This window comes from Strigops habroptila, chromosome 1, assembly GCF_004027225.2.
Source record: "Strigops habroptila isolate Jane chromosome 1, bStrHab1.2.pri, whole genome shotgun sequence".
NCBI classification, from domain to species: Eukaryota; Metazoa; Chordata; class Aves; order Psittaciformes; family Psittacidae; genus Strigops; species Strigops habroptila.
In genome coordinates, this window is record NC_044277.2 from 3,598,884 (window position 1) to 3,743,062 (window position 144,179).

Below are 144,179 nucleotides of genomic sequence, written 5' to 3' on the forward strand. Positions count from 1 at the left end.
CCATAGAATTAGCACCAAAACAGCATGTACAGTGGAACTGAGCATCCTGCACTTACGCCATAGTCCTACAAATTTGATGGACAGATTCTTACTGATTTCAGTGTTTAGTGAATTAGGGACATAATCACCAAATCAAAGTAAAGCTTTTGCAAGGCATAGGTGTGTTGAAGCAACCAGCAGATCTAGAAAGGATCTGAACCTTCAGCATGAAGTCAGAGAAGGTATTCAACACAGTGCTGGGTTTGGAGTAGAAATTTCAGGAGGATCAGCTCTAAACTTTCTACTGCTTTTTGTATTATGAATGAGCATCGCAATTCTTACACAAGTCACATTTCAAATACTGTTTCATGAAACTACTTTGAAGACATACTGAACTGCTATCTTTCTTCTTCCATGAGCATGAAAATTGCATAATATTATTTCATTCATCTGGCTGGTTTTGCAACGGTCACACAAAAGGTCGCGAAAGTACAGCCAGGCTTTTCAGACTTTTAAACATGCAAATGTAAACTGCTCTTAAGAGTGCATCACATATCCTCGCTTAGTGCCTAGCTCATAAAACGTAATAGCTCTACAGTATTTGCAGCATTGAAAGTAAAGTTTTTTCCTTAGCCCTAAAGGGAAGGGGAAATTTATGTCACCTAATCTCAACCATCTAAAAATTAGACATCTAATCTAAGACAGTCATCTATGTCTTCGCTGATGCAAGGAATGAAACACCTTCAGAGCACAATTCATGCAATTGTGAACCAGGATGAGAATCAGCTCCAGGGGCAGATGCCTAAATGGAGATGTCTGTATATGTATTGGGATACAAAACTCTGTATTTCACTCTAGTGAGATCTGTGGCACATTTAGTTCCCCAACCAGGGGAACTTACTGGTGTTCTAGGCATTATAAGGCATCCTACACAGTCTTCAGAAGCATGTAGATCTCCTCTGATTGTGTCATATTTGCCAGCTCACATGTGTCCCTAGGGCACCTGAATGGTAGTAGAGGTCTGCATGTAGGGAACTAAGCAATACTGTTTCCTGGTCAGTCAAATAGCTCTTTCTGTTTCATTAACTGCATTAACATGATACCCATTGTTTATAATGAGAATTTAAACACTTAGTCCATTTGTCATCATCTACATGTGGAAACCTAAGCTGCAGTTATTTCATCTGTAGAATAAATCCTTCCTGATTGTGCCTAATGCATGTGAGATGAGTCAGTCTGTGTACGTGAATATCTCTTTTTACTGAGCATAATGAGATCCCAGACAGAACTTAGACAAAGCTCCTAATATCTGAAGGGCTAAACGACAGCAGATATGAATTCCAGTATGGATGTTCATGGTTTTGGTGTTTAAGTTTAAGCTTCTCAAGCCTTCTTCAAATAGCAGAATAAAATACTAATGAGGAAAGTGATCTAATGAATGATTCTGCATTTCCAAAAGCAATGTTTTCTTTCCTATAGCTGTTTAGCTCTTCATCAACAACTTCCATCTGGTAATCTCACGGTGTTTTATTCTTGGACTTTGACGAAAATCTCCTAAAATCTTTTCACACGCGTACAAAAACAAGGCAGAAACTTCACCATGAGCAGACTCTACCACAGGACAGATGATCAAGAATGTAGCATTTACATCTTCAGATGCCAACATTGTAAATTGCAGAAGCAACATTAAGAATGGAATTGGATATGCAACTGAGTGTAACACTATGGTACCAGTATAAATCAGAGCATAAACATTATGAAACAAAATATCGCTGCTTTGTTGCTTGAAAAAAGTTGTGTTTTTAACTCAGCTTATTCTTTAAACAGTAAATGCAGCAGAAATGACAAGTATAGAACAGAATTAAAAGGTGAATTTAAGCTCTAACTTCTTTCCATTATTGTTTTTATTTCCTGAATATAATTTTCCCAGGACATAACCTTCCTGTAAAGAAACTGGACCACCTGACTGCAGAATGAATTACATCTAGTTCAAGTAATGGATATGCAGGAAAAATACGCTTGTCTTGGAGCTAATGTTGGGTTAACCAATAGAAATGTCTGATTTTAAGGTCGACACAATCTTTGCACTAGTGGACAGAGTAATGCACTACTGAATTTCAATTGTCACACACTGAACTTACTCTTTTGATTTAGCTCTTGCTAACCAAGAGAAATATAATATTTGGACACCGATTTCTCATGTATCTTTACCAGCAATTCATTCATTACAATCTCTGCTGACCATTTCAAATCTACACCCACAATTGGAGTGTGTTTTTTCAATTTCAGGCTGCTGTTTAACATGGTAGTTTGCAGCCACAGTGAATAATAAATATTATCAGCTTTGCCAAATAAAATATTCTTTTGCATTCTCTACAATAAGATGCAGCTTAGAAACAACCAGCTACCTTGCGTTCCTAACAATTATGTTACCTTTGAGGTCCTGGGGGATAATCTTCCTGTATTAGGAACTATGGTTTTTATCTGTGCTGCACAGAATTGTTCAGTTTGGACATATCCTGAGACATAAAATCCAGTTTCTCCTTCAGGATGCTATTTGGAAAGGATATAAGCTCCTGAAGGTTTATGTTTTTAGGTAGTCTTCCAGCCTGTTCTATTCTAGTTCTTATATCACACCCATTATCATATCTTAGGTTATTGCCTGCATCACTGTAATATGTCTATATTTCATAGAACACAAACTTTGATTTCTGGGAGTGATGGATACCACTGTTTATTGTTCATTCATGAGATGACTCTTCTCCTTGAGTTTTAGTACCGTAATCAGAATGAAGGAATGCTTCTGGTCGAAAACATTAGCTGTCAATAAACGTAGTTTTAGGATGGCCAAAAAAGAATCATAAATTCATCTGAAAAGTTTAGCAATAGGGTTATTTACAGAAGCAGTAATAAATGGAAAATGACAGAAAATAAAACATTTCAATTTTTGTCTGGAAACACAGTTTATTCAACTTTCCCAGGACTTGAGACAACATTAAGTAGGGAAAGAACAAAAAAAGCCCAATAGACCTAGATGTTCCAGTTAACATAGAGGTTTTTAATCATTCTCATTAACAAAAAGAAGAAATAATTGTTCAGACAATTGTTACCTGCTCTGCCCTTCATGCTGTTACAGTGACCACAGATAAGAAATCTCAGGACTTCTCTCAGGACACACTACTGATATGCCTGGATGGACTTTTTGGCATCTCTTTTTGGCATCAATTGCATTTTTCTAGAGTATTTTTATATTCTGTAGAATATATACTATATTTTTAGATACTCCAGATCTTTCATCAAAAAGGAACTCTTTCATTCACTTGTGTGGCTTGACTGAACACCAGGTTTGTCAGGCAGAGGTTCCTTTCAAGGCAGTTTGATAGATAAGAACAGCACCACTGTGCAGAGGTGCCCAAATACAGCGATTCGAAATCCAAATGTTGGACAGCTTAAATCTGTGAAAAATCAATCCTTTGGACATCACTTGTTCTTCCTTTGGTTTTTGTCTTACATATGTCTCTATTAAGTACTTCTTAACTAATTAATTATCTCATCAATATGTTCGGCTCTAGTCACTAGTAACGTATGTGGTCAGTTCATGGGACAGATCTTTAAATAGCATAGTTGGACATTTCCTAGTCTTTAAATCCCTTCAAATATAGATGTCATCAGTGTTTCAAAAGACTGAGAGCATCTAGCTCACTAGTCTAGTAATTAGTATCTTAAAAGTGACATTCTGCAGTTCCCCATTATTCTAGAAGTATAGAGTTTGTATTTCCCAGGCATTTATAGCAGTTCTTTGACCTATGTCAAATACAGTGAGTGCAACTGGATATTACTGAGCACACACAATTTCACTGCATGCTCTTTTATCATAAACGAAAAGAATTTTGTGTGCGGATCAAATCATCTTAATTTGCTCCCCAACAGTACTGTGAAGCTGGGCTGATCAAAACATGCAGCACAACAGGAACTGCTCCTCAACAGGTAGAAAACATTCATCTTTGAAGAAATCAACAGTTATGCATTGTACATATTTCCATGAAATGGCAAATCCAACACTTAGGCAAGTAACATTGTATCAGAGCCAAGAACAAATTCTGTGGAAGGGAAGGAGATACCCAACTTCAGGTGTCTAATTGAAGGTACCTTACATGGTTGTGATTCAGTTGCCTAAATGCAGAAATCTAGTGTCATTGAGATGTAATAAAGTAGTCAAAACATCTGTATCATGCTGGCAGACATCTCACAGGACACATAAGCGATACAAGCCCTCCTGGAGCACTCAGAGGCTAAAAAAGAGACAGTAATGGCACTAGATGCCCACGAGTAACTGGGTCCTACGCTTGCCATCCTAACTCTCTTTGTAGTCAGTGGACATGTGAAGCTGACCCAGTTGCCCATGTACAAGGGCCATGACATCCATTCTGGGCTGGCAGTTAAAACACTGGACAATAGGAAAATCATACTTTTCTGGAGAATGCCTTGCAATAGCCAAACAGCACTAAGCACTTATGTTTAAGCAATTTAATCCTGCTCCTGACTTTGATTTTTCATTGCACAAGAGGTATAAACAGTTTTGCAGTTCCTCGAAGTAAATCACTGCTAGAAACACATTACAAATTTGTTAACCAAATGCTGGAAAGCACCAGGCTCAGAAGTTAGCAGTGGATCCAGACAAAGAACACATACGAAACATGGCTGAAAAAAGAGCATTTGCCAAACTAGTATTTGTAGACACAACCAAAAACCACTTTGATCCATTCCCACGTCAGCTACACCAAGACAGTGGCTGTGACCTCAAAGAACCTGCTAAACACCTGAGGCAGAAATCTCTGCTTCCAAAGCATTTTGTAATGAGGTTTTTAGAGAGAGACTATTTTAGATGCTCAAGCTTAAAGCAGCATAGGCATGTCCCAAAAAAAAAAAAAAAAAGCCACTGGGCTGGACCACTGCCAAGAGCTGCTCTAAAACTGATTATAACTGTTCCATTTACTCTCATGATGAATAGGATGGTTTAATGGAAACACTGTACACAAAACTGTACTGCTCAGGTAATTACCTTGATTGAGACAAGTGTTTTACACTGAAAGCAAAATTCCCCTGGAGTTAAAGGAAGCCACAACAAGAATGAGACCTCTGCGGAGACACAGGCACATAAACAAATATGTGTGCTAATTATTTTCCAGTGGTTCTCTTAATGAGTCACTTGCTAGAGTCCACTGCTCACAAAGATGATTACTTTAATGATGATTCATAGAAATGGTGTGTGCATTGCAAATACCGAGTGTTGCACCATTTGCTATGGCAGGGAAATGTGTGTGGTTTGTTCCATAAATAGCAGAGTAAATAATTGCATGACAGCTTGCTCTTCTTTTAGAAGGTCTCCCAGTGTTGGAAATGGTCTGCAGGGAGCTCGCAATGTTCAACATTTTCCCACATACACGCTTTTTTTCTGAGCTTGTGGATTAGACCCTTATTTTCATCCGCAAAACAAATTTTTTAGCTTGTTTTTTTGGGTTTGGGTTTTTTTTCGCTGCACTGGACACTTGGAGCTTGATTCCGGTCTCTGTCATCCTGGTGCAAAACAGCAAATCTGGAGTAAATCTATTTATTTCAGAATAACAATATTACTATAATATCCAACTACAATAAACAGCAGTCAGAAGAGCAAACACTTCTCTCTCCACACAGGGCAGTGAGAAACAAGTTGACATTTATGACAGGTAAAAAATGCTCACTTATAGCATCATACAGGGCTGCAGTCTGGTTAACAATAAATTAATATTTTTTACTGAAATGCCTTCTTCCTCTTATCATCAGCACTCTCTATTCCATCCTAGGACTTTCTCAAAGAAATGAGTTTGGCTGGGTTTAGTCTTGCCCCTCTTGAAAAGGTCCCTGATAGTCCCTGAGCACCTTGAGACCAGCTGTGAGCAAGGAAATAAGAAAGTCCCATATAGAACTAAAAAGCTATTTTCAAGGGGAGGATGCAAACACAGAGAGAAAAAGCAACTCTGAGGTGTGGTGGAGGTGGGCTTTCCCTCCAACAGAGATTTGTAAGCCTGCCAGGGAAGGTAGCTCTGCTTACAGTTCATTTCACTGAGGCTTTTAAGCATCTGCTTTCGCTGAAGGGTCTTTATTCTAAATAAATGATACTTCTCCATACAGCAGTTATTTGGTCACAATGTTCATCACCCCTCGAAAAAGCAGAACAGCAAGGCAGAAAGCTAAATCAGATTTGTTGCAGATCATATGGATATTAGAGAACTGCAGAGAGGAAGACTTTCCCAGAGGGCAAGATACAGCTGATGCCACCCTCCACTATGTGATGGTTTGGAGCCCAGAACCAGAAATAAAGGACCACGGAATAGGACGAGGAAGAATGAAAACCCCTCCACAGGAAAGCAACTTAGACCCCAGAGGTGGTGCCCTGAGCTATACAACCTTCAACAGGTTGTTAAATCTATCAACTGTGTTCACAGGCCATTAATCATCATACAGTAAGTAGAGTGCAGCTGAGATTGCCTCATGTCTGCCCAATGCTTAACTCCTCAGGAAGGACAGCCCTACTGTGAGAAGTTCACAGCCTGAACAGGCAGGGCAGAAAGCAAACACAGATAGGAAAAAATATGCATTGGTATCCATGTATTATGGGATGATGATGAAAAAAAGAAAATACAATAGAATTTTGCATTGGTTTCCCAAACAGTGATGATTAAAATGTAGGGCCTCAAATGTTTTGGGGTTATTACTGGAGCATACATGAAAATTCAGAAGTCCTCTACCAGCGTTTGCACTGAGCTTGGCAGTGAGCTCTGCACTTTTGCATGAGTAGGACATAAGCAGTTTTCAGGCCTGCCACTGGTTTTGCATCCTAACAAATGTTGAGGACAAGATGAGAGAAATTGGCTATTGCAGAGTTTGGGAAAGGGACCACGCTGCAACAATGATGACTGAAGCAGAGAACCATCTGCTGCTATGGCTTGAGTTGCAAAAATGTTTTCACAGCTCTAAAGGGGTGGAGGTGGAGGCAGAGCCCTGAAATGAACCAAAAACGCCACCCTGAGAAGGTAAGGTGGGGAGAGAGGCAGAAAAGGCTGAAGATGTGGCAATGCTTCATTTGGCATCACCTGAGGCATCACTATGAGAAATCTAAAACTGTTTGAATCTGATGCCTGCAATCCCAGAAAGGAAAGAACAGCAGCTTCTCAGCCTGATCCAACATGTGAGCTCCCCACCAGCTAAGTCAGCAAGAGCCAATACAGAGATAAACACCATTCAGATGATGGTTGTTCTTTCATGGCATATAGTTGAGATCCACAGTCTCCCATTGGGCAGAAGGAGCCAAAGTGAAGCTCCAGCTGGTAATTGAAATAGACAGGGAGGCTCAAAACCCTGCTCTCTGCAGCTTGCCTCTGAGCTCTCAAGCAGACTGTCAGAGCCCAACAGACTCAAGGAAAAGCAAAGAGCAGCAGCCACAAGAAGGTGAAGACAACAACCACAAAACAGATGTCAAGTTCAGCATATCCACAGGTTTTCAGACAGCAGTATCTGCTCATAAATGTGAAAGATGGTTCTTTTTCAACACCAGGCCGCAGGAGACATTCCCTGATAAAGAAGAGTGAAGAAGAGGTACTTGGCCAGGAAAGAAGTTTGTTTTGTAGCAAACATACAGTGTCCTGGATTTGGTAGGGATAGAGCTAATTTTCTTCCTAAACCATGACAGGTAGCTATGTAAAGTTTGTGTTTTTCTCAGTCTGCTGCTGATCAGAGAAGTACACGGTGTGCAGTCTCTGTAAATAATAACAGGACAATAATACATCCCCACTAGTCAGAGCATTATCAGTTCATCCATGTATGTGAAGTTCTCACCTCAAGGATTTTGAATACTGAGAGGAGGCAAATCCAGTATTGCAATGTTTTACCTTTTCAGGGCCCTTTCAGCTTCAGGTCAGAAGACCTCCTCCACAGTACTCAGGATGAGTTACGTAGCTCAGCATAGCCTCAGACACAAAGCATTACAGCAAAGACGACATTTCACTCTTCTCAAACAGGTTTCAGAGTTTGCGCTCATCTGCCTGCTGATGTAAGGTTGTTTATGCCACGCCAGCCCTTTTGCACCTCAAATATAGTAGTATGAAAACACCACTGAGGCACTTGCAAATGCTTTGTCTCACTTAGGAAGTGCTGACCTGTCATGGAAGGTAGGAAGCATGGTGTTAAAGACAGTAAAAAAGGGACTGAACATGTTTCCAACATCACATGCAAATACTGCCACCATTGCCCTAAGTTAGAAAAGAATTTTTAAATCTATGTGGTCATTGAGACTTACTTAGGTATGTTCTGAAATGAATGACCACATGCAGGATAGCTGGAAGAATTCATAGTTTAATATAGCTGGAAGAATTCAGTTTCTTAATCCTAATGAACTTGATTAAATGAGCAGCAGAAGTTGTCCATGACCCCACTGGCAGAAATGAAACAGATGAGACACACTATTGGCTTGATAATTTAAAGTACCCAAAGTTAAGCAGAAATTCTGTAGGGTTTTCAGGACCTAATACTGTGAGTTGGGTGTGAAGAGTAGATTAAATTAGTTATCTTCTTGAGGTGTCTTTATTTCCACCAAATCTATAGGGACACTAGACAGCTGACTTAGAAAAGGCTCTTAGCTTTTAGGCAGCTAAAATTAGACGGTATAATCCCCTAACATACTCCCCAGCCATTTTGTATATCTAGTCCTACTGACAGCTGCTTCTCTTCTAAAGCACCACATGAAAATGATACTACAGATCCTTGAAGAAAATAATGTCCCAGATGATAGTGATGGAAAGGAACGCCATCTGTAACTCTGAATCTCAATTTTGTTCTCATTAGATCTTCATTATATCAGCCATCATTGTTGTGCAGAGACCTGAATCTATCCCCTCCATATTCACCTGCAAGCTATTTCCTTTAATTGCTGTGCACACAGAAAATCAAATGTATTCTAAGAAGTGATTCATTGGCTCAGCTGTTAAATGCAATTTTTGCATCTCTTATACAGTTTATTTATGTATTTCCCATTCCTGTACCATCTGAATGTTTCCCAATCTTTATTGAAGTTACTCTCACAAACATTTCCCTAGCTCCACAGGGCAGATGTGGAAGAACAGCCAAAACCTAATCCCTGTAGATTTCTCTCCAAATGCTTTACTTACACTGAAAATACAACTTTACAGACCAAAATTTTAGGGATATAAGAGCCAGCAGGGACTAGCATCCGTCATACCAAGAGATGAACTCCTGGCATGGAAATGTCTCATGGGGGAGCTCTGAATTCAAGTAAACGAACTAGGATGTTAGTCTGAATTGGACTTTACCTAACTTAGCTGCTTACGTGACTACCTGTTTCTAACAAGATCAAACTGTTTGGTTGCTTCATGAGAGGAGCAAAGAGAATGTAATGAATCTCTAATTGTGCTTCTAAGGAAGAAAAAAGTATATAAAAAATCCAAATCAAACATTGTGCTATCTGTCACTGCTGAATATATGTTGGTTTCCTGGCATGTAGGAGAGCCTTTTGCGAGGACCAGGCAGTGGATTAAGTGAACTGGATATACTTGAATCAAAAGCGATGTGTTCATTACTCCCATTCACCCCAACTGGACTGAGGGTGTTGGTGGGGAAGCCATGATAATTACCATTCAGACATACACACATATATATTTACACACATCCCGGCTTGCTCTCATCACTAATTAAAATTTTTTCTCCTGCGCTTTTCCCTGATCAGTGGGTTGTGTTCATCCTCCCTTCTTCCTAAGAGGCCCCTCAGGGGAAAGCATCCTGTACCTGTACTCCCTGTCTAATTTCATGGTGTGGTTACTACAACTGCTGGTGTGTGGTAGGAAACAGCCATATTTGCCGTTCCACCATCAAAAGAAAGACAAGACAGCAAACTGTGCACATACGGCAACTGTTTTGCAATATGGCAATTGTATCTTATCTGCATGTAGGACTGTTTGTCAGCTGAATTTGAATATCCCCTGGGTAGCTCTGGGAGTATTAAATTATTGATGTCTCCCTCCAGAGTTCAGGTGACGCAACCTTAAATGGGAGACAGCTTCTATGTTTGTCATAGAAGTGTTCTTCTCAATAGATCCTAGTTTTAGGTTGTCTTAGCCATCAACTTCAGTAATGCAGCATTGCATTTCCATGTTAAATTAGAGAGATTCAGCGTCACAGACTCCCAGAATTCAACACCCAGTCATCAGTTTTTCCCCTTCTACCTATAAAACCACAAGCTTGGCTAAATATCATGAGACAAAATGAACGGTAAACGTATTGGGTTCAGGGGTTGGTTGTTCTTGTTGCCGTCTCATGTCTGAACTATTTATATGTTTAAGATTTGAGTGGCTTGAAAGCAATACTCTAAATGAGAAGCTTCAGGGTTTATTGTGCAAGCAGAGGAACCAGCAAACCATCATAAACACAGGTCCCATTATGTGCTACAAGGGCTGGGCTTCCCTTACACATTAGGAGGACAGTCATCGAATCTCTCTTTTCACTCTAACAGCTGAATAACATCTCTACCCTTCCACTTTAGAAAAACTTACAGGAGATTAATACCTTTGAGACCTCTGTCATTCTGTCAACTGTGGTGAACCTATCGTAACAGACACAGAAGTTACCTGCGTGAACGGACAGCTACACAGATACACAGAGGAAACAGGATGATAAAACCTTTTATTTCTGGGCTTTGACATCTAAAACAAATCTTTGACATGATGATTCTCAGAGTTCTGGATCAAATGACATCAAGTTTTGTTGCTAGTTTTGATTCCACAGTCTTCATGCACCTCTGGGGTTAAAGTATGGAAATGCATCTCAGAAGTAGATGTAAATGTACAACTATATAATTTTTAAAAGCTATATCCCGTATGAGTTGAAGATCTACTAATAGTTCAAAACAGCACAGCTCTTTACTTTGATGTGCAGAGCATTCAGCCTGACAAGGAGAGGTACCTGTAAATATATTAACACATGGCTTAAAAGTAGCTTATTCAAAGCAAGAAAGGTGCAGTGCAGAACAAGTTTCCCAAAGTTCCTCCCATCATGCCAGCAAATGCATGATATAAATACACCAGATGGTGGAGGAACTGTAGAAAACAAAGCGTACACACCAGCTGCAGGGAACCAAACATGATTATCAGAAAGCAGGACTAAAGAAGCAGAAGATGAAGTTTTGCTTGGAAGAGTGATCAGCTCTGGCTGTAGAAGGTGCTGAGTTGTCTATTCCTCCACATTCTAGCACAGAAATATTCCAAGTCAAAACTAACTGGCTTTTGCTAACAGTGGGTTATGTAAGTGACAGGGAGTTCTTCTCCTTTACTTCTCTTCTTCACTGTTGCTCATAATAAAATTAAGAAAGTAAAAGGAAATCTGGTATAAGCAAAGGGAAAATAAAAAAAAGTAATGGGAAATAAAAGCTCTCTCAGACAATTAAACATTTGCCACAGTGGAACAGACTGTCACAAGGCACCACTAAAGTAGGAGCTAGCCAGATGCAACCCCCAGTGAAATTATTCTTTTATGGATAAGGAAAATAGCTGAAGTTTTGAGATGAAAAGCTAAAAGCTAAAGAAGAACTTTAGTCTGAGTAAAAGCCTTCAGGCTTCAAGTCCTAAACTACCCTTTAACAATGCAGAAAAAACCCTGTGCCTGGCCACAGAAATCTTATAGCAACCTCCCAGCACAGCTTTATACACATCCTTTGCAGTAAGAGTGATTTAAACCTGCCGGAGACAAAACAGTGATTTAGCTAGATCCTGAGGCTGATCCAGACTGACAGCTACTAAATCATCCTCATCATCAGGGAAATCTATTATCTGCTAACTCACTCAAAATCCAAATCAGAGGAGGAGTGTGAAACAAAGGCATATACCATCCTATGTCCCACATATTGATTTTTCATCTAGAGTCTCACACATTTTTTTCTCTGAAATATCTGGAGAAGTTTTTTAAAGTTAATTAAAGCCTTTTTTCCTTTTTTTTTTCTGCTGCAAAGCTTAATCATTTCCTAATAATTTGCCTTGCTACAATGCTGTCAGCTAAAAGCAAGAAGAAAAGGATTTCCTTATAGGAAATGTCATCAGTATTTCTATATCACTCAGATGAAAAGAAAAGTCTTGACAAAGGTGAGGGGACAGCCACCTCTGCTGTCCGCGAAGTCCATGCAACCTGCAGGTGCCAGTCTCTCTTATCTCTGTTGGTGACAGATGAAGTCAAACACACTCAAAAGGCTCTTCAATGATGCGCACAGTCGTATGGGATGAATCCTACCATGAACAGTTCAGTTACTTTGGCTGGTAAACTGTCCTTTTCCATATAGCAAAAAGAAAGTGGAACACCATAGAAAGAAATGAGCTGCATTCCAGCCTGCAAAACTCTCTAAAAAATTATCTCCTTATTAAATCATGTTCCTCTAAACACTATAAGCCATTTATCGGACTTTTTACAGTCTCTGCCTACAATGCAAATACCTGCAGATAACATCATTTTCATGTCTCCTCAGACAGAAGTGTTCATTCTTGAGTTTTCACTTATAAATTCAAATTAAAAACTCCCTTCCTTATACCACTTGTTAAACAATGACACCCTATCGCCAGTATCTCATTCCCATTTAACTTGATTTGTGGGTAAATAAGCACGTAATGAAATAAAGCCTTTTTTTAACACTTTCACCACTGCTTTGCATCTTTCATTTGTGACTAGGTTTTCTCAACAGGAGCTCTCACTGGGTTTGTCATGCTATTTGTGCCTTCAGATTTGGTCTCAGCAGTTTCTAGAATTAACTATTTATTGCCAATCCGCTTTCCCTGCTTAGGGAGCAAAGCAGTGCTCTCACCTTCCTCACTCTTTACCTTTGTAGATTGTATTCAAGGTATTTTTTTCAGTGAAGGTCCTGCCTCCCAGCTCTTTACTGGCAACAACAGCAGCTTTGCTTCTGCTGGCTGTTCACACTGCTAACATTGCCCCTATGGAAGCACCAAATACTGTCCGTAGGCAGGCTGCTATCTTAAGCAGATACTAGATATTTAAATCTGAAAATACTTTTGCCTCTGAACAGTGGCTGAACCTAAAGTTTCATTCAACATGAAATCAACAAATAGCATACCTGGTTGTGGGGAAACAGAACATCATTAGGCGGGATTCATTCCAGTTAAGCCCCTGCTGTTGTTTCTCGGTGTAATAGGCAGGGTGGCAGCAGAGGTAGTGGTCTGGAAGAGGAAGCTCAGGGACCACCATGGGCTGATTCCTGACAGTTCTGCAAGGGCCACACTCACTGAGCATGGCAGGCAGACTGCTGGACTCCAAGTACCAGCAGAACATCCTTGTTCCAACAAAGATAAAGAAAAAAATCAGCATTAGGTACCTAGTGAATACATAAGGATCAAGCAAATATGACACAAAGACTGCAGAAGACTACAATCACAGAGTGGCTTGGGTTGGAAGGGACCTTAAGGATCATCCAGTTCCAACCCACTGCCACAGGCAGGGACACCTTCCACTAGAGCAGGTTGCTCCAAGCCCCTGTGTCCAACCTGGCCTTGAACACTGCCAGGGATGGGGCAGCCACAGCTTCTCTGGGCACCCTGTGCCAGTGTCTCAGCACCCTCACAGGGAAGAACTTCTGCCTTATATCTCATCTCAATCTCCTGTCTGTCCGGGTAAAGCCATTCCCCCTTGTCCTGTCCCTACAGGCCCTTGTCCAAAGCCCCTCTCCAAGTTTCTTGTAGCCTCTTTAGGCACTGGAAGGTGCTCTAAAGTCTCTCTGGAGCTTTCTCTTCTCCAGCCTGAGCAACCCCAACTCTCAGTCTGCCTTCATAGGAGAGTGCTCCAGCCCTCTGATCATCATCTTGATGGATTGATTAGTTGATAGAGGCCTGCTGAGTTACTACACAGCATCTCCAAGGTCAATAGCATCTGTATTTAGCCAACAGAATTATACCCCAAAAGCCAAGTACAAGAAATCATGCAATTATCACATGCAAATAAATCCACTTGCTGTGGCTAATTATCTAATCAGAACACAACTAGACATGGCTGCAACACAATATGTTTAGGCAGTGGGAAGAACACAGCTTCCTGTGGTCCTGCAGCCTTTTAATGTCACCACTGCTACCCCATCATTTTCTGGGACACAGTCCTGGCATTAGCTGCTGAGCACCGAGGCAGAACTGAAAGAAACCCCTGCCCTGTAAAGGCTTAAATTCTCACCAGATGCATGACGTTTTTACAAGAAAGCCACTCATTATGCCAAATCATGAGTTGGCTCTATGTTTATCAGCTTCCATTCCCTCTTTCATTTAACAGCTTCAGGCTGATTTATCAGCACCTCTGTCAGCCTTTCGTTCTGAATTGCCCTTTCCTCCTCTGCTGGCCATAGAGGAAAACACACCTCCTAGAGCTAAAGCTAACCTTTGCCAATTAAAACTGGTTATAAAGCAAGAAAGTCACTAGACAGATAAGCTAATATATTTTTAATCCATCTCTGGCTGCTTCAATTAATTACTCTATGAATAGCACAGCACTGCCTATATGCATATGGAGTTGCATCACTGGCAGCATTCTTGTCACTGTGTAGAGATAACAGATACTGGTTATTACATGATTCCTTACATTGTTCTTTCTGATTAACTTCAATATAACAAATTTAGAAACACTGAAAGCAAGTAACTGCATCCGCAAAGGTCTTGGGATCAAAGTGTCTTTAGGCTCATTAGATATTCATGAGAGTGGTGCCAGACTGGTTTTATACTCCTCCAAATCTTTTGAACTCAATTTACAGAGTGTGGATGTGTGAGAAAGAAAGATTAGACCAATCTTACACCACTTAGTAGCAGGAAAGATCTGAGAGAGCAGAGTGTTGGCAGATAATTTGTCTTAGTTTTGAAATACCCATGTGTAAGTTCTCCTCCAAGGAGGTGCCAGGAGATGAGCAAAAGGGAAGAGAGGAACACAGAAGAAATTAGAGGTGAATGGGGAATGCCCCTTGCAGGAGGCAGTAATCCTTCTGCAGTGATACAGAATATGCACCCTATGGAGATGTGTTTAATAAAAACTGCTTGCTTTTGACCTCTGATGCAAAGGGGAAATTTAAATAGAAACCACCAATTCTTCACAGGTCTTAAACTTGTAGCCAGAAGCATTGAAATGCAAAGGAAGTTTAGGGGACTTTGCCTTGGCACAGGAATTTAGTTTTCAACCTTTCATGATCTCAGAATATGTATCAGCCAGTATCAAATACCTCTCCTAGTAGTGATTAACAGTGTGATTCCCACACTATATATACGTGAGATAAAAATGTATAAGATCAGTTTTCTTGTATTACAACAGTTAAATGGCTTAAGAATAAATACCCAGGATTGGAAAGAAACTTTCCTCCTAGGAATGACATGGAAAACGTTCAGTAAGATAACCAGATACCATCACAAATACGACAGCAGTCAGGATGGATCATTGATTTGATGGACTATGACAATCATACTCAGAACTATGCAAAAACCAGCTTGGATGCACATTTTTCTGCAGTAATTCCTAACCTGGCAACATCCTACCCTTGATTTATATGAAATGCACTGCTTTTCAAACCCTTCTTCTTCAAGAGCTATTTATAGTATGCAATTTAAGGAGACATAGCGGGAAAGAGAGCAAAGGAAAGAGTGAAGGGAGAGGAGAAAGGTAGAAAAGCCATTTGCAAATGAGTCATTCCCAGGGAATGCTTTGACAGGCTGTCAGCAGAGGTCTGATAAAGACATCCAGTTAAAATACTCCACTAAGGTTCCAGGTGAAGGAAGATTGATGTTCAGATGGTGTGCACACTGAAAACTCCACACAAAAGATGTTTAAACTCTGCGGGAAGCTTTCAGATAGCCCAAATGATTTGAAAGTCATTCTGCCTCTTAGAAAATAATGAACATACAAAAGAAGTATGTAAAAAAAGAAGAAAGAAAAACCTACTTGGAAGAATAATCTCCCTCACTAGCATGTTGTGCATGATTAATAATGAAGCGTTCCAATATTCTTCTTTGGTTTGCATTCGTAGGCTGCATCCCCTCTTCCTCCACTCCAGAGCTGGAGCTGCTCACTGCCCATTGCTGCTGCCAGGATGTCTCTTACCCCAGTAGCAGTAGAAGGATGTCAGGCCTGGGCATATGTCTCCTAATACCTTTCCTCTGGGCGGTTTCTATCATCTGAAGTAGCAGGTTGATCCCAGGCTGCTGAAGCTACCTGTAGGAAGCTGAGTGGTCTGTGGGTGTGCATGGATTAAAGCAAGCACTAGCAGCTTCTGAAAGTCCACTTTAAATGCTAAAATCCATAGAGACTTCATGCTTCTGGGGCTAGTAGCAGTTGTCTGCTTTTGGCAATCACTTGAGTATAACCAGTCACACCTCCAGCCTTCAAAGAGTGGAGGTGTACAGATCTACCACTCTTGTATTAAACTACAGTACCTTCTTCATCAACCAAGTGATGAGAAAAGAAATACAGTGACAAAATAACCATCCTAAACCCAAAGTTTCCTGTATATAAGGAATAGCTTTAGGGAAGGGATAAAGATTTTTAAGCAGTCATTATACCTGTCCATCTTACCTAAACATTAACCAGCCCTAGGTAAACACTGAAGCAAATTAAGCCAGATAATCTTATTAGCTCCCTTGAGCCATGTATATCTATAAGTCAGTCTCCCAATGTCCAAAGCTCTTTTCCAGGCTATAATCTGTCGTTAAATCTTCCCATTAGAAGGAGTCCAGCACTTTCCATGAAAACCTCCTCATACAGAGCCTACATTGTCCTGTGTTTTACTCCTAATTGCTTATTCATGATGGTCCCTTGACTTGTTTCTTCCCTGCCTTAACTCTTCATGCTTTACAGATACTTGCACAGTATTATTGCGTTATTCCTTAGCTGGCATTTAAACTGCATACCAATGCAGGCAACCAAATCAACATTTCTATCCTTGTCTCCTTGTACTAACCAGTAGCAAAAGGCCCTAACAACAATCATCTGTCTAGCACTGTTGATTTTGTGCCTCGGTTTCCCTAACCTTCAGCAATATGTTGAAAGCAGAGCTATTACAGACCAAACTGGATCTCTGTACACCTGTAAAGTCAGCAGGAACAGGGTAGAGCACTATCTTATGATTGTCCAGCCTGTTTCATAGTAGTCCTGGCTACAGCTGTAGCTTTGCCCTGTAAAGCGCTTGCCCTCCGGATTCGCAAATGTGTCCTGGCAAGTTTTGGTTACTGGTTCTTGTCCCATTCTGGTGCCCTTTGTGGCTAAAAGAACCAACTTTATCATATCTATTCAGGGACACGACTACATGTTATTCCAGGTGTGTTTTGACCTCTGGTTCACCTACTAAGTCCTCTGAGAAGCAACTGAAGCACTGAAGCACAACTTTTGGCCAAGCTCAGAGCAGCCCATTTTCTTCCTAAAACTCTTCTTGTTCTAACCAAGCATATGGAGAACAGATTCAACTAGGTCTCTTTCATTTTCCGTTCATTTTTTTTTTTTCAGTGAAAACATACTAAAAATGACAAGGACAAGCTTTCTGAATGTTAAACTTAGGGGCTGGAGGTTTCTGTGAAAAATTACTTTGTATAACGCCATTAGGAAGAGAAAAGGAGTGTACCTTTCTACCAGAACTGCAGAACTTGAATTCAGAACACACTTGTACAAAGCCTGCACTCCTCAGCATCTCTGTATAGGTTATCTGAAGCTTTTCTATTCCAATTTCTTGTGCTTTAAACTGTTTTAAGGAAACAGCAGACTGCCAGGGATGATAAAGATCTATCACAATATGAAAGAACCTCCAGTTGCCACACCAGTGGCATTGATCTATTACAAGCTAAAGGCACATCCAACCAGCACATGTGACTGTCTCAGATAATCTACAGCATCTCAAGCTGTCCTGGACACCTATGTTCACATACTACAATTGCTGGAGCTGAAGTTTATTGTCAGCATCACAAATATATGGCCAGGATTTGTCTTACCTCAAGGATACTCGATTATGCACAACAGCATTTAAGCAACTCACAGGAGGTGCAGAGATTTTCCCTATAAAGAGAGGCACAATGATTGATCATACCACAACTGCAACAAACTTCAGACTATCATTCACACTGTTAACGACTGTATAATACACGCTTATGCAGGATGTGTAAAAGGAATTCATCAGGTCTTCCTTGACTCTACTGAATGGTTCAGCAACCTTGGGTTGAATTTACAATCTGTCATTGCCTTTCGACGTGCCATACACAAGAGGAGGACAGAGCCTGAGGAATTGAAGTGCCTAGATAGGAGGAAAGCAAACAAACAAGCAAACCAGCGAAAGTTGATCACATTTCAGCCTTTGTTTTCATTAAATAACTAATTTTACTTCTCCACGCTTGACTTGTCCTAACTGAAGTGGAAATTGTCATCGTGTGGAATGACTCTCCAGCTACTTGAAATGGCTCAATGGATACAGAAATGCCAAGTGAAAAAGTACACATGCTTTAGTCTGCTTTCCTTGATGGGCCCAACAAAATGAATTAGAAGTAGTGCCAGACTGCAGCTGCATGTAACAGCACATAGCTTAGGATAAAATTATATCTGGATGTATTAACCTCCTTACAAACTTCCTATATCATTCTTTGCTATTGGCCTCATTCCTGTATTTTCTTCTCATAGTAAAAAAACACTTTCACACAGAAATAAGAAAGATGCTAACTCCGGTACACAATTTAGAGCTCATGCCCAATGTTTCCTGAGCTCTATTGAAGTTGTATTTAGAAAGAGGTGTTCATAAAGTCTTCTAGGTATTGGGCAGTGGATATTAGGAAAGGCAGGACCCTTATGAACTAAAATTGAGCCACAAGGATTTGTGGGACCTACTATGGGGCCAGATGATAGGTCCCTCTCACTTCCTGGAGAAGATTCTGGAAATTTGTGTGATGTTTATGTGATATTGACTAAAAATCCCCAAGCATGACTGGACACAGGGACTCTTCGGGGTTTGTAGGAGCTCATAGTGTTCTGTGTCCCCATTCACATACACAAACTCGCTTACATCTACAGGAAATCAGTGTACATCGGCCAAATTATGCTCTGGCCCAATCTGGCCCTCAGTCTGCACCTGTATCCCATAGGCACTCAATGGTGTTCATCCATTGCTTCCTCTAGGAGTATTTTCCTTTCACAATAACAAAAAACTGCTTATATTTGTAGCAGTAAAAGATACCAGCGAGACCAATTCTGCAGATCTAATTTGGAAATGAGGTGCCTGTTCAATAAGTTAATGTCGTTACACTCTTATATGCAATTTACAGATGTCCTTGACTGTGCTGTCCATCATGGGCACCTGCAACTGGTTGTTGCACAGTTCTGTATAAATTCATGTAAGCCCTAAACTGCCTCTACCTGTCAAGGCTGCACTTTTTTAGTGCCCTTTAATTGAACTTTTGTGATTTGCATTCACACATTTGAGGCCTCTGTCATCATCCTGTGCTTCATTTTCAAGTCCTATAGTCACAGAAGTCCTTTCTATATTCCCTCATTTTCTTCAATATCAGTTGTATAAGGACAGCTTTCATTCATGACAAGGATCCTGTGTGCTCTACGAGCACCCCTGGTTGGCTGCCCATTTTCTTTGGACCAGGGAGTGTTCATATATAAAAATACATACATTTTTATAGAAATACAGCTTTCTATTTCTATAAATAAATATCTACAGAGAGTACAAATGTGCATGAATATTTATGCATACATTTTACATGCATATATTTATATATAACGTGTAAATATAAGTGTATGAGTATATATAAATTGAGTATATATCCATATAAATGTAAGTATGTAATGACTAAAGAAATGAAAAATTGAACATTAAATAGGAATGGAAAGTAACAACAGTAAAAGGCAAGCTTGGAGTCCCTGACTTCACAAGGCTGTTGGATAGCCCCAATGTGTTTGGGATGGGGAAAGTTCATTAGGTCATTCAGACACAAAAATAGGGGGGCCTAGTGTTTCCCCCATCATCTGTGAAAGGAGAGGCCAACCACAAGAGCCTCACCAAGAAACTCCGCATTCAAGCCAACCCAGTGAGATGACCATGCAGACTTTGTGCTCTGCACAGAGCTGAAAGGTGCCAAACTGCAGGAAAATGGAAAACCAGAACAAAATGTTAACTTCAGAGAAACATGTGCATGGGAATAATAAGGATAAGACCCTAAGAAATTCTCCAAAATACCACAGGAACCAGCTGACAGGCTTGTGAATCAAAAACTCTACTTTGCGCTAGGTTTCTTCTAATTAATATGAGCTTATTAAAAATGTCACTGCAGTCTTGCATCACTCACTTTTCCTTGTGAACACTGTGGCTTTCTCCTGACTGGGATTTGTGGAACTGAACTTCATGTTAACTACTTGTCACTGATCTCTATGGTATTAATCTTGGGATATGGTCAGTTGCCACTCACAACTATGAAAGCTGCACAGTCAATTTGGATCAAGACATCAATCTGATGTCAGCTGAAATCTTTAATAAAATCTTTAATCTTTAATCAAATACAGTTCTGATTAGCTTAGGAGGTAGCCCTTGATAATTCTGCACCCACAAAATCATAGATTTGTAGAATAGTTAGGGTTGGAAAGGAACTTAAGATCATCTAGTTCCAACCCCACTGCCACAGGAAGGGACGCCTTACACTAGATGCACTAGACCATGCTGCCCAAGGCTCTGTTCAGCCTGGCCTTGAACACTGCCAGGGATGGAGCACTGAAAGACTCTTTACAACAACTTGCAGAAAGAGTATCTAGAATAGTATTTAAAAGTGAACACAATACTTTCTTTCCATTACTCAAAAGATTTCTTTTTTTCTGCCCTACCAACAGCAAGAGTCTCTTCCCATTCCCCTCTTTTTATGTTTTTTGTTTATTTGTCTTGGATAAACAGAGATAATAGAAAGTGAATAAAGGAGGATGAAAAAGGAGCAAGGCACATCATAAAGCTCACCAGAATCCAATAAAATAGAAAGAATATGAAGATTGGATCAGATTAGAATTTATAGACAAAATCATTGTGTAGAAGAAAGTAAACTGTAATATTCCTTTGTAATCCTGGGCCAGGAAGGAGGAAAATTTACTGTAATATATTGCTGAAATATTAGGGGTAATACCAGGAGCTTGGGAGGTTTGTGAGATGAAGAACTATGAATCATAAGAGGTAGCTATCATTTTTTTGCCAACACATACCAATGTGCCTACAATATATTAGAAAACAGAAGCCCAGGAATCTCCTAGAGCTGTGATAAATTGTAGAAAAAAGTTTATACTGATATGAATGTAGGCTGAATGTGAATGCACAGGTACAAAATACCAGGAGAAGGGCTGCAAAATGGCATATGGTGACACCTACAATAGCAGGTCATTGGGATCTTAGCACACAACTTCCTGCATTCTCTAGTGACAGCCAGCTCTGAAACAGAGGCACTGATGAAATCCTGATGACTCACAGAGGTGGGACAGGATAAAGAGATTAATCACTGTTAGCTCCTGGGTAGTATGAGACACATCCAAAACCACCAGCACCCACCTAGGAAGAAGCCAGGAAGTGTGGGAAATGTCTTTCAAAACCTGATTTCCTTGTCTGCCATGTCATTGTACACAATCCTGGGCAGACTCCTTCCAAACCATTCTATGACTTCCTGGATACAGTTGCCTGATTACATAATGTCTTTTGGCAGTTGACTGCTTTGTTCCTATTCATGACCAAAAGTTACTTATAAATACTGGAAGTACAGACTAGGTAATATGATATTTTTTTCTCTTTTGGATAATTTCCCATTCCATAGGTGTTTCAGTGAAAATAATAATGGAATCATAGAATGGTTTGGGTTAGAAGGGACCTTAAGGATCACCCAGTTCCAACCCACTGCCATGGACAGGGACACCTTTCACCAGACCAGTTTGCTCCAACCCCCATCCAACCTGGCCTTGAACACTGCCAGGGATGGGGCAGCCACAGCTTCTCTGGGCACCCTGTGCCAGCGCCTCAGCACCCTCACAGGGAACAACTTCTGCCTAAGAGCTCATCTCATTCTCCCCTCTGGCAGGTTAAAATCATTACCCCTTTTCCTATCACTACATGCCCTTGTGAAAAGCCCTTTCAGGTACTGGAAGTTTGCTCTAAGGTCTCCCTGGAGCCTTATCTTCTCTTCCTTTCTCCAGGCTGGACAACCCCAATTCTCTCAGCCTGTCTTCATAGAAGAGGTGCTCCAGCCCTCTGAGCTTGAGCTCTTCATTGCGCTAATGAAGGGCACAGGGAGAAGAGCTGTGTACAGATACACTTGCCACAAGCTTTTGCTCAAGGATTCAAACCCAGATTTCCCACCAGTCAGGAGAATTATATGACCACTAGGTAACTGTATTAAGGCTCCTCTATCCACTGTTTCTGTAATGCTCTGTCTAGAAAACTATGCAAATGTGATTTGGGTTGAGGGAGAACAATACTGGACTTTGCCTCCTGGTAATAAGTTCTCTTTCTGAGGAGAGCCAGAGACACTAGTCTTGCTTTCCTATATCTTTGTCTCTCTTTCATACCACTCAATGCTCATCTCTTCACCCACAACAGTATGTTGAGAAACAAACCTCAAAAGCAGAAAAGATAAAAGCTGTTCTGCTCCAATCTGATCATAAATACAGCCACAGACAGGAGGTCATCCTCTCTGGATGAAGCTGCCAAATTTGTCCATGAAGCTCCCTCTTTCTTTCAGTTTCCTTTCTTCTGGTTTCCTTTCCACATATCAAAAACCAAGGCGGTAGCTGGCAGAGAAGATGCTAGCTGGCAGAAGCACAACAAAGCAATTTAAAACTTTCACCTAGCTTTTGCTGTTTGTGCACCTAATAATCACTTTCTCCAGTTCAGAGGAGTTAGTAAATAGAACACCCACAAGTTTTTGCATCTTTCCAGTAAAAAACAGAATTAAACAAAAAATAATGAAAATTCAGAAAACATTAAGATTTTTCAACAAAAGTTTGCCTTTGCAGTCTTTTTCTATCTTATTTTTGGCTTCTAAGGAAACAGCAGGATCAGGTAACTGATGGATAGGATTTGACCAAAGCAGCTTTACATATTTCTATGTGTAGGTGATGGCAGTGAACCACTCACTGGAACAGTCCCAAAAGAGAAATGTCACACGTCTTGTACTAATTTAAAATTACAAATTACTTGTAGCTGGTAACTTACCTAATTTAATCACAAGAGGCTGAAACTGAGCACAATTTGCTGGAGATATCCATAGCTCTACTCAGGATCATCAGTCAAAAATGCATTTCACAGATGCCTGTTTTTTGCTTAACTTAATCTCTCACTCACCGCCTTGCATTGCCACTGTGTGTTTTCTTTTGATTTACACAGCATAAGTACTTTGGAATTGTATGTACACACATACACACATTCCCCAAAAAAACCTCGGCACATCTATATTCTTTTGTTTGAGGTAGGATTAAATAAATGATGAACATTAATTAATTGTTCCATATATGCATTACAAATCCATTTCCTATTTCTCTTCTATGGGTAATTACACTTCTGGTCTTAATGTCTGTTAAATCCAAGGAATCTAGTCTGAAACCAAGATCTTGTTAGAAGAGTCTCCTTGTAAGACACATGTTGATCTGCTCCTCTACAGAGGAGCTGATGTATGTAAACTACCTTTCTGAATCTGTTTTTCTTGACTTAAGAGTAAGGTCATTGTGGGAATTACGAAACCCAATGTCCTTTAGTAGCTCGGCATTGTCATTTCCTCTGATGCGTGTCCTGGTTTCTTGAGCTGTACTATAGGAGTAAGAATAATCACCTGCTTCACAATGGCATTACTCCATATACACTTCTTAGTGTAATACTAAGTATACACTATCAAGTGTATGTCCTTGGTCAGGTCTACAGATCCTAGACAAAAGCATCTGCACGAACATGGCAAAATAAGATTTGCATGAGGCATTCAGTATTGCAGAGCCCAATAATCTGGGCAAGACTATCCCTATGCACTATAGACACATAAACTGGACACAGGCTACACTGAAAGATCCCAACACCAACAACAAGCTTTGTACAGTTCTCAACCAGACCTGCTTTCATACCTAAATCAGTGGTCATGTAATAAACACCAAAACTTGTCATTGTTGCTATTCTTTATAGACAATACCAAGCTTGGAGGATTATTAAAAGACAGAAGCAGGGTTAATGGAGAGGCTGGAAGCGACTGTATTTCTTCCATGACCTATTAACTAATGCTGATGTAGAGCAATTTCCTGAATACAGCTGAGAAGTAGCCACATCACTGTTTTCCTTTTGTTATTTATATGATAAATGTATTTAGCTCTGGACTCAGAGCAATTAGGATCACGGGCTAAGACACAGCTGTGCAAGCAACAGATCTTCTAATACAGCCAAACACAGCTATATGCCCAGAAATTACGGAGTTGATGTCTAGTGAATGATACCCATGGTATCAGCAGATTTGCATAGGCTTTCAGGAGGATAATACTCTACGATCCATACATAGATATTGGAAAGTGATTTCATTTCCACATCTGGCTAGATGCGTAATTTAACACTCTGTATAGAGAAAGAACCAGGTCTGAGGGATGGCAAAAATACCCCCATTAGAAATGTAAAGGGCATCAGATACTTCGAGCTTATCAAAAATTAGGAATCAAAAGTGGTTTGATTGGGAGAAACTTCATGTAGGAAAATATTAGGTGCAATAGGGCTCTTCAGTTTGGAGAAGGAATGCAGATCAAAACCCAGTGGCTGGAAGCTAAATCCACACCACTGCCTATTACAAGTTAGTCACCATTTTTGGTAAGGGTGAAGATGATTAGGCTATAGCAAATACCACGAAGGAAATGGTGGATTCTCCATTTGTCGCATCAAACTTTGATGCCATTTTAGTCAAACACAGATAAGTGGAGCCAATATAAGGCTATCAGGGTGAATTTTAATGGAAAAAGTAGTCTTTCCATTTGTGGATTATGCTGAGCTTGTTTCATGATAATAACAAAATTCAGTGGAAATGCTCCCCAGTTTCAGGAGTGAATGCTAACATTCTTCTTTGCAGGCAATCTCCCAAAATACAGTTTTAAGAGGTTTACATATTCTTTGTGTGTAGGCAGAGGGTATCGCTTTCTACAATGAAACATCAGCTTTTTGTCTTGTACTGACTATGCGAAACCAAAGCGTTGCACAGTACTCAAATGCCACACAACAACCTGCCTGCCCTAGTATAAAGGCATCCCGTAGCTACCCTGTCAAACACAAGGCAAGTAAGTCATCCACAAAGCAAGCTCCTATGCAATTTTGTCTCATGATTTATCAATATAAGTGGCTTGTTCTTCCTTTGTTGTTCATATTTAGTCATCCAGTTCATTCAGAATTTCTAACTTGACCTTCTTAAGCAGTAAGGGTGCAGGAACATCATTTTCCCATGGCTCACCAAGAGAGCTGAAGAATGAGAAAACTGTAGGTGATGCATATATCTGTCAGATGGCAGCATGAATGTTTATAAATCTTTATGAATTTGGAATACCCATTTCTTGTTCCATTAGCACGTGACAATTTAAAGGTTTTCAGATTACAATGGGACCAGTGATGTGTATCTGGGCCCTGCTGACACACATCTCCTATTACATGGTGGTTGACTGTATATAAAAAATTAACTGCTCAGTGCCAACACTGTCTGCAGCAGCTGCTGAAGGAAAACCAGTGATGTGTAAAGGACTCTTCTATGGTTTCCATCAGAGAATTTAGAGATAGAAAGTACCCGGATTAGTTCAATGACATGGTGTGTATTTTTGTTCTTGTTATGCAAACACAGATAATATCATTAGAGCTCCACTAAACCTGATAAGAATATGAATCTCTTTTTCAGTAAGGACATCTGAACTTCTCCAACAAAGCTTTTCCAGATATCTTTAACGTGAACTGAATGTATTTTAGGTTTACCTGGGACAAAATATTCCCAGTTGATTTCTCCTTTGGGAAATAAATGGCACAAGTTCATGTCAAAAAACTCAGCAATTTATAGTTGGAAGTCTCAAACAACCAAAATGATGTATTGGATTTCTGGGTCCACTTATAATAACCTGGAATGACTTATATGTTGTTAACTGCAATAATAATGTGTGTGTATATATATTACTGATATGAATGAGCACTAGATGCATTGCCTACATATCCACCAGTAGGACTAAAGTATATATGTATCCATCATTATGACCAAAATGAGAAATTGGTCCATACTGTTTTGTTTTTTCCAAGTGCTCAATGAGAACCAGTAAATATTTCCAGCAAAATTTGCTGAATGAGCTTCGAAACTCATTTTTTATAAAAACTTATACTGAAGTTTAAAGCACCAGATGGACTGCACCATGGAATAATCAAGTAAGATCATTGTTAGCAAGGGTTATAATAAATAGCATAACAGAAACTGCTAAGCAAAATAGAGCACAAAAAAGAGAGAAACATCCTTGGCAGTGTTCAAGGCCAGGTTGGGCAGAGCCTTGGGCGACATGGTCTAGTGTGAGGTGTCTCTACCCACGGCAGGGGATTTGGAAACAGATGATCTTCAGGTCCTTTCCAACCTAAACCATTCTATCATTCTATGATTCTATGATTCTAAATGGCAACCTGCAACTTGTTTTAATGTTTTCTAGCTCAACTAAATCAACTAATTCATTAAAATGCATCTGTTTAATGTTAGGCTTTTTGTCTTACTATAAAGAAAGAGATGTCTAAAATTGGAGTTGAAGGATGATCACCATACCTGTGATTTACTTTGCAGTTTCTGACTGTCCTGCCATACTCATCTTGTTAAGAATATAAACAAGTAGGCATCCTGACAGCTTATTTCTGGAGTAGAGCTGAGAAGCTGTCCCAAAACAAAAGACAAAGTTAAGCTGTTTGTTTCTTTTCCCAAATCATATTTATTTTCTTTTGTTTCAGAAAAAAACATTTCTCAGATGATATAAACCTGACAGCAACACTGCCAGAGTATCTATTTCCATAGTGGTTGTTGTAAGATCATTGGAGAAAGTCACAACTACCCATCGCTGAGGAGGAACATCAGGCAAGAAAAAATTGGTTAGGTAAGGGATGGATGAGGTTTATCTGGTTGAGTTGACACCTAAATGGAGTAAGCCCATAACAAGAAAAAGAAGGATGTTTTCTGTACTACCAGCCATACCTGTTAGTGTATGCATCCCAGTGCCCAATTACAGTCTATAACACAGTTGACATTTCTCTGAGATAAGAAAATGTGACGAGTTCATTTTAAATATTAAAAACTGGATAAAATGAGTGACCTTCAAAGTTTTTTATCTAATTCCTACTGATTTCAGATTCAGATACTCCACACTCAATTTTTGGCATCTAACTGGAGCAGTTCAACTGAAGAGAGTAAGTGCTGTAAGCACCTTCAGTGGGTAAAAAGCAGTTATAGACACTAAGGTGATTCATTTCATCTTAAGACAGAATTCTTATTGTCATAATCATTAAAAAATATATAAGGAAGAACTGACAGGCACAACCTGGGTGATTGTTTTGCTGGTTACACAGCATTATACAGCCATCTGCTGCAAAGGTTAAGAAAGGAGAGACATCTCTGTTAGCTGCTATTAGAAGACTTATCATCAACTGCAAGCTCCTTATGGAGGCCTCAGTAGGAGACCATTCAAATAAACAACTGACAGGACAACAAAATGTCTCTGTGTAACTGTGTGCATCAGCTTTGCACAGATCTCTCTTCAGACAAATCACACAAGAGCTTTATTTGTAGAATCATAGAATGGTTTGGGTTGGAAAGGACAGTAAGATCATATCTTTTCAACCCACTTGCCATGAGCGGGGATGCCTCACACTAGACCATGTCTCCCAAGGCTCTGTCCAACCTGGCCTTGAACATTGCCACGGATGGAGTGTTTACCATTCACTTCCTGGCACAGCAAGTTACCCAACTTGCCAAAATGTAAGACAGATGCTGACTTTCCTCTGCTACCTTTATTGTGGAGTTATTGTGAGTTATATGAGTGAACTATTCCACTGTCTTAGAATATTTCACTGAACATGTAAACAGATGAGTGTCAGACTCTCCTTCAGTTTTCAGACAGATACCTCTGTCTATCAGAGTTGGAAATAACTGCTTTCTGCTGTATTTGTTACCTATCTTCTTTCTTTCTTCACTAATAGATCTCATTCAGAGTATTAACCTGACGTGTCTGACTGTATTGGAAATGACAAGACTGCCTCCACTGTGTTTCTCACAGTTTCCTCATATAGTAAAACTAATGTATTATTTTACATTAATTACATTCATATTTGTCTGAAAACTGCAGAGAAAATATCTACCTTTACTCTACACAAAAATCCCCCCCCACTGCTAACAAATCTTTCCCATGGCCCATGCTACAGTGAGAGATGGTGTTAATGGCATGCTTCTGGCTGTGAAACATGATTACAAATTGTCTTTGGTAATCCCTGTGGTCCAATTCCAATTGCTTACTTTTTGCTCCCATTGTCTAATAGGTTTTTCTAGTATTGGGACGGGAGGTAGGAGTGTTCAGTCCAGCTGTGAAAATCCTTTAGTGAGCCTTTTCTAACCATTTTTAGAGTTAAACTGTTCTTCTGAGGTTCATGAAAAAGGGCTTCTTCGTGGGGCAATTGAAGGTAGGGTTTCCTGACAGCACATTTCTCTCAAGTGCAAGTTTATCTATAACTCCCTTCAGTCCCTAAGACAGTTATCTGCTGTATGGGTGTCTCCAGCACACACTAAAAGGGTAATTCAGTGCCTTGAACAGGAAGAAAAAGCAAAGCTGTTGTGATGTCCCTAATTCTCGGTTGCTCTGAGCTCAGAGAACTGTAAGCTCCTGCTTGCCAACCTTTTTTGCCTGTAGGACCCTGTGTAGTGCTGCTGATTCTTCATCAGGGACTGTAGCGATAGGACAAGGGGCGATGTGTTTAAACTGAAGCAGGGGAAGTTCAGGTTAGATATAAGGAAGAATTTCTTTACTGTGAGGGTGGTGAGGCCCTGGAACAGGTTACCCAAAGAAGTGGTAAATGCCGCATCCGTGGCAGGGTTCAAGGCCAGGTTGGACAGAGCCTTGGGCAACATGGTCTAGTGTGAGGCATCCCTGCCCATGGCAGGGGGATTGGAACTAGACGCTCTTAAGACCCTTTCCAACTCAAATCATTCTATGATTCTATAAGCTGTCACCTCATCTAACAACTGAGAATTCTGCTTACAGTCTCAACCACCCCATACTTTACCCGATGGATCATGTCCCAGTTCACACTAGCAAAAAGGATCAGGAACACAAAGCAAGAAAACAAATCTCAAACCACTGTCTTCTCTCCACCTCCCTCTTCTTCACCTCAGCTGACACCTGACATTCCCACTTTCTGCAAGACACAGCTGATATGACTGGGATTATGATCAGAAAGAAGGAGAATTAGTTACAGCTGGAGCAATTGTCAGGCAGGAAGATAATTGAAAGCCAGCGAAACCATCAACTGTTTAATTGCTTTCATTAAAGAAATGAATTGACAGCAATCAAGCCAACCTATAAAAGGTACCAAAAAGAAAATGACATGTTAGAAAATAGATTAATTTTCATAAGGAACGAGGAAAAACAAACTTGGAAAAATTGAAAAGCCCAAGCTTGTGTTGTTTATAAACCTTAATCAATTTAAAACTCATTTTCAACATATTAAACTTTACTATTTAATGTCTCCCAATGAATTCTGCCGTTGGCATTGTTCAGCCGCCTCACTGAAGCCTTGTGCAGTTAAAAAAGATCATTCATCAATGTTACCTCTGCCAAGTGCATTTAAATCAGGGCATAGTCCCCAAAATCATGAAGAGGTGAGCACTGACATTTGTAAAGAGAATTTTTCCGATTAGGGGGACTGTTGATTTCCTTCGGAGATTTTTTTAGAAGAGGGATAACTACTGAGCTTTCAGAATTCATGTTTTCAAAACTTGTACTTTGGTCTTAGTACTCAGTCTTTGCATAGAAGCAAAGGCAAAATGGGGATGAGGAAGTGGGGAAGCGTTTGACAAATTTGGTCAATACCTTGGTGGAAATCCTTGAAAGGCCAAACACCAGCCTTGCTACTTACATTTGCCTTGCTGACCATTGGTATAGTGTCATGCATCAGCACAGAAAGGCACGTTCAGCATTTCAGCGTCCCGTTATCCATGTCCAGAGGAGACCTGAAGAGCTCAAATACTTGAGAGCGATCTAGCACAGGATTTGATGAGCAGAGGCAACACCACTGCTGGCCGGAAGTGGTCAGACTTGGGTTTCGGCTCAATATTTCTCATACTATTTGGTTCACGCATTTTTTCACAATTACATGCCTGAAAAGTCCTTTAGAAGACCAGTGAAGCTTTGCTTTTGTCCCTGAGGACAGGACCCCAGCTTATGGCATGGGGCAAGCAAATGCCACGTGAACCTCATTCCTGCTGTTACAGGCATGCTGTCTCCAGTCCACCACACCACCCAGAACTGTCAGCATTTTCTCTAATGCTGCTCTATCACAAACCCTTTCCAACACACAATAACCCTTCTTAAAATGTTTAGACCCAAATCTGAGGTGAGCAGCGATACGAACTCTGTTGTACCAGTATGTAATCAGTATTTGGGAGGTGTGCAATGGTGAAGGAATGGAAACACAACTACTTCAGAATGGATCCTTCAGGTTTCACACTTTGTTTTTACAAAAGCAGTACGGAGGTTTGATGTTTTCTCACACATATGAATCACTTAGAAGATTCTATTTTGAAAGGAGAAGATGGATTGTATACCATCTCTTTTTTTCCCCATCATCAATTTTTCATTTCATGATAAAAATCTAATTTTGCAAGTGTGACAGTAAAAAAAAAGAAAGAGAAAATAGCTGAATCTAAGGGCTCAGTTACTGTCTGCCATCCAGCCTCACCATCCGGCTGACTGAGCACACACAGAATGAATACTCCCAATGATTACCCTAACAATTTTGAACTTCTCTCCTGAAACTGAGTTATCGAAGTCCTGCATGAATAAATACTTTTTTTAAGCTTTCTGATCTCTTATGGCTTCAGTCATGTTTTAATTCTCACATTCTTCTTGCTGATAATTCATTGTCCACATATTCAGCATCACAGGCAATGGTTATTTGGGAAGACAAACAACATCACTCCGAATGTCTCCCCCTTCCTTCTTCTTCCCACAGCTTTATATGCTGAGCATGAGGCCATATGATATGGAATATCCCTTTTGTTGGGGTCAGCTGTTCTGGCTGTGTCCCCTCCCAACTTCTTGTACACCCCCAGCCTGCTCACTGGTGGTGTGAGAAGCAAAAGAGACCTTGATGCTGTGTAAGCACTGCTCAGCAATAATGAAAACATCCCTGTATTATCAACACTGTTTTCAGCACAAATCCAAAACACAGCCCCATACCAGCTACTGTGAAGTAAATTAACTCTACCGCAGCCAAAACCAGCACAAAAGGTCACCGAAAAAATCAACTTTATTTGCCAATTGGACCCAGAGGGAATTATTTTCTGAGTTCATCCTTGTATGTTTTATTGACAGCAATAGTTATGATCCTTATAATAGGATTATAATTCCCTGCCTTGCTCTAAGACATAGTATATGGTGAAAGAAACTAATGAAGCAAAAGACACTCGAGATCAGCCTTTAAATGTGCTGTTTATAAAATCCTTTTAAAAGGAAAAATAAAACAGCCATTTTGATAAATTAAAAACCCTGATGCAGGGCCCACTGGATGGCAGGTTGAGTCAGGATGGTTGACATGTCACACTGTAACTACTTCCCCAGTGAATGATGACATAATTTTCAGATTTGCCCTTCTTACTGGCATTGATGCATTCAGGCAAAGCGATATATCAATCAGTCTTTAGGACCTAAATGCCTGTTATGAGTCAATCCTCTGAGGCTCTCAGCTTCCTGCATCTCATAAGAGTCTCAGCAGTGATTTGTAGTCATTTGAGTCTTCTATAATGCTTCACATCTCTCAGATTGGTTAGAGCCTAAAACTAGAGCCCTTGCTCTGTTTCACGTCGACTGCATTATTGGTATAGAGTAAGCATGTATAGCTCTATATTCTTCTTACCACCAGGCTAATGCCAGCTTGTTATAATTAAGTATGGACAGAATCCAATGTTTTACTACACATTTAAAATGTTTATGGCCTGGGTTTTCCCTGGTTAATTTTCAGGGCCCGGATAACTCCCCAGCAGAGCTGCTCGTAGACAGAAAAACTGCATCAGTAGACAATGGAAGAGCTACTGATGTCATCTACCTGTAAGACCTTTGACATGGTCCCCACAACATTCTTACCTCTAAAATGGAGAGACATGGGTTTGATGAATGGACTGTTAGATGAGTAAGAAATTTGCTGGATGGCCACATGCAATGTCAATGGGGACACCAGCATAAGAAAGACAAACCTGTTGGAGCAACTCCAGACACTAAGATGCTCTGAGAGCTGGAGCACCTCTCCTAGGAAGACAGACTGAGAGAGGTGAGTTTGTTCAGCCTGGAAAAGAGAAGGTTCTGGGGAGACCTTTTTGAACCCTTTCTGTGTAGATGAGAGGTTGTAAAAAGACAGAGAGTGGCTGTACCAAGGCCTGTAGTGACTGGGCAAGGGGCAAAAGTTTTGAACTAAAGCAGGTTAGATTTAGATGAGATGTAAGCAAGACACTTTTTATTCTGAGAGCGGTGAGAGATTTGAACAAGTTGCCCAGATGTGGATGCCCCATCCCTGGCAGTGTTCAGGGCCAGGCTGGACAGGCCTTTGAGCAACCTTTTCTATTGAAAGATGTCCCCTCCCATGGGTGGAGGGGTTGTATTAGTGCAGAAGGTCCCTTGCACCAAACCCATTCTATGATTCTAAGATTCTGTGGTATCATACCAAAATATTCATGAGACCTAAAGAAAGATAAGCCAGATAATATATCACTATATAACCTATAATATATAATATAAAAGATTTATATAAAAATCACTTGTACTACATTGCTGGATAATACAATCAAGTGTTGACATGGAACTCAAGCAAAATGACAGAGGTTGTCAGATAAATTATACACTCTTCTTAAGGAATAGATCACTTAAAGAAAATAGACTTTTAGATGTTTTGAAGTAGTGACAGTCAAAAGGAAATATATGATCTCCATAGGTTGGGTTTTCATATTTCATGATACCTGAAAAAATATGTGTTTCCATGAACCTTTCCTTGCTTTCATCAGGTTGTTGGAACCATAATATGGAAGCTAGTGGATTCTCATCTGAAAACTAACTCGCTGCGCCCCAGCCTTCAGGATGCAAGTTTGAAATTACGTAAAAAGATCATAAAGATCATGAAAAGACATCATACGTGTTGTAAGTTACAACCATCAACTGTGCATTGCAGCAACTGAAACTACTTCTCATGCTGAAGAGTTTTGGGTTTGGGTCAAAATGCATTGAGGGTTATTTTAGTTAAAAAAACCAAACCAAAACAACAAACAACTACTAAAAAAAGGTTTTTCATGTTGTTTGGTTTTGGTGTTTTGTCCTTATCTTTAAATAAAATAAAGGAAAAAATATTTGTGGGAAAAAATAATTAAGAAAGACGCTTCAACTGCAGTAAAAATGCCTGGGATTGATAAAGGAAGATCTGATTTTTTATCATGATTAAGTGGTCTTACAAAGAAATAAACTACCAGTCTCAAATGAGACCATTGAGAACACCATTGCACCTAATTAAAATCTTTTTTCCTAGGATTAATAGAAGTTCTGGGTGTGAATAACTTTGCTTAAGCAGATTCACAAATCAGTCTGCAGCAAATTACAGATGAGTCCTCCCAGGAGCAGAACAAACCCCATCAAACCCTCATAAACAAAATGCCAGCATCTGGAGCCAGAGAGAAAAGCACAGGCAGGATAGAGAGAAGAATTACAGACCTGGGATTAGCCTATACATCAGCACCATCTAAGGAGAAAGAAAAGCTCTTTATTTATTGCTTACCAGCCTCCAGGCTGTGGGTGTCACTCAGCATTAGCATTCACCTTTATAACTGTGCTTTGATTTACAGCTCCACCCCAGTGCAGAAGCAGCAGCCAATTACATGTCTACGAGAACATGCATGCATTGAGTACACCCCAGCTGCTTTCTTTTTCTTCTCATATAGGATGCACACCTACAGATTTTCTTGGCCTGAGCCTGAAATAGTGGTATGAGAGATGGGATCTGATCCACATCATTATTATATGAGTGCCAGAAGAATATCATGTTATATAGAAATTTATGTTCATAGGTTAAGCTGCAGTAGAAAGGTTAGAAGATATTAGACGCAAAGGTGCTGTTCTGCATTAGTCAAAGCTGCCGTGCCAAGGCTGGGAGCTAAAATGTACCAAGATCAGAGAGGTGACAAAGCCTCTGTGGTCTACTATCTATAGTGACTAGGTCTATGACTACTTAGACAGGTACATCAGACCAAATCTCATCCTTTACGTCACACCTGGGCAATTCCACCTCCCAACTCTAACAAGATCTTCTCTTCTCCTCTTTCTGGTGGCCTCCATGATTTCCTGATATTTACTTTTCTTGGTTTGTTTCACAATGGCACCCAGGAGATCATCTGAGGATGCTGAACACTTCTGAGATCCAGCCTTCACATGAGATTGGGTACTTAGATATTGCCAATGGTAATAGTTGGCTCTGGACTGCTCAGGCGTTAAAACCCACACCTCTAAGCCCGGTTCAGTGCTGATCAGTACCATATGCGCTCTTGGCCCCATTTTTACATGGTATGTTGATATTCTTAAGCTAAAATAGGTCAAATATTTGAATTATTAAACCAATTCAATGATTAACTTGGACTCTGCACTGCTTATGGGCTTGAAGCTGTCCACATCATAGGTACACATCACTGGTGAGGGATAGATGCAAACCTGGTAAGCTAGAGGAAGGTACTTCTGCTGAGATGGTCTCATGCAGAAGTGCTTAATACCAAAGAACGGATTTAGCCACCCAGATACTAAACATGGTGCTCTGACTTTTGTCCTATGAATTCAAAAGAGTACCCATGTGCAAGACCAGGCATCTGACCCACATCTGCAAACCGGGCACAAAGGGCTTTGAGAGGCTCACTACAGATGGTAGCTGATGATTTCTCTAGCTGCCCATTTACCAGTAAGAATGGAATCGAGGAGATTTGTCAGTATTTATTCACTTCCTTCAGTTTCACGTTTATTTTGTTTAGAACAGGAGAGGCGGAAATGTTTCACTTCTACTATCAGACAAGAAAGAAGTCCCAGTTAGGCAGTTTTAATCAGAAAAATTGAAGTCGAGTCTTCACATATTCAGATTAATATAATAGGAAGACATTTGCTTTTGCTTTCAAATAATATTAAGCTAATGATTAAGGGATGCATCTTTAACCAGGTACTCATTAGATCTGAAACCTTTGATCCAATCTATTTTCACTCCCACTTGCCCCTAAATAGGCAGCTCCTAAACACTTCAGAAACTCCCGTGCACAATGACCCTTGGATTACATGATATCCACCAACATTAGGAGCCTCACAGCAGGGCAAATTTTATCCCTCTCTAAGGAGAAATGAGAGGGAACTAATTCTTTTTCCTTAGAGGTGATTCAGAGGACAGACTGTAGCAAAGGTTTTGTGCATGGAGAGGCTGGGGAGAATTACTGCTTAGATTTTATTAGCGTGCATAAACACTATGACGTTTTTGATGCCTCAGGCTATAGAAGCACAATCATTACAATGAAGACCATATTTCTTTCCATCTTTCTATTGGTCGTGTAACACATTGAGCAATCCATCTTGCTCAGATGTTCTACCTAGTCATATATATAGATTTATTTCTTTGCTTCTTGCAAATAGCATTTAACCTTTTGAGCACTGCAAGTAATCTGAGACATGAGAGCACACACTCTACAGCTTCTACCTTCCAGAATAACCCAGGTGGAGTGTACAAGTCATACTATCAAATGTAATGGATGCAGGCTGTAAAAACTACTGGCTAAAGAGCTAGGACTGTTCCATATGTGTGTATTCACCGTGGCTAAACACGAGGACAGGCAGAGGACAACCACATATGGCACTATCAGGTACTAAGTTTCTGAAAGCTGCTACATGACCCTGCTGTGCTGATGCCCACAGTAATCTACACAAAAGCAGCACAGTGAGGATAGCTGGAGATGAGTGGCAGAAGAGTAACAGGGAGTATGGATTACACACACTTTTCAGAGGTAAAATATGTGTCTTTGCTCACAGACATAGTGATACTGATGCTTTTGTCATCCGAACATCATTCGAATGAAAGACATACCACTAGTTCTTCATTTTGAAACAGTTGCCAGCTCATAAATCAAAATGCTTAGCAACACAGCAAAAAAAAAAAGGTTATATTCTGGGTTGCTGATGATTCGAAATATATTAAGAAACAAGGAAATAATTCTCATTGAAAAAATACATACTAATAATTATTATTTTCCTTTTATTTTAGTTCATGAGCATAAAACAATTTTCTGAATATTTGCTTCAGCTTTTAAATTAATAGCAACTGTCTCTACATTATACACAATACTTTAATAAAACTGCAAAACTGGATCCATTTTCAGCCTCCATTCAGTTGATTCAGTCATGTGGTGCAGTTCCTCTTTAATTGAATGATTTATATAACCATGAAGCCCTCTGTGAATTTTACAATTGAATATGTCATCGGTGATTGTCTGCAATGAGGCTTGAAGCTTAGAATTAAAAACTTATTAGTAATTTCATCAGGAAAGTTCAAGAGCTCAGATATTGAAGATCAGACCCCAGAGTCCCAACCGGGCTCATACTGAAGATCTTCCTGCAATTGTTCAGAATTTCCTCTTTGCTATGAATTATTTAAATGAAAACCTTCCAGACATGAAATTTCAAGGCCAGAAGAGACCATTGCAATCATTCAACTTGATCTACTTGCAATGCAGATCAGTCACCCCTTTATCTTTTCACTGGTCTTTCCAATTAGGCCATTGGTATGCCCTAAACTCCCATCCTCTGCAATATCTTCCCTGTCCTAATGCTCAGCACATCCTAATGCCTACAGCATGCCTGGATTTACTGTGTCATCTCAGATGAGGTGTTTTCTGCCTACATGCTATTTTACCCTTTGGGATTCTTTTTGTCTTGTTATCTAACACTCCTCAACTCTGCTTTGCATCTTTATTTTCCCAATCAGACAAGCTTGTCTGTCAGTGAAGGACTATGCAGCTGCAGTGAACTAGCGAATAATGTCCATTTTTAACCACTCCTAATGTTCATTATTGCATAAAAGCCCAGTGAGGCATTTTCCCTAGAAGCAGCTGGTACTGGTTACTCTCCCTCAGTGCCATGAATTCTACTGTTAAAGGGTGATCCATGGTTTATCTACTGTCTTCCAGCAAAATCCTTAAGTACACAGGGAAAAAAAGAATGTAAAACTTCATCCTTAGACATGAATTTACCTTAATGATCAGTTTAGAGAGTGTGTGGCTGCATGACACAGAAATGAAGCTACTTTCCAGCTTACTCAGGGTACCGAAAGCTCAGGCTAAGACTGAGCCTGTGTCAGAGGTGGGGGGGACATACTTAACTGCTCATTCATCATGACGCACAGACAGAGTCATGCTTTAATGACATTCTGTCTTACAGTCACTCTTCTTTGCAATGGAAGCAGAGATGCCAAAATCTATTTGAATTCTCATATAGTCATCCAGAAAGGCAGCCTCTCTCGGCCAGAACAGTCAGTCTTGCTGTCCCTAAAGTGTGCATATATGTGTTTTTTGTCCTTGGGACATCAATCCACTGTGAACAAAATTAGATTCATTACATTTAGATCTGGAGCTTTAATAGAGGTTTTATCCTGATATGTCATGATTCTCTAGGAACTTGATTCCAGCCAACTTTTGATCCTCTTGTGCCATTGCTGCATGCACACCCAACTACTCCTTGTGTCCAAAGGTGTTTCTGAGAAAGCAACAAAAAGAGGCAAAAACTTGCATGCATTTGCTGCACTCCGTCCCAGCTTGTTGGTTCTAGGAGGGAAGGAGGGATTGCATCCCTGCCCTGTGAAATTCTTTGAGTTGCAAGAACTCTTCAATTCAGCAACCCCATCAAAATTTGAACTTTCCAGTCCTGGTGAGTAAAATACACCATTTGAAAATGTTCATGTCTATACATCTGACTTCCATCTTTCAGGATAGTGTCCCCAGTACCAGAGCTGTTCCATCCCTGATGAATAATTAAATATAATTTCAAGCAATGAATTATGCCTAATTCCCTCATTACAGTCTCACTGATCCTATTCATATTTAATTTTTTATATCAAAATTAATTCTTCTAAGAGGCAAGACTAGCAACCACCTACATGAGAGAAGGACCACATCATCATATATGAGGTCAATAATGCAAGTTGAAGCCCCCTGGCTTAACAAAGGCTTAGCAAGGTGCATGAGTCTTGGTCTCCACATCCTAGAGATTTATTAGTAAGGGTTATTGATTAAGGGGTTTTGCTGCTGAGGAAAAGTTGGATATTTTTTCTCTCCCTCAAACATGATCAAGTAAGTCCATCATGGAGCCAGATTTTGCTGAATCATAATTTCCAATAAAAAAATTAAAAATATAACAAAAAGTTAATCTTTAAAAAGTCTTGAGTCTTTCCAGTGACATCCCCTCAGACCTCAGACTCTAAGAAGGTCCTGGCTAAAGCACAGGGAACAGTAGTCTAAATTAAAATAAAAACTACAATAACTGTAAAAAACCATGAGCTTTGAAATAGAAAACCAGCAATTTTTCTCTTCTTTGCCCACTGAACCCTTGGTGCTGCTAGTTTTGTTGATTTGCAATACAAAAACAAGCCTTCAAAACCATAAGAAAATAGAGGGTCAGCTTCTCTTCTGGTCTTCAATGATATTTCCATTTTAGCTATTTATAAGGTCTTTATACTGCTGGTTTTGAGGGTTTTTTTCTTGATTTGTTTTTGTTTGTTGGTTTGTTTTTTAATCTTGAGGGGTCCCTAAATACTTGACAGAATATAGAAAAATGCCTTTTTACCATCGCTTTCTGGTCCAAAACCATCCAGAAGCCTTCATAATGAAACAGTCATTACCAGTTTTCACCAGTAAAGTTTCATATTAAACATTTTTGATTCTGGGGTCTTCACTGACTGGCTTCAAGAGTTCCTGTAGAAACGTGGATTCTAATTAAAGGTGGTTGTCCTAGCCACTAAGGAAGAGTATTGCTCCCTTTTCCAACATTTCTCACTCCAATCTCTTTCAGGTTGCGCTCATCCTAGATCCCATGTCTTCCTATGTCTCTGTTGATTGATTTTGCTGTAGTACAAAAACTGGGAAATAGCAACAGTCTTTTTGCTCATGCCACGTAACTTTTTAGTCTTCTGTGAAAGTATATGTGCATAATTCAGCTGCCTGTCTGCTTTTAAATATGCCTGCAGCCTGGAGGTGTCTTCATATATATGATTCATACATGCTTGCACTGCTGTTATACACTTCCCGAGGCTGTGGACCAGTGGAGCAGCTAGAAAAACAGCTCAGATGATTGAGAACACCAGCTTGAGTGGACTTTAGACTGAGGAATGAAATGCAAAAATCTGGTGACCTGCAGATACAAGTTCATCTTCTCCAACTGCCTTCTCAAGATCCATCATATTTCTTTAGATATCTATCAGATTCAATTACTCTTAGCAATCTTGATCCCATGGGTGTGTAGACACTTGGACTTCCTGATTAAAGGAATACAAGGTTTCTTTTCTCCAGTTCACACCCTTTGAGAAAAGCTTGTTTCTGGCAGTGTGACTCCCATATGGTACTGCATATATGTTTCTGCACGCATACTTCTGAACTTCAGAAAAGTTTAGTCTACCAAACTTTTCAACAAATGTAACCAGCATCAAAACTTCTAATTTATTTGACCCCTAAAAATGCTAACAAAAAGAAGAAAAAAGCAGAGGTTACCACAATGACTTGCCCAATCTCCAGTGAAAGCACAAAAGAAGTGACATAAAGTAGTGCCTGTTATGCTCAGAAAAGGAAATAATTCTCTCCCTAACCCTTTCGAAACAATGATGTTCCATTAGGATAGCCTGAGCCAACAGAATCCAATATGAGGAAGACTTACTTCATTTTCATTTCATCATTCACATGACTGAGAAATAATTATGGTATAAATAAGTCCAGAGATTACTTTGGAACTGACAAGTTGTTATAAGGGCACCACAGTACTTTTTCTACTTTAACACTTTCTATTAAAAAAAGAAAGAGGAAGAAAGAATGAATGAAAATATAACACTGTTCTTATTGTTTATTATTATTTCGGTAGCAACAATTATTTCAAGGCTCCAGCTTGGAACAGAAGCCTGTTCTGCTAAACAGATGGTAGGAAAGCAGCTCTGCTTTGAAAAGTGTGATGGGAAATGTAGTCTGGCAAGATATTTTACCCACAAAGCAGCAGAAGAAAATGACATCCCAATGCAGCACAACAGCTGTAGCTGCGCTCCAAATGGAAACTTTTCAATTACATCTCCCTCTCTTCTTTATCCCCATCTTGTTTACCCCCACTATACTCTTCACGATAAAGCATTGCTCCAACATTTGTTACTCTGCTGAAAATGGTCATGTAAGTTTCTTAGAACTTAAATATCCTTTAAAGAAAACTTCAAAGCCTGGGAGCTCTTCTCAACAAGGAAAGCAGATCAGTCTAAAAAGTACTCTCAAAAACTGATGGAGCAGGGCTCTCCCTAGATAAAAGTTAGACATTGGTGCCATCAACAGAGCTTCACTGATTTTTATCCCTAGAAATGCAAATCTTTCTGTAATTCACTGTCAGTATACATTTCCTGGTAGGTAACTAAGGCAACACTTCCCTCATTTACTGTCACTGACAGACTTGTTTTGCAACCTGTTCATTATTGAGAGGAATTGCCATTTATACTTTCTTTTCTCATTTTTCTCCATGCAGAGAAATATCTCCCTTTTTCCACTTAGGATGAGACCTGTCATATCCTGCTCCCAGAACTATTTTCTGAGCTCAGCAAACCATTATTAGGAGTCTGTTAAGAAACTCTGAAGCAAGGACCGATGACAGTGATGTTGGCCTTCCTTCCAGTTCTGTGCTCTGAGTAGTCGAAAGATCCTGAAAGGCAGAAAAGTTACCCACTTTCCTCAGCAGACCTGGGTGTGCTTTGCCAAGCTGTATTCTTGTATTTAACAGGTCTTGCGTGTCTAATGTCCACTTCCTTATAACAAGCAGGAATGAAGTTGCAGAGGAAACACAGTCTGCACCTTCAACAAAACAGCTTAAACTCTCCCCAGAATTCAAGAGAAAGACTTGTCTCGTTTCCTAGTTCACTGCAGAACTCTGATGCCCTCAAGGCACAATTGTATTAGTAAACCAAATGTGCCCAAGATCATTCTCTTGCATGGCATACTCATCTCCACCTTTTTTAAACTCTCTTATCCTTTGAAATGAGGTAGTCATCTTCAAACTCTTAACGATCTTGGGTTTACTGGAATTGGGAATGTACAGAGGCAGCCTCCCTGCCCACACTGAACATATTAATTCACTCTCTCCACCCTTTCTAAAGAAGAAATCCACCCACAGCACACAAGATATTTAGGTCTAGGATCAACTATAGACAGCCACCACAGACACAGATCATATCAAGTATGGCCATTCTCTTTGAACAGTCCTCCAACGCTTTCACATCAGGCTTTATGGCCTCACATGCTCTACCTACATGCCCAAGGGACACACGCCTAGGGGATTGTTGCAGAAAAGCACTACTCCTTTGGCTGCAGCAATGAAAGAAATCGTCTCTCATGGTAGGTGAGTTTCGACTGAGAGCCCAAAGGAGGGCAGGCCTGGTCCTAGGCAATGGGGAGATGGGTCAGTCTTCACCAGTTGCCCCAGGAACCACTATACTCCCTCTGAGGCAACCCATATAGACTTTATAGATATGGTCTTGGATGGCTTGGATGGATTTGCAGCTGCAGATGTTTTTCTGAAGCTGGACATCTAAGGTCCTGGCTCCTCACATAGTGAGGTGACAGGGTGATAAAGTGCTGTCCGTGCCTCTTCACCCATGGTTTATAAAGCAGGAGGTGAATACCTGAATAACTTTGAATGGTGCCATGGTACCCAAGCCAATGCCAACTTGGGCACTTCTGCACTACACCAGAGGCAGCAACGTGACACACTTCATTGGCCATGTCGCTAGGAAGTAAAATGCCAGAATAAGAAAATAGCATTTTAAAGGGACCAAAAATCAATCCTACATGAGTTCTTGCAATATTTGAAGGGACATCTAATTTTTCACTGGGCTTTCCTATCTTGAGTGAAGGGTTATGAAGTCATTACCTCCTTGGCAGGTGACAAAGTACCTTCTATGTCACTGCATACGTAATTATAAGGAGCACATTGGCAACTGTTTATTTCTTTTTATCTCATGTAATGTTTGAATTCCATTAGGATGCACCTGCCTGTCCTAAAAGTGACAAATAATGTCATTAGAGAGTCACTGAGATTCAATCCCCTTCCCAGAGAGAGAAATCAAGCTATTGTCACAGCAGAGGTGGTTTCCTCTGCATTCCCACATGACTAATTTGCGTTGGAAGAGGCACTGGAGATGATCCCTCATGAGGCATGCCAATTTAGGCTGGGAGGAAGAAAATAAATAAAAGATGTGTCCTGAATGGAGCACTGTCTATGCTATCATTATATTTATAGTCTTGGCAGGTGTCTATGTCATAGCCCCAAAGTAGCTTGAAAGGCTGAAAGGCTGCTTGCATAGGAAAATGTTTCTCATATTCCACTGATATAATGATACCAGTTTAATTGTGTAAGTGCCTGACTGACTTTTTCCAGTTTTATTTAAACTGTTTAGAAAGTAATATGAAGTAAACCAGAATAAGTAATGTTATTCTTAATTAGGTAAGAGTATCTGAGAGGGAAGGAGTATAAATGGGATTATTCTGCTTGCTAATCAACCCTTACGTCAAACTGGTATGATTATATAGGCAGCTTTTTGGATCACTTCAGCCCACCTTCACAACATGCCAAATTTAAGTCAAAATGCAGACCTTTGTTGAATTCTGTCCAGTTCACAATGCAACCTTACCATTGCCAGCAGTTGGAAGTAGTATTGGGGCTGCCAAAGCATGGATGCACACTTTGTTCTGCCAGCTCTGATGGGACGAGCTTAAGATAGATAGAAAGATCTGAAGGTGAGAAAGACATCTAAGGATAGCAATGCTTCAACGAAATTTAGGGAGGTACACATACTCTGATGGATGACTGACTTCTAAACTGGAGACCTGCAAAACTCAATAGGAGGTTGTACAGTCAAAATCAGAACTGAAGGGACTTAGCTGAACTACTGTAACTTTGGCCTGAGATAATGCTTGGCCTTTGGAATGATTCCTTTTCTATACTTACAAGTAGTCTGGCTTAGCCAGCTGAAATAGCACATGTAGTTGATCAAGCACTTTTTAAAGCATTTGCGTTGATAGGAGTAGAGGTGCTCACAAAGAAATTACTTGCTGTGGACAGAGCCATGCATGAGGAGATAGAATCAGAATCTTAGAATAGTTTGGGTTGGAAAAGACCTTAAGATCACTTAGTTCCAACCCCCTGCCATGGGCAGGGTACGCCTCACACTAGACCACGTTGCCCAAGGCTCTGCCCAACCTGGCCTTGGACACTGCCAGGGATGGAGCATTTGCCACTTCTTTGGGCATCCTGTGCCAATGCCTCACCACCCTCACAGTAAAGAACTTCATCTTTGTAGTGTTCGTTGGCCTGATCTTACTCATCAGAAGGCAATAGAAAAATTCTGTGTGACATGCAAGGTACAGGGCTGAACATTTCCTTAACACTGAGGTTGTCAGAGATTGCCCTACCCATATCAATTACAGCCTTTATATGAAAAACCTTCTTCTTCTTTCAGTGGAGAAAGAATTGAAAAAGATATTCTTAATACTGTAGGAATGTCCTGTGTTGCAGGAAATTCCTATGTTTACAGCTCTTTACAGATTGAAATATTGTTGTAGACCACTGGAAATCAGTATCTAAACTTCAAAGGAATATTTTCTTTTAATCTGTCCGTGTTAAAATATATCCCACCCACAGAACAGAGCAGGAGGTTTCAAAAAACAAAAGGTCACAACCAGATGGTCTAGAGAAAATGTTCTAATTTACAAGTTCTAAGCAGTTGTCCTCAATCCCACTTTTCATGTCTTAACTCGACAGGTAGCGTAGTGTTGCTAACAGTGAAGTCAGCCAGAATGCACACAGTGTAACTGAAAGCGTGATACTTGTTAAAGAGAAAAAAAGTGCTGTTACACATACCTGTTAAAAATAACGAGGTAAATGTGTGAAGTGTAACAGAACTGATACTCGAGATGAGAACAGCTTTGACTACTTACTTTCCAAACCAAACAATGGAGAGAAAGGGAATAGAGATGCCTCTTATCCATCCCTTTATATAGCTGGAGAACGAAATACAGCCCTATGATATAGTTTTAATTGGATTTTCTCAAACTGTGTGCTCCAGTCAATAATTTTGAGGGAGGAGAGGAAATCATCTCATTAATGCTTTCATCAGCATTAATCACAGCTCATCTGTTTCAGCAGACAAAAGAAATGGAAAGAAATTAGAGGTACCATCCCCTTCTGGATTTAAGGAATAAATACCCTGGGGTTCTCCTTGCTCCACTGAACCTTTCCCCAAGTACTCTAGCAGCAGCAGAAAATTGAGAAAGCAAGAAAGTACATAGCTGCCATAAAGAAGGAATATCCAAAGGCATCTCACCAGTGCTGGAACTTCACAGGACAGTGGTTTATTCTGAACATGAAGCCTGGATGGTGAGACCTATCACCAAGCAACACTACTTTTCAAACTGAAAGCATGTGAATTCCTGAAATTCTCATAGGTATCTTTGGTTACAAGCACCTAAAATGCTTTCCCTGCATAAAACATCCCACTTTGATTCATTGCTTCTGGAGAAACCATATGCTGTATGCTTTTAGGATTCACCCAGCAATAACCTTTTAATACAAGATGTGGACAATGAGTTCAGGGTGCTAAGGCTCAGCACCTTCTCTGTTTTTTTCTGTCCCCATGCTGTGCACATGCAAGTGCACAGCATTGCATCACATGCACTTGTATATTTCCATGCCAACTTGTTTGCTTAACTAAAGGGACTGTTTGAATACAGAGCACAGGCCTGATTGTCAGAAGCAAGACGTTTTCTAAAGACGGACAAAAATAAAATGTCATTTAGATACTAAACTGCAGCAGAATGAGATAGTTCTGTTGCTATCTAACATTCATCAAAGGAATCAGTGTACTTAATTGCTGTTATGAGAACTCCCTAGTTATATCATCTGCTATTGTGCGTTGGAAAGTATGTAACAATTCAGAATGGTAGGCTATGTCCCCTTCAGAGGCAAAAAACATGCACAGTCTTGTGCTATATTCCATTAGCATCTTCATGCTGGCATTCCTTTCCCATGGCAGGAGGGTTGGAACTAGATGATCTTAAGGTCCTTTCCAAGCCTAACTATTCTATGACTCTGTGTATGGCTAGGCAGGCCTACTCTTTCCTCTACAGGTCTGCCTGAATAACGCTGCCCATCTGAAAGAGCTTGTCTGCACACAGAATAGGTTACCATCTAACCTACTTTATTTCTACTGCAAATATTTCCCTATGCCAGAGAGGCCCAGTTCTGCTCTTCATTTTGAGAAATGCATCCCACACAAATTTTATTGTCAGTTGTATGTACACATTAATTCACACCCCACACGTGGGCTGGATTTTAGGAAACAAAACATAACAAGGTGGCCATGAATATATTATTTTGGAAGTGACTGCCACTTCTGTAGGAGATCACAAAATGAGTTAGACAAAAATTCATTTACATGAATGTAAAATAAGCTCTAGCTTACATAAAAATAGAATAGTGGTTATGTAGCAATTCTCCTAATAAATGCACCATGTTGGGAGTTCAGATTCACTTGATCTAGTAGCAGAACTCAACTGTCTAAGCAATGAAATCAAGCATCCATTTCTGTCCCTGTTACCTGCAGGGGAGAAAACAGCTTAACATCTAAATCACCTTCTGCAGGACCCTTGTTCTCTCTATTGATTTTCAAAGGAGCATAGGGCAAATGTGCATCCCCTGCAGACATCTCAATTAAGTGATTAATGTCTCCATCTCAGCATTTCTGTCAGTCTAGGCAGAATAGGGTTGAATACACAAACTACAAGTGTAGAACAAATTTTTTCCTTGAATGCAAAGTTTTGGTTACCAAGAAAACACCTACAACTTCTTCACATTTGCAATAAGAAACTCATCTTCAGGCTCTTCATATCATCAGCTAATTAACTATTTTCTATTAATGAATTCTAATAAGTTGATACTGTAGAAAGGGAAAAGCTTGATTGTAAGATAAGGTACAGGATTTGAAAGCATCTGGGAAAGAAAGAGGCAGAAGAAAGGGTTCTGATAGCAGGTGAAATCCTTTCTAAAACATGGGAAAAGTAATCCTCAGCCTTATGAGCCCATGTCTTTTCTTTGGGCTTTTGAGTAGGGTGTACTTCCTTTTTCACTTTGTTTTACATGATCTTCCACAAGGCAATTTAGTGTCCAAAAGTCTCTTCTGCTTCCTATAATCAAACTGTAACACAGAGATCATAATGTTGCATTATTTATTCATCACTAAACATAGCTCAGGCTGTGATTTTTATCCTTCTTGCTGCCCTACTTTCAGTAACAACATCCAACATCCTCTGGGAAATTATGTAACCACTCTGAAGTTCTCAGTTTCTTCAATCACTTTTTTTGAGCATTTTGTTCTACTTGCTACCTGTCCACTTTAGGTCCTCATGTTCTCTGTTGTATCTGTTGCCCAGGTGCAAGAGAATATACCAAGTGACCTCTTTATTCTTACCTGTCCTGCCATTTTGTGATATTGATGAGGGGTCACTTGACAAAATAGCCCACACAGAAATGCCATTTATTTAAAAGAGTTGATGTTTGCCCTGTTGTTAAAAGGAATTGAGCTCACCAAATGCCATATTAAATTACATAAGCTGGAAGGTAGGTTTAGAGTCTAATACATCTTCCACTCTTCTAACTCTATGGGAAAAAAAAATGGTGGGGTGAAATTGTCCTTGTGAGCCACAGAGTATTTCCTGGGATTTATGAGTCTGTGTCCATCTTTAAAAGGAATTTACCTGGTGTTAAATGCATATATCTGCCTATCTGGAACCAAAAGGGAGGGCACAAATTAAGAGCACTACATCTTTAATGCGTATTGGCTTTATCTCCTGAGTGTATTTATGATTTCTTCACTTGCGGTGTTTTCGTAGAGTTTTGTTGGTAATTATATTTAGGGTTCCTTCCATCTTTCAATGCCTATGCTATTTCGCTCCCTCCTTTAGCCCCATCAGCTCTGCAGCGGCAAACCCTAGGGCCAGCTTAAATCACATTTGATGTAAATGTTTCAAAGTTACAATGATCCTATAAGTTCTGTGGAACAGAACTGGCCAAAGGATGTATTTTACAGCTGGCCAAAAGGATGTATTAATTAGTTACAGGCACACTTTTGGGACCTGATTCATCTAATCTCTTTTATACATCTACTGAGATATTTAAAATCCACGAGATAGGTCTGGCCCTAGATCACTTCTATCTTGCTAGCTAGTATAAAAAGAGTCTGGACAATTAGATCACTCATAAACATCTTCACGAAAGTTATCTGAAGTTAAGTAGCTGAATCCCACCCTTCGAGTTTGAGCTTTTTCCAGGGTAAAAAGACAATAAGCAAACTTAGCATAGGCACCCTGAGTTTCATAAGACTTAAGCCTGCTCTCCTCTTCGTACTGACCGACTGGCTTTGCTGCTTCCAGTTCCAGAAGCGACTGGTACTTCATGGTGAGACAAATTATCCCAGATATCCACTGACTGCATTGATTAAATCTCCATTAACTGTGGTGAGAACTGAGACAGATAACCACATTTATGTGACACTCAGACTGAATCATTCTCCTAAGGCTCCAGTCAGTTGCCTAAAAAGAGGATTTTTAGTGACATTTCAGTTGTCCTAGTGTGTTTGAGATATCTGCAGTTGCTGCGCCAGTCTGATGTGATAAAGAACCGCAAAGTACCAAGCCCTGCTCAAACAGCAGCTGGAGGGAATCCCAGGAAATATTAAAAGGTACCAAAGGCTCATGTTAAGATAAATGACAGTGAAGAGCAGAAGGAATTCACTCACGAACGCATGCCTTCATGTGCTTTCCTTTCCCTTTTGGGTTCTCTTTCTTCCCTAATGCTTGTCAGCTCACACCAAAACTATCTGGGTGTGAGCTGTTCTCCCTTACTGTTGCTTTACTCTTCTGCTTGGCATCAGGAGTGGAACTCTAGGAGAACAAGAGTGCTGTTGGTCTTCTTTTACTCCACCTATTACAAAATCTACCCATGATTTTGTGAAGGAGCCTCAAAAAAAAAAGTTTCCTTATACTCTCAGCCTAATTCAAAATTAAAAGCTCATATGTTTGATTCACATCCTCCTCCAAAACTCTTTAATTCAGTTTTATATGTTCAGCCAGAAAATATAAAAATTCCATTTGACTAAGTCAAACAATCATGCAGATGTGGTGGACGTCCAGGAAGAGATGCTTAAGAAATCTGTTAGCATGAAACATTGGTAGAATTTTTCTGGATATAGATTAAAAAATAGAATAATAATCAAACTGTCTTTCTGAGCAGATATTAAAGACAAAGTTAGTTAAACACATGGAACAAACCAAACTGTTTAATCTGTGTCAAATGACAGAAACAAGAAAGAGCTTTTGAAGTTGGCACAACCACCTTTCAGCATGGCAGCAGAGAGCAGCAGATCCATTGAAACCTTGTGGAAAAGGCATCCCACTGACAGTTCAAGGTGCATATGTCAAGTCTCACTTCTCCTACAGAACAAGGCTCTTCACAACACTAGCTTGGCAGAATAACCACTAAATCTGACAGGGTAGGTGTCAAGAAGTTTCCCTGAGACCAGCTAGGAAAATGTTTTCTGTGAAGTGGGAGGAAGGGATTGTGATTGGGTTATCAACACTGTCATTGGGGAACTCAACTGAGCCAACAATTGATGCAGTCCACTGATGTCTACTACAGCTATATATCCGAATATCGGTGGGGATTTATGCTTATGGACTGGGTCCTCTGACTTGAAGTGTTTTCAGGCAAATGAAGATGACACTTGACAGAAAAGACAAGTTTTAAAGCATTGACAAAATGTCATCTTTGTCTTCTCCTGAGGCATTTAACCCTCCTTCATCAGGCTACAGAGAAGCTGAAATGTCTTGTTTGACTACTCAGATCTAGGACAGTTCCCCAATATTAGCTGCCCAAATGCCTTTTGGTTTTAGCTTTCAAATATTTTGTTTCCCATCAACCAAACAAAGATTTGGCCATAGTGGACCATGTGTTTATAAGATGCAGGCTGGAACACCCAGGTTACCATATCTGAAGTTGAATGTGGATATGATGCAAAGACTCCATCTGGTACCTATTGCAGCAGTGCAATCCTCTACGGTTCAGCCTGTGCTTGTATCTTGCAGTTGGCTTTTCACTGGCTCCTGGTGCCAGTGCAAGGTCTGTGTTATGATTTTTAAATGACTTAATGGTGCATGTCCTGGAGACATCAGAAAATTGAATTCTGTGCAGAATTCAAGCAGCAGCTGTGATCCTCTGGGGTAAAATGGATCACTGAGCATAGGGTGAGGTCTGAGCATAAAGTACCCTTAGTTAACAGAATAAGCTTTGAAGCAATCTTCTAGAGGAGATGAAGTAATTTTGCACTGTTTAAGAGTGTGTTTGGCACTCTTTAAGAAGGACACTGTCCTGGGTTCAGCAGCAGAAGTAATTTTTTTCCTTCTTAGTAGCTGGCGCAGTGCTGTGTTTTAGACTTTCAGCCTGGGAACAACGCTGATAACACACCTATGTTTCAGTTATTGCTAAGTAATGTTTACTCTGATCAAGGACTTTCACAGTCTCATGCTCTGCCAGTGAGGAGGGGAAGCCAGGAAGAAACAGAGACAGGACACCTGACCCAAACTAGCCAAAGGGGTATTCCATAACACAGCACGTCATGCCCAGTATATAAACTGCAGGGAGTCACCCAGAAGGCCTAGATTGCTACTCAGGTCAGGCTGGGTCTCGGTCGGCAGGTGGTGAGCAATTGTATTCTCTCCCCTTATTATTTCCCTTGTCATTATTATCATTGGTGGTAGCAGTAGTGGTTTTGCATTATACCTTAGTTACTGGACTGCTCTTCTCTCAGCCCATGGGAGTTACATTCTTTTCCTTCTCCTCCCTATCCCTCTGGGAAGTGGGGGGGAGAAAGAAGCGGGGGGAGTGAGCGAGTGGCTGCATGGTTCTGCTTTACCAGCTAGGCTTAAGCCACAACACTCCCTTAAAATTTTGTCTTCAAAAATTACTTCCCTTCAAAAACCAGTTGCAGGCTATGCGATCTTTTTTTCCTATTGTAGTATTTTCTGACTTGTTGGGTAAGTCAGCTTGGCCAAACTGAGTCGTGAGCCTAGAAATTACCAATGGAGTCCCCCAGACAGTTTTGTACTTCAGTTTTCTTAAGCAAAAGGAAGATCAGCACCTCAGCCTGTTCTGCTTTGTGTACAGGAATACTGTTCACTCTCCAAGTCATCCTCTCCTTCAAGTTCATCCTCGCATGACCACTGCTTTCTGTTTAAAGAAGGTGGCAATGAGTGTCTTGAGAAAGGAGCCAGTTTTATTCAAGAAAAGGTGGCTACGTCTCTGGGCTCCAACCTACAGCCAGCACGGTACCACAAAGCCCTGAGATAACAAACTGTATTTGAGCATCTCTTGTGGTAATGCTTAACTGGGCCATCTGCAGCAGCATTTTACACTGTCTTTTGCCAAGTGTCACCTTATGATGAGTCCAAATATTTTTGTGGCAGAACACAAAAGTGCCACCTGCTCCCTGCACAGAGCCTGAGGAAAAAGGAGCATGATTTGATTAAGCAGGAGATAACCGATCCCACATCAAAACAATTGCAGAGCTTCACTGCGATTGACAAGTTTCAAGGGAATATGTGCTAGAACAACAGACTGAGGGGTTTTGCCAGTCATGCTGAGAAGCCATCCACTTTGAATGTGAAACCAGAAAGAAATACTTCTCCCCATCCAGTGCCCAGCTTCTAGGACACGTGCCAAAAAATATCTACACAAGTTTCTATAATCCCATTAGCGTTTAGCTCATGATTGACATTCATCAGCTTCATCTAGCTCATTTAAAACACTAGTTGTTCAAAGGCACTTTGGGGAGGAAACCAAGATTTGGTGAACATTCCCTATCCAGTCCTCTAATGTTAACAGAAAGGTAGCATGGCCTAACAGGTAAAGGACCAGTCCATCAGTGAGCAGTTCTGCATTTGACCCTTGCTTATGTTGACCAGTGAAGTTGGATGCTGACCTCCTCTTTGCTGCTCTTCCCACTCTGACTCCTTGCCTACTTTGTCTTCTGGACATGGTGGGCTCATCTTGTCTAACTATGTGCATCCTTCTTAATATAGTACTCTACTAGAGACATGACTGCTTTACAGTTATCCCTGCCTATTCACTGAGCCCCACAAGCTTCAGTTCATCTCATTTATTCTAGATGCATTATGCAAAAAAATCCCCCCAAAAAAACCAAATTAGGCTAAATTTCAAATCTAGCCTGACTATTCAGGCATTCCCTTGACCTAAATCACAGTCAGAAATATTAATTGATAAAAACAGTGCGTGGTTTATCAGTGTGAGAAGAGGAATTCTCTGAAGAAGCTTCAGAGATTCGGTGATCAAAACTTCTTGTTTAGGTCATTAAACTGATTCATCATCACAGGTAAAATCTCTCTCAAATCCCCTGTTCTACCTCCCCACAAAACCTCCTTTTGATGTATATGCCTCAAACACAGGCCACATGGGAAAGAAATGAGGATACTTTCCTCTTCAGCCAGCTCAGGGTATTTTCAGTGGGCAGGGAAGGTCGGACCCATCTATCAGGTAAGTGTCTTGTCTATCCATACATCAGGATGACAGCCACTTCATTATATTGATAGATTTTAACACATGCTGGGAGTAGACTCACTTACTGATACGATTCATTACACTTTAACGTATGATGCTCTCTAGTTGCTGTCTAGAAACATTGACTAAGTAGAAGCCCAGCATACTGATTTATTGGAGCTGGCAGCTGGAGTCCAATGAAGAAGCCAATGCAGGGAACTTTTTGCCAATACATGGTAACTTTGTTTATTCAATAGAGGATGTATCCATCTTTCAGCTGGAATTGATTGTTTTTCCACTTTTTTTCTACATGCCCAGGCTGTAAAGGGGAAAAAAAAGAATCTTGCCACAGAAAGTAATTTGTTTTGGCAGAGTAAATAATGTTAAACCTCCACAAAGATAAACCAAACAGAGTGAGGAAAAAATAACTGTCATCTTCTGCAGCATAAGGATTTTAATTTCAAGCACAGCTCACACAGTTGATTATTCCCCAGCTTACAATAGGGACACTCATTCAGACACAAGCAAAATACCACCATGTTTCTGCCATGAAATGCCTTGAGTGTTGTAATGGAGGAAGATGCAACGGATGCCTTCATTCTATGGAATCTGCCTGCAGAAGGATCCACTTCCTTCAGCATGAACCTTCATGTTTCACGCCAGGGTCTAGGAAATTTACGCCACTGGAATGTTAGAAAGGTTTATATTGAATTTGTGTGGAATTATGTGGAAACAATGATCATGTACTAGTACACACGTTGTCAAGTCAGTCAAGGAAGAGGGTGTAAGGAATCTGTGAAAGACTTCATCTTTCAGCCACCACTAGAAACAGCCAATACCAACTAACCAGCTGGAGTAGGAGGAAGGGCTCAGCTATGAGGAACGTCTAGCCTGGCTTTGGGCAGAAGGTTTGTGCTCTCACATGACAGCCGGGTAAATCACAGGGAATTGCCAAACCCTTTTTTCTCTCTATTGATGTTTAGTTCATTTCATGTTTTTAAGTTTTAATGACACAAGAGAAATGTTTTATTAACCAATTCAGCTATTTCTCTGCCGTATGCTCAAAATAAAACCAAGAATCTTTGGAAAGTAAACCAGAGACTGTCAGGAAATTTGAAACTTCAACAAAAAGTAGGGAAATGTTCTGTGATAGCCTCCCCCAGAATCGTTTCCATTTTTCACTGAATGACAATAGCACTCTACATCTGAAGAGCCTGAAGTGTTACTCAGACAGTAAATAATACATCAAACAGCACAGTATGTTCAATCAGGAGATGGGTGTTATCTGTTCAAGGGCTGTTTGAGGCTGCACATTCAGTGACACTGAATCCCCACTGGTAAGCTGAGTGGGGATTTTAGTTTCCAGAGAAAAAAGTAAATTGTTGCTGCCCAAATTTTCTAGAAATCGGACCATTTGTTTGCTTGCATCTGTAAATGGAAGGTTAGGTGTGAAGGCTGAACAATCATTCAAGTACCAATTGACTGTACAGTGCTGAAAAGGGAATGAGACTTGGCAGATACTTTTTAAATCATTACTTTTGGCAAGCACTTTCAAATACATGTTTACTAATATATCTACAAGTTGTTTACAACGAATGCAAATTTCCAAAAACAAAACATAGGAAATAAATAGAAAACATTCTGTGGAGGAGCCTTGTTGGCATGGACCTGAGGGTCCTGACGGACAACAAGCTGCACATGAGTCAGCAGTGCACCACTGCAGCAATGAAGGCAAATCCACAGCTGCATCCACAGGGGCATTACTAACCGAGACAGAGAGGCCTTGGCTGTTTCTTTCTTCTTCTAGCTGACTCTGTACCTCATTATAAGTTTTGTTGTTTGTATGGGAGTGGGCTGGAATGCGCTGTCTCTTTGGAGGAAAAGCTTAAAGGAATCTTTCTACATCATTTTTTCAGAGCAGCTTTGCCAGTTGCTCAGAGTTGCACACTCCGAGCTGGCCAGACGCAGCCGAAGCCACTGACAGAGGTTTTCTATGTGCTTATCTTCAACCTCTGCAACCTGAACAGTATAAGAAAAGTCTCTTTTGTTTGCTAGTTCATGAAACACCAAAGTGACAATTTTCTGTATCTAATTCCTCAGGGAAATTAGCTATGAGCAGATTCACAGAGGCCAACAAGTGGGATTTTCAGCCTCACCCACAAGTTGTTGTAGTGCTTCATTTCCTCTTTTACAATAACCAAGAGAAAATGTAGAAAGGCCTAATGCAGAGGTTGTAATTGAAGGGACATAGAAGTCTGGGATGTAGAAATTCATAGCAGCAATGCATCATGTATAGTGTGAGGCATGGTGTCATGCTAAGCAGGCTATACATCTGCTGGGTCAAGCTGGCTCATAGTCACACCCAGCCATGAAACACTAATTGTCCAACGGTTTAACTTTCTCTCCTCCATTTGTTCCATGTTGGGAACATGGAGAGGACACCTCCAGAAAAACATGATCATAAGAAGAAACTGAAGCTACAAACTGATGTTCTGCTGTCTGTATTCATGTGGAGCAGCAAAGTTCTGTATAAGACTTCAGTCTCAGTGACAGATAGAAGACACAGGAATAAAGTCTTATGTGTAGACAAGTGTCAAACAGGGGAGTTTTCAGTACAAATGGTGTCAACAAAAAAGCATCAGATTCCAATAGGGTTTCATGTGCTTTCTGGTTAACCAGATTAGAACAGCATCATAATTCTGGAGGAGGGATTTTCCAGCTCCACACTCTACATATATTTTGCTAATCTTTCTCTCTGCAAGAGAAAAACTCTCTCCAGGAACAAAGCAGAAAGAATCTCTTGGCATTCAACAAACCTTTAGAAACTGTAAATACTTGCTGCAAATTACACTTTCCACACACTACACCTCCTACACAGACAGCAATGAGCACTTAATGCCCCAGGAGTGCAAGAAGGCAATTCCTTGTAAATGTTAAGTGCTGCCTGTTTTTACCTTCCAAATGTCAGATCAAACAGTTGTGATTGAATGAGTGAAGTCTGCTGCATCCTTCCCCCACCATTTTTTCTACAACATTACACACTGCACTGGATTCATATCCATGCATAAACATGCTGCACTTCAGACAGCAGTGTGAGGATACTGAAGGGAATCCACATGTGCATACATGTAAAGGAGTGAGTTCATGTGGATGGGCAAAGTTCAGGGCAATTTCACCTTATTTTTCAGTGTGGGAGACAGACACCCTATGTCTATTTTCTAAAACACATATGATGAACTGTGCCTAGAAGCACACATTTCACCTCACTGCATGTAAAGACTGTGTAAGCAATGACCTCCAGGTTAGACATGTGCACCATAGAAGTATAAAACCTATATCTAAAGGTAAGTCCTATCTTTAAAGTAATATCTAAATATCTTAATATCTACCTTTAAAACTCTAAAATTTTATTTTTTCATGAATATGCATCATCAATAATTTATGGACAATACTACCTTTTAATAAAAAATAGATTAATAGATTAATATGCAAACATTTGGGGAATAGAAATATGTAAGGCAACAAGGAGGAGGTTTATCTTCCTAACAAAGCATGGAACAGCTCATCGACATCAAATTATCAAACACCAGAAGGAGCACAACCCTGCTTAAACTTCAGCAAGAGCCCTTTGCCTCTCTGCAAACACAGCCCATTCTTGTGCTCTGAGAGCTATTACAATTAGAAACGTTGCTTTTATGTAAATGGAATATAGCCATAGAATCATTGAATCATAGAGTCATAGAATGAAAAGGACCTTAAGATCATCTAGTTTCAACCTCCTGCCATGGTCAGGGATACCTCACACTAGACCATGTCACCCAAGACTCCATCCATCTGGCCTTGAACACTGCCACTGGATCATTTACCACTTCTTTGGGCAACCTGTTCCAGTGCCTCATCACCCTTACAGTAGTCCAGCTTAGCTCCTTCAATATATTCAGATCAACAAAAGCGTATCCTTAATAAATACAGTAGATTTCTCGGTCATTTTTATTCTGAGATCTCCAGGAGAAATGCTCTATATAAGCAGTAAAACTATTGTAGAATAATATAATAAAGATTCTTTAGTTTTAAAAAAGTCTCTTTTGGTGGCTTTTTAACCAACCAAAAGATGGATATTTCTGGGTAACTTAAATCTCTAGAAATTTATAGTGAATTATGATCTTTTTTTCTTATTATCTGTGCTTCCTAAAGTATTATGTATTACCTCTGATTACTTTCAAACAGCTGCTTCATTCAACTCAAGAGATTTCTGCACAGTAGTGAAGGATGAGACTTACACATTTAGAAGTTGTTTGGGAAACTTTCTTATACAAGCAGAAACTGCCATTCTGGGCAGACCAATGACCCATGCAGTCTGATACTTGTCTCACAAATCATGTGCACCACAGAAAGAAATTTCTTATCATTTATTTGGATGTTTATTATCAAATGGTTGCTAGCAGCATTTTTTTTTCATTGTATTTAAAAATCCATACAACTGTCTCCACTACATTCCTTGGCTAAAAGATTGTTGGTCTTTCTACGAGAAATTGATGATAAAGCCAAAATTAACAAAGAAGAATGGAAAAGAACAGCCCATTAAAGTAAATGTCAAGTATTTTAATTTACTAGTTCTTCAAATATTTTTAATTGGCATGGTTCCATTACAGTCAACTGAATTATAGTGATTTTTAACAGCTGAGTGTCTAGTCAACATCTAAAAGAAAGTCAATAGTATGCTGTCCATGCGTAAATCCTACATTAAGAGTAGAACCAGTAGGGCTATTTAGGATTGGTAAAGAGGGCTACAGCAGAGTGCCATCACTAGAACAAGGGAGGTTGGAATGTGAATTGAATTTAGCTGTCAATGTTCAGCATAACACTCTAAGTAATCAGATTTACAGACAACATGCATGGGGTCCCATAGCATATTACCTGACGGGAAAGTCACCCAGCACCATTGTGTTAATATTCCAGTGGTATGTTAACTTACAAGCAGTACAAGCAGGTGGTGCAACAAGGCTGGAGGAAGATACAATGAATTTGCTCCTTGATCAGTAGTATTTATTACAACCTGCACCCTAAGCTCTTCTCTAAGAAGTGATCCTGGTCTTTCCAGCTCCTCAAGAACTCTCCTATGAGCTTTCTCAAAATCCCAAAGATTGGTTTAAATAAAAGAGCAAATTTTAAAATAACAGCAACTCTTGAATGAAGCTCATACACAGTGAAGGCAATAAACAATCTTTACCAAACAAAACTGTACCAAGAAGCCCCAAAGTCCTGTTGTGAGATGAACTCCTTTTTTACTTTCATTGCAGATCTCAGCAGGCACTGTGATATAACACCCTGTGGGATACTTGTTAATAAACTCAAATAGTCCGTTTTCATTTCTTTACCCATTAAATAGATGATCACAAGCTAAAGGAAGGAGAACAATTTTCAGCGTAGAATAGTTCATTATTGATTTGTCCTATCCTAGGTTGATTCCTTCTGGGGTAGGGGCTAAGCTGATATCAAATTAACTGATTGTCATTTCAACCAGTGTTTGTTGTTCTCAGAAAACTGATTCAAGTCAGGAGCAGTGTGAATTTGCATTTTAATTCCTCATGGGTTACCGCAAGATTCTGATCAGAAAGCATGCAGTTGTGTTTAGTGAAAACCTCATTAAAGATTAATCCAGCAAAGACCGGTTGTAAACATTTACCACTGTAATACCATAAAAGTTAATGGTATCAGTAAGCAGGACACTGGAATAGGCCAGGCTCCATGAGTCATGGTAGTGGGGGAACAAATCCCAGACTGTAATCGCAGCTTGCAGGCGGTTGGCAGGACTTGCTTTGCATGTGGCATTCAGAAAGCAGGAATTGGTCCCAGCGGGAAAGGCTGAAGTGGATTCTCACTCTTGATTTGCTCAGGCAAATGATTGCTTATCCCATCTGCTGTTAGGGAACAGCTCCCTGCAGAGAAAGGATCTAGCACAAGCATTGAGTTGGCCCTTGGGAAGAATACAAGACACAACCAAGTCAGCAGAGCAGCTTTGCTATGAATTTATGATGGTTGATACCTTTCTCCAAGCAGCCATAGCTGAAGAGGGAAAATTAATCCACCAGCTGCATTCAGAGGGCAGATTGGAAAGGCACTTCACAAATATAAACTAGAAAGCTGCCCAAGTGATGATATTTGATGGCAGGGCGTTTCTTACTGAACAGCACCCCTATTGAATTGCAATTTAAATTGTTGCAGTCCGATTCATGATTAATGTTTGTCTTTCCTTTCTGTTGCCACTGCTGTTGCTAACTGATCTCGTACTATTTGTTACATGGTAACATTATATACACAACAGGACAAAAAGTCATATTTTCCCTTAGAAAACCAGCCTGAAGTGCAGGCAATGTCATTATACATATTCATACCTATGAAATGAATGCCAATGCATTTATAATACTTTATTAATCCAGGAAGAACTTTATAATCTTCTAATACAACAGTTAAATTCTATTCAACTGCCCTATTAAAAAAAATCAGAGCTGGGAATGGTAAATAATTATCTAATCCATAAAGACTCTGAATATAATAAGTATTGACTTTTTTTAGTTTGGAAGGCTTCAACTCTCCTCCTACCACATGAAATTAAATATAAAGTTACTAATGGAAAAATATCTTCAATTAACTTACTAACATGCTAAAAGGCAACCCAAGAAGCCTAAAATACACAGGGGCAGTTCAAAAGGACAGTAATTATTTTAAAATGATGCCATAACAAAATAATAATAATAATTGCTTCATATCAGAATAAGCAAAGCAGCATAAATTATATACTTATGTAAATAAAGCTAATAGGTGATAACATTAATTACTGGCATAAAACTTTTGCTCATCATTCTGTGGGTAGCAGGTATTCGTTTGTGAGGATTAATCTATATTTTAATTAGAAATTTACATATTTAGCAGCCTTGCCATGAACAATTAGCAACCCCAGTGCATTTAAGGATATTCAATTTAGACTAAATATGCTGACTTTCAAAGGGTCATTTTGAAGCAATCTGTCTCAGTTCACAGTAATGGGAAACTACAGGTTTCCTTCATTCCCACTTGTTACCTTTGGATGAAAACTTATAAGGAGTAGTTTGTAATACTTCGAAGATTATTTGGGATCCTCTTCTAGTTTAGTTCTCCTAAAATATTTATGTTAAATATTAATTGGCAGGGAAGGTCTCTATGGAGGTTAAGGAAGATAAAATTATTTGCGATGTAATGAATTTGGAGTTACGATAAGCCAGCCTTATGTGTGTTGGGTGAGTGGGAAAGTGACAGGGATGGTTGGCTCAATGTATAATTAAGTTTTAGGCAATATTAGTGAATCAGAGGTTAAATAAACTTTAAATAATTCTATAATGTGTTGGCAGTATATGTAGCATGAGGTTTGACCTATATAGAAGCAATGAGAAGAGAAATCTGGATTAGGTGGTTTGTGTGATTTATTACAGATGAACAGATGGAAAGATACAGGCTCTGCTCTCCATAACATCAATACGAAGGCAGAAGAATTGCGCCACATAGTACAAGGTGTCTCTTAACCCACTACATGTTTTCACATCATCACATCCATTAGAACCTGGCCCATACAACTGTGCTATCTTGGACAGTGGGAGGATTTGACTTCATTGTAAGAAGTGGAAGAATTTTCTATTTCTGAGCAACGAGATTAAACTCAGATCAGAACAGGAGTGGTTCTGATCCAGATCTGATACACAGTGGGGTATATTCCCAGCCATGGCATATTAAACAGGGCTTTGCAAATCTCTGCGCAAAGCTCATGATAGAGCTTAGAGAAATTAAGACCAGGGGAGACCTTCAGTGTTATTCTACTTTACAACTGCTGATACCTTCTCCTACCTTGCTATTTCCTTTCCCATGTCAGCAGCATCTTTGCTTCTTAAAGTAGGGGCTGAGAGGTGTCTACAACTAATAGCTGTAGCTGAAAACATTCCTCCTTTGATAAAGTGAGGTGTGCCAGCAATTAGGTAGCCAGCACTTTGCTGGCTCACTGCCTTGCCATGAAGAATGGAGCAATTTCACCTGATATTACCTTTCTTAACATTTCACAAACTCCTCTGAATCCTTGTGATACCACCTAGGTCCTTCTCTGCTAATTTAAGGAACACTGGCCATCCTCCTGCACTACGGCAGGTTTATCTGAGAGACAAATATTTCACTGACCAGCAACAAGATATTAAAATATAAGCTGTTAACCCTTGGCAGTTGGTGCACAGTCTTAATCTGCTGTCAAGCCACTACAGACACCTGTACCATTTCTCAAGGTATTTGATAAACCACGGCTAAAAATGGGCAGTGATGGATAGTCCAAGTGTTGCTACCACAGGTACTCAATATTTTTGCTATTCTTCCCAATAGATTTTTCTTTTCCTAAAGACTGAATGAAATATTTTTCTCCTAGTCAAGGTATAGAGAATTGTCCACTCTTTCAGTCCTCTCTTTCATAATTGAACCAATCCCATTATTCCACCCATCCTCCTCAGTCATGGTTTTCTCTACCTCTATTTGTTTGGCTATATAACCAAAAATTTGTCTTTTTCCCCTCTTTTTCTGAGCTACAACAACAGATTGAGTCTCCAGCCGAGACTAGGGATGTATTATGCTGGATGCTCTGTGTTTGCAATTACATACATTCAAGCACACATATTGTGGGAAAGGCCCCTGTCCCCAGGATTTGCATTTAATGCAGAAGTGATGAAAGGCCAGTGGGTGCTCAGAGGGAGATAAATGTTACCCAGAATGTGTGTTGCAAATGGAGAATGAACTCAGTTTTTTGGGTAGTATCAAAGCTGCACACAGCTACGTTCCCATTCACAGCCACTAAGGGACTTAAAGAAAAGTGTCTGGCAGCAGGTGGCAAACAACTAAAGCAGAAAGGGGGCAGAGGGAAGAGCCCTGCAATGCAGATGAATTTCCCTTATATCAAATGCTTTATTTTCAACAGAGCTACAGAGGAGAAAATGCTATTAATATACTGTGACTCCCTGCAGGTGCTTCACAAAAGCTCTCCTAGCTAGGGCTAACTGGAAGCCTTGCAATTACTGATCATGATTCTGTCATATTGTTGCCTCGGAAGGTACCAGACGTAGGTCCATACAAATTATGCCTTGTATATTTTTTTTCCCCCACAGTTATGATACAGTCATTTCCCTGCCCTGAAACTACCACTGCCAGCCTAGCTTCATTTTTCATTCCAGCAAACTGACTTTGTCCCCTGTGCCACTAGCTCTTTTCAGAAAAGGATGATTTCCAGAAGCAAAGAAAGATACAAATTCCCAGACAGAAAACATTGCTATTAAAACAGAAAGGGAGATACAGACCCAAAGGTACCTTTTGGCCTGTATCTATTAACTATCTCCTTTAGTATGTTGATATTTTCATACTTTTCAGACAAAGCAGCAAAATCTGCTCCATTCGAACAATCTTTCTACAAAAGGAAATGATTACTCCATTCGTTTGATACATCTGTCAGGTACAGTAATTCTCTGCTAATTGTATGTGGTGGAGACTTCTGGATGTTTATGCAACAAGCTGCATTTTGGTGTGTAATTAACAGTCACACTACCACAGTAATTCTTTATCCATGCCAGCAGCAGCATCAGACTCGATTAGCGCTGCCTGCCAACGAGAGCGAGACACCAACTGCCTGCAACTGCTTGGGTTTCAGCATCTCCCTCTTGCTTGGTGAAACTCTGTGATCTCAAGCAAAGGATTGCATTCAAGGGCGAAAAGGCGGGCATGCTCTTAGCCCTAGATAAGCATCTGTAGGAAATTTGCTCTGGGGTGCTGCTTCTGGTTATAGGATGCAGATCTTGATGGGACAGGGTGGTACTCACTTCCTTAGCTTCACTGTGAGTCAATATGAGAAAAGCTGGATTTTCTGGTCATCAAATCTTTCAGTATGAAAATTACTCTATAAGCCATGAGAAAGCTGGGTCACTACTATTCTAGGGTGAAATATCATCCTTCAGGGGGTTCCTGCCTTCATTATAATGTTGGAAGAAATCTCTCTCATTTCAGTGGCAGAGGTATCAGCATAGATATACTGTCCTAAAAAAAGTGGTACTGAACTGAGTCAAGCCATAGACAACCACTGATCATCATTGGCCAATGCTTGGCAGCACAAACGCCTCCAAGAAAGATGTGAACTGCATCCCAGTAGCATAGTCAATTCTGAATTCTCCTACCTTTCAGAAAATGGTCTAAGCAACCCTGGCCCAGCCTCCTGCAAAGAGAAGGCAGAGAAGCAAACCAGGAATGTTAGGAAGTTGTAGACTTGTATTTTGCTGCTGTAATCAGCATTAGGGAGTATAAGAAATCTGGGATCTATGCTCAGAATTACATTGTGGACATAGACTAGGCAGTTTAAGATACAATTTCTCAAGACATTGCAGAGTAATATAAATTAGATGCCCGTATTCCGTATGACTAGAATGTACTAAATACTAGAAGAGTAGGTGTGAAGATCTGCACTTTATTGAACAAAGAAATGTATGCATGCTGAAGGAAGGAACCTGTAAAGAATTAACATTAAAACAGAAAATCACACAGCAAATGAGACAGACAGAAAGTAGCCTTTGATGTTCTGTTTTTACTGACAACCTTTAACAAAAGGTTCTTCTTCCCTTCCTTCTCATTAATTTCTATAATAAGATAAAAAAAAAAATCTTTACAAAAGGTTCTTTTCTTCTTTTCAGCAGTTCTTCATCAGAAATGCTGTGTCTGCTTTTCTTTTCTTAATTCAACCAGAACATTACATGTTGGGTAGAGTTTTGTTTCTAAAACACAACACAGGGTTTTTTGTAAAAAAGATTTCTTTTTGTGTATAATATATGATCAAAAATGAACTTTTCAAAAGAAAAAACAATGTGTTATTTTGTAGGATAAGAACATTCTACATATTAGTTATTCTTGTCCATATTTTATTCAGAAATACAATCATCTGTGAAGCATCATGCATCCCTGGTTGTAAATATACATAAATGACCAATAGAAAGAAACGATGGCAGTGGAGGCTTTTCAAATGGGATTAAGAACAGCCTGAGTTGCAATATGTTTCCTTCCAAAGTGCTTCTCCTGCAGGGGGAAACTAACAGAGCAAAGTACTGAGGTACAGAGCATAATCCTGTCTGCATTCATGTCGTTCAGATTCAACTGAATGGTCCTGATTTGAAGTTGCTTTGAAATCACCCATACAGCCAAAGCAGGTATTCAGAAGGTATTTTTAGGCCAGAAATAGCCACTGTGACCACCTTGCCCTGGTAGCTGGGACAGATGTCACATAAGTTTTCCAATCAGACTTAAGATGTCTAGTCCTAAATAACCAGAATGAAATAACCACAATGACTCCTGCTACAGTGAAAGGAAAGGCACATTAAGCCTGTATAATCTTTAAACTTTCTTGGGATGGAATGTATCACTCATCTTTGTTTTCACTAGCAAGGGAGCTTGGAATCCCATCTTGGAAAAGGAACTTGGCATTTAGATTACCAAGGTTAGGTGGCATGAATCCCCGTTCAGGTCTCCTCTGCTGCTGAAGTCAAGTTAGGGACTTTTATTTGCACCTTATCCTATAGACTATGCTCTATCTAAAGTGCAGCTTTAGAGAGCCATCTGTTATGGGCTTCATCTCACCTAACTGGAAGTGTTTGCCAAGTGTCAGTCCCAAGTGCACCAAGAAGCTCTGCAACCTACTCTCCTCCACCCTAGGTTTCATTGCCTTCAAGGCCAGCTCTGAGACACACCGCTCTGTATCCTTGGGTCACACTGCTGTGAGAAAGAGTGTGAGACACCTCTACAGGAGCAAGCAGCCCTTTTCTTGGGAGATACATTGAAGCCCAGTTGCTTGTTCTTGGTCCCTGCCTGAGCTCTGCTGTAGGTCTGCCTTGACTGACCATGTACCATGCTGAACCTGACCCAACTCACTGGCTTGAATTTCTGGCATGACCTTGGACATGTCCCATTTCTATGGACTCATCTGGAGGTCACTGCATACTTGGCTAGCTCTGGTGATGGTTACCAGACCTTCTCTTGCTCATGCGCTGTGGGACTTAGCTTTTGGCGTGGGGACTGACCCAGCTCACCTTGCTGCCAGCCTTGCTCCCAGCTTGTCCACTCTTGCTCCTCAACAAACAGGAGCTCTCTGTCTCTAAGCTAGCTGAGATGTCTCCAACTGCAGTCCTTCGAGAGCTACATCCAAAGGCTTCAACGTATTTAACCATATGCAAGCTAAATAAAGATCTCAGGCAATGGAGAGTTTTCAACCTGCTTTTAGAATCTGAGCTTTTGTTTCTAAATGACTATGTGACATTTTTCATTACAGTGATCTTTATTAAATGACATATTTTCTATACATGTGAAACACATTGTAGTTCGGGGAACAATCATGTGTTTATTAATAATAAATATTAACAATGCTTTGAATTTCCTCTGGAGAACTTCATCTTTAGCTCACAAAACATGACATAAAAGCAAATTAATGAAATTAGACAAATCACATCTCCAGATCAGAAGAGCGATATGGGACGAGTTCAAAGCTTGATAAAAGGCTCAGCTTTGGATTTGGTGGTGCTGACTCTCTGCAAATTGTTATTGATAGGTTTTGGATTCAGTTGTATAGTGTTTTGCTGACACTAGTTACTTCAAATTATATCCATCTACCTCCTCCATTTAAGCAGCCTTCTTCATCTGAATGGTAAATTATGTTGATACTTACTCCCTGTGGGAATTTTCCAGATGAAGCAAATTAAGGAAGGTCTGACAAACAGAATATAGGAGTGGAAGCGAGAAGAGATGTCAGGGAAAAGCCTTGGTTCCACTGAAGTCTGGAAAATTGCTATTTTTTTCCATGGGGACCATACTTTCACTTCCAGACACTCTCTGTTCAGCTGCTGACTCACTGTGTGACTTTGGTCTAATCCCTGACCTCTCTGAGTCTCAGATCCCATATATATATAAAAGGCAATAACAGTTCCAGTTAAACATTTATATTGCATTTATACAGGATTTAGATTAACCTCACAAAGCACCATTCTACAGTTGTTTCTCTCATGTTCTCCTTTTTTCTGGCATATATTTGCAACCAACTTCCCACAAAACACTTGCCTCTTCACTGCATTTTGTATGCAGCTGTGTGGTGACTCACAGCCTTCACCTAACACAATGAAATTCTTTGTATTTGCTTTCAGATGTCTCCACTGTCATTTCACTTATCCTATAATCCTGCATATATATAATTCTGCATATCCTATAATCTATAGTATTATCCAACTCACAACATTTTTCTCCACAGTGTGTTGCTAGAAGATTTACTTGCAGATTTGAACTGGACAATAAAGAAAATGGATCAGAAAGGAAGCTAGCATGCCAGAAAGTAACATGTGAACAGCAGCTATAGGAAAGCCTTGAATTCTTGTACTGCTGAGCTGAAATTATTGGGGTTGAGAGTGGAAAAGGAACTTCACAGTGAAAAAAAGCATTCAGCTATCCCATTCTCAACAGAACTTGGTTGTGTCATTACCTATATCTGAGTTTGTCATGTACAGCTAGTGCTTTGATGGAACAGTTTTGGTGACATCACAAAACACTTCTGTGGTGGTCAATGCGCCATCCCTGGAGACATTCAAGGCCAGGCTGGATATGTATCTGGGCAACTCGATCTAGTTGAAGATGTCCCTGCTCATTGCAGGGTGTTGGGCTAGATAGCCTTTGAAGAGCCCTTCCAACACAAACTATTCTATGATTCTGGTATCTGACTTTACTGGATACCAGGGTGCACTTAATACGTTTAGTTACACTTCTGGAGATGGTCTTCCCCTCTTCTATGCTATACTACGTGGAAACAGAGTGTGTTTACTGCCATCACAGTTGGACTTTCACACTTCATCTACTGGCCAACCACATTGAGAACCACCATGCAAACAATCTTATAAGCATTTCCAGCTCACTAAGGTGAGGCAATTTGTGATAGTAGGTTTAGAAGGACCATACTCCTATGACTCTTCTAGATGCTGCTGCAAACTGGAAACCCAACCAAGGATACCATTTCCTAACCCTCACTTCAAAGTAAACTCAAGTTAGGAGCAAAATCTGTTTCCCAATGAAGTCATATTCCAGGAATCAACATTTTGGATTGGATTCCAGCTGAGACTGAGACATTTAAAGGTGTATAACTCCATGTGCACTAGGGGTCTAGCCTCCAACTGGTGTCAGCTGCACTGCTCAGCTTCCCTTTAGCCAGATGCCAACGGCTTGGTTTTATTGCTCATGTGTAGGTGAGTAGTGATGTTTGTACTGCCCTAGTTGATTCTCCAAAACAGTTTGCAATGCCTCCAGCTGATTCTCCAAAAGGATATGGAATATGGATCCTCAGCCTTACCTTCCAAATAAGCTTGAATGCCTTGAGATACCCTAGGATAACTCAAACCACACTGGTTGCCCACCTGCGGGCAATTCAATCAAATCCCTCCTCTCCGATCAGTAGAATTATTCCATAGATGTCTATTAAATACCCACTGACTTGAATGAAATCTTAGATACCCAGTGTACAGGTAGGCATATGCACATAGGCTTCTAGATTTTGTTTCCTTAATCTCAAACTGAATACTACTTTTCCACATACTGCTTTTCTACCAGGCAGATATCAAATATTTCTTGTGTCAAAGTACAGTCAGATGGTGGAGAAATATTGAGCAATAAGGTTAACAAGCTTCCTGGCTTGTTCAGTTTACTCCTTGACATCATGGATCATCTCAGCAGTAGGAGATGCAACTATGGATGTTACACCAAATGTTGTTTTGTCTTCCTGCGTTCTACCTGTCACACCTTCAGCAGTTTAAAGTTAGGAGATAAACCCAGCATGGGAGCTGATACTTAGATTTCCATTCTTTCAACGGCCAAAAAAGCTGTAATACACTTGAGAATGAAGGCAGTAAGAAAGGAAGAAGTTGCCTGCAGTTTGAAGACAAAGGCTCTTTACTGGAGCTACCTTTACAGACAGCATGGCTACTTCTATAGTGATAAGTAAAACATACATGACAGAGTGTTCTCTGTCACCATGCCAATGAAGAGTTGTTTTACTCTCTCAAACAATGTGATCACATCCAACTGCCCTGTTACAGATGCTCACTGGCCATGCTAACCCCTGAAGTGTGCCCGTTGCCCAGGCCAAAGCACAAACTAGTGTCTGAGAACATTTACTTGCACACTGGTTCATTTACTGGTATGTAATAAGTTTATACACTCCGGTATCATAACATATTAACCAAATTGTTATATATCTTGTTCACACACTGCAAAGACTTGTATGCACACACATGAGCCATTAGTCCTTCCATGACCAAAATAATTGGCCCTACAATTATGCTTACAGAACATGATCACTCTTCAGATTATGTCCCATGACTAAAGCTGGAAGTTGTGTAAGCGAAACGTCCAAGCATCCTACTCCTTGTTGTTCTTTTCTTAGCCTATTACTCCTCTTAGGGTCTAGCTTGGACACAGGCATAAGCTTCCTCTTTCCCATTTTTATGCAGATCCGCTAAACTCATCAGTTATCAGGGTGGGATAGATGAAATGGCCTGGAGGGCATGCAAGGTTATACAGCAAGAGGATAAAAACTGTGCTAGCACCAGTAGTATTCTTTTACTGGAAGTGAACACCACATTCATTATGTGAATATTCTCTTCCATCGTTCTATTTGTCCTATTCAAGGACAAGCTTTCAAAGTACGTCCAAGGGTGGAATTCCAATGTTTGAGTTTTGGAAAGGTGTTTATTACAGATGCAGTTTATTAAGTAGTTTACCAAGTCATTACCCCTTAGGATGCATCTTCTTGTTTACACTGGAACAGCTAGGGAGTAGAAGGGATCTCTCGAAATTTGGTTAATTAATCTAACTGCAAACAGTAATTAGACTTTATCGTAATCAACTAATTAATTCTTCCAACTCAGTAGTTAATATAATGAGCAAAAGAAACACAACCAGCTCTTGCAAGGCATGAAGCTCAGCTTAGAAAATAAGGGTGCAAAGGCCATTTATAGCAATTAAGGAAGAGTATATAGATGGAGTTACTCAGAGGGGAGGTGGTTGTGAGATACACAACACAGTTAAGGTGGTATTTTTCCTTCATAAAATTGCTTTGGAACTGATTACTAATCAACCTTAAATGTCTTCCACACTTTCTCATTTATGTGCAGAGCCTGTCTTGTTGTCCCCTCTTCCTCAACTTCTCTTGAAAAACCATCTTGGAAAATGTATGGTTTTTTATTGTCAAAATAATTACACTAAACCAGCCCTGAGGAGGAGGAAGATATTACACTGTGAATATATCAGTGCTTCCTCCTTGCATAAGGGCTTTACTGGAATGTTAATAGGAACACAGTGTTTTACTGATGCACTTACCAGCATGCTGTCCTCAGTACAACATGCTGCTATGCATACAACATGTTGTCATGCTGGCAAACCCCAGTGCTGGTGGCAGGAGAAAAGGCCATCAGTACCATGCTTCACCAGGATTCACTGAGACTAGGCTGGGTAATGCCATGCAAAAACGTGTTCAGGAACTTAAACGTGCATCATAAGGGCTAGTTCAGACATTTTCCAGTGTGGACATGTCTAAAAAGAGTGGATGTATTTAATCATGTCAACACAGGAAGTCATTTACATTAAGCAAAAGAACCACAGTATCTATGGATGTATTAGCATTTGTAGATCGGTAGAATCAGTCCCACGATTCAAAGTGGTCATGGCACCTATTCAAATGTAAGTATATTGCCACTCTGTAGGCAAGGCAAGCTCCTCTTCTCTGCAGATGCAATATTTGGAAACTATTAAAATAGGGGGTTTAGTGTATGTTAGGATGTAAATGGACTAGCAAGGCTTTCTACACCGTCTCCTGTAAAATCCTCATAGATAAAGTGAAGAAGAATGGGCTTGATAAGTGGACACAGAGGTGGACTGAAAACCAACTGGATTGTTGGGCACAAAGGGTTGTGATCAGTGGCACATAATCCTACTGGATATCAGTCAACAATGTTGTATGCCAGGGATCAATACTGGGACAATACATTTTAGCATCTCCATTAATGACATGGATAGTGAGGCAGAGTGGACCCACAGCAAGTTTGAAGATGATACAGAACTGGGAGAAGTGGTTGTTATACCAATGGTTGTTATGTATGGCACACCAGATGGGTGTGCTATCATTCAGAGGGACCTCAACAGTCTGGAGGAATGGATCAAGAGAAAACTAAGGAATCTTTTGCACCCGGGGACGAATAACACCCCTGCACCAGTACAGTCTGGGGGAAACTTCTGGAAAGCAGCTCTGTGGAGAATGACCTGGAGATCCTGATGGACAACAAGCTGACCATGGTCACGACAGCAACGTGCCCTTGCAGCAAAGGTCAACAGCATTGTGGATTATGTTAAGAAGAATGTTGCCAGCAGTTCAAGGGAAGTGATCCTGCCCCTTTACAGATCCTTCCACCTAAGGAAAAGCAGAAGGGAAAAGGTTAATAGGACTACAAGGCCTACCCTTCCCATCAGCATTATCCAGTGTGCCATATATTCTTCTGTTCTTGTCATATGCTCTATAATTCCCACAGTTCAGGTCAGGATTGTGGGATCCAGGGAACATTGCTGATACAGGCGCCATGAGAACTATTTAAGGGTGAGCCAGTCCAAAAGCTTTCTTGAAAACAGTGGTCTTCTAGACCTACACCATCAAATGAAAAGATAATTCTGTCCAGCTCTAGGTGCCAAGGGAAACATTTGGTAGCTGTTTGAGTCGAGACTTTTACTCTGCACTCACTGCAGGTGAGGCTCGTGCATCCAGTTATTAACAGCGTTCAGCTAATGAGAAGTAACTCATTAAGCTGAGGTAATTCAGTTCCTTGCACATGTCCACGCATTGCCCAGCTACCTCCATGTTAATAAGATTTTACCCTGGGTAGTGACACAACTGTTATTAAAAAGCATTGTATCTTTGTCAGACAAGAAACCTATTAAAGTGTTTCTGCATAGCACTCGTTTACCCACTGTGTCATAGAACCATAGAATCACAGAATGGTTTGGGTTGGAAAGGACCTTAAGATCATCCAGGCCCTGCCATGGACAGGGACATCTCACACTAGACCATAACAAACTCAAACACACAAAACTAACAATTTCCATCACAATACGCTAAAAAAATCCTTCCTGCTATCTCTGTCTTCCCAAACAATTACCTCAAATCTCCCTGCTTTTGAGATCTCTAATACATTTTTTTTCCTGAAGTTATTTATGGCATTACTACCTTCAAGGTCATCACCATGTGAAGAATCCAAAGGGTTATATCTGTTGGTGAAGCCAACAGCAGTGCCCTGACCTTGTAACACCCACTATATTCCCTTTCTCACTACTAGATGCTGTGGCTCTTCATCTGAGCAGAACCATCAGGCCACAGACGGATCAGTCCAAGCCAGGTTTATTGTTCCACTGCACCTTTGTGGGCACTTTAAGATAAGTCAAGCTGCGAGCTCGATGGCCGAAGTCCAGTTATCTGCATCCCTCTGCCTCTTCCCATCCTGAAAATGTCATGGCCCCTGGCAGCACATGGCTGTATCTCTCATTGCTGCAGCAAGATTTATCTCAACTTGTCTCTTGCAGTGTTAAATCAACTGGCAGCTGTGTAGGTAGCTAAAGGGACAGAAGCACAAAAGCAATAAAGAAATAACTTGGTCTAGTACTTAGCTATTTTCAGGAATGAGATGAGAGAATGGCTCAGTTTTTCTCTCCCTCTGAGAAAGAGCTTAAGTCAGCTAGTGATGCTGTGCAGGAGAAAATAAGTGTTACCTCAACAGCAACACTGCTGTGAATATGCAGTAACTAATGGCACTGTGTGACTGTGCAGGGAGGTGATCAGATAGAGGAAGTTTTAAGGGATATGTAATCATGGATGATGTTTATAAATGAGGGACATTTATACAGATACAGTGGCTATGGATGAATTATAAAGGAAGAGAGAGGGAGAAGGAGTGATGTGCATTATAGAATGGCAAATAGAACTTAAACCAATGAAAGTTTGGCACCAAGGAACCATAAGAGGGTGGAAAGAAAGGGTAGGAAGAAGAGAGTCACTGATAGCCTTCTCTACCTGTCTGTCTAGATACTAGTAGTGGTAATTTAGCACTGAATTATCAAAAATTGGGGCTAGCAGGACATTAAGAAATCAGAGAGCCACCTAATTCCCTGTCCCAAGGTCATTCTTTCCAGATGTTTATCCACCTCATTTATTAACCCTTCTGGGACAGAGTTCACATTTAACTCAGGCAATTTATTCCAGCATTTCTCAACACTTACTGTCAGAATTTTCGTTCCCAGTGTCTAACCCAGAATCCCCTTGTTGTGGTAAGTCTTCTTATTTCATGACCTGCTTGTGAGGAACATGGAGAACAGACTATTCCCACCCTTCTTTCAACTTCTGCACTGTACTACTGTTATCATATATTTCCTATGCTAGATGATACCTCTTCTCTCAGTTTTTCATCCTAAATACTGGCAAGGAATACCTTTGCTTAGCATTATGGTAACTGACCCCATCCTTCACATAGTTTTTCTTTTAATATGACCTTTCTCTCCTTCCTGAGGACTATACTAACTGCTACTCACTAAAGTCTTTGACATTTTTACTAGCTGGGTGTACTAACAAATTTTAGAGTTTGCCTCAGTTTCTCCCTGTAGTACACAGACAATGATTGCTCATTGTCCACAAAACATCCTTCACTCATGCAACTCTCTTTCCTTACACCAAATCAGAAAGAAGACTATAACATAGCAAAAGTAGACTAGCCTCATAAGGTCCAGTCTGATTGCTCACACAATCACCTAGCAGCATTTGAGATGACATGAACGTAACTGTCCTAGTTGTAAGCTCCTGGGCCAAAATGCCGTGGTGCTTCTGTAGTTCTTGTGTTGACCTTGAACCAAAGTCTCAGGCACATTAAGGTTTCTAAAATGCCTCTTAGCTCCTCTGCTTACTGAATTGCACCCACAAGTTAAGATTATAACACCTAAGGTGTTACAGGTATCAGTATGTTGGTGTTGCTATGTGCACAAGGCATCCAAACACCTGTTATAGCACCTGAAGATCTAGTCAATACTCTCAGCAGAGCCTGTAGATGGATCAGGTGCCTACACAGAGGTCTTGAGGTTCCCTGGGTTTCAGCCTCTAGCTGCCACTCAGAAGGTATGAGTCTTCCATTAAACCTGTATCATTTCTACCAGCCCCATACAGAGCTGTGTTAAAACTAAGGCATGGTTAATGGTGCTAAATATCCATACGTAGACACACAAATATAACTAAAATAATACACACTGACCTTGATAATACAGACTCAAGTGAAACCATGAATTTTCTACCCAGGAATGTTATTTCTTAGTTGTCTGTTATGCATTTTTATTCCCTTTGAAACACACAAGCTATGCGACATCAATGGCAAGTACGAATGCAACATGGCTTTTCTAAGGCCAGGCAAGAAATAGGAGAGAACTGAATGGGGGTCCCTGTAGTACAACACTGTAGGCATTAGGCCACCTTCCTCCACAGCTCTCTATACATAAAACCTGCTCCTGTCTCCCTGTAATGCTCATGCTGCATAATTCTTTTGCATTGGGATGTCATGAGACAACGGTTTAACCTTTACAATATGTATGTGAGGCAACCGACAAAACTGGGTTAAATTTAGTAGATGCCACATCCAGAGAGCAAATGGTTGTTACAGAAAATCTTCTAGACAAGCCCATTTGTTACTCCTCATTGGAGCATATTCTTCAGTTAGTGTTTTGGCTCCCAATTCCCCTCCCTCTTGACTTTCTCCTTCATTTTAACACTTTATTCTTTCCTTGATAAATCAGGAAAGTTTCCCATTGCATTACACTGAGCCCTTATCAAGAGGCTTTATAAATAATAATAACGACCATGCAAAAGATGCAATTCACTTAACAGTATAATGACTACAGGGATTAGAACTGCTGTATATTTTTTATGGGCGTAATATGTCGTTTTCATTCTGTTGCCATAATGAAAATAACAAATTAGCAAAGGCATTATGCAAATTCTACATTAAAAATGTCATGTTTATTAGTCTATCTTAGCAAAAGAGAAGCTACAGCAATAGCACTGTTAACTGCTGAAGAACCATGTTTTTAAAACAGAGAAGAAACTCAATTCAGCATGGTTTGGTTTAGCGTTAGGGTCATTTTCAGTGACTTCAGTGACAATGTTTGCGTGCTCAGAGCAAAATGTATGCTTAAATACATTTGTGGAGAACAAGATGTTAGAATCAGTTTCAGTTTAAGGCTATTTCTTTATCAACGTCACCTGTCTTTGGAACAAATTCCCTCAAAAACATCCTACTCTTCGCTCCTGCAAAATAGTTGCCTACAGCTTTTACTAGGAGTTCACAAAAAGCTAGGAATACTTATCCAAGCATTATGTATTCTGCAGAAGACATTCTGCCCTGCCCTCTTTAGCATTAAGGGACATGTGGAATTTCTTCTCCAGCATACCCTGAACTTAATTTTGCTCCTAATCAGGAGGTAGTTTATTGAACATCCAGCAGTAATTCTTTTCTAACAGCCTTCAGTGATTAACACATAGTCGTAAGAATTTCTTTACCCTTATATATAAAGGACTTGTTATTCACAGGAGGAGAAAAAGATTAACAGTAATCAGAAGATTCACACTTTGCTTCTTTATTAAATGCCAACTCAGTAACATAATACAGTTACAAGATTTCCGTAATATACCATAGTATTGAAATTCATCAGACTTAATCTAAAGGCAAAATTAAGTTCATTTTCTGTATCAGATTCAGATTGAAAAACAGCAGTGCTTGGAGCTGTACATTTTTTGCAAGAGAAACAGTCTCTTCATTTCGGATTTACAGCCAAAGAGCAGAGAGATGCTGGGAATCCACAGACCTGGAGTGGTTAAAAGGACCAGTGTCCTTTCCCAGATGGAGCAGATGAAGAAGTCAGGATGAGTACCCTCGTTTCAAGGCTTTCACACCCCTACCTCACTGCCTGCATCGCGTCACCTTTCTGTACTTGTGGCTGTGTAAATGCCATATATATGCTTGAGTCTCCATTTGACATCAGTGTGGACCTATGAGCTGCCTTTACATACCGCAGGAGAGCAGATGCTCAGAGTTCAAAGGCTAATTTAAAAGCCAATAATAAATACAATTAAAAATAAAGAGGGGAAAGGGAAATAGCTATCAGACAAGTTCAAGCACGAGCCAAACTAATCACAAGTTGAAAGAAGTATGTTTATTTCACAGTTGCTGTATTGGAGTAAATATGTGAAGTCATTTTCACAGGAGTTTAAAACCCAATAACAGTAAATGTGAAGCTCTCAGAAACTTGAGGTTTCCATTCTGTGAAAATTATGACATCTTCAGAATAGATTTGTTATACTGAAATGAAACAAAGCCGATTTTTGACATTTCTCACAAAATTTAATTGCCTGAAACGTTCCTTAATTGTTTTAGCTCAATCAAGGCATTCCATTTTGCTTTGATGCATTGGAATATTTGTAGCTCATTTCATTACTGAAATCCATCTATATATAGAGAAAAACACTCTTTTGAAAATTAAGATTTGGTTATGCTTCCTAAATTGAAATGTAAATTCAAATGAACATACATTGGTATTTTAAATTGGCAATTGGTTTTCTAACTAACTGTAATGGTTATTAGAGTTCAGGCTGGTCATCACTGGCAATCTAAACTCTCAGCGACCATTCATTCCCAGCTTGCTAACTAGTAACTGCAGAACCCGGTAATATCAATTTATCAGTAATCTGTGTGGTCAGTCTATCTTGATTACTAATTCCAGTTCATGTAACATAGTGAGGAGACCATATTTAGGTCAGGAACCCAAGTCCCACGTAGGGCTTAGGCTGCTCAGGAAATACTTCATGTAACAGAACTCTATTAAAGCTGCTAGCATGAGTAGTCATGCAGGGCTCCTTTTAAGGAGTTAGGACAATTAAAGACAGGAATAGCAATGACCAAGGTTTTCTGAAATAAGAAACTGAGCTGTTACATTATTTCTAGGATGCTCAGTTTTTCATGCTTTAATAATGAAATCTTCTCAAAATCATCACTTTTCAAAAAACTTTGACATTTTACAGCAAAAGATGCATCTAGAAGAATATTCTATATGTGAATTTTAAAGACTTTGTTGTCCAGAGGTGGGATTCAGCTCTGCATTTCAGAACTTAAATGATACCATCTACATAGTGCTGTCTAGTAAATGGAACCACTGGCAAACATCAAATGAGATAAACAAGCAATTCAGTTCTTCCTGAACTGGATGCATATGATGAGAGTCAGCTGCCTAAACATAGGTATTTATTGTCATCCAACACACCCCAAGTAACCAAAGTATCCTCCTTCTGACTGGGAAGCCTCTCTGGATTTGGTCTTTTGGCCAGCCCATCTCTGCTACCTTCACAGCAGTGCTAACGATACTGGGTTGGACAGTACAAACCCTTGTCATGTCCATCAGGAGATGGAGTGCAGGGGATAGGGTACACTACACTCAATATACTTGCCAGGAAACTAGAACAAGGATTCCCTCTTTCTTCGGAATCTTTCAAAATATACAAACAGATGAAGTATACATTAAGTCCACAACCAGAGCCCCCCATCCCACTTGGATATGAGCTTTGGAACTCCCACCACATCTCTAAAGAGAATACTCCTAATGAGTATTTCTACAAGGCAAGACTAAAAAATGGAGTAGAAGTCTTACCAAACCACTGGGTCAGAAAAAAGGTGGGGGTGGAAAAGACAGAGGGAGGGCAATATATCATGTTTCTGCTCTACCAATAGGGATCAGTGCTTTGGAACTTGAGGCTTGGCACTGGGAAAAATGATAGATAGACAGACAGTCTGCAATAGATAACATCTATCAATCAGATGAGACACTGCATGTTCTCAAAACCAGTCCAAAGATCCATCATGGAATAATACAGAATAGTTGATTCTGTGCATATTCTCAGTCCCTTCCTCCTCTGTTTTCTCTGATTGTCTGAAAGACAGGAAAGGCATTCCTGAATAGTATTCAGAACATGCTAATTTTACAGTGGCTAATTTTGATTAAGAAGCAATCAGTTAAAGATCTTTCTTAGAAGGGTTCCCATCCAGGGAACCACGTTCCCTCAGATACCCCAATCCCCTGGGTGGCTTTTTATTGCTGGGATTTTTTACATTGCATCCTGAGGGTGACATGTGAAGAGCAAATCATTTCTGCCCACCGTTTCTATTATCAGTGTCTCCCACAAAGCTTTGTTTGATGCTTCTGATCTCTGGAAGGGAAGAAGAAAGAAATCCAATCCTGTCGAGTCTCAGCTTGCCGACTTCCTTGCTGAACCAATGCATTATTCATGCATTTGTGACAGAGAGTGGTGAGTTTAATGTGCAGAAATGAGCTTGCAGCACTCTCAGGTTGTTGGTGGGGACTGGGACATGCTCTGCTGTGCCTGCACAGCTCTTTGTACTGGTTGTTGTTGCTGTGCTAATATGCCTATGCAAAATGCAATCCCACCATGTAAGGACTGTTAGTGCCTTTGTTTGCACTGCTCTTTGGCTTGCACATCCTGTCATCACTTCACATTTGTGGTATTTACCAGTTGCAATTGAAAAATCTTAATGAATGAGCTGAAAAATGTTAGCCAATCTCACTCCAAAAACTCCTGGTAAAGCTGGAGCTTGTTAGATAAACTTGTTAGAATCAAGAAAACTAAGTCACAATGGGCTGCAAGTCTTTCATTTTAACTGGCAGTGAAAATAAAGACATATGTTTGGAACTGTGTTAAAAACACCAAGAAATTGTGGATACCACAAGAACAAACCATAGGATCATCAGGCCACAGGCACTGAAGAGACTGAAAGACTCATTTCATAGAACCACAGAACGGTTTGGGTTGGAAAGGACCTTAGGATCATCCAGTTTCAAGCCCCTGCCATAGGCAAGGACTCCTCACCCTCACTCAGACCATGTCACCCAAGGCTCTGTCCAGCCTGGCCTTGAACACTGCCAGGGATGGAGCATTTACCACTTCTTTGGGCAGCCTGTGTGAGGGCCTCACCACCCTCACAGTAAAGAACTTCTTCCTTATATCTAACCTGAACTTCCTCTGTGTTATGTGCAGGGAAAAGGAAGAATTCCTTTAACGTATCAAGGAGTGGATTGTTGAAAGAGTAAGAAAACTGCAGTTAGGCAGCAGAAACATGTAGCATGGATGAAGCCTCTTTAGACTGCTGTGGAGAGTTATTATGAGGAGAGTATTCTGCAGCTTTATTATGAGGAGAGTATTCTGCAGCTTTAATCAGTCAAGGCTGGGCAGGATGGTATTCATTTAGTCTTTCAACTTTAAAAAAAATATGCTATTAAAAAAAAGTAAAGCAGAACAAGTTCAATTTCAAAAATTAAAATAAAAAAATCCTTCCCCTTTTCCTGAAATTGAACTTTTGAAAAATATTGATGCTTATTGGTGTTATCATAAGGAAGCTTTCACACCCTTTTAGTTACCAAAAACATTAGTCTGAAATAGCAGGCTTTTGGGTGAATTTACTATTTGACTCAGAGTGAGCTATCCAAACCTCAGCTGCACACTCCTGTGCTGTTGCAGAGTACCTGGGAGACATGCTGCTTTGCTGAGTGAAGATGATATCCTAGAGAGAATTTTCCTTCCATGCTTAGATTCACAGACATGCATGTGCCTACACATGCACACATCAACAAAGCTGGGCAAAGCAAGCATTTTAACAGAGCCAGTAATTGTGTTTGCACTATAACACTGAGCAAAGTAGTCTCCTTTCATGAAGTTCACTGAGGCTGCTAATTTCAGCAAGGTAGCTATCAAATCAGCAAGTGATGCAAGACTAGCATCACCTAAAGGCTATATAGGCAAGCAATGAAGATGGGGTAAGCAGAGGAAGTGAGCTGGAGAGATGGTCTTCATTTCATCCTTAGCATCAGGATGCATGCCATTACCCAATACCCCACATTGTGTACTGTACCCAGACCACCTTCAAGCATTTAGTACTCTCTATCATTGAAACATTAGGTATTTCCAGCCTCTGAATGACCTCTTTTCCTTCTTCAAGCTAGATACCTAGAGAAGGACTTTGTACAAGACATCCTCCCCATCCCTTAATCTTCAGGCATACAAGGGTTGAAATGGAGCCTCTCAAGAAGAGCCTGAGGTTTGTTCACAGCAGCATACAAGCATCTGCAATCACTCCCACATTATGATGAGCTAATAGACTAGGAAATTTGTTTGAATGTTTTTTGGTGGCAAAACACTAAGAATTTAAAAATGGATGTACCGGGCAGCCAAAGGATCATTTGGTTTCCTGTGTCTCTTTCTAGTAGTTTTCAGTACTGGGTGGGTAGGGAAGAATATCTACCAAATAGCTAGGAGGTTACAGTTGGCAAGTTCTGAGGGAAATGAAGTTGTCTTTTAATTGCAAGGGTAGTGAAGCAACAAAACTTACTAAAGTAGCAGTGGATTCTCCCTTACTGGGCAGGGAGGAAGTGATTTCCTTAAATCTTAAAGTATTGTTGAAGTAATAATGAATTTCAAGAAAACCCCTAGTCTGTCTTCTATGGGAAATCAGATAAAGCAATTTCAATTGTTGCTCGTGAATGCATGCTGTGTGAATTCATCACTGATATAAACTCCAGAGTGGTCAGTCTGTTAGCCTTTGCACTTCTGTGTCTTCCATCTGACTTACAATGAAGGGAGGGACGAAGAGTGTCATGAGAGGTCTGGGCATTGCCGAACAAAGAGAGTTTTTCTTTCTCCAGAGATGGGCAAATAAAACCAAACTAACAAAACCAGATGGCATGTTATAGCATCATGTATAGGACTGTAAAATCTGACAAAACAAACACAAGCAAGCAGAGAACTCCATGTTCCCAAAACTGGAACAACCATCTACTTCAATCCCTATCCATACAAGATCACTCTCAGTAACATAGCAGTTGGCTTCCTCAGAGTTGGTACATTTATCTGTTCACATGGTAATGTGAAGAGATTTCATAGCATCACGAATGTTTTGGGTTAAAAAGGACCTTAAGATCATCCAGTTCCAACCCCCTGCCATGGGCAGGGACATCTCACACTAGACCATGTCGCCCAAGGCTCTGTCCAACCTGGCCTTGAACACTGTCAGGGATGGGGCATTATTTCACTCGGAAAGATAACAATTCCAAATTCCAACAGTCTAATTCCCATTAATTTATCCAGTATTTGTCATAATAACATTAATCCTGATGAGCTAATATATAGTATGAAGATGATCACCACCTTTATGCTGTTCTTGCTGCTGCTCAGTGCTCAGTAAACTCAACCTTCGCTATCAAAGAACATTTGTAAATAAACAATCCCACGCTTATATGGCTCCTTGAACACCAGACTAAGCATTAAATGGGGTTGTTATTAAGGTGGGTTCTAACAATTCTGATGATAAAGCTGAGAATCTCCAAACTGAAGCAAGCTGAAAGTAGAAATAATTTAATAAATGTCACTGTGCCTTAGCTAACAGTGGGACAGATCAGCTGGCTTTGACAGAGTGAGTCCAGCATTATTATACCCATGAAAGTGAGAACAAAAACAAGCCCAATGAGAATTGCTGATGTGCTCAGAAGTGTAGGAAAGCCATGTTCATTGTCAGCATCCCCTACATGCATCCAGCCTTCAGAGAGCTCTCTTACTTCCCCATCATCACATCCCTCTAGGAGACAGGGGATTAGCATCCTGATTAGAAAGATGAAGGAGGAGGAGTGGACTTTGGAAGATAAATGGTCTCATAGTATGACAGAGTTGCTGAGGTTGGCAGGGTCCTCTGAAGATTAACTAGTCCAACCACCTCCTCAAAGCAAGGTTAGCTAGAGGAGGGTGCTCAGGACCTTGTCCTGGTATTGCATTTGAATTTCATAAGGATGAAAACTTCAAAACCTCTCTGGATAACAAGCTCCCGTGTTTGACTGCTCCATCTGTGAATCAGAACAAGTTCATCAGACACTACTGTTTAACACAGATTTTACTGTCCTTCCATCTTGAAAATTAGATCATTAATTTTTATCTAGGACATGATATCTACATTTGGTCAAGTTTTAGCATTAAGAGTTAAGTTGCATTCCACCAAAAAGTCTGCAGTTCCAGTCTTAGATCCTAAAATGCAAAATAATAGGCAGCCTTCCACACCTTGCTGCCATGCTGGGTTAGATATGGGCAGCAAACCCTCCTTTCACTGGCCCAGCACAAGGAATTCCCATTGTAAATCCTGTAAATGAAGATCTCCCAAAACCTCACAGATGAGTCTGGTTAAGATGTTTTTGTGGCTGCACAATAAAGTGAGAATGAAAACCATGGGGTTTTTCTTCTTGCTCTCTGGACCTAACATTAACGAAGTTCTGTTCTTAAACCAACTGCTTCCTGCTTGATGTTTATCTGTAGCTTTGGCTCTGAAAGTCTATTTGTACCATCTGTTCTACTTTCCTGATGGGAAATCACTATCTGTATTTGTCATTGTTTGATGATTAGCTACAATTACACAGTGCTTTTTCAGGTGTTTGCTCTGGATAAAGATTCTTCTGGTTTAGTTGTTTGATTTATTACAGAGCTTCTAATTAATCCAAAACTTTCTATTCTAAAGACCCTGTTTTCTCTCAGTGGTATTGGTTTCCAGCAATGATACTATTCAACCATAGGGTGCCACTACTGGGCAAAGCATGTTGAGGTCCATTGCATTGGCAAGAGCAAATCACAACTCCCTGTTTGCAAAAGATACGGTTCATTATCCTTGCCTCATATTTGTTAACTGCTTTTGGCACTACAAAACCAGCAAAAATACACAGAGAAAAAAAAGTGGGAGATTTCCATGAGGAGAAGGCAATATTTCAAAACTGTATTTCACTGTAAAACTTATGAGACTGGGTTTAGTATATTTGCAGAAGGGGGAAGCAAGACATGCTTGATGGAAGACAAAATGCTCTGCTCAAGAGCAATACCTTGGAATTTTTTATTTATGTAAAATAAATACCCTGATTTTTCTTTTCCTTGCTTAGCCCAATACCCCTGCTTTTGAAGATATTCCTCTAAATTGGGCTGTTAATATGTGATGTAACACTCTTTCCACAGAAGGTACAGAAAAGCTGTCCAAGTTGTCCTTTCAAATAGTGAGAATTCTGTATTGGTGTCATAGCAAAAGGATTTCAGAGGAGAATTAAAAAACCCATCTTTATTAAATGTACAAAAAACAGTTTAGTAAGGTCATAACAAGAACTTCAGTGCTTGTAAACACATACTGGAAGGTCTGTGCTTACTACCCATGGCCCAAAGATTAGGGGTACCTTGTCAGCTAAGTGCATGTACAGCAAGACTCTCATCCCAACTCTCAAAACCAAGTGCAGACTTTAACTGAGCTCCAGAGCTTTCTTACAGAAGAAGCCCCAGTGCATTCAATATATCTGCATGATTATAAACCCTATAACATATAGCAAGCCAAACAACATGGGTACTTTCATCTGACACATGATAAAAGTCCCTAGCTCATGGAAATTGGTACATGGGTACATTAACCTTCACCAACCATTTCTGTATATATCCCTGGCAATGTTAGTTGTGCAAAAATACGATTAATTGCACTTATTACTAAGGGCAGAAATTTAACGTGAACCACTGTCGTGGTTTGAGCCCAGCCGGTAACTCAGAACCACACAGCCGCTTGCTCACTCCCCCCCTTCCTCCCCCCGCTCCCGGAGGGATGGGGAGGAGAATTGGAAGAATGTAACTCCCACGGGTTGAGATAAGAGCAGTCCCGCAACTAAGGTATAATACAAACCACTACTGCTACCACCAATGATAATAATGATTAGTGAAATAACAAGGGGAGAGGATACAATTGCTCACCACCCGCCGACCGATACCCAGCCCGACCCGAACAGTGATCTGGGCCTTCCGGGTAACTCCCCCCGGTTTATATACTGGGCATGACGTGCTGTGGTATGGAATACCCCTTTGGCTAGTTTGGGTCAGGTGTCCTGTCTCTGCTTCCTCCCGGCTTCCCCTCCTCCCTGGCAAAGCATGAGACTGAGAAAGTCCTTGGTTGGAATAAACATTACTTAGCAACAACTAAAAACATCAGTGTTATCAGCGTTGTTCCCAGGCTGAAAGTTAAAAAACACAGCACTGCACCAGCTACTAAGCAGGAGAAAAATGACTGCTGTAGCTGAACCCAGGACAACCGCATAATGTGTGTGTGCTTTGTAAGGCATGCGGCTATGGGCTTGGTGACAAGACCTATCTTCACCCAGATGGGATGATAGGAAAGGCAGCTGAGTCCTCCTCCACATCAGTGGTCACGACTATAGAGATTTTTTTCCCTATGCAGCTACTGTTGCTTCTTTCCTCCTATTGTTTGCTTCTCCTCTTTTCCAAAGTCATAAAACTAGCTCAGTAATAGACTTTATTCATTCTATTCACTCAGGTGAATAGAAATGTGGTGTATTGCTGCTTAGACAGCAAGTGTTGACACCCAGCAGTCGAAAGACCACAGGTCCTTTTAAACATAGCATCCACCTTTATGAATAGTTATTTTGCATTTCCTAGTTGGTTCCTCTCCTGTTGATGTGCTACATTCACCATGCAGATAGCACGTGCTTATTACCTGGACATGTAGCAGACTGCAGATTGCCTCTGCACTAAGTTAGTAAAGTAGAAGCATCCTGGATGTGCTAGGTATGACCTCCAGTAAATACTGCCTGTGTCCTCACTCTCATGTTTGCACTGCAGCACAAGCCCTTTGTGATTAACTTGTACAGCTTCTCTCTTCTCATTCGCAGGTTTTACCACAGGGTGCAATTCAATTGCCTGAACATAAGCAATCTGAAACACTTTGGTGTGCAAAGGACTGCACAGGACTGAGAGCTGTGGCAGAAGACCTACTGATGATCCAAACCCTTCTGCACAAGCACCTGGGGGCCAGGGGGCCAAGAGACATACTCAGAAGCATCTCAAATGGCATGAGACAGCTGTGTATGGAGCTGTAATAACAACTTACAGTCAAACAGGCACAATCTTAATGGAAAAACAGGACCCTGCCAACCGTATGTAGGCATTAATAGAGAAAACATTCCTTTTGCTGTTACCTTGCATTTTGTTCCCACAGACACTTTATCAGGTTTGCATGTTCCTCTACAAACTGAAAGGACGTGAGTCAAAATAACCAGAGGCATCAGGAACCCCCACCTTGACATCAAAAGACCCACAGTGTGTTTGAGCATGGCTTGTCAAGCTGTCACTGTTATAACACTTCTCTTTGCAGCAGAAAACCAGAGCACAGTGAAACCAAATGAAAATAATACAATAAAAACATGGGTAAACACATAAAGAAGAACAAAAAAATAAGGAAATTACATGAGGTTTTATGTCATCCAATATTTTTTTGTTAATATCCAAATCTTGTCTTCCCAGGGAAGAACAGAAGTTACCCCCATGGTTTATATTTCTCTAAGAGAAGTTATTAAACTCATTAAATTACTCCAAACTGTAATTATCACCCTTGACTGTGAAACACAAGCTTGAGAATTTTTGATCTTTGGTATTATTTACTGAAGCTGTCCCCAACTCAATAGTAATCTCACAAGAAAAACTGTAATCAATATCTTATTATGGAATTTTTTTGAGGCAAATTGGCTTTTATTCCACAGAAACCTATACATTTTCTTGGTTTAGCGACCCTTTTCTCTCTAGCTATCTACTCTCTTTTCATTTAATCTCAAATCAGAAACCAGATCCAATGATTTATTTTTAAAGGAAGCAAAACAAATGGAATTCTTAAATTAAGAGGGATGTCTATACAGTGGAAGCAACAGGGACCCAAGAGACCTGAATGCTCCCTCCTGACTGTGACATGAGGGATCTGTGACTGAAGGCAGCCTTCATGTCAAGCTGTGGTCACCCCTTCTTTTGCAGTGATGGCTATTCTGTGCCTTTTCCTGAAATAAACTAAGTTTTGTTTCAGCTCAGAATGTACTCTGAGTAGAAGAGCGGGCACAAGAAATGAACTGTGGAGCAATACTGAACTTGCGTCCATGTTGATTCCTGTAAACAGCATTCCAGACAGGGAGATCTCACAGCCCTTGTCCTTAAACCCTTATAAAATCAGAAAAAGTCAAATTCCAGAGCAGACCTCTGGAAAGACAGGAATCAACCTGTCTTTCCTGAGCCATTATCTTCGCAATTGTCATTAAAAAAATGATCCTTTTTTTCTTCTTTATTCAGTTAAAGTTGGATAGAAAGAGCAGCAATGTGCAACTAAAATGAATAACCAACTTTTGGGAGTGAACCTGTAGCAAAAGAGAAGTCAAGATGTCATTATTATTATAACTGAAGGGCAGTAACGTTAGGGTAAGAATACTTTAAAATCTTTGAAGAAGCCTTTATCACAACCTTCATTAAATAAAAAACATGTGCAGATAGAAGGCGTCAATAAATTATGCTCAGACTATTATGTAATCTGTTAAAATAATAGAAGTTAAATTGGGAAGCTTCCAGCAACAGTATGTGACTGAAGTGTGATGGATGGATTCTGAGATATGAAACCCATTGGAATATAACAGGTAAAAGGATGAAATGACGACGAGAAACTGATTAGAACCACAAATATGTTTGATGGGAAAAGAAAATGGGAAAAGTAGCAGACTGAAACTGCAGAGGAGGAGGCATCTTTACTGTCATGTTGATGCTCTCTCAATTTGATGCTCAAATTCACATGGTCTGTGTGCTCCAGGTCTTGTCTGAAGTACGTGTATTTGGCCAGGGAAATCAAAAGCAAAGAATGATAGAATCACAGACTGGTTTGTGTTGGAAGGGACCTTAAAGCTCATCTAGTTCCAACCCCCTGCCACGGGCAGGGACACCTTCCACTAGAGCAGGTTGTTCCAAGCCCCTGTGTCCAACCTGGCCTTGAACACTGCCAGGGATGGGGCAGCCACAGCTTCTCTGGGCAACCTTTGCCACTGTCTCAGCACCCTCACAGGGAAGAGCTTCTGCCTAAGATCTCGTCTCAATCTCCTCTCTGGCACGTTAAAGCCATTCCCCCTTGTCCTGTCACCACAGGCCCTTGTCCAGTGTCCCTCTCCAGCTTTCTTTTATCCCCTTTAGGCACTGGAAGCTGCTCTAAGATCTCCCCGCAGCCTTCTCTTCTCCAGGCTGAACAGCCCCAACTCTCTCAGTCTGCTTTGTGTACCACACGTCTTTACTTATGGACAAAACTGAGCTAGACTTGGCTTCTACCCTGCCTTCCACCTACCTCCTGTTTCTAACTCACAGCACCCATGAGCACTGAGGAAGCCAAATTCACTACAGCACAGCCCTCATGGATCATATAGCACAAACCCATCTTGATCTTGCATCAAAATTACCTTCCTCTGCAGAGGCTTTACCAAGATTTCCCATGTCACCAACTGGGCAGATTGATAAATTTAACACCCCACTGTCATTTCTTATTCTACTGCCCAGGTGAAGTAGTCAGAGGCAAAGCCCTTTCCCTGCTATACCCTCCACAAACTCACAATTCAAGCAGTTATTGCTGTAAGTGGTTTACAATCTGCATGAGACTTTAACAAATCTTTTCTTTTTCACAGGGGTAGATGATATTTACGGTGTGTTTGGCAGCTGTGGGGAAAAGGGGACTGAAAATTTATGATACCCTTCCCACCCTGCAGTGTCCGGGACATTTTCAATGTCTGGAAATGCTCAGCACTTCAGAGGAACGCACTCCGAAGGGATCTTAGTGAAGCAGCCAACATTTGCTTAATGTTCTGTTAATATTTAAACAACAAATCTGTCAACAGATTAATTGGCACTGCCACTTTCCAGCAGTTTTATGGATACTTCAAACCACTGGCAGTCTACTCCTGAAAGGAAGCATGTAGAATTTAAATATATATGCATATGAGATAATGGGAATTTTAAGCATCCTGAAGAAAAGCTGCAACTCATATTGCACTGTGCTTGTGCTGGATTCCCAGTGCTTCAAAAATACTTAGAAATTGCTTGGGCACTTCTTCCCATGGCAGAGATGTCATTGATACCAAGGACCAAGCATGAACTGGAATGATCAAGATAGGAGAGAAGACTTTAGTTAATGTAAGAAGCCCTTTTTGACATGATGTCCTTTCCTGCTGCTGGAATGCATGTGAGTTACATCGAATAATAAGTGATTAACTGCAGTGCTCTACGTTATCCAAGTCACCATCACTCAAAGAGGGATTCATTTCAACTTAGGCATCTATTGCAATCAGTTGATCGGGCTCATTCAGGAACCAGTGGTGGCACAGAAGTGGCAGGTAAAAGGCAATTCTGAGATCTCTGCTTTAGGATGCAATGGATCATTCTCAGAAGACTCTTCTAGCCTTTTTCCACTCACTATTAAGTGACAGTTAGATTTGAATTGATGCTTAAAAGCTGAAGTTAGGTGAGAGGAATCTTATCTCTGGTATATAGCACCACACAAACCTCACTTACTTAAACACTTACCGGCTTTCTCACCTTTTGACAGGGACATCACAGCTAATTCAGTGAAGTGGGCATAGATTAATGCATGGGCTTGTTCAGACATGAGATCAGTGCCCACAGAGATGGGAAAATTTTGTGAGAGTGATAGAGACTACCAGTGCATAACGCCCTTGCTCCACCCCGTTAACCAACCATGTACCAGATTCAAGAGCAGTGATGCAGCCTTATTTGCTCTGCAGAGATAAGATCTACAAACGAGTGGGAAAGAGGAAAAGGGATAAACAAAAAGAGACTGCAGCACCTAATTGATCCTCTACAAAATGTGCTTTATTCTCATTCCCTGGTGAATTCATTAGCTTGCACTTAACACCATTCTCTGGTCAAATGCTCAATGGGGAAATAAATTGCGGCTATTTATTCTAGAACTCATAAAATACTATTTCTAGCTTTTTACTACACAACCCGTGAAAACAGTTACATTTCCAAAGAGAAATAGTACCCTTCCTGGCCTCCAGAGTTTTTTAGAAGCAATTCATACAAATACATGTGTGCACATGTGCTTGTGCATGACAATGTAAGAGACATTGCAGTTGCATGGTGTTGCTACTTCACTACAAAGAGTTTAGGGGCAAAACAAACTCAAGACCCTCAAAGTTTCCTGCCAATCTTCCAAGCTTTTCTACTGGAGCCTTTCTCATTGGCAAGTGCAAACCAGATGGGGTTAATCAAACCCTCGTGTGCTTCATCACTTTTCCTTCCTCAGCCAGAGAGTGAGTAAATGAGACATAGTTACATTTTATGTTTATAAAGATTCAGAGCTCTTAATTTTACTTTTAATTTTAAGCAATCAAGTAATAATTGTGTTCATTCAGCAGCTGTTCAGCATCTCTTTGATGAGGCAGGTATCTGCCCACATGGGAGATAATACCATATTTCTGCAACATATAAACATAAAGGAATTTGATATTTACCATCAAGATTACTTTTTTTTACCTAGTTACCCTACCAAGGCATCACTCCTTATTTAATGAGTATTTTCTGGCTGCGTCTTCGGTCTATAACTTCACTAAGAGTTTCTGTAATTAACATTTCATTTAAAACTCAATACGATTACTCAACTTTAAACTTTATGCCTTAACAGAAAACTGAATTTTTAAAAAGACAGATTTTGAGATATATTTATTGTTATTTCCCTTGTTGGACTCTTATTGAAAACACTCCTTTCTCCTGCAGTACAATGTTCCAAATGCCAGTAGCTTTGGTCAAGCAAATTTCAGAAATGGGCAATATCAGAACTTCCAAAAGGTGTCTTTGATCCTCTAGGGCCTCATTAAAGTTCCTCCTGAATACAGCACTCTACTTCTGCAATCACTGTGTTGATTAATCCATGCCAATGTCGCTTGTTAGTAAGTGTGTGAGATGAGATGTCATGATCACTCGAGCTGGTTATTTAGAATAAGAGGCTACTACTGGTTTTAACAAAGTCGCTACTTAGATAGAACTTTGATAAGTATATGTTATATGGCTGAAAATAGACTGGCTCTGCATCGTGTGTAAATTATTTAGGGACAAAAGAGACAAATCATCTTCTAGAGGCCCACTTGGCTAGAAAGCTGGCATCATTTGCCCTTTGCTGAAGAATCTTTCCAATAGAAGAGAGGAATATTACTTCCTCAAGATGATAATTTTTTGTTGAGGTGACAATTCAAATATGATTTCCTTGCAATTTTTCTTCTCCCTGCGTAAGGAATGAGAACACTGCTGATTTGGGGACTTCCGTCTTCAAAGGAAAGATAGCACCACTGATGAAGAGATATAAATGCCAAGTATAAACCACGCATGGTTATAATTAACATCTCCAGTATTTCCATTCTCATTTCTTTCTGATCAGTGTTACAGCTTTAAGTATTAGCAGAACTCGGCTTCGAATTTAAATCTTCCAGATTCAAATAGACATGGCTTCTCCTAAATTGTATCAGAACTTAAAATACAATTATAAATCATGTATTTAATTACATTGCAATCTCTTTGTGTACACAGAATATTCCAGTTTGCATAATCAATACGAAAGATAGATAGAGAAAAAATCAGTGACAACTTTGAAATCTCAAATGCAAGAGTTAATTTACCCGACAGAAGCAGCAATACCAAACCAGCACTCCTCAAATTTCAGCTGCAGCAATGAAATTCCAGAGAACAATTTTACTCTCGAAACACATTTCACTAAAAATTGACAAGTTTTAGTTAAGAGAGAAATGAGAGGAAATGATGTGTTTGCAGGATTTATGACGAGGAAGGCGGTGAAACCATGCCCTTAGCTCTAGATATAGAATGAGACTGTTGTTTGCAGTGCTCTGCAAGCACAGGACCCAAACATCATCTTTTGCTGGTGTTCATACAGGTTTCCCTGAGAGGTTGTGGAGTCTCCATCAGTGGAGATATTTGAAACCCAGCTGGACAGAGTCTTGTGCAATCTGCTCGCACTGGACCTGCTTGAGTAGGGAGTTGTACTGTATGACCTCCAGAAGTCCATTCCTATTTCATCCATCTGTGATTCTGTGACATTATGAACAGCTACCCCAGCACAACACAGAAAACAACTATCAGTTTAAATAGTTCAATGGGTTATATTTATAAGACCAAATTGCTGCAATTTCACCATAGCAGATCTGATGGACATGCTTCACCCACTTTACTGAAGGACTAGACATGCTCCATTAAATCACACTCTCTGAATTGATGTGTCCATGTGCAGTTGTACAGCTATTGCACCGTAAAAGCATACACATACCTGGCATTTAAGGTTTAGTTGACAAACTGCAATTAATTAAAATGAAGTCAATCGATATATATTCAGTCTCCATATCTGATGAGGACATGTAAGAGAGAGCATGGAGCATGTGTCTCATGCTCTAAAAGCAACTGTCTTGCCCTGACACATAAGGAAAAAAAGAGGAATTGGTTCTAAGAGAATAAGGCCAAGTAAGCAATATTAAATATCCTTAAAAAGAATATTAGGGGAGGTTAAATACATGCATGAAGAGTTTTTTTTGTTTTGGGGGTAATTCTAAAGAGATCTTCAAAGGCAAATTTAGCAGAACTGGAAGGAGATTTGTTGAATATTGCTTTACCAGGACATGCAGTTATTCGAGTACAGACAGATAGCATGAAGCAAGACAAAGAAATTAAAGTTAAATAACAAAAGAATTAACTTTAATTTGCCCTAATTAACCTAGAGATAATTTGGTCTCTGCCACTATATTCTGTCATCACATTATGGGTTTTATAAGTTATTTTTATTGGCCAAACCATCTTCACTTCGACTTCTTTCTCAAGTCCTCATTACTATTCCACAGCTCAATAGCTTTTTTTCACTAGCCAGGTTAAATGGTGGAAAAATAAAGTGGATCAATACAGCAACTCAATTAATTCCTCATCTTAAATTCTAATAAAATCAATTTGGAGAAGTGGCGTATCATTAAGCTTACATCATAATGGAGTAATTAGAAACAACTTTCATCTTGCCAATTCCTTTGAAGATTTTAACGGCAATCAATTAAACATGCTTTGCTTCTTCATTAAAGGCTTCCAACATAGAAATTGGATGAGAAGTTAAAGATAAGGTGGCTGATTATACACTATTACCACCCAGCCCCATTTCAAATATTCCCCCCAAAATGTGCAAACTCACCATCAGAAAGTTGGCATCAGCTAAGTCTTCTTCCCACCGTAACCGACAGTAAGTTTTCAATTAATATATCACATTTTAATAGACAGTGGTGCAGCACTTTGTGATTTGCAAACCAAGCAGAAATCCTGGTGTGGCTCACTGTGATCAAATCCTTTTTTAGGTTTACACCATCCACTTTTAAGAGTTCAGCTACTTTTACATTAAAAGGATGCAATTTAAGATTCACTATCTACTATTTCAATTAAACTGTCTCTGCAGATCTTAAGAGAAGTGGATAATTTTTATATGCTGTATTATTAATAGTAATAATTGCAGCTCAGTAGTGATCCCCCTACACTAAGTGCTGCACAAAAAAAAGGGAAAAGACAACACTGGGTTCAAAGTATCTACAGCGTAGGCAGAAACCACCAAGTACCTCCACGAATTCTAACGCTAGGGCATTCTGCCCAGAAGGAATTTGCATTCAAAAAGGAAACATGAACATGTAGTCAATGGCTGAATATCCAATGAGCTACACTAGCTCTCCTCCACTTCTTTCTGAAATCCAACTTCCTTGGTTGTTTGTGTTTTACCTTATTAAACTGCAGCAGCACCTTTCTGACACTGGGATGTCAGCATTGCACACCCTGCTGGTGATGTCCCAGCAGGGCCACACGGACCATGTGTTTCCACATCATCTTCCATGTATGATTAACCCATGCTTTCTAAACTATGCTTTCTGGGGCGAGTTTCAGGTTTGCTCAGGTGCCCACATCTTGTATATTAACACAAATCATCATAAGCAGATCGGAGATATTGCCATTGAGGCAATCATAGCATAATATATGTATTGGATTAATTCCACAACCTGAATACCCTGTATTCCCCAGATCTCTACATTGTCTCTTCTCGTTGCTTTTACTTGTTTGTTTAAATATGTCCTTCCTATAGTCAGAGAATAGCATTTAAGTAAAAACTTTTCCAAGAATTGAACAACTTGTTCTTTAGTCCACATCACTGAAACTGTATAGATAAAGCTATTTCTGGATGTGTCAATAAAAAAGACCTCATTGTGCCTACATTTGCAGTCAGTCTGAGTACTAATGAAACTATGAAGTGTTACAATTAGAGTTCATTGTTATAATTAGAGTTCATCACTTTTTGCTTCAGTAAAAGTTAGCCTTTTGTTGAAAATGTACAATCAACTTTTGTCTAACAGCTTTTAAAATTCTTTCTTGAATATCTTATGAAATACCCATATGTGAAAACAAGTCTATGTTTAAATTTTCCTGAAGTTTCTTACAGTTGGAACAGAAAGTGAAGAAAAAGTTAAAAACTTTCAAAAAAGAGGGATGTAATGCAGTGATAGCAGAAAAAAAAAAAAAAGGAGGGGAGAGAAGCCAAAGAACAATAGGAAAACCAAATGCTGAAAACAGGAAAATACTATTTTTCACAGAGAAGATTAAAAATTGTTGATTTACAGCATTTCCAAATAAAATTACAGTCTTCTGTCAAAAGCTTGTGTGATTTGGATTTATCTCATGAAAACATCTCAAATGTACATGTCTACATCTGAACTAGCTATGAAGGTGCTTTTAGAGTCAGTGGAAAAAAATAGTCCATTATAGGGTATAATTCAAAAGTTAAAAATCAGTCAGATGGATAGAGCCTGTTCCTCTGCAGTACCTGTAAGGTGAGCTTGATGTCTCTGACACTGATCAAAATGCAGGCACCATCTCAGGTAGGTGAAATTAATCCCACCTCTGGGTCCTCAACCCTACAGATGTCACAAGGAAACTTATTCAAAGTCAAGAGTTCAGGGTCAAACACCCAAGAACATGCAGACTTCAGCAGAATCAAGGCAAGATATCCCCAACAGGAGCGAGCGGAAGCTGTGACTGAGGGTGAGCTACTGCATTTATGGGTAAGAGTTGGGTTTGTGAAATGAGTGCAGAGGTTTTCATGACTGCACTGTAGTTTGTTCTTCACTAACTGTATCAGCATTCATTTGGATTTGATCAATATCCCTAGGTTTCCCACTAAAAGATCAAATGGTAGAAAAAACACTGTTTATACCTTTTATACTGCTTAAGCAGTGGTCTTTGCACTCAGGAGAGTATTGTACTTTTACTACATAGAATTGCTCCAGACATTTGCAGGCCTAAAGGAAAGCTTGTTGCACAAGGTGGTGGAATCACCATCCCTGGAAGTGTCCAAAAAACATGTAAACAAGGCCCTTAGTGACATAGTTTAATGGCGGTCTTGTAGTTCTGGGGTAAAAGTTTGATTTGATGATCTTAAAGGTCTTTTCCAACCTAGCTGATTCTATGATTCTATGAATCTAAGGGTGATATACATATCTGATTCCACATGAGTGTCAATGCCTGAACTTTTCTTTGAAGAAGTTTTCTTGTGACATTGATAGGGAGGCAATGCAAATCGAAGGTGACTCTTCTGGAAACCAGCTGCTAGCTAGAAGATGATGCTCAAGTAGCTACCAAGGAAAGATAATGGAATATCCACCAATAGAAGAGATTGGTTTTATCAGAATTGAGCCAGTTTCAAACTAGAAAACATGGGACATAGTGTGTGACTCCCAGACATTTCTCAGCTTGGCAGCTGCATTCTCTAGGCCACTGTCTATGCTACAGATATGTTTAATAAAGATGCAGTGGCACTGGTAATTATAGTCTATTACAACAATGGTCTAAAAGAACTCCTTCATACCTCTAGAGAGAAACAGCACTGGTTGGAAAATGATCATGCCATGGCAAGTCTGTTGCTGAGTTTGTATTTTCAAGACAGAGGATAGAGCTGCTTACTCAGAAACATCTGTGATAAAACTTAGACCAGGTTAGCAACTGAACTTGGCTCAGTTAACCCTGGTACATGATCTACACTCAGAGTGACAGCAATCATAGGGTGCATTTGTCAGCTCTGAAGGCCCAGAGAAACTATTTGTTTGCAGAAGTCGGATCACAGTTCAGGTACTGGAGGTACAGACCCCAACGTCACAATCAGCTCTTTGGTCGAGCAATAAATCCAATTTAAACTTGTCCAGAGCTCTGAGCTGGGTGTGAATTCCCACACAAAACACCTTTGTATGTGCTTTCTTAGAAGTCCTTTCCACAGCTTTGCCCTGTTGATGTTTTTTTTTGGCACTGCACAATATATCATCCATTGAAGAGAGTTAAGGTAGCCCAGCTTCCTCCCATCCTCCAGCCTGATGAAGCTGTTTAAGAAATGACACCAGCTGACTGTTTTCCCACTCCTGTGCACAGTGACTTCTCCTCCCTGTTCAGCAGCAATTTTTCTCTGAGATGCTGGGGATCAGTACAGGTCTAATTCGTGATTGCTCCCCAGCGCTGACATCAAGGGTTGGCATCAAGTGCAAAGCATATTGACATGCTAACGGATGATATCTGTCACTCCTGCTACATTTCAGTGATTTCTAAGAGGCTCAAGGAGACCAAAAGACAAAGCAGGGATGCAGCTTTTCTTGTTCCAGACACTTCACATATGAGGTCATGGAATCACAGAATCACAGAATGGTTTGGTTTGGAAGGGACCTTAAAGCTCATTGAGATCCAACTCCCCTGTCATTACAAACACTAGGAGAGAAGGCAAGATAAAGGCTGTTTCAAAACATGAAGCCATAAATATCTGAGCAATGCTTACCTCTCAAATATCCACTATGGGATATTCAACAGAGACAGAACTTCATGCGAACATCCCTCAACAATTTTGTAACTGAGCTCCTGGGCTATTTGCTGTCCTTTTGTTATGCCCTAGAGAGAAATCAAGCACAAAGGAAAGATTATTCAAAACTAAGCAGAAATAGCAGTGTTTCTCACTATGTGCTTTAAATTCCCACCGAGTATAGAAGTAAAATGCAAGCACTCTGCTAGTTGGTGGCATTCCCAAAGAGGTATCTGAGATTTTTCTAGTAAAGAAGTTGCAACATGTCTTCTACTATTCATTAGTAGCACAGGGCACTTGTTTAAATGCAATTAATTGTCTAACAATTAAAAGTCCTGTAGGTGTTATTTTAAACCATTAACCTGAAGGCATATGACAGTGTTTGATTAGAAGATGAATTTTCATATATGTGATGACCTGGTAAAATTCTTAATTTAAAAGTAAAAAAGGTCTTTTAGTCTAATTATATCTTTAGATAAATATAAAAGACTCTTAAAGAAGATCACATTGCATAACCATGTTGTCCACTTGTAGACATAGACTCATAGTATGGTTTGAGTTGAAAAGGACCTTAAGATCATCCAGTTCCAACCCCCTACCATTGGCAGGGACGCCTCACACATGGATAGAATCCGGTCTTTTTGAAGAAGCAATAAAGGTAAAATGGAGAAACTCAAGAAGACAAAAAAATAGAATGGATTTCTTGAGAGAGAAATGCAAAAATGTTAAAGCATTTAACTTTACAAAGCCATGAGGAAAAGAAAGCAAAAGAAATTATTTAAACATTAACAGGGATGCTGCAGAATTTCCATCTGCGGAGATATTTAAGGAAAGGTTAGACTTGGCACGGCTTAATCCAAGTCAATACCCTCTTGAGGAAATAGGTTGATCAGAAATCTTTTCTAGCCCAGCATTTCTGCAGATTCTCACCCACTTCTTCAGCTCCTCTATGCCAATTAAAAGATCTGAAGCCACACAACAGGAATTTTTCATGCCTGATTTCCAGCAGAGCAAAAGGTTTCTCCATGTCAGAACTGCAGGAGACAGCAGAGGATGTTTTCTGTGCTTCCTTTTGTTGTAGAGAGCATTGCCCAGATCCAACAAGCTGTTCTGAGCAGGGCAACTGCCAGCTCCACAGCCTAGGCAGCTGGATGTAACTTAGCCCTTGGGTCATCCAAACTTTGTCTTCCATAACCGTGAACTTGTTGGTAAGATGCCACTTTCATATAGAGAAAGATGTTGCATTCAGGCTATAAAATGAGACTTTTGCTCTACTGTCCGTGTAAGAGTCTAGGTATAAAGATCAGGTTTGATTTTGTTTGGTTTTTTAAACAGAACAAGTAACATTCTTTGTGTAATTTTCTACACATGGAGTAATTCTTGTGTCAGGGAATGGCTTAGAAAACAGTCAATATCAAATTTTAAAAATCTTAAATATTATAAATTGCTTTGATTTATGCCTCCCATACCAATATTCTTCAAGCAGAAACCCTTCTGCTGCAACTTCTCTTCCCCAAAAGCCACTATGCAACTAAGAAGGGGTCACTTGGTTGCCTCTTTGGCCAGATTTACTGGGTTAGATCCTGATCTAAGAGGCTTATGCCCAAAAATTTAAATTAAAAGCTAATACTAAGTTCAAGCTCCTCTTTCTTATCAGTGGTGGCCTGCACACATCCCACCTCATCTTTAACACAGGCTATTTAGAAACCAAACTATTTTAAACAACAGTTTGTTAATATCATTTTTATGTTGTCTTCATTATTATGAAGGCATGTTTGTGTATGATTTACATGGAGCTTATGGAGCCTTGGTGGACTTGCATAAGGATTTGGTTGAGGCTAAGCAGAACACATGGATTTTTTTGTCCCTGGTAGACAGTTTTCCTCCTTTACTCTCACATCTTCTCCTCTCTTACTGGTTTTAGATGCTGTTCCACATTTCTTACCCTGGGGGCTGAGAGCTCTGCTATTATTTATTCATACAGATCCCCACCAAACAGAGCCCTGATCCTTTCATGAGCATCCCTGGTGCTGCTGCAATGTAAATTCATCATACAGGGCCCGAGAGCTCACCTCCTGCCAGGCAGCTTTGCTGTTGGCCACTGTGCCATTGGCATTTGTAATTTCCAGGAGTGATTTAGTACAGCAGTAAAAGCCTGGGAATGAGAAGCAGGCACAGAAAAAGCTCTGATGTGCTTGCAACGAGCATCTCAACTGAGAGCTCTGCTCACTCACCATCAAACCCCAGGTTAGCCTTCAGAGCCTGGTGTCCTACAAACCTTTGATGGGCTGAGACTGGCCCAACCTATGTGGCAGTGGTCACTTTCCTCAGGGAAAGAGAAATGAAGCTGGGAAAGAAAACCCCAAGAGCAGGAAGTGGTTCACCTTGTTCACAAAGCAAACACATGTGAAGTTTCTGCCCATGGGGCTATAACACCACCTTAGACCCTGGTGGCAATCAGGACTACAGGAGAAATCTCTGTAGTTGTCCCAAAATTGCAAGGCCTTACAGAGAGTAGGAATAGAGTACGAATGTGCTAGAAATCTGCTCCTGCCCTGTCCTTTCTGATGCCACTATGCTGGTGTGTGCTCTCCTGTGGCTAGCACACAGCTTGGGGACAAAGATGGGAGGTTGTTATTGATCTTTTTCATAATTATTTATGTACCACTCAAAGCATACAGATTAGTGAAAATACAGATTTTTGTCCATGCCTACATCACAAACTGAAACAGCCACAAGAACTTCGCTGTTTCCCAAGATGACAGGAGAAATAAGAGACATATAGTGCCTGCTGAGTCTGTTGCACTGTGTGCTTCAGTTACTTTTGTCATTGAAAACATCTTATCATGTGTTTACTAAAGAATCAGCATGTCCCCTTGCCTGACCCAGAATTTCCTTCTCCTTTCCTTAATCAGTACAGCTGGCAGAAATATTCTTGATTTTCTCCATTAGTTGAATCAAGATTTGCCTGTGTCTGAGGAGAAGCTGAATTCAAGGAATAAAAATCAGTACCAGATAGGAGCTATATTCCTTTTCTACCCCACATGGAAATGAAAGAGATTGAAACTGTGAAGGAATCAGGAGAATGAAGCATTTTCCTATAGTGCAGTCTGCACAAGGCATTTAATCTCATCTTTCTAACCATCTTTGCCAGAAACAAAAGTTCTACTTAAATTAGAGAGAAGCAATTATGCTAAATTGTGCAGAGGTAAGCGAGACTCAGTCATGTAGAAGGGTCTTAGAAGAAAATTGGGCAGATTTTGTGGTTTCCATGGAATTAGTCTTCCTGTCAATCAGTTTGATTGGAAAAGCTGGACTGAGCAGTCTTTCTGGATTTTATTATTGTAGTATCAGGAAATTGCAGTGACTGAAGAGGCTATCCATGAGCCAAAACTACTTCTACAATTCTCCAACATTTTTGCAGCCTTTCAGCAGATTTTAAGGGTTTAAAAGTGTCTGCCTTTTGGTGTGCTATAGATTTTCTGCATTTTGTAGTAAATCCCATCATTTGACTAACTGAGTTGCTTTTATTTGTTTTTATCTTCAAGAGCTGTCAGAACTCCTGTCTTTTTACCACCATCACCACCCACAGCTTCTTTGAGAGTGAATAGGTAGAAAAGTGAAGACACCTTATATGCAACTAGCAGTTAGTGGTCCAGGAGGGGGGATGAAACACTAATAGATCACTTGAGAAGCAGAGTATGAGTGCTGTACCACAGCAAGCAGAAGAAAACCCCATAAGGATAAGGAAGCTGCAAAATGACCTAATACATACATGCTCCATCCCTGGCAGTGTTCAAGAGTGGACAGAGTTCAAGAGTGGCAGTGTTCAAGGCTGGACAGAGCCTTGGGTGACATGGTCTAGTGTGAGGCATCCCTGCCCATGGAAGGGGGTTGGAACTGAATGATCTTAAGGTCCTTTCCAACCCAAACCATTCTGTGATTCTATGATTCTATGATTCTATAAAAAGCTGGTAGCCAACAGAAAAATGTGATGCAAAAGGACCTGCCTAGATACTGCTGGTACTTCAGATCCTACTCACCTAAGCTGTTTCATTTTCCCAACAAGCTGCAAATGCTTTCTCCCTTTCTCAGAGTCTTAATGCACCGTGTATTTGTAGCAACAGAGTTTCTGTGGGATGGGTCCATTTTGTTGGCTGTTCATCCCAGATCAGAGGTTGTTTTAGATGAATGGAGCCTGTCACTTTTAAAGTAACAGCTCTTACTCACAAAATTGGACATTTTCCAGCTAACCACTGTTATGAACAGAAGAGCAAATAGAGTCTATTTAGCCGAGGCAAGAAACTCAGAGATGGTAGAGAACCACAACTGTCAGAGGTGACAGCTATCCTCTGAATGAGAAGTAAGGTCGGGTAGCAGAAGTGTTCTTCCATCTGCTGGTTCTTCAGCAATAATTGTCAACCTTATGCTTTATATCAGTGATCGACTCAGGTGAATCAAGCCTTGACGTTCCTTGTTGAAGTAAACTCACAAAACCAAAAGCATCGATTTCTGCAAGCTGTTTATCCAAGCAGCCAGGCACTAGGGAAGCTCACCCAGAGAAAGGTGTAAAATCTTACTAGGAGAGTGTTCAAAAATAGGTTAAATGAACTCCTAGAAGATGACAGCTCTCTTTGTTAACCTTCCCATGGAACAAGGAGGCAGCTTCAATACTCCTCTGCCACAGGCAGGGACACCTTCCACTAGACCAGGTTGCTCAAGGCCCCATCCAACCTGGCCTTGAACATTTCCAGGGATGGGGCATTTATTCTCCCTGTGCTTTTGTTCTTAGTGACATTACTAATTAACCTGTGCTAAGCCAGGATGTGTCTTCAACTTAACAACTAGGAGGTTAACAGATTTTGGAGGGAAGTCTGAAAGGAAGAGAGAAACTTATCTTTTGCCTCCTGAAGCTGCCATCAGCTAGAATAGAATAGACTAGTTCAGTTAGAAGGGACCCACACTGACCACCTAGTCCAAGCTACTTAACAAAATTGGCTAACCCAAAATGCTGCATCTTCATTGCAACTGTCCCATATCATGGATGATGAACTGAGAATCAATAGCATGTCCAGAAGTGACATGCTCATACAACTGAAGGAGTCTTTAAGCCCTCCAGTCTCAACTACAGAGCCATCACTAAAGCAGATCTAACAAAATCTTCCTACAACAGTCTCTTTTTTGTTCTACAGGAACGTCTTCATATATCCCAAAACAGTGCCTACTACAGAGCCCATTCTTGAGTAGAAACTTGTCCCGTACTGGTTTTCCAAAAATTCAAGTATCAGTATGTCCTGTTGAGGTTGCACACCAGTTGCACATAACAAGAAATGTTCATGAGCTCTGTTTTAAAAGGACACACCAGCCTCAAGCAATGTTCAGGTCTGGGTTTTGCTTTCAAAAGTATCGAATGAAAGGCAATGTCTGTGGTGAGGGGATTTCAGTGGATTTCATGTGGATTTTATTTCTTAGTCAAGAAATAAAATGCATTTCAGTGGATTTTATTTCTTAGTCAATGCAGAGCCGAAAAAGCCTGGTTATTCTCATACCACCATATATACACATATAACTGAATCAGCAAATGGGTAGATTTTCATCATCTAATTGCTGATATCTCTTCTATTGAATAGTAAGGCATTACCAGAAGGTACCTAAGATCAGATATTCACTTCAAAAAGGTTGAAGGTGACAGAATTTGCCCACAGGCATGCACTGAGATAGACATCCCAGAAGGCTGCTTGCATCTGGTCTTAAAGGCACTCCCTTAGCAAACAAACCCTGTTCTCTCATTGCATGCAGGTTCATTTGGCTGCCCCCCAGCTGAGGTCAGAACTGATGTGTGAAGGGTGCGCCTGCATCATATAACCAGAGAGTGATGTGCTGCTTCAGCTCACTGCATGCAAGTTTCTGAGCACTGTTTCACTCACAGGGCAGATTCCCTTCTGCCACGCATGAAAGCACGATTAGCTGAAACTCAGCCCCATATGAAACACAATGGAATGGATTCCCAGCCCTCTGTTTAATTCTCCTTTCTCAGTGACTGAACTATTATGCCAGCCAATTTAGAGGGAAAACGTGCTGCAAACAAAGGAAGCAAAACAAATGGTTTTCCTTTCACCTCAGATCGCTTCCTATTTCTCCATTTAAACAGCCTCCAGGTTGTGCAACAGGTTGGAGTTCTCAGTGTGATCTTACAGCTGCACCTGCTGGGGAAGGCTGCAAACAGGAGAATCCTCACCAACACTCTTGTTCTATCACCACCACCTCCACAACTAGGGAACAGCTCACTACTTGCTAGGACCTGTGGGCTTTACGTCTTTTCTTTTCCAGTGATCTACCATACACTTTAGATGTCTTTATATCAAACTATAGCCTGTGGCCTATCAGGTAGATGTTTGGGTGGCAGTAAGCACTCCAGAGCCATAAGGAAAGAACCATAGCAAATAGAGGAGGTGGAAATTCCTCTTAAATTGCACATCCCAGTAAAGGCATCTCTGATGCACCATCCAGAGCTATCAATTGCCCAAGGCAACACACTTTGGTGACTGGTTCTGCTGCTGGTAAAGGAAAATGAGGCAATATAACTTTGGAAATGACCATACTAGCATGGTAGCTTTGCAACACAACAAAGAGAGACAGCAAGGAGAAATCTATCATTCTTGCTGCTGTTGTCCTGCTGGTTCCTATGCTTTAATGGTCAGTGGCGACTCCACACTTGTGTCCATATAGTTTCACTGTGTGGTGATAAGCAACCCTGTGGAAAAGTGAGGAAAGGGAGCAGCATGGGCAGGAAATGAGGGAGGAGGAATTGGAGGGAGGAAGAATGCTAATGTGCAGCTGGAGAGGGATGTGGCAGGAATAAAAAAGATGGGGAAAGAAAACAAAGTGGGGCACCAAAATGAATACACTTTCATTATTTAATCAGAGAATCCTGAGCACTCTGATAATAGTGTTGGCTGGTTCTCATCAGGCCAGTGTCCAGCAGGAACAGGACCCTTCTATAAAGACCATCAGCAGTGTTGTCATCTGCCGTGTTTCCATTGAATGTGCCACCAGAAGTATATAACATTTTAAACTGTAGCTTCTGGAGGGGTCTCTTATAGGTAGGCCTCACTGGTGGCCTCACTGGCCACACAGCTGGTAGCTGCAAGGACAGAGGAGGCATTGCGCTTGCTCCATACATATATATTTCCACACTTTCATCTTTCTGTCCTTCCATCCCTTCATTCTTCTATCCCTCTACCCCTTCACCCCCCCTGGCTTCCTCAGGGTCACTAGCAGAGAAAGCAATACTGACAAGGTTTGGTTGAACATGTCCTTCTGTTGTGACCTTGTGGAGGAACACATCCTTCCTTAGTCCAGGAGTTGATAAGACACAGAAAGAGAGTAAGAACAAGGCATGGGCTTCAAATCAGCTCATGGAACAAGTTCAAAACAAACTCAAGGAGGTTCATTATGAAGCTGGGGAGCTCTTCACCACAGAATGTTATAGGTGCTGAAAAGTAGCATTTATGGGCACGTTCATGTCAAGAGAGATATTGACTTTATGAAATACACAGAAACCACCTCGAGGTCAGGAAATCTCTCAGCACCAAGTGGTTGGATGCTGGAAGGGAAATATACGTTTATCTTGTTCTTACATCTGATATCACCGTGTCAGAAGTAGGACACTAGGCTATGCAGCCAATACAGCTTTTCTATGTCTTTCTGTTAGCCCAGGACCTGTTACTTCCTTTGTGTAGGCAATATCCCCTCCTCCCTCCAGTGCACACACAACCCTTTATTCCAGCAGATACCTTTTGGTTCTTCAGTATACCCCACTTCTTCCCATCATGGCATCCCAACCCCCTATTTTTAACATCAGTGTCATACCAGGCCCACAGACTCCTCTTTCCAATATTGACCCAGTATTCAGTTTCCATCATCATTACAATCACACAGGCTGCAGGGACTATGACACCAGATCCACATTAGAGCCAGTAATGCCTTAGTCCCTTCTGCCTCAGGCCCCACAACCAAGAACCTCAGATTCCCAAAGTTGGATCTGGGAGATGGTAGGAAAATGTGAAAGCAAGGACACATGGTTTGGGGAGGGAAGAGTAAACTAAAATAAATCCATAAAACCAACAAGATGTCTTATCTTCTGCTACTTCAAAATCTGGGTTGTTTGGGGTTTTTTTCTCCTAGCTTACACTTTTTTCCTCGTTGCCAGTGTCAACACATACTCTCAAGAAGATGCTTTTAAAGCTGTGTTTGCTTTGTAAAATACTATTTTTGTTGTAAGGTGTAACGAGTACCTAAGAAATCTCTTGTACCCCTGTCAAAGACAGAAATCTATCTAAAGAAGATGTCTTTTCTTAGGAAACAGCATGAGTTCAATCCAAAACAGGTCTACGATACAAAATGACTTCCAATAACTTGGACTACCTTTATCTTAGAAGTTGTAGGCCTGAGGTGTCTCATATAAAGGGAACAAGTGCAAACATTTACAGGTTGGCTTAGGGCACCTCATTTGACAGTTTACAAACCATTCAGGCTTTGCTTGCCCACGGGTTTTCCTCCCACTTCTTCCTCAAGCAGCCATGTCTTCAGGCAGTGTATGCGTTAGGATTGACCAAATGCCATTGAGACATTGCTGGTGCCAGAAGGGAGGTGTAACACACACCCAGCTACCCATTCGAGCACAGTAATATTATCATTACCATCTTGGCATTGCAGCATGTTCCTGCAGGCTCATAAGAAATTGTTTGCTCTGATGGCAAACATCACCACATCAGCAAATACTTCTTTTCATGCAGCATTGCCAAGGCATGGCTCTTTTTTTCCACTAAAAATGCTTTTCAACAAGTCTCTGAGATCCTGAAGCCCAGTAAGGATGTGTGTGTTGAAAAGGAATGGTGAGCAAGCAAACACCCTCATTAATAGGATGATGATGAATTGTGTGCATTATCTGAGCCATTATTTGTGCCTTTTCTATCTCAACTCAAGAGCTGCCTCAGCAGAGCAGCTCTGGCAAGACACAAGGCTCTGAAAAACACACTTCTATGTGCAGAAACAATAGTTCTTTTTAATCATCTGCCTCACATTTCAGGGCTTGGTGGTGCTTTCCCTGCAGCAGGGAGTGAGAGGTGAGACCCTGACACGTATCTGCTGGCTGAGGTAGGATCACACACGCAGGTCCATGCTCGGAATATGTATTGAACAGAACAAGAATGAGGAAAGACAGTACCTGACATGCAGATCAAATATCAGTCACAGAGGTTGCAGAGGTTGTCACAGGCTAGACAGCATGTTTAAAAGCTTCCTGGCAAGCTCTGACTACAGACTCATCCTTGTTCTTCATCCTTGTTCAGCATCCAGCTCTATAGCCATACAGAGCTGTCTACACTGGAAAGGTAAGAAGGACACACATTTGGGCACTGATTTGGCACCAGCTGGTCCACTTCCATTTTAACTTTAAGCAATTCTGTCCCCTTTCAAGTAGCTCTTTCCAAGACAATGTCTAAATATCATTTGAGGAGCAGCACAGGCCAGGGACTCTTCCCAAAGAGCAGAAAGAATCTCCTGTTTCAGGTAAGAGTATTTAATCATACTCATGCTAACTTGCCAAGTGTTCTTAAAAACAGACTTTGAGCCATATTTATCCATAAAACTAAACTCTAGACACAGATGAATTTATTTTAGGGTGACTATTATAGCCCAGTGGTATGTCACAGAGAAAATTAAGAGCAAAAAACACCCAAAACATATCTTCTTCCTCCACAGATTTAGACTGCATCACTGAAGTCAAAGAAGAACCAACAGGAATGACAAGCTGAGGCACTGCAGCTTTGGTTCTTTCCAGTGATGACTACTGATGATATTTCTCCAAGCTGTGCCAGCTTACCTGGGTATTTCTATGGTTTCCCATCACCCCATCACTTGAGAAAGACGTTTGGACATATTGCAAGGTTACATTTCTGTGTGGCAATCTCACTATATATACAGTGACACTATGGCTACAGGATGTTTGCAGCTAGGGCATATATGTTATTCTCCATGCACAGCTCCTGGACTGAACTTACCTGTCCCACTGGCTCCCTATCTGCTCAATTCTCATCCTAGAATAGTTTTCTGTCCCTACCCTGAGCTCTGGAGTTGTACCTACACAAGCAAAATGTGTAGCTCTGTGCTATTGGCAATAGGAGACCAAAGCAATGATTCCTGAAAAATCATAGGCAGCATAAAGCTAAAGCTCAAAACACTTTTAATAGGTCTTTTAAGATATTTTTAAGCCCTTTACCCTTTCCCTGTCTAGATCCAAGTATCATCCTTGCATTCACCTCCTACTTGTTCAGCTGTTTTCCCCATTGGACTTCGGCTCTTTGGTGGCCCCAGTTATTATTTCTTCTTCTGGGCTGCTCGGTCCCATTCTTAGCTCCTGGTCTCAGCACCTTCAACTCCTTGTCCTGATCCTCCATGCACCCATGAGGCTGGCTCCTGCCTTGCCCTTCAGACTGCTGCATACCATCACTTTGGCATAGAACCAGAATCATAGAATCATAGATTCAGCTGGGTTGGAAAAGACCTTTAAAATCATCAAGTTCAACCATTACCCCAGCACTGCCAAGGCCTCCACTAACCCACGGCACTCAGGGCCTCGCCTACACGGTGTTTGAACACTTCCACGGGCGGTGACTCCACCACTGCCCTGGGCAGCCTGTTCCAATGCCTGAGCACCCTTTGGGGAAAGAATTGTTCCTCATCTCCATCTAAACCTGCCCTGCTGCAGCTTGAGGCTGCTTCCTCTTGTCCTGTCACTTGTTTCTTGGGAGAAGAGACCGACTCCACCTCACTACAACCTCCTTTTGCGTAGTTATAGAGAGCGATAAGGTCCTCCCTGAGCCTTCTCTTCTCTAGACTAAACCCCCTCAGGTCCCCTTATCCTCACCCTGGCTCCAATACCCCAGCCTTGCTTCTGCTATAGCTCTAGGTGTGACTGCCCATGCCCCGATCAACAGTTCCTCCCAGATAGATATACAGTGTTTGCCTTCCCTGCACTTTGAGCTGTATTAGCAAGCAGAGTGAAAACAACTTAGAATAAAGACTGTTTGAAAATTACAGGCTTTGGATTTGGCTAGTTGCTAAAGCAAGATATCACTGTTTTCCACAGAGAAACAAAATCTGGGTTTTTTGGCTTTCTGTATATACTTTCATTGAAATTTTAATTTTCCAGATGAACTCCAGCCAGGCTGAGCTCATTGCTTCTACAGGGCTTTGAGCCCAGGAGGGAGCATAGATTTTAGTACCCTGCCCTTGCACTGCAGTGGCTGGAATTAAATTACTGAATTCTTCATGTGGAAGAGTCTGGAATTTACAAAGTATAAATTCTTCATCAAAAACAGTTGCTTGTCTGAATTAACTAGAGCTTTAAAACATGGAATTCCAATATGAAAAGAAAAATTCTGCTTGGGAAAGGGTTTATGACTCTGACAAGGCCAGTCCTCTGCTACAGCCTTTGCTGGAGGACTTTAGTCCCTGAGGACAGCACGAGAAGAACACCAAGGAAATGGAAATGCTGAGTTTGTTTACAAAATCCTCACTCTTGATTTCTTTAGCAAAGCAGAGGTTTCTTCTGACCTGATCAATGCTGTCCTGCTCTGGCCTCCTCTTATGTAAGAAGATGGTCTTTGCACCACTGCTGTGATTTTTATGAGAGAAATTATCTCTCATAAAATATAGAGAAGTTATCTCTCATAAAAGAGAAGCCTGGTGTGTCAGGAAGGAGTCTTCTATCCAGCCAAGTGATTTTCAAGCCAGGGAGCAGGAGCAGTTTACAGTAAAACAAGATCGTTGGCACTTCCTTCATTAGCCAGCTCTGTGTTTTGTTGGCTTCTTCACAAACATTCAGACATATGCATCTGCCTAGCACTATGCAGAGTGCGGTTTAACTACAGGTCAGTGCGATGACTCACACATGTTTCTGCAACACTGGGATGTGCATTAGTAGGAATTTCAGGGGGTTAGATGGTTTATGTTTGCCAAATAAATTAGACATAGTATATTCATCAGGGATTATAGCCATGGAATGAGGGGTGATGGGTTTAAACTTAAACAGGGAAAGCTCAGGTTGGATATAAGGAAGAAGCTCGTTACTGTGAGGGTGGTGAGGAACTGGAACTAGTTGCCCAGAGAACTGATAAATGCTCCATCCCTGGCAGTGTTCAAGGCCAGGTTGGACAGAGCCTCTGGTGACATGGTCTAGTGTGAGGCATCCCTGCCCATGACAGGGGGTTGGAACTGGATGATCTTAAGGTCCTTTCCAACCCAAACCATTCTATGATTCTATGATTCTATGATTCTATGATCTCTGACCAGCATTCAACTTTTGATCAAGTTTCTGAAAGAGAAGCAAAATGTATATTAGTAAAAGAGTCTAAAGCTCTACAGGACACAAAGGGGAGCTCCGAAGACACAAAATCAAGTCAAAAAGCATTATTTCAGAGAGACAAGTGATGAATACATTTGCTTTCCATGAGTAAGCAAACAGATGCGAAGCGATGTCGAGGCTTCAAAAGGGAAAATCATGAAGCTGTGGTCCAAAGAAAAAAGCTGCAAGATTCGTTAAGATGTGTCTCACTGGTTCATCAAACAGAGGCAACCCAACCAGCTGGGTGAAATCCTGCTTTGTTAGATGGAGCTTTGGGTTTTCTCCCTTGCTCTTTATCCTCTGGTGTTCCTTGTTTTTCTCACAGGGACAGAAGGAGCCTAGGGTGACCTTGCCCCAGCTCCTTCCCATATCAAAGCTGTAGAGCTGAACATGCTCTAAAATGAACTGGGTTTGCCCAGTAGCATTCATCTCAATGCTTGGGACTTCTGAAAGCGGCACTTCAGTCCATTTCTGATGGACCGTGTTGTCCTGGGAGGTGTGAACAGCCATCTAAACTGACTGGTTCAGCCAGCAGATGCTTCAGTCTTCCTAAAGCAGAAAGCAATGTGCATTCCCGTGTTCATCAAATACCATCAGTAGCGTCCTCTTCAACAAAGGAAGCTCAAACAAGAAAGCATGTGCTGTGGCAGTGCTGTCTATCTGAACAGGACTTGCTAGTCCTGCTTGAAGATGGGCCGAAAGTAAGCCCAGCAATGCTGATTTCAAACACATTCTCAAGCCAATGCAGTAGCTGCAAGTTCTGAGCCCAAAGCAAAGGCTTCTTAGCCCTGAGTTTAGTTATAGAGCAACTTCTTAAGTTACACTTTGGTCTGGTGAGCAGGGACATCAGTTGTCTAGCAGGAGACAGGTTTATCTTCCAAGATGAACAAGTGGGCAGTACTCACTATCACTCAGCCTTAGTCACCCCCCTCCACCTGCAGCCACAGGGAGAGAGAAAAGTGCTGAACATCACTGACGTACACTGTTTTCCTGCCCTGGGTGTCCAGAGAGACCAAGCAATGGAACTGGCTGATGGATTCCAGATGTGCTTATGCCCTGTCACAGGAGCTCAAGCCTGGAGAGGGACAGGTCCATCTAGTTACTTTCTCTCTGGGACTACTATGCCTGTATTCCCTATTGTAACCCTACCATGTGCCTATTTAGGGCTGATAATCATGTTCTTTCCCAAAAATAGAATCATAGAATCATAGAATACTTAGGGTTGGAAAGGACCTTAAGATTATCCAGTTCCAACCCGCTGCCATAGGCAGGGATGCCTCATACTAGACCATGTCACCCAAGGCTCTCTCCAACCTGGCCTTGAACACTGCCAGGAATGGAGCATTTACCACTTCTCTGGGCAACCTGTTCCAGTGCCTCACCACCCTCACGGTAACGAACTTTTTCCTTATATCTAACCTGAACTTTCCCTGTCTAAGTTTAAACCCATTAAGAAAGGAGTCTTGCTGTACGGTTCCAGTTTGGCCAGTGGGATGATTTCATTTCAGCTCCTTCAGGATTAAAAGTTCAAACTCCTTCTGCTGTGATCTAACCTCCAGCTCCTCCAAGGCATTGGGGTACCCCATCCTCTATACATCCTTGTAGACCACTGTCCTCAGAGCCAGGCTCTCCTTGCCGTTTGCACACATTTAGTTTTCCTCTCCAGCTTTGGTTTATCTGTTTCCTATTAAGGTGACAGTCGCTTAATTAAAACAAGCATTTGGAGAGGCAAAAGACTCTCTGAATGTTTGTCTCTGGCACTTGACTGATTAAATAACAACTTGTTGCCTCAGGAAAGGGCAACTCCATCATCTTTCACAACTATGTACATCTTCTGCTGTGAAGTGTAGCTTGTGATGATTCTTATGTTTGATATATCCTTATATCCCCAGGTATGTGTACAAGCACACTAGATACAAAAACCTACATGGTATACAAGTATTGTTCATTATGGTGTGCCAGGTTTCCGTTTAGGAATGATTTCTGAACAGCTTTGGGACAAGAATAGCTCATGGTTGACCTATAAAAGCTTTCTTCTATGAAGCAATATCTTTTGTTGGCCTAGCTGTCCTTCCCTGCACCTTCTGCAGTGCATCCTTCAAGAAGTGAGCACACAGTTGCCAGAATCATAACAAAATTAAAGTCAGAAAGGACCTCAAGAAATCCTCTTTCCCAAACCCCTGCTCAAAAAAAAAAGAGCTTTGAGATTAGATCTGATTGCTCAGGGCCTTGTCCTATGATTGTTTCTTAATATCTCCAAGGATGGAAATTCTACAGCTTTTCTGGTCAACCTGTTTCAGTGTTTGAATTAGCACTGATAGCAAGGAAATGTTGGCAATATTCATCCCAGTCTTCTCTAACCATTGGATTACCACATTCTGTAACAAATTTGGGATGAGCATCTGCCAGCCTGGACTTGACTAGCATTGTACCTCTGCCCTTTGTATCATTATCAATATCTCAAGCTGGTTCTTCTCAAGAGTTTTGGCTCCGGGGACTGTGATTGCTTTCAGATTGATTGCTCATGGTCATTTCTAGTTCAGATCCAATGTCAGAACATTTAGTGGGATCTCATGGGCAACAATCTGGAAACCGCTTCCTTCAACCTTTCTGCCCTTTAAAGTGAATTTTTTATTGCTATCAGAGAGAGGAAAAGTCTGTGGATCAAACCAGCCATCTGAAGATACTTCCCACAGTTCTTTCTATCTGGAATAACTTGGGAAAAGGAAGGAAGTTTTGATACCTTCTTGGGCTTTTTGCTTTGGTTTTGCTTGTTGGTTTGGGGTTTTTTTAAATCCTTCTTTATCAACACTTGAAAAATATCCTGTTTTCAGGTTTCCAGATGGCCCCAGCTCCATGATTATTTATTGTGTGGACACGAGGAGGCTGGTTGGCAGTAAACAAAGGTCCACAGATTTTCAAAGGAATTCATACCACTTGTTGAAAAACTAATTAAGTACCATACAGACTAGATGCATGCTACAGTGATTGCAAATGCTTTGTGTCTCAAGTGCTATCGTAGCACAGACATCAACTTTATCATTTTAATTTCCTTACACTCACCCTCTCTTCAGTTCCGCCCGAGTGATTTATTTGGGCTTTTCAAGTGGTATAAATTAGCATAAATTGAAATGTCAATATCAGGCAAGAGGGGAAAAAAAAAACCCCAACAAAAACCAACAAACAAAAAAATTTAGAAACTGATCACTGTTGGGGAAACTTCAGTTTCCTGAAGAGTTCTTGTTTTAACTAAGAAAGCACCTTTACCACTAAGAAAGCACTTACTTTTACCACTTCAAGGTGCTATGACTTCAAGTAGTTTAGTTAGTCTCATAAAGCAGAAGACTCTAGCGTGGGAGTGGATAAAACTCATGATTTATATTGCTAGCACAGATGACAACACATCACACAAAGCCTTGCTGGGTGATGGGTGTACTGAATGTAGACGATGGGTTATCACTGACCCAGCAACCTCGCATCAGTAGCTGAGCAACCAGTTTGCAATAGCTGCATGACATCCCTGCCCATGTTTAAGACTTGGTCAATCACAGGATCAAGGAAGAAACAGCCAGAAGAGCACTGCAGCCTGCCTGCTGTTATCCAAGTCTCATCCCAGAGGAAGAGTGGAGAATATCTCTCTGTTTGAGGCTTACACAGAAGAAATTCATGCAGTTTTAAAGGTATCACATTGGATAGAAGCAGATTATAGCAAATTATCTTTCTCATGAGCAACTCCTTGCTCCAAGTACAGACGAGGGGCAAGACACTGAAGAAACCCAAAAGAAAAAGATGGTCCCTAACACAGTAAACTTTCCAGTGTCAGGGATTAGACATATGGACAATGATGATGTGCTGGATGATGCTGTTTTACAAAGGCTTTTTAAAAGCCAAGGGTCAGTAAGCCAGTGTCATTTCTACTTCATCTTGTTCATTTTCTGGTCTTTAGGAAATCCTCCATTTATCATCACTATTTGTGATATGGAATCAAATCTAGGAGCAACCATTTGAGAAGTCGTAAGCAAGCAATTGAGAAGCAAAGGTGCTTTTTCTGTAACCATATCTGTATGGAAAGGATGATGGCTGCCTTTCTTCACTGTTCATCAAATATCCAAGCACTGTTTGACCAGAAGTGCTAAACAAGAGCTAAATGTCACAATGTACAGTGATGGCTGTATTAACAAACTATATAACGAGAAGCAGCCAGGAAACAAATAAAGTGCCTGGAATCCATTATTTCACAGTGCAATCACTGCACATCAGCTGCTGCACTTTGTACATGGCTTTTGCAGCCTGGATGCTGTAGCCACTGATTTTTCACACAACTGTAACTGTCTGACCCCATGATCTTCCTGCTCATAGTTCACTATGCCCATCTCCCATCCTTCATCAAGTGCTTTATAAACACACATGCCTTTAAGTGCTAGCCTTTGAGTGTATGCAGCATAGCTATTCTCTCTTGCTGTTACTCCATGGCAAATGGAGAAACAGATTTCCAGAACTAGCAGGAATCAAACATTTGAGAGCTGGAAGCTCCATTATTTCGATACTGTAGGTGCATTATTGCTCCTCGAGGCTCATTACTTCCTTCACCTTCAAGGAAATTGGAGACCTTGAAGGGATCAATAAGTACATTATTACTCTTGTTCAATTACATTCCTGCTTGATTCTGAGCCGTCTGAAGGAAGCCATTCATTGGATTCAGTTTTTACAAGCTGATTGCTACACAGCCAGGCAGCTTAGCACTGAGGTGGTGCCAGTCATCCCCTCCTCATACAAGGTACACTGCCTCCAAGGGTAATCAGAACACGCCATTATCTGAAAGGCAGCAATGAATATATTAGGGACGAGGCGTAAAGACAGTAAAACTGCTGAATATTCTTTCTGACAACCTATGAGCTCTCCAATTTGTGAACTGTAGAATTGCAGTAGCGTTTAGGGCAAGAGAGATTTCATTGCTTACGAGTTGCTTTGTTCAGTACAAAGTTCTCTCTCCAGCTCATTTTAAACAGTGAAGGATTCCCATTTCCTAAGGCACACTGTTAAACATCTTTGTGTGCATGCCCTATTTTTATGCCATAACAAAGAGAGACAAATCTGGAGCCAGCTGTTAGATTATATGCCTATACAAGTTAAACTTTAGGAAACCTGTTCATTTTCCAAATGAACAAACAGGGAAACCATCTCCCCCAACTCCTTGTCTGTGTTGGTGACACTAAGCCGAAAGACCATGTTCTCATCTCAGTTAAATTGGCATTGACCCATTCACTTTCCATCATAGCCCAGCTAACTTCCAGTTTGTGGCTGTGATACTATAACCCTTTGCAATCCCTATTGCTGTAGTAGGTACTTGAGGCAAGACCAGTTTAGCTTCAGTTTTCTTCTGGAAAAAGAGACTTTATGATGATCTGCAACCTTTTGTCCTGCCAGAAACTTTCTGCTGGAGGAATTTTCTTAATCATACAGAGATAAAGATGTTGGTTTGAATCTGAAAGTCTCCGCAAAGTTTGAAATAGAAGTGAGGCTTATTTTAACAGAGGACAATTAACTATTGGAGCTTATTATGATGGGATGAAGGAAAAATATCTACTGCTTGAGCTCCTGGATTAAAGTTTCTGAGAAGAGTGGTGATAAATCATTAAGCAGCAATTTGAATGAGATTATAAAACCATGCAGAGCATCCACCTAAGACATCTTTATCCACACCCTGAGCTTTTGTATTTGTTTACTCTTCTGCTGGATCTAACATTCAGAGTACTAACACATCACACAGCTTTACAAATAAGAGAATCCTCACAAGCTTTTGCTTAAAATAAAATCTATTATATGGCATCTGTGCCAATCTGGAGGCTTTTAACAAGATTTTTACAGGCAGGTGTTACAGGAAAGATGCAGAAATCAGCAGGATATAGTCAAGCTGCAGCACTGAAAGGGACAAACCCTGACAGTGTCATATAAATCCCTCCAGTCCATTCTTCTGTAGGACTTTTCCCACTCTGCATTATCTCACTGTCAAGAGACCAGTGTTTCATTTCAGCACCTCAGGGAGACATGACCTAAGGATCTGTTTCCTGGGTAGACAAAGGAAGAAGTTCCACTTCAAGCAAAGAAAGCTCTGGAGGGATTTTCTAAAACATCCTTATGAACTGGTGTAAAACTGTTGTTGACATTCAAGGAATTACTTTCCCTTTCTCTTCTTGTTCAGATATATTTACACAAGATAGGATCTTCAGAATACCACAGGGAAATGAAATCACTCTTCACCTCCTAGGATTATACAGTGATTTACAGTCCAGGTACTCCAGGCTACAGCAAGGTAATGAGGCAGTGGAAATGTCCTTGACCTCTCCTGCTTTCTTCCTGAAGAATGTCATCATTCCCTAGGTTTTTGACACTAAAAGTGTTAAATTTCTGAGAAGATGTTTGGAAATGTTTGGAAGTGGAAGTAGACTGAATACTCTTACCTCATTTCTGCTCTGGTTTTCTGTTACATGGCTGGACCAACTGCCAGACCCAATGACTTTAGGGGACAACTACTGGCCTATGTCAAGCAAAGATGTAAGAAGGCCCAATGCAATGCCATGGGAGACGCAAGTTTCTCAAAAAGTGTGCCAGTTGCAATTTATAATGTACCCTCGGTGTTTCTTTCTGAGGTTTCAGAAAGAGGAGGAAACCTGGTTTTGTGGCTGCCGCATTGCCCAACCATCAGTACTAGAGTGGGGGACTCCAGATGCCACGCGAGATACTGGCAGGGAGCCATCCATTAAGCAATGCTGCTCGCAGGGTGCTGGGCTTTGAGCGATCTGGTCTAGTGGAAGGTGTCGCTGCCTATGGCAGGGGCTTGGAACTGGATGAGCTTTAAGGTCCCTTCCAACCTAAATCATTCTATGTTTCTATGATTCTAAGTAGAATAGGCTCATGAGCAGTTTGCTGAATGGAAAACCAAAAATCAAACCAACGAAAAACACCAGAACCTTCCTCAGGATGCTGCAAATGACACAAATCAGCAATTCCAGCAGCAGGTGTGTTTTCCTCAGCATTTCCCCCACCACTTCTCCTTACAAATTCAATATTTTCTTGGCTGTGCAGTATTTCTTGGTTCCCAGAGACTCATTGCTGCCTGTCAGACAGCTAGCTGTTTCAAGCTGTATCCTGCCCCACTGCAGGAAAAATGCTGTCCCCGGTTTTGACTAACCTAAATTTCCTTTGAGACATCTCTTCCTCGAGTGTTCAGTTTAGTAACTCTGTGATTTTCTGGATGATATGATGCTTTACAAATAGCAAAAATTATCTTTTAGTAGAGAAGGAAGAAGTAGAATGCGAATCTTTACTGCATGAGAATTGCAGCCCTTAGCTAACACTGGGAAAATTTACAGATGCTGCTTTGAAAGGATGACTTGGAACAGAGCCTATCTTCCCTCTGCGCAACAAAGCCCAATTGCACCACAGGAGCAACACTCAATAAATGTGTTAATTAATCAAATTTTTTTAAGAGATATCAGAGAGAATGGTTCTCAGACAATTTAGCTGGACAACTGTTTCTAAGACATAAGAATCTCATGCGATTGATTACAAAAGCAAAGAGGCACAGACACACATGATCCCTGCAAACCACAGCCTAGATTTACCCTTCCCATTTCAAAACACTGCTCTAAAATACCTCTCTGGGTAGACTCATTTGATGGGGCGAGATTTATAGTAGCACTTTCCCACAGCTCATACCCATTTCACTCCAAAGTAGCTCTGGTTCTGAGCAGTAATAAAAAGTAAATTACATTTATTAAATCCCTTGATCCCACCTTTAAGGGCTGCCAGTAACAGCATTTTCATAAAAGGAAATGTCTCTCTCAGCTCCAAATCTTTCCATTTCTGTTGGAATTTAAAGTGGGAAATAATTTCTTAAGAAAAGGTTTCTGCCATTGGCTGACGTTTGTGTTAGGCATGGTTAACATTTAATATAACATTGAACACACCATGCTATATGTCAAACTCTTCAAAGACTAGATACTAGATGAAGATCATATGAGCAAGATTTCAATTTACTGACTGTTCATTGCCATTTCTCCAGAGAATGTGAACTTTCAAATCGATTTGTGGCTTGGGAGGATTTTTAGATGGATTCCTATCAGAAAAGAGGCAATGTTGAAGGAGATAAAGTCCCTCTTGGAAGCAGGAGAGGTTGAGATGCCTGTCAAACACAACACAAACCCCGCATATTGGCTTCAAAGTACTTCTCGGCCATTTGCCTACCTCAAGAGCATCTGTACAGGCCAAGCTCAGAGCTCTTGGTGTCCTACCCCAGGGTATTGCAAGTCCAGGGTACTTAAAGATGAGTATAAGGAAAGGTCATACAGAAAATAGTTCTTTTCTGATAATACCCTCCCATCATCTGCTTTGGTGAGTACGCTGATTTTAGGAACTTCCTTCCCTGCCTGTTGACATGCCTGTTTAATAACAGAAGATCCAATAAACTAATATGTTTGCTGGAGAGCGCGTCTATCATACCTCAGTAGACGGATAGGACACAGGAAAGGTGATTTGCTCCTCATTGTTCTCTGCTCTGTGCAAAGACATCATCAGTCCCTCATTTCACCAGTTCATCACTTTCTATGACAACTAAAGCATCCTGATGAATAGGCAGAAAATAATTCCAAGTCAGATCACTGGTTTCTTGCTTGAGCAGCTTGAAACTGCTGTGGATCTTCATCTCTTGCAAGTGGGAACAGGATTCTCAGTGACCACCCCACTGTAGCTCCTCTTCTCCAAGCGGAGGGAGGACTGTGAGATTGCATTGTTAGTGACATATTCACCAACCAATGAAGCAGCTTCCAGGAGCTGCTCTCAATACTAATCCTAAAGTCCTAGCAGAACCTCTGGCCCATTTAGACGGATAGCATCCCACCTTGCCACTGAAAAAATCTGATGAAGCCAACTCCTACCAGTGTTTTCTGCTCAATCCTGGTATCACAGACACTGGTTCTGCTTTTAGATTCTCATTATCATCTTTAAAGTCCTCAAAAAAACACATCAGACCTCCCCAGCAAGCCCATTTTAATACTGCTGAGCTGCAACAGCTGTAGTTAACAGAGATATAAGGGCTGAGACTTTGCCAGGATGATGGATGGTTATTGACTCTAGAATTCCCTGAAAATAGTTGTGTGATGCAATTCGTTTCCAGCAATGGCAGTACATTTACCAACAGTGATGGAAAGAGAGGTACTTTCCAAATTTATCTGGGAAAAATACTGTTGTCACAGACAAATTGATTCAGGTTATCACAAGAAGGCAAAAGAAGAGAAGCAGACTGTGACCAAGTCTGGTTTTGCCACAATACTGTGATGATGAATGAAAGGATGATTAATAACACCTACAGAAGCAGTAAACCTGCCTCCAGGTCTTAAATTTTACCTATTCTTAAATTAGATCACTCTCTAAAATACAATCACCTCCAAATAAAGAGAAGTGTTAGCTTTTTGGACACATACAGGAATATGCATAGACACTTACATAAGAATATGCATATACAGGCTTGAAGACAAGGAGGGAAGGATACCACTCAGTTACGGGATATTTTATTTGTCTGCATGTGTGGTTTTGGACAGAGTCTTACTGGGATTTGACCAGAAATCATTAATGACACAGGTGAAAAGACTCCACAATCTTTCCAGGTCTCTTCCAAAATAAAGTCTGGCCTGTCAGGCAGCGCCTGTGCTTACACACAGTGGTAGTGATTTAGCTGTGACTCCAGGAGAAGAGTGCTGCAGCAGCCGAAAGGGTGAAGCTGCCATGGATTTACGGAGGGAAAAGCCCTTAGGTCACTTATCTCTGAAGACGAAGTACCTTGTATTCGCTGTACACAAGGGAATATCAAGAGTATTGTTATATTGCTATGGTCCTAACCCATTTAAAGTCTGACTAAGGAAGAAAAAGAGAGAAAATAAAGCTTTTAGAAATTAAAGACTATTCGATGAAACCTTAGTTTTAAGTTTTAACATTGTACCTCTTTTCATTTACCTGCTTTAATCTTCAGGTGTAAAGAGTGTCTGTTTTAAAATAATTTAGATGTCTTTATGGGAAGATCACAGAATTATTGAGCTTATCAAGGATATCACTTGCTCCAATCCTCTCATCAAAATAGGGCCAGATGATAGAGCAATCTGCTGAGCTGAGTTTTGAGTATCTCCAAGGAGGGAGACACACAACCTCTCTTGGCAACCTGTTCCACTGTTTGACCACCCCCACAATAAAGCAAACAACCAACAAACAAAACCAAACCAAACAAACCCTCTTTTCCTATATTTCGGTTTCTGCCTGTTGTTGTCTTGTCTTAACCACTGGGAAGTATCTGACTTTGCCTTCTTTACCTCCCCACATCAAGTATTTGTACACATGGGTAACGTCCCCCTTCTCTTTTGCAGGCTGAACAGTCCCAGCTCTCTCAGCCTGTTCTCACATGTTGGAAGCTCCCATCATTGTTCTTCTCCAGCACTACCATGTTTAGACAGTTGTGAGATGCTACCACAGACTCCTTACCCCACGTGCTTGAAGACAAGCCTAAGAGTCTGATTGAAAAGACAAGCCTAAGAGACACTCAGGAAGGAATAGAGGATAGAAAGGAAAGGGAATGCAGCTTCAGTCTTTCTTCTTGGTAGCTTCACTGATGGAAAATTGCAAGCTCAACAGATGGTCTTTGAAGACATTAACAAAGCACACTGCATATCAGAAAAGGAAAGGCACATTAGATCATAGAATTGTAGAATATCTCAAGCTGGAAGGGGTCATCAAGTCTGATGGCTAGCCCAAGCTTGTAGAGGCTGTGTTCAGCATGGAAAAGATGGAAAGAGGACACTAAAGAATTAAGGCAGGCACTCAGCAGAGTGTCTCCAGTAACAGAGTGCTATAGCCAGAAGGTGAGGATGAGGACCAGAGGGTGACGACCAGGCATTCAAAGCACTAGTGAAGTACTACTGGTGGTCAGTATGGGAGTAAGATAAGTTAAAAAGCGTGTAAAGAAACAGGGCTTATGCGTTAAAGACTTCCTCCATGAGTAATGGCAGCAGACATGAGCTTACTACTCCATAAACTGCATAACAGCTTTACAGCACAAAAGCTTGTTTCCCTCTGATGTCTGCTTTTCCCACAAAGCCAGACGTGCTTTTACCTCTTGACCTGTCTGTCTTTCCTTCAGCACTGAGAAAAAACAGCCCACAGCCAATAAAGACCCAGCATCTCCTCTGGAAAGCATGGAGATGAATTTGCAGAACGGTGTGGTGGAATCTTCTGCTACTGAAATACATGCACCATCTCCAGGACTGTGAGAGTAAATGCTTCCATAGCATTCAGTTGGCTGAATGCTCTATTTTTAACCTCTTTTCCTCTTTTTTTAGTAATAAATAACCACATTTCCCGTGGACTCCCAGATGATCTCCAAGTAGATGCACATCATTGGTCTACATGGTTTTTCTCATTACCAACTCAACACTCAGACTGATATCTGGGGTCCCTGCCAAACTTCCCTCTCTTCTAGTTGTCAAAAAAAGGATCTGCTATTTAGATATGGAGGCTTCATTTTTCTTTTTGGCATTTCTATGACTTTTTTTCCCCCACATGTTCAACATTTCCAAAAGAATTTGAACTAATCTGAAGTATAATATATGAAAGAAAGTGGGTGAGGCACAATGTCTCTTGCTGGGAATTTAAGCTGAAGTCTTTGTGCTAGAGGGTTTTTGCACACAGTCTGTTGCTGGTAAAGAGTCCTGCTTTTGGTGTTTGTAGTTGCCATGGATTTGGGAAAAGCTCTGTGTCTGGCATAGCTGATAACAGGTTCTTGGAGGAAACCTAATTCTCCAAGCATCAGTGGATTTTAACACCAAAATAGTCTTTGCAACTTTTCTCTGTACAATAATTTTGGAGTTATTATTTTAGAGAAATACTGGGAGAAAACCCTGGTTTTGTCTCTATTTCCTTGAAGACAAATGAAGGGGAAAAAAGAGTAACTTTCTGGTCATCTCTTTTCTGACCATCTCTCTCCTTGTAGAGCCATCGCTTGGTCTTTAATAGTCACAAGTAACTTTGAAGAAGAGACCTGGTAGGAAAGTATCCTGCATCATTGCAATAGTTTTAAGTAGCAGGCAGAGCTAAGATACTCTGAGATCATTTATTCCTGTTTTTCAGCTGAATAAAGCCATTGACTGACACAACAATACTTGTCTTTTTTTTTGGATCCCTGGTTCAAAATGATAGCGAAATACGTCAAAACACAATGTGAGGGTGCAAGATATCCATTACTGCAATTAGGCATGGCAGCCACATTAATTAGTCATCTCAGCATAGATGGTGGAGATTATAAATGTAAAGTGCCTGGGTCACAGCTGTAACAAAGCCAGAAAATGAGCCAAAAAGACTTGTGGGAAAGAGATAATATTTTAACAATCTCTATTTTGGAAATATTCATCAATTGTGAAATGCCATAGGAGTTAAGAAAACATTTTATCTGCTAAAACTGATGGAGTGTTGTTTCTCTGTAGAGAGGAAATTCTTGCCTGTTGCTATTTTTTGTTTCTTCAGAAAAATTCTCTCTCCAGAGACTATACCAGGATTCAAGCCCTCTTGAACCATTGCTACTAGACATAAGCTTGAATATCTTGTTTTGTTTGTTAAGGAATAAACTTGTTATTTTGTCCCAGTTAGTTAAATTAACTTTGCTTTCTGCACTGATCCCCTAAGCCCAGCAGAAAACAAAATATCAGCATTCATTTATCAGAGAAAAAGCATCAGAACTGGAAGCTGGATTTTACTGGGCTTTTTAGCAAGAGTTTTTCTTGCTTTTGCAATAATAAAAGGAAGCAAACTGACTTACCTGCACGCTGCCTTTTGGTTCAAGAACATTTGCCTTCAGCATGGTTCCAGGATGACCAGTGTAATCTCCCACAGTTTGGTTCGTTTTCCTATATGCATTCATCACCCCCTGACAGCCAAAAGTTGTGAATCTTTTAAACTGTGTTTTTGGAAGATGTGAATGATTGGGTTTAATTTCTGGGTACACACTAAAAACATGGGGTTTGAGAGCTTATAAAAGGAAAGAGAATTAATAGGGGTTGGCACCTTTATCCTCCTCTGCCTTCCAACCCCTGCTTTTCTTCTCCTTCAGCACAGCCAAATGAAGGTGCATGTCCTTACTCAGGGCCTGTGACATTGCCACAGGTCTGCTGCCTCTTTTGCTGTGGAAAACAGGCTATCTGTCACTACCAAGAGAGGGCTCAGAGCCTTGGAAGTTCCCCAGAATAGATCTCAATTGTTATGGTGGGGCAGCCCAGCTCTCCAGAGCTTTCCATCACAAATCTCCAGCCCGTTGTGCAATGCTCTTCTTGCTCCTCTTCTCCAATAGTAGGAACAGCTCAGCTCCAATCCCTGGTCTGTTCTGATTCTTGCTAAGAAGCTTTGAGTAGTCTTTAATGCCATAAATGGCATAGAAATGACTCTAAAACACTGACAAAACAACTGCCCTTATGGAAGACTACAGAGGGGATGTAACTGTCAGTTCCACCATGTTTCAAACACTAGAAAGGAAGGGGTCTGACTGTCAAGGCACCTACTAGGGCTCAGTAAGTCAAGTAATTGCACCTAAAGGGCCTTCCCTGAGCTGGAGGCAGGTCTGCAGCCTTCAACAGCAGAAGGGAGTCTGCCAAAAGAAGGATGGATCTATGCAAGGCTGCCTCAACACGTGCAAACCACATTTCCAGCAGCCAGTCTCTGCACACTCATCTCCATCTCTCTCCTGCATCTCTCTTGAGCTTTAAACCTGAAATTTATGTGACAGAACAGAAAAATACTGAAGAATTGGCCATTTCAGTTTGCACTTTTTGCTGTTGGGGGATCAGGGTGGTAGCAGGGACTCAGCTGGTGGTGATGTTGCTATTTTGGTCAAGATAAAATATATTCCAACTATGAACGTAGAAAACAACTACAAAGTAGCTGGCGCCTACCTCTTCCTCTTTACAGAGATGCTGGAACACTATTTCTCCCAAAGTGGAGTGAAAGCTGCAGAGAGATGAATGCCACTAAATACAGTCACTGAGTTTCTCCTGTTCTCCATCCCTAAACATTTCACCTGTTCATCCAAAGGCTTTTTGGAGCAACAGGGGCTGATTCATCCTTGTCACAGAGTGAACTGGCTTTTAACAAAGATTTATCCTACCTTTGCTTTTCAGGAGGCTCACTTCTCCTTTCCAGATGAAGTCCTTATGTCACACAAAGAACAGAAGATGTTCTTTGTGTAACATAGCTCCCATCAGGGAAAACTATCAACGTCCTCTGGGGTGACAGCAGCTTGAGCTTAGCTGATTTTAGTAGGAACAAAGAACTCACATTTCCTTGAGCAAAGGAACCAAAATAGTACAGCTACTTGTAGAAGTTGTAGAAGCTGCATACTAAAGAGACATACTGGTGTGTGAAATTCCCCTGCCTCAAAGAGCTTTATTTTAGGTAGCTTCAAGTACCATGTGCAAAGACAGAAAGGGGATAAGAGACAGGAATGCAATAAAGGATTTGATATAGAGGTTCCCAGGCATCCATGGACACAAATCTTGCTTCAGAAAATCAATGTGTGAATTGAACCTCTCAACGCATGCAGGGTCACAGCATGAGTCAAACAAGTGAGAATGTGAGTTTCAGTTTGGTTTTGGTTTCTGGATGGTTTTTTACAGTATTTTGTGTTGCACACACAAAACATGCAGACTCTGACCATGCTGCAGGCTGGACTTGCAAGAATTAGGCTGATGGGACTATTCCTCGCAGAAGCTTCAAACAGTTCAAGCTGTTTGGGACTCACGCTGGCTAGGGCTGGAGAAGAATGCACTCAAGTTAGTCTGGATGATTTTGTGCCAGGGTTAAAAACAAGGGGAAAAAAAGACACTGAACACTGGTCCTTCTTTGTCTGCCATATTAACAATTTTCTTTTGCTATTCCATTACAGTAAGCAGACTTCTGTGATTCCACCTTAGATATATCCAGCGGGAATAGTGCCCCAAAAACTGTCTCCTGCAACATCTAACCATTTCAGCAGGAAGTTCATATGAATAACATGTCTCAGCGAATAGCTTGCTTTCTATTTGTTTTCAGTTGTAAGGTTGTGGGGAGAGGTAACTTTATCCTAACGTAATATTCTTGAAACCCTCTTTAAAACACCAAACTCACAAGATAACTGATAGGCTTGGCCTGAAAAAGCCAGAATTTAGGTGTCTCTTTTGGCCAGTTTTGTTCAGAATCAAACCTAATCTGAATTTAATTTTTTCCCTTCTATAAGTTCAAAGTCATAAACATTCCTCTTGCTCTCCTTCATTTCATCTTGTTCATCTAAATAAGGGATACTTTACAAAACACTCTGTGCCTGTGTATTTACATATAGCTTAACATAATGAGGACTAATCTTATTTGAGGCCTCCAAGCAGTACTGAAATATAGATTGTTATTAATAATGATAGCACTTACATATTACTGTTGCTGAAATCGCAGTCCTTCCCTCCCTGCTTGCAAAAGCTGCAGAAGAGTATGTGAGGTGAATTTCAAATGAGTATGGCAGGAAAACAATATCAGCCACAGCAGAAACTCCTTGCTTTACAAAAAAAAAAAATACTTCATTTATTAGAAACTTCATAGAATGATTTGGGATAGAAAAGACCTTAAAACTCATCCAGTTCCAACCCTCTGCCATGGGCAGGGACACATTCCACTAGACCAGGTTGCTCCAAGCCCCGTCCAACCTGGCCTTGAACGCTGCCAGGGATGGAGCATTTACCACTTCTCTGGGCAACCTGTTCCAGTGCCTCACCACCTTCACGTTAAAGAACTTCTTCCTTAGATCTAACCTGAACTTCTCCTGTTTCAGTTTAAACTCATCACCCCTTGTCCTATCTCTACAGTCCTCAAAGAAGAGTCCGTCTCCAGCATCCTTGCAGCCCTCTTCAGATGCTGGAATGTGGCTATGAAGTCAGGCAAGGCAAGACTCTATCAAGCCTAATAAATCAGTGAACATCTTTGGTGTCTCATCATCTTTGCTGCTAAGTGATGGAAAAGGTGTTCACAAAGGCCCTTGATCCCAAGAGGCAGGACACACATCATGGGAAAGCTGCTGTGACTCCCTTCCCAAAGATTCCCAACTCTGTTGGCCAGGAAGGTGTCACTCTTCAAATGTGCCATCTTTATAGTAAAGATGTCACACAATGATTTTCCACCTGTAAACAACATTTGGGGAAATAGAGACACTGTGTTAAAACAAGTTGATTTTTGGTGAAATATCTGATGGGAAAATTGGAACAACAGGGATTGTTTTGACTTCTTCATTTCAGTCTCCTGTTGAAATGTTTTGTTTCAGTAAAGCAGAGAGGCTTTGTTTTGACTTTCTTACTCTGTTTTATTTCACCCTAATTTTATATTACAATCTTTCAATACTGTGTTCATGTATTTGCCTATTCTTATAACAGCTCCTTCGGCCATCTGAAAATATGCCGAGATGGAAGAAAATGAGTATATTTCATATTTTGTCTGAATAGTATTGATTACTTCACAACATAATACTTGCACAATCACCGATGGATTTTCTTTTCTATTTCACTCAAGTTTAATTTTTCCCCAAAAGCAATTCTCAAAACAGCAGCTTTTCCTACAGAAAGGAACATTTCTTTACCATCAAAACCAATGCTCTGCACTAAGTGTCTAATCACATTCATCTGCCAGGACAATTAATTTGCCCACTGCCTGGCCATGGCTGCCATTTTTCATCCTGATATACAGGGCCTCATTGTACAACCTTCCCCTTGCACTGAAATCTGGCCTCCTTGCTCAGGTACTACTTCTCTGCAGTGTCCACAGAAGGCAGCTTTTGACTCCTAGTTCAATGTGATGTAAAACCATGGCAGAGATCGGGTTAATTTTCACCTTGTGAGGGTGTGCAGGCAACCTAAGTATGTCTCCGGAGGGTTGAGCAGCCTGGTTCTGAACAGCTTCCTTTTGGGGTTAGTAGATGGTGGCAGTGTATGTCTGCCAGTCTTACCCCCAGAGTATTATAGAATCATAGAATATTATCTCATGTTAGCTTTGGTCCATGGATCAAAGTAAGAGTTAGAGAAGATCTGTACAGTCAGTATATCGGGAGTAGGACCTTTGCTGAAGGTTACCTTTGGTATTCAATTCCTGGAAGCCAGGAAAGGCAGACTAAGTCTCCACCTGAAAATCTAATGACTAACATACTAAGCTCAAAGTCAGGTCTGTATATAACACTGTGTCTCATGCTGTATCCCATGTGAACACAGCCCTGGGAATCATAGAATCATAGAATAGTTAGGGTAGGAAAGGGCCTTAAGACCATACAGTTTCAACCCCCTTGCCATGGGCAGAAACACCTCACACTAGACCATGTCACCCAAGAACTCCTCTGTCCCAGTGCAATAAGCCCCACTCTTATTCTGCATAGCTCAAATGGTGCTTTCTAATGCTTTGATGTGTGATTTCAGGATGCTCTGCATCCCTTCGGTCTCTCCAGTGCTTTCAGATTTACAATAAGGTTTTTACTACTCCAGATTTTTACTAACATATTGGTATTTCTAGATGCTTTCCTTGTTCTCACTTTTATTTCCACCTCTGTACTGCTGTTCTCTATTATTACCAAGGTTGCCACAGTAACTGCATTCCTCAACACTCTTTATTTGTTCTACACCAGTTGTTATACGGACTGTGTTTGCTCCCACTTTTGCCAAGATCTTGGTCTTTTTTGTAGAAACTTTCGCCCCTATCGCCCCTTTATCAGCAGATTGGAAGCAGTTGGCTGCATGTCATGAGGCAAGAACTAGAGGCTCCTCCTTCTCCAAGGCTAAGTATTCACATTTCTCCATGAAAATTATTGCTGTTTTCTGAGGCTGTTGGCTCTTATACACCATTCTTTGCAGGGCATCAAGGTTTCTGCGTCTCTGTCCATCCTCCAAGGAGCAAGGAGATTCCCTTTTCAGCCTTGTGCAATCACCTCTCTCTGCAGGACTATGACTAGGACTCTCAGAGTGCGGGTGGTACCAAACTTCCTACCCCAGAGACTTTGTCCTGTCTGCAGTAACATCCCCATTAGCATCACTGGACAACCCCAAATCTCACTCCATATCAGTGTACCTCTCCTGAAACTGTTAAATGAACTGAAAGCTCTGCGAGGGGGAATCTACTTTACCAGTACCTTATGTTTTGCTGCCCTCTCCTGCTCAGCTAGGAAAGCTTTCAAACCAAATCAGGGACTGCAGAGCCCCCCTGGAAATCATAGAATGGTTCAGTTTGGAAAAGACCTTAAGATCATCTAGTTCCAACCCCCCTGACATGGGCAAGGACAAATGATAGGCTTCTTCATATATATGACAGGAAGCAAAGCAGCAGAAGCAGCAAGCAGCTACAGTTTGGAGAAAAGGACTAAACTTCCCAAGTACCTGCTCTGGGAAAAAGAAAACAAAACTGTGAAGCAAATGCTGTGCAGAAGCAGCAGTAATGAAATCCTTCTACAGCTTGAGCACCATTGAAGCATCAATGGGGGCATTTTCCCATGCCCACGTTTGCTCTTAGAGCAGTGAAGATGTTTCTTTCCCTTTTTTGCCCATCTTTCTCCTTTCTCCTAATTCACAGGAGCTCAGGATGTGGTGGTGGGAAGGAGGATAGGGACATACTGTCAGTTTTGCAGCCACTGTGGTGCAGCCTCTGAGCTCACACTTTGGAGCTCCCAACTGGCTCCCTGACATGCTTTGATCCATGAGCAACAGCAAGGTTGGTGACTGCCTAGCAGATGCCAGTACTGCCATCCCCTTCACCCAGTCCCTGTGCCTGGGAAGCACCTAGCTGCCAATGTACCTACCTCAGAAGTGTTATTGCCTGCCAAAGCGGGGTTTAGTCTCTGTTTCAGACCTGGCTGGAGGGATTTCGTGGTGGTGATTTGTTGATTAATGACCTTACTGAGACACAGGACAAAAGCCTTCTTAGGGCTGAAATAGAAAACCAGAACCAAGGGCATGAACTGCTACACCACTGCGCAAGCGTCAGGAATGGAGCCATTCCTCCCATTAAAAACTATCAGAGGTAAAAGGACATTTGAGTTGGTTTTAGTGGGTTCACTCACTTTGTCCCTGAAGGGAAGACAAAGGGCTTCCTCTACCTAACCCCTTGCAATCAGGTGCTAGGACACCACATGGTAATGCAGCCAACTGAGTCATCTTCTCTTCCCTCAGTGCTCTTGATCGACACTGCTGTCGTACACATTACTGAACCCATGGCTTGTTTTAGACACTAAACTGTTTTCCCCACCTGAAAACAGATGGGCAAAAAATTTATACATCGCAATATGTAATTTACATTCACAATTTCCTTGCATGATTCATAACTCTGTTCTCTATGGAGCAATGGTAAAAATGCCAAGCAAGATACCACTGAAAGCAAAAGATAGAATTAAAGTGTTTTATTAAATAACATTCTCTTTCAGCACTATACCATATTTCATTTGTTTTATTTAGTTTAAACTTTTGGAAAGGCTAACTTGACTAAACAGTCAATGAAAATATCTCTTCACTCTGATAAAGGACCAACTAAGCTAATAACTGAAAGTATATATACAACTTGCATCAAAAAGATCAAATAAGGAAAGTTTGCTATTTTACATGGAATATAATTCCTAGCTAACTAACACAGCCATCAGGTGATGCTTGTTCCACACAAGCAGAGAGGAGAGACTAAAACCAGGGTAGTACTCTAGATGCTTCACAAATATGAACATGGTCATCGATGTGAAGATAAAGTCATGGAGGAAAACAAGCTGAAAGAAGATGGCCTTGACAAGCCATCTAATGCAGATAGATGAGTTGATTGAGCAAGAAAAAATGACACCAGCCAATACAGGATGAAAATGAACACATGGTAAGGGTTGGCTGAAAGCTCTGTTCAAAAAAACAAGTGGAGGAATATATAGCAGGAAGAGGGATATATCCAAAACAGAGATGATGGGTAAAAATACCTGTTACAGCTGAAACCAGGACAGTGGGTGATGGGACAAGTTACCCACATGCTTAGCACTCACTCAGGGATGTGTTTCAGGTGAGCTGGAGCAGCCAATGTCATGGAGAGGACATTATAGAGCCTGCCACGAGGCTGCAACAAGAGAAAGACTGCTGGCATCAGGCAGAGAGTGCATAAACGGCTGGGAAAAACTACTGACAAAACCCACTTTTGTTTTAAATTCAGTTACCAGCATTTACACTGAAATGTTGAGCCACAGGAGAATGGAATCAGCTGAGCCTGTAAAAGCAAAATAGGCCACATTATTAGACAGCACTCCTAAGTAAGTTTTGATGTTCACATAATTACATCCCCTTGGCTGAGTGAGGAAAACAGAACCTTACTTCATTATTACCATTTCGTACTGTTATGAAGGTCTTTGATTGGGTTCAGTAGATGGTCTTAATGAGATCTGTCAAACAACAGGATAATCCTAATTTAAATGAAAAAGCTCTCTCTCCCAAAGGCATGGGGTGGGTTTTGATAAATGGCTCTTTCATTTAGATGCAAGTCTAGCAAGGCATTGAGTCATGTGTTCGGAATGTAGTGTCTTACATGATTAACACAGAGTTAACATGGGAAAGGTATAATGTACTTAAGAAAAATCTCTTTATACCCAAGAAGGAAAAGAAGGCTGGGATAGCAGGATTAATATTTATTGGCAGCTCCACAGCAACTACATACACACAGGGTATAAATTACTATTTAAATTCCACTGCACTCCAGTGAGTTGGAGGTCCAGGGAACTCAGGACAATAGATCATTTGGTGTTGCCTAAAAATGTAACTCTATTGGAAGAAAATTCCTTGATAAGTTTATCAAAATTATGACCAGAATGAGTAATTTCTTCCAACACAGTTAGAACTTGAGTGTAAAATCAATCAAATCGGTGAAAGCAGAAAGGCACATTTGTCAAAGCTGTATTACCAGCAAGGAGGCATATTATAGCAAAAGTGCAGAAAACTGTACTTTCTCTACTCAGAAAAGCTATAATTTGGCAAAGAACTTCAACATGTGCCTAAATATAAAGTATATTACATATGATGGAAATCAAGCAGTGAGGTGGTTATTCCCCAGAATGGTGCAACTTAATTTCCTCCATTTGGTAATTAACAGAGCATGGGGAAAAAATACCTTAGAATTCCAAGAATAAATATATCCAGAAAAGTGGTAACACAAGCCTGATTGGTACAAGACTTTTGGCTATGATGTCCAAACCTCACAAAGCTTATTCAACTACATCCATTACTGATCCACCTGTAATTGAACATGCTACCGATATGCCAACATACCAGAGTGCCTCAGGCCTTTTTGGAAACCCATTCTACATGAGAAACAAGAAAATCCAGACTTTTGTTATTTATGGTTTAAAGTGGTGTCTCTAGAGCTTTGTCAAGGCTGAGAAACATCCATGCCTCAGGGCATGTGGCAATATTCAACTAATATTGCCACACCTTCTTGCTGGTAGATTATCCCATGATGGCATGACTACCTGTAGCATCCCAAGGTATGTGTTACGGGCTACTGTCAAAGACAATTAGCTACGCTGTCTGGTAATTCCTCTGTCCCTGTCCACCAGGGGCATATCCACGAGAATATGAAGACAGGCTGAGAAAGTTGGGGCTGTTCAGCCTGGAGAAGAGAAGCTGCGTGGAGACCTCAGAGCAGCTTCCAGTGTCTGAAGGGAGCTACAAGGATGCTGGAGAGGGACTCTTCATCAGGGACAGTAGTGATAGGACAAGGGGCGATGGGTTCAAACTTAACCACAGGAGATTTAGGTTACATATAAGGGAGAAATTCTTCCCTGTGAGGGTGCCGAGACACTAGCACAGGGTGCCCAGAGAAGCTGTGGCTGCCCCATCCCTGGCAGTGTTCAAGGCCAGGTTGGACGGGGCTTGGAGCAGCCTGCTCTATTGTGAGGTGCCCTGGCCCATGGCAGGGAGCTGGAACAAGATGATCTCAAGGTCCTTTCCATCCCAAACCATTCTATGATTCTATATTGGTGATGGGACAGCAGCTTGTGGTAGGATCCCTAGAATGGTCCTAGCTTCTTCCTCAGCCAAGTGCAACCCACCCAGAGGCTTGCATGCCTCTGTGCAATGCATGCTGGCTTTCAGCTTAAACCTGAAGGGTGACAGGCAATATAGCAGTACACTGAGAATTGGAACTAGAACTGGAAATGCGTGGAGGGCACCACAAGGGAGAGGATCCTTGATGAAAGTGCTTTCAGCCAGAGAGAAGACAGGAGATTGGGTTTGACTTTTCAAGTCAGCCTTGGAGCAGCCTTATGACTGTCAAGAGTGTCATGCAGAGACCTTTGGACTCGGATCTCACTGGATATGTCCTTACCATCGTATAACTTACCCTCCAGTTACCTCCAGAGCCCTAGTCCCTGATCTTCCTCAGAAGCAAAAACATCAGTTCAATCCCAGGCTACTTTGCAATAAACCAGTCAATCTCCTCCAAAACAACCCTCAGTTTGCTATAGGTAGTTTTTCACCTAAAACCCTTGCTCTGTGAGCAACGTAGATGAGAGAGGTTCAACTGTCCCTGCCTTACAGTGTCTTCAAACGAGGTCCCAGCTGACTTTGCATCCTCCACAATGCAGAGCCCAATGCAGCATGAAAGCAATTGATCTGCTGTAGAGGACACAAGTCTTCATCACCATGGAGGAGCACCAAGAGGGGAACTGGGAAAGGGATGAAAAAGTGGCAATAAATGGTTGAGAAAACAGAAGATAATGTGATGAAAGCCCCAGATGTTGTAAGTTCTCTATATTGAGTGTATTATTCCCACTCACAGAGTCCACTGTAAAGCACTCAGTTCCCAGTTACAACCCAGCCCTGCAGCCCCTTTCCCCAGTCTACTGATGTCCCAGCTCACCTGCAGAAATGATGGACAAATACAGCAAGCCTGAGTTCTGCAGGGCCAAAATTCCTCCTGGAATGGTTACAGCTGTGCTGCTATGCTCCAGTCTGTCCCAGCAGAGCTGTGTGGAGCTCCGACAGAGAAAATCTGGACCTAGTCCTCAACAGTTCATGAACCTTTCAGTAAAACTGGCTCCTGTTCCAACAAATCCTGGGCTAACGTCCAAGAAAAACTCCAGCTCCAAGAACATCCTGCCTTGCCACAGCTCTTCTGCATCCATCCACCCAGCCAAAAAATGCTAGATGCTCTTTTCATCTTTAATTGCACACACTGAAGTGGTAAGGGATCTTGCTACCAGGAAAACAAATGAAAACAGAGAGAGGCCAGGTTTCTGCTGAAACTAGCTAGAAGGATCTTTTCTCCTCTCTAGTAGCTGGTATAACAAGTTGATGCAAAATTACAGCTGCATTCCCATGGAATTATACACTATGTCCACATCTGTTCTTGCCCTCAAAGATGAGGGAAAGAGAAGCTATTACACTTTTCCTCCTGTTCTGCAAGCAAAGGGGTATTTGGCTTTTCATATCTGTTAACCTACTCTGGGAAAGTGACTTTCAAACATGTGGCATGAATCCAGGGAGCTGCTCATAGAAAGAGATTTGATGGTGTATGCCCTTGCAGACAATAGCTGTGCATAGGCATTGTTAGAACAGCCTGTGGCTGCTGGACGTCCACACACAGTACACAAATGACTCTTGTGTTGCATCCCTGGCCTATCCCTGGAGCAATTCCAGCTCTTCAGATACATGTGAAATATCTTTATTTTTCAACTGACACCATATGGAGTGTCTGGTATGCTGCAGGTAGGAGCAGGAAGGTTTCTACCCTTGAATGGCAGTGTGCAACCAAGGTTTGGAGTCTTCTTCCAGCTGGGACTCTTCCAGGAGGAAGTGAGGACTACTTATGGGACTTAGACACCCACCATGAACAGAAAAGGGCAAAGTGCTGTGTGCCAGGGTTTGAACTTCTTTCACCCACAGGGCACAACAAGTAGCTCAGTGGCATACAAAGCACCAATACATCAGAGAAACAGCTATGTGGATGTTTACAGGCATAGACAGGGCTAGACAAGCTATCTGCTTGTCTATCATAGAATCATAGAATGGTTTGAGTTGGAACAGACCTTAAGATCATCCAGCTCTAACCCCCTGCCATGGGCAGGGTTGCATTTCTGACTACTGCATCCTCCATGACAAGTGAAATTCTGCTCTTGATATATATACTAAATAGGTAGGACAACACTAAGCCAGCAACGGAACAGCTCAGCACAACATCACTATATAGCCTGTACCCCTTAACATGGATTTTCCTTTAAATCACAAAGAAACAGGGAAAATCTCTGTTCCTGCCTCTGCCACCTCCAGGAATTCCCAATTGTCCATGCAGAGAAGCTTCTTACCATCACTTTGCAAGTTATAAACGAAGCAAAAATCCCTGTGCGGATTCGACATGCAATGACAGCCCTTTGAGGAGCAGATTCAGATCTCTGTGCCACCTCTCATTCTTTCTATGGCTCTGAGATAGGTGCTCGATTTCTCTGTATCCTTCAGATCTGCTTCTACAAAACAAAGTCAGTGCTGACGACCCAGCGGTTAAGGAGAAAGGTCTTCACTTATCTCTGATACCACAGAGAAGGAACCAAGAGAGACCTCAAGGAGAGGAAAAGAGGGTTATTTTCAGCTCTGGTTCTTAATTAAATAAGCTACTGTTTGCAAGTAATTGGGAGAAAAAACTCAAGTGTTTGAGTAGGGTGAAAGAGGAGGATTCCTCCAGTGTCCATCTCATTGTTGTTAACTGAAATAAATATGCTTTTCTCTTTCTTATTAGATACATTGAATGGTGGCCAAACTGTTCAACACCAATCTGTCCCAGGTATGGATAGGCAGCACATGTGCTTAGCACTGGCAACACAAATAATTGATGAGGCCTTCCTTGATAGTGATGTGTTTTAGCTACAGTTGTCACCTAATACTTAAACTAGTGGGTAGCTAAAGCCTGGAATTTTTACCTATTTGCTTACAAACTCCAGTTCTGCTGCAGATTTACCCAGTATTGGAACTGGGAGATGTTTAAGCCTGTTTACAGCTCTGATACAAAGATCCAGAGGAGTCTACGCAAACTGCAAGACGAAGAGCAGGTCCTGACCATGAACATGACCTGGCCAAGTCTACATTGGAGGTGGTTAGACAGACTGTAGCATGGACTCAAAGTACATACATCATGATTACAGAAAGGCAAGCTCAGATACCTTCCTACAGACTGCATTTTGCCTGTGCTTCATCTGGCCATGTTGTATGAACAGGCACTTGGACCTCGCATACTCCTCAATCCATGTCAGACCACTTATATTTCAGCACTCATGTAAACTATGTAAAAGTGATTGGGGTTGGACCCACATGCCTGCTGAACTAGCCACATGAGCAGACCCTTGATGTATGGGTTTAGATCAGGCTCTATTGAAATCAGTCTGGAATAAAGGAAAACCTAGAGCCTTCCCAATCATCTGACATCACAGATAGAACCCAGATTTAGGACATCCACACGTAGGTGTTGGTGTGTACATGTGTGCTAGTGTCTGAGCTCCCATTAAAATCACTGGAGACTATGGGCAGCGCTCAGGTGGTTAGACGGAAGTTTCTAGTGCCATTTTAGACAATGAGCTACTGCACAGTTCTCCTGTACGACCTTTGTTCTCTCTACCAATCCCATGCAAACAGTTTGGGTACTGCGGGCTATGTCAAATGGCACTAGAAGCCCATAAAATCAAGTCTTTCCATAAAATTGGGTACTATGGTTTATATCAAATGGTACTGGAAGCCCATAAAATCAAATCTTTCCACAAACAGTGGCAGCTGAGCCTGCAGAATGATTCATTCTAGTGCAGATGCCTTTGAGCTATGGATCCAGAAAGAGGTCGGTCACTCCTAAGTCCTGTGATCTTTCTATGTGGCCCTCAGAGATTTTTGGATATCAACAGGTATCTCAGATGGCACTGGGCTTCTGTGTTTGGTAAATGAGTCCTACCTTTGTGCTGTCATTTGCACTAGCAAAAACACAACATAAAATGCTTCCAAAGAGGAATCATACCCAGTGTCGTGGTAAATGATCTGATGAGGTATAACATAGCTAGTAAACAAATCCATCCTTTTGGGTCAGTTACAGTTTCTTTTCTCTGAGCAAAATTCCTACCTGACATTTTAATCTTGCAAGTCCATGTTAAATAACAGCATCTCACTTAACTCATTTTGCATTTATATTGCCTCTTGCATGTGTTTGCTGCATAGGATACTAACTGTGCTCCTTGCCAATAAGCCATCCAGAGAAGCAGAACATTAATGATGAGGAAAAACAAAAAGCTAGTCAATAATAACCTCAGTGGTAATTTCATGATGAGAAATTCACTCACACCTTTATTTGTGCCTGGGAGCTCTCGTTGTTCTTGTTACGAATCCTCAGGCATAAAAGTGGATGTGATTTCTAATTTAAATAGAGTTTGTATAACCCTCCGAAAATGAATCTTCCTGAAACGATTAAGCAGGGCTCTAACACTGCATATCGAAGAGTGCTGCATGTTCTGAATAACGTTGTAGGTGCATAATTGAGTGATGGAGAGAAACACCACTGCCCTTCATAGGACAGATACGGGACCCCTTAACCATAACTCATAAACTTCACATAGCTACATGTTAACGCAGAGAGGATAGAGAATCTGTGCTTCTGGAGCAAAAGTACAGGTTCTTTATCCTAAGGTATCCCAAGAGGTCATTGTGATGGCAAGCTGCTAGCCTACAAAGGATTGAAGGGATGCCAGTGACACTGGTGTTTGGTGGGACATGTTGTAGTGTAGATCATGCCTGGATGTCTGAACATCTGGTAAAGACAGTGACACCCGTAAACCTAGAAACTTTAACCAGCTGGCAGCACTGACAGTTTGACATGAGTCTCACTGCTTCGATGAATAAATGGAGTTTGCTTAACTGCTGCAAGTTATCAAAAGACATTTCTTCCTCTGACATTACATATCAAATCCCACTACAAAGCTCATGTGGACACACGTCTTGGTACCCTTTAGACACCACAAAGCAATGTGGTATCTCTCTCACTTATCAGAGAGCCAATAAGGCACAAACATCCCTATTCAAAGGACTCCCACACCTTTAGATAGCTCATATTTTATGTCCTATCTTGATCACTTGATAAGATTAAAGCAGGAAATAATATATTTATTTGAAGATGGACTTGCATCATTGGACTAGATTTACAGGAAATGATGAGATCTGATTTTATTACAGTTTTGTAGAACAAAGATCTTCCTTAGCTGTAGCAGTATCTCAGATAGCTTCTGTCTCTTCTCTCCTGAATGAGGTGGAATCCCCATTCATGGATTCACTGTTGCTTATGCAGTCTAAAGCAATTTGATACTCAAATATAAGTTTCAAAAGTGCCTTTTACATCCTCCCTAGCCCCTGCCCTTTGGTGAGAAGGGAAGAAGTGTGGGAGGAAGGCTTCTAGATCATTTTAAATAATAAATAAAATCAGCATTGGCCAGTATTGCTAGTGCTGCTCCTCCTCATGGTCATTTCCTTCCTATTTCCTATCATCAGCACTGCATTTGTACCGACTTAGTACATGTCTGGCGTCAAGCTCCTTGTGTCTGCTACAGCTGCCTAAAACCACATTTGTAAAACTCCTGAATGTTATAAGAACTATTGAACACAATTTCTTGCTAGAGTCACAATTATCTTTTCTCTGTGACAATACCACCACATGGTACCTGTCAGGAGCAGGGTGATTAAACTGAGTCACACTCAATACCTCATGCATAATGATTGGGAACTCTTTCTACAATGGTTGTCTTATTAATTTTCCCTTAGTATAAAACAGCGAAACAGTGATTTTATTTGTGCCAATTTCTGGATGTCAGACATTTTGTGGAAACTCTGCATCACTCATTAATTTTTCTGCCAGCAGAGGTGGCATTAGCATAAAGACAGATCTCAGCCAACAAAACCCACCCTGATGAGCATTTCTGGAGACAAACATCACCTTCCCAAAGAGCAGGTCCCTCTCAAACTGGACATGCTCAACATGAGATCCCCCAACGCTGGACACAGCCCAGCACCCATGTCTGGATCACACACACTATGGTGCCATCACAACTTCCTCCTCTTCATCAGGACTGTAGTGATAGGACAAGGGCTGATGGGTTTAAACTTAAACAGGTGAAGGTCAGGTTAGACATAAGGAAGAAGTTCTTTACTGTGATGGTGGTGAGGCACTGGAACAGGTTGCCCAAAGAAGTTGTGCTTCATCCCTGGCAGCGTTCAAGGCTAGGTTGGACAGAGCCTTGGGCAACATGGTCTAGTGTGAGGTGTCCCTGCCCTATAGCAGGAGAGCTGCATTTTTTCAAGAAGAATCTCTGCAAAGGATTTTGCAATCAGAGCAACCTACTACAGCTAAACAAATCCTTAGGCACATGAAGAAGTAAGCAGGACTAAGGAGGGGGCTTAACCTCTGTAATGCAATTCCATGTACGGTTTTGGGTCAAGTAGGCTGAAAAATATTTAAAAGCCTTCATTAAACACTACTTGCACTGTTCAAGGACTATGGAAAGTGACTTCTGTGAAGGTTTTGAGGATCTGATCACGTAGAAGACGATGCTGATCTGATTCTTGCAGTGAAAACAGTAAAAATTCATGAGTTATTTCAGAAAGCAGAGAAAGAAATGGTGATAAGCTGGGTTATCAGTCAATATACTGTTTCCTCTTTCAACCCTGCCTCTAGAATTGAGCAAAATTGCTACCAAAAGAACCAGTTTTAGAACAAATCATGTACCATATTTTCACCAGCAAAAAATATAGTTAAAACACTACCTTTCTGATCCCCTGACAGCATTCAGTGGTCTGACATGGCAGAAATAACTGCAAAGCAAGAGAGTGATGGGCAGTCAGGATCCTTGCGGTGAAGGGTTTGCAAACTACCTCTGGGATCCAGAAGGGTGAGCAAGTCTCCAGCATATGGCTGAAGTAATTGCTTTCATTTCCTTGCTTCAAAGGGCAGCTCAGGATACTGAGCATGGCCTCATAGCACAGCAGGGAAGAAGTCAGAGCAGATATTCTTTTATCCCAGAAAGCAAACACGTGGTTTTCGGAGCCAGCATTGAATAAGCATCGGTGACCTAAAAACCAGGTCATTTCCAGACCCATCTGTGTGTTGTGCTGGTTAAGGTGAACTTGAGGGAGCGCTGGCTGATGGGCATGAGAAAACACAGCTTGAAATCAAAGACCCAATATTGATGAATTTCTCTGGACAAGACAGTTCCTGGTGACAAGAAATCTTTCTGGTGCGCAAACATGTGAATTAACCCCTTCCTATAAAAATGATTGTCTTATAGGTGAAAAAATATCAATTCCGTGGCTGGAGTGGTGCCAAAATCTACTTTCATGACAAATGATGAAAACGGTGAAAAATGATCAGAAAATGATTATTATCTCCATCATCTACAGAGGGAAAACATGGCAAGGAAAGGGACTGCTGAGAGCCCAGAGGGGCAGGGAATGGAGCTCCAGAATGCATGGATGGCAGTTTCTCCAAGTGCCTGTGCATGTTTTGTGGCCCAGAAGCTTACGGTATATACTACAATGCCAAGAAAAGAAAGAACAAAATCTTCCATCAAAATAGCTCAAAGAAGGGACAGAGCCCAGAGATCTGAGCTTTCAAATTGCAAACAAAGCACCTCTTCAGCAAATCTAAATCCCCTTTCCTTCTCTCTCTGGTCTGCACGTCTTCCAGTGAACACCTTACCAGGACCTCATGAAGCCAAATGAAAATGCCACAATTAAGCAGATTAATGTGGGCCAGTGCCAGGGATGTGGAGTTCACCTCTGAAAATGGAACTCTTATAGACGGCAATTCATTGCTTCAACACTGGAGCAAGTATGCAGGTAGCTCTGTTCTTCTGTTTCAAAGTCAGCTTTGAGGCTCCCTTCCAGAATCAGGAGAGCATAGATATAGTATGGCAGAGAAACCTTAAAACTGATCATTTACTAGGGCGCACTGGGGCATTCTGGATAAAGCATCTTGTCACCATACTATTACTGCAGTCCATCCTCTGCAATATTAATGGACCACATAGTCTCGGTGGAAATGTGGTACCACACCAGAAACCACAGGGTTCACAAGACATGCATATGGGTAATGTCTTCCAAATGGAAGACGTTCAGGCTGAAGAGAGAGCTAGGAAGCTTTAAAAGGTATGATAGCCCCTACCCATTCAAATCCCCTGCTCCGAGAAGAGCAACACAGAGTGCCAGCAGTCCCTGGGGCTGTAGCTGACTGGGGCTAAGCAGTGGTGTGAAAATCACCCATTAAATCTCCTCGAGCTGATTCCCCACCTGGAGTACAGCCTGTATCTCCAGAGTCTGAGGTCCAGCTTCCATAGCTACATATCTCCATCCTTCCAACCCAATGCTCCTGCTTGCCCAAGCTCCATTGTCTTCAGCAGTAAGAAAAATAACCTGGGTAGAGATAGAGATGCCTGCACTATAGAGTCAGATCAACCTCACACTTTGTGGGTTGATTTTAATGTCTCTCCCTCTTCATTTCCAAACAACATGGCAGACTTCTTCCCTTAGACAGCAAAACCAACAATACCAAATGCCTTCTCCATACTCTCTCTGTTATATGTTGCCTCAACAGACATGAGTAGCACAGTAGGTAGATACTGCATAAAGGAAAAATTCCTCCATGAGTTGTTTAAAGAAAAATCGTATGATTTTCCCTTTCATGTTGATTAAAGCTTTGTATGTTTTTTTATTGGATCATAGATCAACTACTGGGGGTGGAAATCTATATCAAAGATAGTTTATGTTTTCATTGGAAAGGTTTAATTGGCAAATAAAGCTAATTTGGCTAATTAAAGAAGGGAAAAGAGCACACTCCCTTTTACTGGGAAATAGGGAGTAGTGAGTTAATAAAACAGAAAAATAACTATCATGGTGAAAGAGACGGGGGTTTTTTTCAGATTCTGTATTGCTGGGTATCCAGAACTCACCTGGGGATGATGAATGTCTGCATACTTCCCCTGTGTCTCCTCTTGAACATATGCAGCAAGCCTTGCAACCACAGAGCATCTCTCAGCAAACATCCTCTGCTTGCTACTGATCAAATCCACCTTGCAGGTACTATGCCTTTCTCCATCCCTTAAGTGCTCTGAGCCATTACAAACAACACCTGGTAAAGGAGCAAAAGGAGCTTCTGGCTGCTAGGTTAGCAATGAAACCTGCTAATTAAGAAAACAGGCTCTGAGATACAGGTGAAAACAGGAATCAGCCCAGTAGGCACTCATCCATAGACATGGTGTGAAACTGGAGGGGCAGAGATCTTCCTTAGGAAGGAGAGGGTCCACAGGACCAGCCTGAGAGCTCCTGTGCACCAGAAAGGTACACATCATACAATCATAGGCTGGTTTGGGTTGGAAAGGACCTTAACATCATCCAGTTCCAACCTCCTGCCATGGATAGGGACACCTCACACTAGACCATGTCACCCAAGGCTCTGTCCAGCCTGGCCTTGAACACTGCCAGAGATGGAGCATTTACCACTTCTCTGGGCAACCTGTTCCAGTGCCTCACCACCCTCACAGTAAAGAACTTCTTCATTATATCCAACCTGAACTTTCCCTGTCTAAGTTTAAAGTTTACATCAAAGGCTGTTCCCTACTCACAGCCCATCAATCTGGTCTTCCTGGAGGAGCAGGCTCCCAGCAGAGGTTGTAAATCCCGGGCACTGTGAGGGTGAAACTCTGCCCTTCGCTCCAGGTCTTTGGGTTCAGCCACAAGCACAAGGGTGGGCAGATCTGAGAGGCAGTTTCACACGACCTTCCTCCCTGAACCAAATCTGCTGACGTCTACCCAGCCCTGTTCCTGGGCACGGATCCAGGGCCTGCCTGTGAAAGTTTGTCCCCCTTCCAAGGCATCTCAGCTGGAAATGCTGAATCCCTGAACCTGCTCCAGGAATAGCCCTGGACTGCGATTCACCTACATGCAAGTACAGCCTCGGTCTGACTGCTACACAGTCAAAACCTGAAAACACCCATCACTACGCCTCCAAAATGGATGTGGAGACAAAAAGCAGGTTGTAGATTCACTATGGCAATCCATATATGAGCCTGGAAGTTCAGCACTGGCATCCTCAGTTTGTAGCCAAAGTCCTGTCTGCCTGACACATGCTTGCTACCCTGTGCACACCACCACTTTGGTATCTCCATCCTACCTCTTGTTGCCCAGACAAGTGGTCAATGCTCCATCCCTGGCAGTGTTCAAGGCCAAGGCTGGACAGGGCCTTGGGTGACACGGTCTAGTTTGAGGTGTCCCTGCCCATGGAAGGGAATTGGAACTGGATGATCTCAAGGTCCTTTCCAACCCAAACCATTCTGTGATTCTAAGATCAAGCACAGAAAAGGCCAGACGTCAGGTGTGCAGGTTACAATAGAAAGACTGGAGAAAGGAACTGTTGGGGGGGTCTCTGTTTTCTTCTTCTGTTACTCTCATTTTCCACCTAATATAAATAAGGAAATCATTCTTTTGAGAGGTGTCCTTATCTATAACAAGATACTGGATTTCCATAGCAAGGGGCTGGTTCTTATTTCTTGGAGATAATAAATAAAATGCCCCAAGGAATTCTGATTTACGTTCTGTGGCTGGTGAGAAACTTACTGACAAAAAGTAGGAAGTATTGGAGGAAGAATTGGACAGATTGTGCCTGGAGATTTTCTCTGCACCAAATAGGTGTGAAAAAAATAACTAAAAGCAATAAAGGCCATTCCATCTAAAAAGAGATATATACAAGCTCCTTTTGCAGTAAGAGCAGCAGTTACCGTAGTTCTTGTTCTCTAAAAAGAACAAAGAAGAGATCAAACCCATAAACTAGCAAGTCAACATGATTAAAATAATCTATAAACATGAAGCAATCAGAATAGGAATGTAATTATGACAGTGAAGGAGAAAAGAAAAATACTGAATTGCAGAATAACACTGCAAAATAACATTTCAGATAGCAATTTAGCCTCTCTCTACTTATAGGTTGGAAGGAAATGAGCTTAAAGAAAACTGCTAATCAGATAACTGCACTGTATTGACTCACTACTCCCTCTAGCATAGCTTCTTTAGTGGGATCTTTGACCTTGGAAAGACCAGTCTAGACTGGGGGCTTGCTAGTGTTAGTGGGCAGAGGAAAGGCCATCACAGTGCAAAAGATTTGAACACCACTTAACTTCTACACAGGCCCTCAAAAGGCTAAATTCCTTATTGAAAGGAACTTGCCTGCGTAGATAGTGACAGCCTGGATACTCATAACCTCTGTTCATCCACAAAACAGGAACCATTTAAGGCAGAAAAGTTGTATTTTCCCCATATCAGCCCTTAGGCTCAGCCCTGGGAGAAGGAAGAGATTCAGAAGACAGATCTTCCCAAGTGTTCATCCATTGCAGAGCACCACAACAACAGCTTTTTCAAGCCCCAAGCAGTCTGAACTCACCCTGTCCAGCAGATGAATGGTGGCTGAACCTACCAGATCCATGCTCCTCACAACTGGCATCAGCAATCAGGCACTGGGGAGGCGAACGTGGGGAAGGTGGTAGGTGAACGCTGTCACACAATATGTGACAAGAAAAACTGGCATAAGAGCTTCAACTAATAAGTGGATAAGAAGGGACAAGGAGAACAAAGATACCTTACATCTGCTCTGCAGCAAGTCTTGGAAACTTGGGAAGACACAGAGGGACAAGTGTCCAGGAAGGGCTGCTGGTACTCCAGACAGGTAAGGTAGTGGTGTTGACTGAGGGCTGAGGATGGAGGCAAATAGGAGCTCTCCCGTCATGTCCATGAGCTGTGACCAGCTCTCAATAGGCAGATACCAAAAAGCCTGGGATGGACTAGGAAACTAACCCCAGCTTCAGCCAGAAACTTCAATGGGGAAGGAGCAGAGGAGATAGGACATTTTCAAAGCAGGAGAAACACCACCTCTTGAGAAGCCAGGGCTGTGCCCACTCTCCAGCAGGAAGGCTCTGCACCTTCCTTGCCTTCCCCCAGGGTCTTATCGTGCTAACGGGACCCTCATGCCCCCCATGAGGCCAAAGCAGAGGATTCAGGACTGAGATCACAATCTGGGGATGTACCATGAAGACGTCCAGGTCTGAGGGATTTTTGCAGCATGCTGAAAAGAGGTGGGTCATTTGCAGAGAAAACTAGACAACTGGCTCCCTGCTTGGCCTTGAGTCTTCTCAGGGAGGCAAATGTTTAATTCAAGGATCTTGGCACATACTTATGCACCAGAGAGATGAAGACCACAGAAAGGAGAGAGCAGATAGGCAGATACCTACACTGAATCTTAAGTATATGTGCTGGTATATATAATGTACATAATTTAATGTATAATAATTTCAGCAAAATATCATAACCTGTTAATCAACAGGAAAAAAGTAAAATGATTTTATAGAAAATCTTTTACACTTTTGGAAATAAGGAGCAGCTTTATTTAAGGCTTGTTTGGTAAACAAGTGCAGGTCAGTGGCAATTTTTCAACTGACTATATTAACCTGAGGATTTTTATGTTTTATCAGTGCTCAGCAACATCATATTTATCAGCTTATGGGCCAAACGAGACATGAATTGATGGAAACTAAACCCTGTGCTGACTGCTCCCACCATGGTGACTGCCATTCAGAGGCACAGCTCCAGACATTGAAAAATCCTGAATCAGGCCTTAAAACTCACATGTCCTGCTTGAAAACCCACAAGAGTATTTGGCATTTATGAATAATAATAACAGCTGCAACCTCGGTGTCTTACCCTTGGCTTTCTGCTCTATTTCCAGCTAGCGTTTCTCAGCTATAATTCACTTTTTGATCATGAAGCCTGAGAATATCATGTGTTAGAGTGTCCTAAGAACTGAATGTATCAGGAAAAAACCCCATATATAGCAAAACTATCAGTAAAATCACACAACAGTTCACAAAATCACTGTTGTGCATCTTTACAAAGCAGACATATATGTATTTCTTTCACTTACCTATTCAAATCTACCAAACATCTGCCCTCTCCAGCAACTAAGGGACTTTGTGGGACAGTAGAACCCCGAGGAACAAATCCAGATAAACAGCAGTGAATGATTGGCTTGGAAAAAAACTTGCCTTGCAAAATATTGGAGGTGCTTAAAAAACATCAGGGAGGAATTGAGCAGCTTCATAGCTGATATGTGGGGAACAGAGGGTTGCATCCCAATGACCTTCTGAACATCAAGCTTTTTTAGCCCCCCTTTTTTATATGTGTGTGTGTGCATTTGGACATTTTTAGTTGTACCCTTTTCTCAATTTCTTCAGTTTTGCCTTGAAAAGGCGGAATAAGAGAGCAGCAACAGGAAAGCCAAAAATATCTTTGATTTTCATTTTCCAAAAATGGCCAGTTTGGAAGCAAAAAAAAAAAAAAAAAAGAACTTTAAATGTTTTGTTTGGTGGGTTCAGGCAAATGCCCCATTAAAAAAAAAAATGTTGTTCCAATACAAACAAGCACTAGGAAATATGTGATTTAATGGTGCAAGTCAAACGTGTTCCAGTGGACATAAGGGACAGGGAGGAGCAGTGGGCATGTTCAGGACCGCAATCACAACGCTGGACTCCGTCTCCATCTCCATCCCTTGTGCAACAACCTGTAAATCTGGTGCCTCAGTTTCTCTGTGTGTAAAACACACTAAAAATAGCAAGTCTCCTCCCAGAGGAAGCTGGAAGGGATAATTAACTAATTGCAAAGTGCCAGCAAGCACTAATTACTGTCATTATGCAGGAGAGGAACAGTCAGGGTTTGCTTGATCCTAATGGCGCTTGTTTTCCTGGGCCACTGCGTCAATGAGCCACTGATGGGGCTGTAAGTGGCTCCCCAAGGCACTGCAGCAGTTTCTGAATCACTAACAAATTAATTTAGTTCTCCAACAGCCTCTGGGAAAGTGAAGGCTCCAGCCTGGTATGAGGGGAGAAAGGGAAACATAAATTTATTCACATTATTCTGGGCTGATAAAGTGCCTGTGCGAAGTTGTACATCTCCATCCACCGTTTGATTTGTCCTGTGAACCTAATGTCACACTAGCAGATGCAGGGACATCATGATGGTTCTGGTGCAGCACCTGCCTTGGAAGCAGGGATTTGAGGTCGGGTTCATCACTGGTCCAGGCTGGTGCAGGCAGGATGGGGCAAACCACCTGGTTTTGGAGGGAGAGAAAGAGAAGGAAGGATTTAAAATTGTAGAATCATAGAATGGTTTGGGTAGGAAAGGACCTTAACATCATCCAGTTCCAACCTCCTGCCATTGACAGGGACACCTCACGCCAGAGCACGTAGCCCAAGGGTCTGTCCAATCTGGCCTGGAACACTGCCAGGGATGGAGCATTTACCACTTCTTTTAGCCTAAAGAACAAGAGCTGGGATGTGCCATGTACCTTCTGGCCAAAAATAAGGCTCTGGCTGAAAACCAGGAATGGTTTAGAGAAGGATCGGAGTTATGAACATTGCCAAATTCATCCACAGAGAAGGGACTTCTAGTGGCAGGCAGGCCTTCTGCAAGCAGAGAGGTGTTATAAAATAGAGGATCCAAGCTACAGTCTGCCAAAGTAAACACTCATCTACCTGGGAGAACAAGAGCTTCTCTGTCATCTTCAGTTTTCACATCAGGACAGGCTGCCAGGTCACTAGATTTGCTCAAGTTCAAACAGGAATTACTGTGGGATCCAGGATCATGTTGTTGTTTGCAGTCTGCAGAGCTCCATCCTCTGCAGGGCCATTCCTAAATCCAAAACACGGCACTATACCAGCTAATAGGAAGAAAATTAACTCTATCATAGCTGCAGCCAGAACAATATGCCAGAGGCGGGCAGGCACAGCATCCTTCAGCAGCACATCACCACCTGTTTGGTGGATAAAAGGCTTTCTTCAGGTTTGAAATAGAAACAGCCAAGTGCAGGCTGGGACCAACAGCTCCAATTTAATTGTATTCCCCAGTTAAGGAACTAGTCTTGCTGATCATTGTCTATTTGTCAAGACCTAATGAAGCAGGGAGATGGGAATAGTCCTTGGCCTGGGCATCTTCCAAAGCAGTAGTGGCAAAGACAAGGAGCTGTTCCCAAAGCCCTGGGAAGAGATAGTGTGAGGGAGGCCTCTTCCACAGCTCTTTCCTGTCTTGCAAGAGTTTTTTAATTAAATGTTAATATATATATACACACATATACATATGCATTCATGCACACACCCTCCCACAAAGCAAGGCAAACAAGTCAAACATTGATATTGGTATTTGAAAAGTAGATCTAATCAAGCAAAATGTCTTTAATCTTGAAATTTCTCTTAGAATACTTTAAAAATGCTTTCAAAATACAACCTGAGCTTTCCAAGTGCAGAGTCATTTATAGATGAAAATTTCACATAAAGCCTCTGAAGCCACTTCTCCTGTGAAGCATGAAGCTGGGAGTGAAATACTTTGTGGTATTTCTTGCTACTTGGAAGGAAAAGATTCTTCTTCCCCCCC